Source organism: Rousettus aegyptiacus, unplaced genomic scaffold (genome assembly GCF_014176215.1).
Source record: "Rousettus aegyptiacus isolate mRouAeg1 unplaced genomic scaffold, mRouAeg1.p scaffold_m13_p_18, whole genome shotgun sequence".
In the NCBI taxonomy this organism is placed as follows: domain Eukaryota; kingdom Metazoa; phylum Chordata; class Mammalia; order Chiroptera; family Pteropodidae; genus Rousettus; species Rousettus aegyptiacus.
In genome coordinates, this window is record NW_023416293.1 from 15,227,320 (window position 1) to 15,363,518 (window position 136,199).

At 60.8% G+C, this 136,199-nt stretch overlaps 3 protein-coding genes, 2 long non-coding RNA genes, 13 other non-coding genes and 1 pseudogene across 20 annotated transcripts in view; 6 read left to right on the plus strand and 13 right to left on the minus strand.

The window, feature by feature from the left end:
- Nucleotides 1–12,969: 12,969 nt before the first annotated feature.
- Nucleotides 12,970–13,088, minus strand: LOC118613455. The gene has a single exon (XR_004955488.1). It is a non-coding gene; the product is annotated as a 5S ribosomal RNA (ribosomal RNA).
- Nucleotides 13,089–14,035: 947 nt separating this feature from the next.
- On the plus strand, nt 14,036–14,154 carry LOC118613503. Its single transcript, XR_004955508.1, has one exon. It is a non-coding gene; the product is annotated as a 5S ribosomal RNA (ribosomal RNA).
- Nucleotides 14,155–15,093: 939 nt separating this feature from the next.
- On the minus strand, nt 15,094–15,212 carry LOC118613392. The gene has a single exon (XR_004955482.1). It is a non-coding gene; the product is annotated as a 5S ribosomal RNA (ribosomal RNA).
- A 734-nt stretch (nt 15,213–15,946) lies between these two features.
- Nucleotides 15,947–16,065, minus strand: LOC118613409. Its single transcript, XR_004955484.1, has one exon. It is a non-coding gene; the product is annotated as a 5S ribosomal RNA (ribosomal RNA).
- Nucleotides 16,066–16,758: 693 nt separating this feature from the next.
- Nucleotides 16,759–16,877, minus strand: LOC118613433. Its single transcript, XR_004955486.1, has one exon. It is a non-coding gene; the product is annotated as a 5S ribosomal RNA (ribosomal RNA).
- Nucleotides 16,878–17,824: 947 nt separating this feature from the next.
- Nucleotides 17,825–17,943, plus strand: LOC118613525. Its single transcript, XR_004955510.1, has one exon. It is a non-coding gene; the product is annotated as a 5S ribosomal RNA (ribosomal RNA).
- Nucleotides 17,944–18,675: 732 nt separating this feature from the next.
- LOC118613529 lies at nt 18,676–18,794 on the minus strand (annotated as a pseudogene).
- A 6,423-nt stretch (nt 18,795–25,217) lies between these two features.
- LOC107520019 (tumor necrosis factor receptor superfamily member 14-like) lies at nt 25,218–36,539 on the minus strand. The gene is made up of 8 exons (XM_036235546.1): nt 36,342–36,539; nt 35,099–35,192; nt 33,563–33,718; nt 33,315–33,405; nt 32,397–32,563; nt 31,592–31,623; nt 27,129–31,388; nt 25,218–25,642 (listed from the first exon to the last, which is right to left on the minus strand). The coding sequence occupies exons 1-7, from the start codon at nt 36,408–36,410 to the stop codon at nt 31,260–31,262; spliced, it is 738 nt and encodes a 245-aa protein (XP_036091439.1). The 5' UTR covers nt 36,411–36,539; the 3' UTR covers nt 25,218–25,642; nt 27,129–31,259.
- Nucleotides 36,540–42,456: 5,917 nt separating this feature from the next.
- Nucleotides 42,457–42,575, minus strand: LOC118613514. The gene has a single exon (XR_004955509.1). It is a non-coding gene; the product is annotated as a 5S ribosomal RNA (ribosomal RNA).
- A 949-nt stretch (nt 42,576–43,524) lies between these two features.
- On the plus strand, nt 43,525–43,643 carry LOC118613490. Its single transcript, XR_004955499.1, has one exon. It is a non-coding gene; the product is annotated as a 5S ribosomal RNA (ribosomal RNA).
- A 722-nt stretch (nt 43,644–44,365) lies between these two features.
- Nucleotides 44,366–44,484, minus strand: LOC118613398. The gene has a single exon (XR_004955483.1). It is a non-coding gene; the product is annotated as a 5S ribosomal RNA (ribosomal RNA).
- Nucleotides 44,485–45,220: 736 nt separating this feature from the next.
- LOC118613487 lies at nt 45,221–45,339 on the minus strand. The gene has a single exon (XR_004955496.1). It is a non-coding gene; the product is annotated as a 5S ribosomal RNA (ribosomal RNA).
- A 693-nt stretch (nt 45,340–46,032) lies between these two features.
- Nucleotides 46,033–46,151, minus strand: LOC118613484. Its single transcript, XR_004955493.1, has one exon. It is a non-coding gene; the product is annotated as a 5S ribosomal RNA (ribosomal RNA).
- A 736-nt stretch (nt 46,152–46,887) lies between these two features.
- Nucleotides 46,888–47,006, minus strand: LOC118613488. Its single transcript, XR_004955497.1, has one exon. It is a non-coding gene; the product is annotated as a 5S ribosomal RNA (ribosomal RNA).
- Nucleotides 47,007–47,701: 695 nt separating this feature from the next.
- On the minus strand, nt 47,702–47,820 carry LOC118613444. The gene has a single exon (XR_004955487.1). It is a non-coding gene; the product is annotated as a 5S ribosomal RNA (ribosomal RNA).
- Nucleotides 47,821–60,317: 12,497 nt separating this feature from the next.
- On the plus strand, nt 60,318–68,122 carry RHOU (ras homolog family member U). Its single transcript, XM_016163358.2, has 3 exons — nt 60,318–60,577; nt 62,080–62,138; nt 66,085–68,122. The coding sequence occupies exons 1-3, from the start codon at nt 60,364–60,366 to the stop codon at nt 66,538–66,540; spliced, it is 729 nt and encodes a 242-aa protein (XP_016018844.2). The 5' UTR covers nt 60,318–60,363; the 3' UTR covers nt 66,541–68,122.
- Nucleotides 68,123–106,296: 38,174 nt separating this feature from the next.
- On the plus strand, nt 106,297–109,998 carry LOC118613381. Its single transcript, XR_004955452.1, has 3 exons — nt 106,297–107,430; nt 108,808–108,960; nt 109,206–109,998. It is a non-coding gene; the product is annotated as an uncharacterized LOC118613381 (long non-coding RNA).
- A 9,560-nt stretch (nt 109,999–119,558) lies between these two features.
- LOC118613382 lies at nt 119,559–121,508 on the minus strand. Its single transcript, XR_004955453.1, has 2 exons — nt 121,244–121,508; nt 119,559–121,150 (listed from the first exon to the last, which is right to left on the minus strand). It is a non-coding gene; the product is annotated as an uncharacterized LOC118613382 (long non-coding RNA).
- A 356-nt stretch (nt 121,509–121,864) lies between these two features.
- Nucleotides 121,865–136,199, plus strand: part of RAB4A (RAB4A, member RAS oncogene family) — a 20,033-nt gene continuing 5,698 nt past the window's right edge. The window contains exons 1-6 of one of the 3 annotated variants that reach the window (XM_016163429.2): nt 121,865–122,087; nt 127,526–127,606; nt 128,835–128,949; nt 133,273–133,335; nt 134,447–134,601; nt 135,718–135,813. In XM_016163429.2, coding sequence (XP_016018915.1) covers nt 122,057–122,087; nt 127,526–127,606; nt 128,835–128,949; nt 133,273–133,335; nt 134,447–134,601; nt 135,718–135,813 — 541 coding nt within the window. In that variant the 5' untranslated portion in view covers nt 121,865–122,056. The remainder of the gene's footprint in view (nt 122,088–127,525; nt 127,607–128,834; nt 128,950–133,272; nt 133,336–134,446; nt 134,602–135,717; nt 135,814–136,199) is intronic. The other 2 variants (XM_036235547.1, XM_016163430.2) reach the window with 2 other exon arrangements.

Below are 136,199 nucleotides of genomic sequence, written 5' to 3' on the forward strand. Positions count from 1 at the left end.
TTTCTGTGAGTCTTAGAAATGACATAGGAGACCCAGTCATAAAAAATTGTTCTCCACTGTCATCTCGTGGACATTTTAAAAATAATATCGAGGTCCATGTCATTGTAAAAATTTGTTTTCTGATGCCATCTTGTTAACATTTTAGAAATAACACACAAAAATAAGTCATCATAAATATCCATTCACTGCTGCAATCTGGTGGTAATTTTGGGAACACCACCATGTCGCATGTCATAAACCATTAATTCTGCTGCGATCTTGTGCAGTTAGAAAATAGCACCTAGGGGCATGTCATTAACCAATTTTTTCAGCGGCCATTTCATGTGTATCCTGAGATAAATACAGGAGTGCCTGTCATGAAAATTATCCTCTGCTGCCATGTCACAGGCAATTTTGAAACTAGCAGGCAAGTGAATGTCATCATAATTTTCCTGCTTCAATCTGGTGGCCATTTTAGAAATAACACCTGGGTATAAGCCATCATGAAGATTCATTTTCTGTGCCCGTCTTTGGAATAGCACCAGAATGTAAGTAATAAAGTTATTCTGTGCTAGCATTTGGTGTATATTTACGTAATAACATCCCAGTGTTTGCCATCATGAATTTTCATTCTCTGCTGCTATCTGGTGGGCAATTTAGAAAATAACCTCATGATGGTTTTGGTAAAAAAGCACGGCACATGTCATGAAGAATTATTTCAGCTGTTATATAGTGCGCATTTTGAAAATAATACCTAAGAGCATATCATTATAAAAAGTAATTATAAATGACCATTTCATATGCATTTTGGGAAAAACACAGTTCACTTAATGACAAATTGTTCTCTGCTGCCATCTTGTGGGTATTTTGAAAATAACAAGCAAGCATGTGTCATTAAAAATTTTTTCTGCTGCCATCCTGTGGGCATTTTGGGAATAGCGCTCAAGTATATGCCATGAAAATATATTTTCTTCTCTCATCTACTTTGCATCTTGGAATACACCAGCGTGTAAGTAAATGTTATTATCTGCTGTCATCAGGTGGGCATTTAGGAATAACACCGAGTGTTTGACATCATGAAGATTTGTTCTCTCCAATCATCTGATGGGCGTTTTGTGTATGACGGAAGAGTGCCTGTTGGGCATGACATTATGAAATTTTTACCTCTGCCTTCATTTCATGTTTATTATTTCTGCATGAGATGACAGCAGAAATTATTTTAGATATGTAATATGGTGTTATTCCCCAAATTCACACAAAATGGCGGCAGAAATGAATATTCATGACCATCTACATTTGGATGTTATTCCTCAAATGCCCACAAGATGGCCGCAGAAAAAAATTTTATGATGACATTAACCTGAGTGTTATTATCAAAATGTCAACAATATAGCAGCAAATAACAATTTTTTATAACTTGTACTCCAATTTTATTCTAAAGATTCACTTGAAATGGCAGCAGAGAACCACTTTATAACGATATATGCTGGAGTGTTATTTTTTAAATGTACATGACAGTACTTAACATTTTTCTTGACAGGCACTGGGGTGTCATTCCCAAAATGCCCACCAGATGGCAGTATAGAATGATTTTTCATGATGACAACACTTGGATGTTACTCCTAAAATACTCACCAGATGGCAGCAGAGGATAATTTGTTTTTACTTATGCTCTTGTGTAAATTACAAGACACATGAAATATTGGGGCATGGGATGAATTTTCATGATGCCCTACAGTAAGGTTTTATTCTCAAAGTTTCCACCAGATGCCAATGGAAAATGTTTGTTAATGTATACCCCTGGAAGTAATTTTCAAAATGCCCATGAGATGGCAGCAGACAATGATTCTTCATGAAGTACACTCCTGTGTTCATCCCAATATTCACCAGAAATGAGAGCAGAGAAAAATTTTGTGCCATCATGCCCTTGGGTGTTAGTTTTAAAATACACACGACATAGCAGCAGAAATAATTTTTCATGACATGTACTGTGGTGTTATTTGCTAAATGTCCACTACATAGCAGCAGAAAATGACATTTAATTACTTACCCTCTGATGTTATTCCAAGATGCACAGTAGATGAGAGCGGAAAATATATTTTCATGATGGCATACTCTCGGGTGTTATCCCCAAAATGTCCACATGACGGAGGCAGAAAATAAATTTTTGTAATGGCATACACTTGCTTGTTATTTAGAAAATGCCCACGGAATGGAAGCAAATAATAACTTTTCATGAGGCACACGCCTGTGTTTTTCCCAAGATGCACACTAAAAGGCCACAGACAACAATTTTTCATAACAACATGCTTCCCATTAGATATCACTTTCAAAATGCACAGGAAATACCACTGAAAGTTATTCTTTATGACATGTACTGTGATCTAATTCGCAATATACCTGCTAGATCGTAGCAGAGAATTTTCATGAAGACCTACGCTGGGTGATATTCCAAAAACGCACCACATACGGCAACAAAAAAAAAAAAGATTTTTCAGTTCTTTCACTAATGTTATTTCAAGATGCACAGTAGATGAGAACAGAAAATATTTTCAAGATGGTAAACACTTGAGCGTTATTCCCGAAATGACCACAGGATGGCAGAAGACGATAAATTTTTTGATGACAGGCACACGAAAAGATGTGAAACATCATCAGTCGTGACAGAAATGGCAATTAAAACTACAATGTGATACTCCTTCACTCACACTAGAATGGCTGTAATTGAGAACACCAAAAATAACAAACCTTGGCAATGATATAGAAAAATTGGAACCCTTACACGTTGCTCATGCAGGTGTAAAACTATGAATGACCATCACTTAATTTAAATAACAAAACCTTAAAAGTTTCAGTTCACCAAAGACACCTAGAAAAGCTTTTAAATGTACATATACAAATAATCATTGCTAAATAGTTTACCTAAAAACCTCATTAGTATCTATTTTATTTATTAGTTAAAACTATGAGATTGCAAAGCCAATTATTATCTTGATTTTTCTTGATATTTTGTATATCGAGCTATTTTCTTTATATACTTTGTAACACAGCTAACATAAACTTATTTTTGTTGACCCAGCTAAAACATACTTGATGTTAATGACTTTCAAAAACATGTCTATGTAATCCAACCAAACCTAAGCCAGCTTTAACATCAAATATTGTCTCTGATCATATGATCTTGAAATACATTTCTTAATTTATATCAGCATTCAATTCCTTTAAGCCAGTCAAATATTACAAACTAGTAACAGAAGTCGGAGACAAAAACATCCTACCACACGTTATATAGACAAACGCAAAAGTTTCACAAATAGAGATCAAAACATAAACAGAATTACTTATGATTGTAGAAGACACCCTGATGTCTGTGAAAGGCTTCTTGTCGTGAGAGTTCTATAAAACATTTTCTGATTGAGAGTTTTCCCAATTCAGAGAATCCACAGTCTGACCATTAACAGTAGGATTTTAATAGAGACTCAAAGCAATAAGCCTTTTTACGACTTAACTAAAGAAGACAAAGGCTTTCTATTTTGATAGTGTTTACTTGTATGGCAAATGACAAAAAGACAAGGAGAAAAAATGACCATCTCTAGAAGAGAAGTTTCAATAAACAAAAAGAGGAGTTACTAAGTCCAAGTGAGGGGCTGAACAGGTAGTGCAGGGACATTGCCTCCCCCTCCGGGATATGGCTCTGGGAATTTTTCCTTTCTTCAGACCTCCCCGATTTAGCCCCAGCAGAGGTGATAAGCCAAAACGGGTCTTTTCTAGCCTAGATGCCATCTTCGGCCAAAGCGGGACTTTCCCTCTCTCCCTCTCCATCCCTTCCTCCCTCTTCCTCTCTCAAGTTCAGCCTGACCTCCACCTCCTCAAGTGAGGTGCTTTCCTGCTTGCTGTTCATCTGGCCTTTGGATTCTTTCTTGTGGAATTAGGCAAGAATCTGGTCACAGGACACATAAGACCTCCAGCTGTTCATCTTACCCCGGAATTCTTTCTCGTAGAATAAGACTAGAACCTTTCCCGTGACACAGGTTATAGCTTCGCCAATATTTGCTCATGTCAGTCTAAGTATAGATGAGAGGAAAAGGACTTGTAGCACTTCTAAATTCTACCAAAGCCCACAGAAATAGATCAAGAAGGCTGACAGGGTCAACAAAAGCAATGTTTATTTCTGCCAGTGGAAGACCATGATCTCTCAGCTACAGAAGTTTCCAGGAGCGACTGGTAATCCAGCCATTAATTTTCCTGCCACCGTAACAAGATGGAAGTTTTGTAGTTTTCTGAAATCTATTTAAGTGCATGGAAAAAGGCAGAACCTGGGACCTAAGGAAGACGACAAAATCTTCAAACCCATCCAAACAGTTAGCTGTCAGCCTGGGGCAGATGCAGGCTGGAATCAAGGTAGAAGTAACTCCCTCTGTTACATGTCGACTAATAGGCCAGATACCTTTAGTTCCTGTGTAACATAAAGCAAAAACCAGATACACGCACGTTCAGTACTCCTCACCCTCACCATACTACGCCACAGAACTAAAATTAAGTAAAAAAAAAAAGAAGAAAAGAAATTTCCTCACCGAGCCATGTCCTCTGCTGTGTCCTCCGAAGACAAGACAGCCCCTCTCCCCACACGTGGCACTCCTGTCCAGATTTGGGGCATTTGGATTTGGGACACTTCTCACTTTCTCTTTTCCCCGGGCCCGTGGTGCAGCTCCCAGGGGCTGCTGAGATACCAGGACCGCCTCACACAATGGCGCCATGGAGGCCTCAAGAAGCTTCCTCCGGCTTCCTGAAAAGGCGGAGCATACACAATGTGGGCTCACGCTAGATCACATGAGTGTGATATGGGGGTGGGGTGTCCACGCATGCTCATGTGGGGGTCATATGGTGGTCCACACGGGATGGAGACTACGCCCCGAGCACCCAGAGGACCAGGTCTGGAGTAAGGCCAACCCAACTCTACGCTGATTGGTGAATCGCCCCAGGACCAACCCCTCGGCTCCTGCTCACCGTCTCTCAACACCACCCTCAAGCTCACACTGGCCCCACCCTCCAACGCCTGTACCTTGCACCTTTTCGAGGCCAAGCGGCCGATAGCTAATGGTGAGAAGGCACGGATTAGACCCACGTTGCGTGGGCCGCGTGCCTGGGAGGAATACTCCGGCACACGGGCAACCAGTCTGTCCTTGATCCTCCCCCGGCAGAGGAGCCAATGGGACAGAGTTCGTTCATCCGCACGTGTTAGAGACCTCCTTCCTGACCCGGCTTTGGCAAATAGGGGTTTTCAAGCATAAGCTTTTATCGTAGAACACTTAGCAGAATTGTGTACATAGGTTAACCCAAATTACTTAATAATTTTTTAATAACTAAATCTGTCTTTTAAACATAATTGATATAAAAGTATAAGAATGTTAGATGATTATAAGTCACTTTCAGAATATCTATAGTTGCTCCTGCGCCAAATCATTCTCTTCTAATTAAGATTGCTGCATTTAAAAATATGAGCAACTGGGAGAAAAGTGAATTTACTTTTCATGACATTTTATTTCTCTTATGCTTAATTACAGGGTCCCTTGACTTGGCAACACCTAATTGAAAAATCATTAGTGGAGAACCACAGGCAGCGCCTGAAGAGGCGTCACGGGGAACCACCGCGGGAGAGTAGAGCCCGCGCCGCAAATGTCAGGAGGACCACACGATCGCAGCGGCCCGTCCTGAGAAGCAGCCACCGCATCGCCATCGCCACTGCCACCGCCACTGCCCCGAGCATACCGGAGAGATGTGGGACATTGGATGTGGGACATGAATTTATTGGAAAAACCACTTTGGGCTTATGAATGTGATTTCTGATGAGACCAGATTGGAAAATTTTCATCATCTATGTAAGGAGCTGCTGTGTTTTTATAAAATAATATTTCATGTAAAGCCCACCAGATGGTAGCAGGAAATAAATTTCAATGATGTCATACACTTGGGTGTTATTTTCAAAATACCCACGAGATGGCAGCAGAGGAAAACTCTTCATAATGACATGCGCTGGGGGTTAGTTTCCAAATGAACATGAAAAAGCAGCAGAAATAACTTTATGAGCAGCCTGTCGTATTATTCCCAAATTGCCCACCAGATGGCAACAGAGAATGACTATTCGTAATGACCTACACTTGACGACCTATATACAAGTGTTATTCCCAAAATGAACAAAGGATAACGAAAAACTTTTCATGGCCTAACCTCTAGTGCTATTTCCAAAATGCACACCAGATGGCAGCAGAGGATAATGAATAACGTTTCATGACCTAAACTCTGATGTTATTCCAAAAATGCAGACGAGATGGCAGCATAGAAGAGCGTTTCTCTGCCTTAAGGGCTCTGACCGCCATTCAAATAAGAGTCCAGACCCTTGGTACTTAGTTCACTTTGAAATAACTCCCGTCCTTTATACATCGCTTCCCACCTACTGCTTCTGTTTGTCAGATGAAGAAAGAAAATTATTATATGTATTTTACAGGTATTTAAACTGAAGATAGATTCTGACACAATTCTGAGTCCAGGACACCACATTCACACAGAATCTTGGACACAGTAATCCAAATAGTCTTTGCAGATTTGAGTTGAATCTTGGTCATTCTATTTGAAGAAACTCTGCACATAACTTAGTGGTCCAGCTTGCCATATACTCAATCAAGCTGGTTTTTGTTGTGGGACTTGGACAGGCAGCTGGAGATAGGGACCGCTGGGGAGGAAGAAAGTGGCCCAGCCCATCACTCGAGTACAACCGGCACCAGCTTCTTATAACGACGACTTCCCCACTTCTACTCCCTGCTGTCCTCTGGCCTTTTCAGTCTGTTCTTGTTTAAGCCAGAGCACCGGCCTGCTCTAGCCCATGTTCCCTTCCTCTGAGGTCTCAACCTCCCCCTCCTCCGTTCTCGATCACCTCAGGCCTTGCAGGACCCAGAGCACCAGGGACACCCACCGTGCTCCCATTGTGGGTCCCAAGGCTGTAAGCTTCTCCTAGCTGGCCAGCCCTCTGGGTCCTCCCAACACACCCCTGGTAGCAGCAATGAGGTAAAACTGGAATCCGACTCGTACGGTCTGCTCATTTCCCCTGAGTAACAGAAAAAGCAGACTCTACCCATACAACATATTTTGCATTTACATTCTCATCCCATTTTTGTTCCTTTAAGAAACACATTTTCCTGGGGACTTTTATACCAAGGTGCATTCTGCAAAGCAAAATTTCAGTAATGAGATTTCTTCCAGTTAGATTTAATTTTGTGCACAAAGATGTGTCCTTGAAGAGAGCTGTGTGCGAAACGAGGCGAGCGGACTGCCGTTTCTCTGAAGTCTGGGGAGCGAAGGGCAGAGCACACCTGACGTCACTGTTGCCTTCGTGGCGAGCTCAGTTTTTCTGCCTTTATCTCCAGACTCAAGGGTGGGGAACGAAGGCAACACAGACCTCACACTTCAAAACATCCGCACTGCAAACCCAGTTTCTTACAGGAGCCAAAACTGAGGGGCCAGGATGAAATACGGGGGGATAGCAAGTAGCTAGAAGAAACTATCGTGTGTCTGGAGCAGCCCGCCTCCTCCAACTGCCGGAAGCGAGCACCAGCTGGAGCCGGTCTCTGGGCTGGTGGTCAGCAGAAGCAGTACTGGCCTGGGGGCTGGAGCGGTGGCCATGGCACCATCTGCCAGGTGTCCGTGGGGCCAGCTCCCAGGCCTGAGCTGAGGTCAAACCATTAATTGTATATTTACTATGTTAGGCAATGTGCTTAGTGCTTTGGGTAACTATATTCTCTCCTATTTTACTTTATTTTTTTAAACTACTTATATGAAGGTATGATGGGCATGTGAAAAGCTGTACCTGATCAATGTATGCGACTTGATGAGTTTGGAGAGCTCACCTGAGACCCATAAACATATCCGTCCACCGACAAAAGCTTCCTCGCACCCTCTTTATTTATCATTATTACTATCATCATTATTTGTGTGTGTGGTGAGAACCATAAAATTCATCCCCTTAGCAGATGTCAAGTGTATAACGCAGTATTGTTGGCTTTATGGGCCACGATGTAAAGTAGACCCAGAATTTATTCATCTCACATAACCGAAACTTTCTACCCCCAATAACACATTGTGCATTACCAGCGAGACCAAGCCCAAGCCGCCAGCACTACAGCCAGCAGCCACTCGCCCCAGGTTTCCAGACCCTGCTCAACCACAGAGCAGAGGGGAGGGGAGCTGGGGGGCCACTCTGAGCCCATGAGAGCTGGGGAGCTAAGGAAACCCTCGCTTCCTGACTTCCTCTTTTCTGCTGGCTGTCGGCTCTGTTCCTTACAGGGTCTGTTCCCGTTCCCACCTGGTGGGGAGTGCAGTTTCCCCGTGGGCTGCAGCTTCCTCCTCCGCCTTCCAGGCTCTAGCTTCTCCGGGAGTCCGAGGGCCTCACAGGCCGCCCTCGTCGTCCTCGTGCTGTTTGACGCTGATTCTTGGACCGACACTGAAGGGCCATTGACAGGTACTCGAGCACTGGATTCCTAGACGAGGCACACGGGCGAGTTCTTCAGGGGCCTCCGAATCCGGCGCCCTGCTCGGCCCGCCCCAGCCCCCCTCCGCTCTCGCGTCCCGCAGTGTGCCCTGTGGGCGAGCGCTGCTGGATTTTCTCACTCAGAAATTACCTTCTCGTGTTGGCATTAACGTGATGGCACAAGCCCAGCTATTTCTCGCTTTGCTCGCTTGGCCCACTGGGAACGTGTGTTCTCATCGAAGCAGAAGCGATAGCGGACTCCGCTCACGGGCCTTTCTGCCTGCCCTGCCGTCGTTACACAGTCCACGTGCACGTCGGGACGGTCCACTAGCCTGTGACCTCATTCGATGTGCACTAGAATATGGGTCTCCAGTGTTCCTTTTATGCAGACACCCCCAGACTCTGCCGGCGATTCTCTTAGAGCCAGAGGTTCTCGCTGGCTTTTGGAAAGGGGCTGAGGAAAGCCGCGGCCCCTCCTCAGCCCACAGCTCCTGCTCCAGCGGTTCCCACTGTCCTCCTGCTTCCATGGATGGGTCATTACAGCTCCCGAGAGGCCTTTCTGCTGACTTAGTATGGGGGAGTCCTCCCTGCTTCTCTGTCCTCAGCTCTGGGCCCTTGCTATCAGTCGTGGCTTCTTCTGTGCCTGTCCTACATGAAATACTGTTTGTAGCTGCGATTGATCATTATACAGTGATCTCCTGATTCATGCCTCCCTGCGCCGTGCCCCTCCTCATGGGACATTGCCACCCCTTCCATCGAGGACTGAGTTTATCCCTCTGCCGGCTTGCGTGTGGGCTGGCCTCGTGCTTGCTCTGACCAATAGCATGTGGTAGAAGTGACCTCACACATGTTTAAAAATCTTGGATTCATGAGGCCTGACAGCATCCGCTTTTGCCCTGTGGGAGCACCAACCGAGACTCCATGCAGTGAAGGGCATCTGGAGAGAGGGTCAGACCCCCCAGCTAGCTGATCTGCCAGCTGAGCGCACCTCTCTGAAAAATAATACATTGTTATTCGAATCCCCTAAGTTTTAGGGTGGCGGATTACTGCAAGAAAAGAGGCAAATGAAAGAGAAAGTAATAGAAGTGCAAAACAATAAACAATTTCAACAGAAAATGCTACTAAAAGTGCAAAGCAATAGAAAAATGTAACGAAATCCCAAATGCATGGCGTTGTCTTCAGGGCCAGGCAGCAGGTGAATGCGGGAAGGGGCAGAGAGCAGACAGCCCAAGCGGGAAGAGGGAGGAGGAAGTTGCTCCTGGAGACAGGAGAACGGGGTGGACCACGTGACTTCTGCCTGCGGTGACTGGAAGGTAGAAAGGGCACCTAATGAACTTGCTGACATCACTAAAGTAATTACCAGGTAGAACTGGAAAGTAACAATGACCTTCTAACTGCTTGGTAAGGCACCACTGGAGAAAGATGAAAAATGATCACAAACCCTACTAGCTTGAACAACACAAAGTTATCATTTTTATATTTCTGCCAAAAATCCAGAGACAGTAAAAATTGAAACCAAATCAGTAACATAGTGCTCAGTAAAGGTCAATTGGGCACAGAGGAAGAGCTCACAGCCTGAGAGGATTCAGACTCAGCATCCACCCAGAGAGCTTGATGCCAGGGTTCAGCTAACGGGGCTGCTGTGTGGCCATCACAGTGACTAGTTATTGGAATGGGGATCAGTTAAAGATGATTACCTTACACCATTGAGGAAGACAGCTGAAATTTCCTTTACGATTATCAGGAGCATTCACAAGAAATAATTAAGCTTTGCTTATGTTCATGAAATAAGCTGGATTTATTTTGCTTTATGCGGCTTGTGGCTTTGTCTGCTTGGGGGATTGTCAGGCCCGATCTCCATTTCGTCTTATTTGAGCCTTTCTGTAGGTCCGAGGTCTCACACAGCTCACGGCACAGAGCCAGGACGTGGGCAGGGCCGCGTCCCCACCCACCAGCCCCAGGGGCAGAACTATGTCCCTGCTCATTCCGGGTGTTTGTAAAATCAAGCTCTTCGCGGTTGTAGGACTGACCCCCACTTCCTCGATGCTGTGAGCTGAGAGGTGTCCCCGCTCCGGAAGCCACCCTCACCCCTCGCTTCCCTCCCTCAGTCTTCAAAGACGGCAGGGGTCACGTGAGTCCTTCTCGCTCTTTGACTGTCTCTAGCCACAGCCAGGGAGGTTCTCAGCTTCGGAGGACCCGCGTGGGCGGGTCTGGCCCACCTGGAGAAACTGCACCCTCATCACATCTGGTGAGTTCCTTCCCCGGTGCAGGGTGGAATGCTCCCTGGTGTCCAGGGTGATCACGTGGACATCTTCGTGCAGCGTTACTTCGGCCCCTGCAGAAATGAATTAAAGAAGGAAGTTACAGTTTGCAACAGAATTTCGAGGAAATGTAGAGGACTCGGGACAGTGTTTAATGTAAGAAATAGTCTCGTGATACAATGCAAATCAAGGGGACGACTGTAAAACCCCTGGTTAAGTTGCCTGAAGGATTCCGGGCAGTGACTTGGAGACTCCCCCTGACAGACAAAGTGGAAGGGGCGTCTAAGGGACTGAAGGGCCTCAAATGCAGTGTCGACTTGGATTAAAAGGAATAGAGACAGTTCAAAAAAAAACAAAAAACAAAAAACGCCTCTGGGCCTTCAGCCTTCTGCCGGCTGGCAATGCTCCTTAGCTGCAGACAGGAGCCACGTCTTCTGGAAGAGGAAGGACTCGGTGGCAGGGCCAGGAGCCAAGGAGAGCAATAGAAATACTGGGGGCCGAGCTGAGCCAGAACCAAGGAGTGCTGCCTGGCCCTGGGGTCAAGGGAGCTGGTGACCGCCCAGGTGCATTTCAGGCCCCTGTGGTCCGTAAACCGTCCCTTCTGAAAGCAGCACCTCCCTCCCCTCGCCTCATGAAGTGGGAGTGTTTGTCGCTGTCTCACGGGCTGGGCGGCTGAGAATGAGGGGGGCGCACTGTTTGTCTTCCTGGATCCCGGCCCTCCGAATCCGCAGTGCGGTGCCCAAGGAGCTGCACCTGTGGAATCGCCCAGGAGTTTGCCTGTTGTTGTCGTTTTTACTCTTTTACATGGGAAAGATCTCAAGAAAACAGTTTCTAATTCTCTTATGCCATTTATAAACTTCATTATTGTTTGTGTTTCAGGGACAGTACAAAAACAAAACTAAAAACTAAAGCTGTTTTGTGAAATGACAGGTAAACCAGAACGCATCGTTTCAGTAGGACGCGGTCACTAGAGTGCCAAACGGGCATTTAAAAAATTACAGAAACTTAACTGAAATTTACTTCCTCTGACAACAGATGTTGGAAAATTTCCTAATTAAGAGGCAGCCTTCAAGAAAGGACGCGGGCCCCGGAGAGCGCCGTCTGGCATTAGTCGCGGGGTCGCCGAGTCCGGGCCGCGCAGGACCCTCCCCGGACGCCGGGCGGCTCGGGACGTTTTCCTGCGATGCTTCCGGGAAACGCGGCGAGAAGGGTGACGCCCCGCGTCCTGCGGATGCCCCCGCGGTCACAGCGCCCCTCGCTCCACCCCCTTGTCCCCTCCCCCTGTGCCCGCCCCGCTGCCGGCCACGCCCCCGGCCCCTCCCCCGTCCCTCCCGCCTCGGCCGCGTCCCCTCCCCCTGTCCCCTCCCCTGGCCCCTCCCTGTGCCCTCCCCGCCTTGACTGGCAGGCGGCCTCCGCGACACCGGCCAGGGCCGCAGCGGGGGCCGGAGCGGCAGCCAGGGCCGCGGGCGGCGTGGACCGGCGCTCGCATCGGCCGCCCGCGCCCCGCTCCGGCGGCGTCACCCCCACCGCGCCGCCGCGCGGGCCGGAGAGCGGCGCCGGCCGGGGGGCCGCGCAGAGCCAGCGCCGGGCAGCGGCTCCCCGCGCCCTGAGCCCTCGAGCGCTGCGCGCAGGGCTTCGGGGGGCCGGGAGAGCGCGCGCCCGCCTCGCCCCTTCGCCCCGGCCGTGCCGTAGGGGCGGGTGGGCGCTCTCGCATCCTGAGACTGGACAAGTCTCGGGCCGCCCGTTTCCCTCTTGATCGCTCGGCAGGACCCCGGCCCGTGCGCGGCCAGCCATCTTCTCGGCCACCTGGGCACCTAGGCAGGTGCGGTACTGCCACGTCCCGGCCCGGCCCTGACCCCGACCGACCCTCCCCTGCGCTCCGCGCCGTGGCCGCGCCCGACCTGCCCAAAACCACGCGGAGACACCGGCGACTCCACCAGGCAACGCTTCGGCGGGACACCGAGCATCCGCCCTGGGGGCTCCGCCCGGCAGAGCCCAGGAAAGGAAGGGCCCGGAGCGGAGAGAGAAAAAGGCCCAGGGCCGGCTGCAGGGGAGCAGGGGAGGACGGGCGATGGAGCGGGGCGTCCGCCTTTTGTGCACACCTTGGGCTCCGGCAGGTGCCCAGGATCCCCGAAACAGCAAGCGAGCAGGGCCCGGGGCGTCTGGGGGCACCCTGGCTGGAGGGCAGTAAAAGGAGGGGGCGGCAAAAGCCTACAGCACCCGGTATTCCCAGGCGGTCTCCCATCCAAGTACTGACCAGGCCCGACCCTGCTTAGCTTCCGAGATCAGACGAGATCGAGCGCGTTCAGGGTGGTATGGCCGTAGAGGGAGGAGGATGTCGTCTGCCGCCCCAAGAGCTCGAGCTTGGCCTCCCGGGCGCCAGAGGTTCCTCTCGGGGTCACGGTCGGGGTCCGGCTCCGGGCGTCGCGGCGCTCCCCTGCGTGTGCCGTCCCGCTCTCTGCGCGGGCAGGCGCGGGCTCGCGCTCCCTCGCCCGCGGGGTCTCCTCTCTCGTCTCTCTCTCCGTCCCTGTCCCCTTCCTCCTCACCGTCTCTCTGTGTCTGACCGCAGCCAGCTCCCGCGGCCGTCCCCTTCCCGGCGACCCCGTCCGCGTCCCCTCCTTCGTGGCTCTCGCTGGGCCTCGCGCCCTGGCGACCTGTGTCCTCCTTCCTCCTTCCCTCCCGGTCACTCGCTCTGTCTCTGGGTTTCTCTGTCCCTCTGTCTGTCAGCTCTCCCTCTCTCTGTCTGTCTCTCGATGCAGAGAGTCGATGTGAAGGCAAGGGGCAGCGGACCGGGCGGGTCCCTGGTCCCAGCGGAGGGCGAGGGCTGCGACCGTCCGAAGCGATGCCTCGGGGTGTGGCCGGGGGCTCCGTGTATGTTTGGGCAGGTCGGGCACGGCTCGGCGGGGAGGGCAGGGGAGGAGAGCGCCTGGTCAGGGCCTGAGACCGCACTTGGCCGGGCCGCAGGTGCCTAGATGCCAGGTGGCCGAGAGGATGGCGGGCCAAGCCCAGGCCAGGGTCCTGTTGAGCAGCCAAGACTGGGGAGGCGGACGGCCCGGGACCTGGGCAGTCGGGGGATGCAGGAGCGCCCAGCCAGACATCTGCACTGCCAGGAACGGGGCAAGGTCCGCGGTGCCTTAGCGCGGCTGGCGCTCATTCGCCTCTGACCTGGTGGAACCCCTGTACCCCCACTGGAAGTGCGCTACAGGCCCGGGCGTCTCCGGCGTCCGGGAGGTCAGGCTCAAGCTCTTGGGGCGGCAGGCGAGAGGTTTTTCACGTCTACGGCCATACCACCCTGAACGCGCCCGATCTCGTCTGATCTCGGAAGCTAAGCAGGGTCGGGCCTGGTCAGTACTTGGATGGGAGACCGCCTGGGAATACCGGGTGCTGTAGTCTTTTGCCGCCCCCTTCTTTTGCCGCCCTCCGGCACTCCCCTGGACCCTGCCCGGTCGCTGTCTCGGGGGTCTCGCGCAAGCGCCCGAGCTGGAGGGCTGCACGGTCGTCCTTGCGCCCCGCGCCACTGCCCGCCTCCACCTGCTCTCCTGCAGCCAGCCCTGGGCTGTTTTCTCTCTCCGCTCTGGGCCTTTCCCTTCCTGGGGCCCCCTCCTGCGGCCGCCCTGAAGAGGCCGCTTCCACAGCAGAGGGGGGTCGTGCCGGGGCTGGGCTCGGACGAGGAGGCGGTTTGTGCCCGGTGCCCAGTACCCCAGGACAGGCCGGGGGCCCAGGGAGTCTCTTTGTGCTCAGAGCCCTGCCGCGGATCCCGCCGCAGAAGGAAAGACGCACGGGGCTCCCTGGAGTGTGCTCGCGGGGGCGGATGGGGGCACTAGAAGCGGCCTGTCGCCTCGTCGCCCGTGCGCCCACGTCCTCGTGTGTCTCAGGCTCTCCGACGCGGCTGGCGGGTCCCGCTTCCAGTCCCTGCTGTGCGGGGCGGCCTCGCCCCTCTCCCAGCGCTCCTGGCTGTCCGGGGAGAAGGGCGGGGAGAAGCGCGCTGGCCGAGACTTGAGGCCTCAGGCGCGGCGGGGCGGGTGCTTGTGGCCGGTCCTGCGTCCCTGGGATGCGAGTGCACTCCCAGCCTGTGTCAGAGACCGCGGTCCTAGGGGCTCGGCCCCGCGGCGCCCCGGAAGGGAAGAGCCCGGAGCGGAGAGAGAGAACAGCCCAGGGCCGGCTGCAGGAGAGCAGGTGAGGGCAGGCGAGGAGGGTGCGGGGCACGCGGCCGTGCTGGTAGCCCTTGGGGTCAGGCGGCTGACCGGGACCCCCAAAACAGCGAGCGAGCAGGGCCCGGGGGCGTCTGGGGGCACCCTGGCTGGAGGGCGGCAAAAAGAACGGGTGGCAAAAAGCCTACAGCACCCGGTATTCCCAGGCGGTCTCCCATCCAAGTACTGACCAGGCCCGACCCTGCTTAGCTTCCGAGATCAGACGAGATCGGGCGCGTTCAGGGTGGTATGGCCGTAGACGTGAAAACTTCTCGCCTGCTGCCCTAAGAGCTCGAGCCTGGCCTCCCGGGCAACAGAGAAGCCCGTGTTTGCAGTGCAGACACTAGGGAGGGTGCAGGGAGGGCGGGAGGGGGGAGATGGCGCGCGGAGTGCCGGGGTTCCTCCAACAAGGCGGAGGCCAGCAGGCGCCAACGGCACTAAGGCCCCGGGGACCTTGGCCGGTTTCTGGCAGTGCGGGAGGTCTGGGCGGGCGCTCTCACATCCCACGACTGCCCAAGCCCGGGGCTGTCCCCTCCCCAGTCTTGACCGCTTGACAGGACCCCGGCCCGGGTGTGGCCTTCCATTCTGTCGGCCATCTGGGCACCTAGGCAGGTGCGGCCTTGCCACGTCCCCGCCCTGCCCAGACCCAGACCCACCCCTCTCCTGCGCTCCCTGCCATGGCCGAGCTCGACATGCCCAAAACCACACGGAGCCACTGGCGACACCACCAGACAATGCTTCAGCCGGAAACCTCGACCTGCGCCCTCCGCCCCGCAGAGGCCAGGAAGGGAAGCATGGGGGCATTCAGAGGAAACAGCCCACGGCTGGCTGGAAGAGAGAAGGTGGAGGTGGGCTGTGGCGAGGGGCACATGGACTTTCGTGCAGCCCTTGAGCTCCGGCGCCTGCCCGGGTTCCCCAAGACAGCAAGAGAGCAGGGACCAGAAGGCGTCCAGGGGCCCCCTGGCAGGAGGGAATCAAAGGGAGAGGGTGGCAAAAGCCTACAGCACCCGGTATTCCCAGGCGGTCTCCCATCCAAGTACTAACCAGGCCCGACCCTGCTTAGGTTCCGAGATCAGACGAGTTCGGGCGCGTTCAGGGTGGTATGGCCGTAGGCGTAAGAACCTGTCGTCTGCCGCCCTAAGAGCCCGAGCCTGGGCTCCCGGCGCGGGAGTCGCCTGCGCCTGTAGGGCATCTCCTGCAGGGTATGCGGGATTGGGTCCGCGAAGCGGCGGCCAGCCGTACTAAGGCGCCGGGGCTTTGGCCGGTGCCTGGCAGCGCGGAGGTCTGGGTGGGCGCTCTCCCATCCCGCGACTGCCCAAGCCCCGGGCTGTCCTCCTCCCCAGTCTTGGCCGCTCGGCAGGACCCCGGCCCGAGTGCGGCCCGCCATGCTCTCGGCCACCTGCGCATCTAGGTACCTGCGCATCTAGGCACCTTTGGCCCAGCTAAGTCCGGGCTCTGGCCCTGACCGAGGCGCACTCCTCTCCTGCCCTCCCCGCCAAGCTGTGCGCGACCTGCCCCGAACCGCGCAGCGACAGGGGCCACATCACCAGGCAACGCTTTGGCCCGCGACCCCGCCCTCCGCCCTCGGGGGTCGGACCCGCGGGCCCCAGGAAGGGAAAGGCCCAGAGCGGAGAGAGAAAACAGCCCAGGGCTGGCTGCAGGAGAGCAGGTGGAGGCGGGCAGTGGCGCGGGGCGCAAGGACGACTGTGCAGCCCTCCAGCTCGGGCGCTTGCGCGAGACCCCCGAGACAGCGACCGGGCAGGGTCCAGGGGAGTGCCGGAGGGCGGCAAAAGAAGGGGGCGGCAAAAGACTACAGCACCCGGTATTCCCAGGCGGTCTCCCATCCAAGTACTGACCAGGCCCGAACCTGCTTAGCTTCCGAGATCAGACGAGATCGGGCGCGTTCAGGGTGGTATGGCCGTAGACGTGAAGAACTTCTCGCCTGCCGCCCCAAGAGCTTGAGCCTGACCTCCCGGACGCCGGAGACGCCCGGGCCTGTAGCGCACTTCCAGTGGGGGTACGGGGGTTCCACCCGGTCAGAGGCGAATGAGCCCCAGCCGCGCTAAGGCACCGCGGACCTTGCCCCGTTCCTGGCAGTGCAGATGTCTGGCTGGGCGCTCCTGCATCCCCCGACTGCCCAGGTCCCGGGCCGTCCGCCTCCCCAGTCTTGGCTGCTCAACAGGACCCTGGCCTGAGCTTGGCCCGCCATCCTCTGGGCCACCTGGCATCTAGGCACCTGCGGCCCGGCCAAGTGCGGTCTCAGGCCCTGACCAGGCGTTCTCCTCCCCTGCCCTCCCCGCCGAGCCGTGCCCGACCTGCCCAAACATACACGGAGCCCCCGGCCACACCCCGAGGCATCGCTTCGGACGGTCGCAGCCCTCGCCTTCCGCTGGGACCAGGGACCCGCCCGGTCCGCTGCCCCTTGCCTTCACATGGACTCTCTGCATCGAGAGACAGACAGAGAGAGGGAGAGCTGACAGACAGAGGGACAGAGAAACCCAGAGACAGAGCGAGTGACCGGGAGGGAAGGCGGAAGGAGGACACAGGTCGCCAGGGCGCGAGGCCCAGCGAGAGCCACGAAGGAGGGGACGCGAACGGGGTCGCCGGGAAGGGGACGGCCGCGGGAGCTGGCTGCGGTCAGACACACAGAGACGGTGAGGAGGAAGGGGACAGGGACGGAGAGAGAGACGAGAGAGGAGACCCCGCGGGCGAGGGAGCGCGAGCCCGCGCCTGCCCGCGCAGAGAGCGGGACGGCACACGCAGGGGAGCGCCGCGACGCCCGGAGCCGGACCCCGACCGTGACCCCGAGAGGAACCTCTGGCGCCCGGGAGGCCAAGCTCGAGCTCTTGGGGCGGCAGACGACATCCTCCTCCCTCTACGGCCATACCACCCTGAACGCGCCCGATCTCGTCTGATCTCGGAAGCTAAGCAGGGTCGGGCCTGGTCAGTACTTGGATGGGAGACCGCCTGGGAATACCGGGTGCTGTAGGCTTTTGCCGCCCCCTCCTGCGGCCGCCCTGAAGAGGCCGCTTCCACAGCAGAGGGGGGTCGTGCCGGGGCTGGGCTCCGACGAGGAGGCGGTTCCTGAGCTGTGCCCAGGGCCCTGGGACAGGCCGGGTACTCAGGGAGTATTGTTGTGCTCAGAGTCTTTCCGGGGGTCCCGCTGGGTAAAGGAAGGACGCACGAGCTCCCCGGCGTGTGTGGGGGCGTGGGGGCGCGCTGGCTGCGGCCTGTCGCGGGCCAGAGGGCTCTCGCCGCGCGCACGCGCGCGCTCTCGTGCGTCTTCCCGTCTCTGACGCGGGTGGTCGGTCCCGCATCCATCTCGGCTGTGCGGAGTGGCCTCGCCCCTATCCGAGAGCACCTGGCTGTCCAGTAAGAAGGTCAGGGAGAAGCGCGCTGGCCCAGACTTGAGGACGCGGGCGAGTCGGGGCGGGTTGTGGTGGCCAGTCCCGCGTCCAGGGAATGCGAGCGCGCTCACAGCGTGTGCCAGAGACGGCGGTCCTTGGGGCTAGGCCTCGCGGAGCCCAAAAGGGAAGGGACCGGAGCATTCAGAGAACGCTCCAGGGCTGACTGCAGGAGAGCACGGGAGACGGGTGGTGGCGAGGGGCGCGCGGAAGCGAGGGCAGCCCTTGGCCTCCGGCGGCTGCCCGGGACCCCGAGACAGTGAGCGAGCGAGCAGGGCCCGGGGGCGTCCAGGGGCACCCTGGCTGGAGGGTGAGGCAAAAGCCTACAGCACCCAGTATTCCCAGGCGCTCTCCCATCCAAGTACTAACCAGGCCCAGCCCTGCTTGGCTTCCGAGGTCAGACGAGGTCCGGCGCGTTCAGGGTGGAATGGCCATAGACGGGAGAGGGTGTCGCCTCCCGCCCCAAGAGCTTGAGCCTGTTCTCCCGGGCGCCGGAGACGCCAGCACCTGCATCACACCTACTGGGGCAGGGGCGGGGGGTTGCGGGGGTTGCGCCCGGGAGGCGGCGGCCAGCGAGCGCCAGCCCCGCTAAGGCACCGCCGGCCCTGGCCGGTTCCAGGCCCTGCTTGAGGTCTGGGTGGGCGCTCTCGCATCCCGGGACTGACCAGCGAAAAAATAACTTCTCAGGATGACATACGCTCATTAGTTATTCCCAGGATACACACTATATGGCGACAAATAATAACTTTTCATGATGACGTACATTAGTGTGTTACTCAAGTGGTGTCCTCGATGACGGCACAGAATAACTTTTTCTGAAGATGTACATTTGGATGCTATTCATAAAATGCCCACCGTATGGCATTTTACTCCCAAGATGCACACCTCATGGTGACAGAAAATGAATTTTCATATGCCCAACACTCCAATGTTATTCCTAAAATGTCTACCAGATGACGGCAGAAAATAAATTTTTCTAATGACATACACTAGGGTGTTATTTTCAAGATGCCCACGAGATGGCAGCAGTGATTTTTTTTTTTTTTTTTTTTTTTTAACTTTCTGTCGTTATTCCAAGAGCTTCTTGGGTGCTCAGAATAGAGTCAAGGGTGGCACGTTCCCTGTGGGGGAGTATCTGAGCCCTAGACAGGCGTGGAGCTGACTTCTGGCTTCACTATCCACGCTCTGAGTGACTTCAGGCAAAGAAATGGAAACTCAGTCTCCTCAGCTGGAAGATGGAAGGTCACGGCTCCCTCTCGGGGGGCTGTGAGGGCTCGGTGAGGTGGCGACGTCGGCTCCTGGCCAGCGTGTGATGCGTGCTCCCTCTCTCTCTTCCCTCTGGTCGTTTCTCCACCCTCTGTGGGCCACATAAATCAAAATTCAGCAAACAGTGTCCTCCCAGCAGAATGAGGTCTCCTGCAGGTGTCCATATAGCCAAAGCTTCCCTGAGTGCTGACCGGCATCTGTGCCACCTTGTCCCCAGGTGGCACTGGCCACAGCCCCTGTCCTGCCGTCTTGCCCCTGAGCATCTCCCCCGCCCCCCAGCTGTCTGCACTCACCTCTCTCTGGCGGGGGCTTTAAGAGATAGAGGCACCGGCACTAAGACTGAGCCTGAATCCAGTCACCTTAATGAAAGACAGAATTTAGTAAGTAATAATAAATCAATATCTGTTCATTAACTGTAACAACTATATAAAAAGTAGGAAGAGAAAAGAAATTAAAAGTAAAAAAAAAAAAAACTCTATTGCATCAAACTGGAAATATAGAGGAAATGACTGATTTCCTAGTAAAGCTACACAGTAATAAAATGGACTCTAAAGTAAGGAAAACAGAAACAGGCCAATTAGCCACCCAGGGACCTCCTCCCCCTGCCGGCTCTCCTCCGGGTGTTCGGGGGTGTCCTTCTCCCGGGACAGGGAAGGAGCAGGGACAGAGCAGCTCCCCTAAGACCTGGCCCAGCCCGGCGCCCTCATCCCCCCAGCCGGCCCCACCCAGTGAGGACGCCATGCCGAGGGGGCTCAGGGATTGTTGATTCTGCTTTGTCAGCTCGGACTCTTTTCATTGCAAGGAACAGGACACATTTATGGAAGTAAAAGAAAATAATTTCTAAATAGTAGAAATAAAATGACATCAGACACATGGCAGAGTGAGAGACGTCCCCAGGTCGCTTCCCTCGAAACAACAATAAAATGAACCTCTAAAAATCAACAAAAAACACGCAACCTGCACCCAAGCATGTCTGAGTGTGGCATCCGCGCATAAGAGCGACCACAGGGCAGAACTCCGGAGCCGGGAGGTGGACGGGGAGAAATAAAGAAGCTGCCTCCTGGCCGGGGCTCCTGCAGGAGGTGTGGGGAGGGGAGAAGGTGCCGTGAACGGCCCAGTCTGAGACAGGTGTGAGCTCCGCACGGCGGCCGTGCCCAGGGGTCAAGGCAGAACGTGCGGATGGCAGAGAAGCAGCAGTTGGTTTTTACCAGCTGCGGTTGCAAAACGTGAGGCTGAGCCGCAGCCCCCATCCTCCTACCCAGCGGGCCCCTCCCCCATATCCTTCCAGACTGAACCCCACGAAGCCCCAGGGGAATCTGAAACCAATGCCACCTACCAGAAATCGAAAGAAAAACGCCATCTTAGCAACAGACCAAAGAGAGATCTTTATATAATAAATCTTTCTGGAAAAAAAAAAAAAGCAGAATACGCTTTCATTAATTCACGGGTGGAAAAGCAGTCCATCGAACACCATGGACAACAAGGTGACAGGCGCTCAGAAAGAAAGAGAAGTCTCCAGAACATAAGCTCAAAGATGTGGAAATATGCAACTTAAACAATAGAAAATTCAGGATGGTACTTCTGAAAAAGAAATCAATGGCGTCCAAAATAATTCATGTCAGCAATTCCAGGAGTTGAAAGACACTCTAGATAAGCAGAGCGAGTTTTTTAGCGAGGAGCCTGAAACCCTCAAAAAGAAACCAATAGAAATTCTGAAAACGAAGAACGCACTGAAAGAGATGAAAACCAAAATCACGAGCTTGGGAGAGAGTCGATCGAATGGAAGAAATGATCAGTGATATCGAAGGCGGAAATCCAGAAATGAATCAGAAGGAAGAAGAGAGAAACCGAAGAACGAAAAATGATGCTAGAGAAATGCAGGAACCAGCTGACGCCATCAGGACAGGGAGCCCGCAGAATGGGCCCTCTCGAGGGGCTCTTCGGGGAGCGCCCGCGCCCCGGCTCGCGGACACTGCCTCCTCGCTGTGTGCTCCCCAGGCAGAAAGGCCGAGGGAGCCCCTGGGGCCTCTTCCGTAAGGCCACTCTCTCAGGCACCTCCTGATCACCTCCCAACAGCCCTGCCTCCTGACACACCGCACTGTGGGGCCAGACTTCCACCTATGACTACAATTTCTCTTTAGTTTTTCACTGGGACTCGTTTCCCGGCCACACTTACAGTATTCCCAGCTGATTCGGCCAGTCTTCCCCAAAAGCTGATCCCTACCTGTCCCCGGAGGCCGCAGCTCCTCCAGCACCACTGATAGCCCTGGGCTTGTGCAGTGGAGCAGAACAGCTCAGACAACCCTCACGGTGAGGAGACAGCCGGGCTGCAGAGCCCTGGAGAGGCCTGCCCAGCCCCACCCCCGCCCCAGCCACGAAGGACCTCGCGCCGCGCGAGCCCGCCATGCACCCCTCCGCCGCCTGTCACTACATGGGGTGGTCCCGTGCCTGCCTGGCAGCCGGGTGGCCTCGGGGGACCCTCGTAAGCAATGCGAGCTCTGCGTATCACTCTGTCGACAAGGGACGATGTGACCTCCACGGCTCTGTGGGCATCGCGTCCGTGAGTGGAGTGGAGCAGGCTCTGGCGAAGGGTTTAAGGGCTCAGAAGAGCTGGCAAAGGGATGGGCAGAGTGGGACGGATCGACGGACAGATGGAGCGTGTCTCTCGCCTTGCAGATTGCACACCATTTCCATACACTTGATCCTCACCACGTCCTTCTGATGCAGGCACAGAGGGAAAGTCCCCTTGACAATCGACTGCCCGAGATCCGGGGGGGCACGGGGCGGCGCCCAAAGCTCAGTGTGTCCTTACGACCCCCCGCCTTGCAGGAGTGTGTTGGGGGGGTTCTCCCATGAATGATGTATGGACAATTTTTAAACAAAAAACTTCTACGTCAGTAATGTCAACCTAAATTACTTTTATCATGTAATGAAAATGTATACTAATATGACCTAAATATTAACTCAACGCAAATGTGTACGTTGAGCAGCGACAAGCCCCACGGTCCCCACTCGGCTCGCGGCTCCGGGCGCCCACGCTGCCTCCGAGCAGCGCCCACTGTCCTCTCCAGATCGGAAAGACTTTCTCTCCAGCCTGAAGACACAGAGGAGCAGACCCGTCAGGGACACTCCCTTCCCCTCGGGCTCACGCTGGGCGTGGGCGTGTGGGAGCTTCACAAACCTGTAAGTACCGTTGCCCGAGGCAATGCACGAAACGGGTGTTACAAAAGGAAGAGAAACCACTGGGTGCTTTTCCGTCCCGTCCCACGTTAACCCCAAGTCCGAAGCAGAGACCAGCGTCGGTGCCTCATGGACCCGAAGCCCACGGCCCCTGAAGGCTGGACGAGGCCACGCGGGACGACGGCCCTGACAGCCGCGGCCCGGTGGGGGCGCACGCCCGCGGGCTGCAGGCTCCACGGGGCGAGGCTGCGCGAGGGCTCAGCGGGGCCCCTGGGTGCACAGACGGGGTGGCCCCCGGCTGGGCTGGGTCTCCCATCACCGGCTCGTGTCACAGAGCAAACGACCCGCCTTCCCACAGCCCCGTCTCCTGTTCCGTGAACGCTGGCGCCCGGCGCCCCGGGCTCCCCACCCCCCCCCCAGCAACGGAAAACCACGGACAAGGCCTCTGCCCCTGCGGTCCCCGCTGACCGCCCCAGACCCGCACCACAGCACGTGACTGTCCAGCAGAACGTCTTACTCTCTGCGACGTGGGGTCCTGCCCGGAAGGGACTGACCAGCTCAGTGTGAGGGACATGTGCCTCCTCCACACAGGGCTCCTCTGCAGCTTGACCGAGCCCGTGACCACGTCCCCCACGTGCACGGGGACGGGCTTGTCCGTCAGGAACTGCACCTGCTTCCAGTGGGTGGTGCTGCAAGACACCCGCGGGCTTGCTGCCCCCGACCCCCGACCCCCCTCTCCACGGCTGCCCAGCCACAGGGAGCACGCAGCCCGGCGAGGACGCGGCCCCGGGACACGCGCGGGTCCCAGGAGGGGGGAGGGCGCCTCTCCTTGTCCCACGGGCGCATGGCTGGACACGGGGCCCCCGTGTGGTCCCTCCCCCGCGCCTCCAAGGGTCGGCCTGGCTTGCACGTCCTGACACAGCACGTCCACCCCGAGGCGCCCCGCCCCGTGAGCCGCTGATGCCCGTGGTCTGGACGCTGCAGTGAACGGGAGGGACACACACCGACAAAACGGCGTCCAAAACCGTGGTTACGCCTGGGAAGAGGGCGCGCGTGTGACCGCGACAACTGCACCTTTTGGGGGCCCACAGTAACACTCGGGCTCTGGCTGCGACAGGCCGCCCGGGGCCCCATCACAGTCGCGCTGGTCTGCACCCCACTCCAGGCCAGCCCCTCAGCCACCATGGGGGTCTCTTTCCCAGTGAGCCACCCGGACCCCTCGGGCCTCAGGTGGGAAGCACCCTGGTCCCCAAGGTGAGCACTCTGCCCGCTGCCCAGGGGGAGGACTGGCCGCCGGCCCTGCCCTGCCTCCCACAAGGACGCTCTGGGCAAACGGCTCCTCAGCCTCCCTCCTCTGTCGCGGAATGATGGTCGGGGTCCTTCGGGACCAACTGCCACCAGCACGCCCACCCCCCAGGGCCCCGCGCACTCACGCCTGACATCCACATCCGGGGGCGCTTATGGGCAGTCCCTGGAGGGCTGGGACACCCCAAAACGCGGCAGCGCTGGCCACCTGGGATCCCTGAGCCACAACACGTGCATCTCAGGGGACATCTGCCTCCCCCGGGAAGTCTGAGGGGAGACCCGACTTCTGTGACAGGAACGCGGTGGCCGCTGAGACCGAGCCCCTCCTCCCACAGCCTCTGCGCTGGTCCGGCCCGGAGCGGCCTGCACCGTGGGCGCAGACGAGGGGCGCGCAGAGCCGGGGACTGACTGCCGCACTGCCCGACCCCGCCGGACACCGCGGCCCGGGGGGCCCTGGGTGAGCCCCACGCGCCTAGGTCTGGAAACTGCTGGCCGTCCTGCCTCGGGCCGCGCCGGCGCCTTGCAGGACGCTGCCCCGCCCCCACGCGCCGCGGGCCCCGGGGCGGACACCCGCGGGTGGCGCGGCCCGCGCTCGGCACCGGCGGCGGCCCGTCCTCCTGCAGGCTGCGGGCGCCGACGCCGAACCGGGCCGTGAGCCCGCGCAGGCTGCCGCCTTTCTTGATGTCGAAGCACAGCTCTCCTCTCATCATCGGGGCGAGCCCGGACGCCGAGAGAGCGGACGGGGGTCAAGCACGCGACAGCACGCCGCCCCCGCCCCCCCGGGCCCCCCGGGCCCCCCGGGCCCCGCGCGCGCCCCCTGCTGGCCCGGCCCGCGCTCCGACTCGAACGCCCCGGACACGCCGTCCCGGGGCCGGAGCTGCCGCGGCCCCGCGCTCGCGCGCAGCGGACGATCGCGACAGCCTGTCTGCCTGATTCCCGACTCCACGTTCCTGCAGAACACCTTCTCTTCTCAGTTCGTGCATAAATAGCAGCTCAGGGCTGGGTCTCCACACCCCAGAGACCGAACGCCTCGGCCGGGACCGTCGGAGCCCACGGCGCCACCTCGCGGCAAGACACGGGAGTAGCAGAAAGAACTAAACTCAACAGCAGCTAAAAAAATCAGAAACACATTTAATTCGAAAAAGCTCAAATTATATGACGAAATGAGATACAATTTGTTCGAATCTGAAAATGCTGATAATACGGAACATAAACAAAAAACAACTGAAAAAGTTAAAGAGTTAACTAAAGAAAATAATGTAAAAATATAAAAGACAAAATCTGAACAGAGCACAAGAGAGGAAAGCCTGGGAAAATCTGCAGCCAAAGGGCCGCCACCCCGCTGACCGCTCGCTGCCCCGCGCGCGGCGGCTGCCGCGGCCTGAGAGGGAGCACACGCCCCGCACCTCCAGGTCCGGGATCTGCACGGTCCGCCTGTCCAGCTGCAATACCGTGCAGGCCTCGGAGAGACAGTCTTCCGGCTTCAAGATGTGGTTGTACTTGGGCTTCGAGAAAAACTCCTTGATTGCTAGAGATCTGGGGAAAAGGCCGAAGTCGGTGCTCAGCGTCCAGCACCTCGGGCTCTGACTCACGGGTGACAACAGCACGTGCTTCCCGCGCCCCGTCACCCCCCATCACCCCCCCACCCCCCACCCCCGCCGGGCCAGGACTTCCAGAGGCTGGGCCGGCCCAGGGCCCAGCGCCGGCTCCCGGCCCCGCCCCCTCCCCGTGGGGGGCCGCCGGCCCGAGGAACCAGGCCAGCCCCTCCGCCCGGACCCTCGGAAACCAACGGTCCCGTTCACCTATGCGACACGGGCAGGGCGGCATCCCCCGCCCCACAGCGAGAACAAAGACCCTCCTGCTCCAGGACGGAGGGCAGCACCCGGCCGACTCAGAACCACAGCTGCCCGGCCCTCTGCATGCCGTACCCCCACCCCCCGCACCTCCCCGTCCCCCTCTGCCCAGCACACGCTGTCCCCACCTCAGAGGCCACCCCCCCTCCCCCCTCCCTCACTCCCCCCCCACCCCAGGAGAAGCTGAGCAGTATCCTCATCTGCATCTCCACTGACCAATCAGGACAGTACTACTTGGACTAATCCAACTGTGCGAATGTGTGCTCTTCCTCTGCATGACTGGACCAGTCAGGGTCCAGGGGCAGATCCCCTCTCTGGGAGTCGGCTCACAGACCAGCCGCCTGGCCTTGCTGCGCGAAGTCCGCTGTGCCACACCCCAAACTGTGGACCCTTGTGGTGAGCAATCCGCGGCAGCAAACTCAGTCGACACTCTTTTTCTTTCTTTTCTAATGTTTTAATTAAAAACAAAAGGGCGCACAGGCCTCGGTCGCACTGTGGGCTCCCCACATGGACGTCTCGCAGGCACCCAGGCTCACCTGGTCCTTGCTGCAGACGCAAGTTTCTTGCCGCAGACGCAAGTTTCTCGCAGCTTCTGACAACTGGGGGCCCTGCCCTCACCTGGGACTTCTGGGGGGGGGGCGTGGAGAGCAGGTCCTGCATGGGCGGAAGTCCCAGGGTGACGCTGGCCTTCGCCCTGCACTCGGATGCGGACGCAGCCTGCGCACGCCACCGCCCTCAGCAGAGGCGACCCAAGACCGTGAAGGCCTTACTGGGACAGAGCTTTATGCCGAGACCTGAGGCTCAGCTGTGCAGTGTGTCACGTTAAAGACCCAGAACCCCTATTTTGGGGCATCGCTTTCTCTGTGAAACGTCAGGAATGACTTCACTGATGCACTCTCTGACCCTTACTGAAAATCCGCAGCTTGGTGGGAACACGTGTTTGTCACGTTTACACAGGCTTCATCTTCAAACGTGACCTCATCTACCCCACCGTATTTGGGAACATACATCGCCAAGGACGTCTCAGTTCTCCTCTCATCCGCTACCCGTTCAAAGGCGTCAGGGGCGGCGGCAACGCTCCTCAGCGCCCGCCTCAGCTCAGCTCTGCGGCAGGTGCCGCCAGAGCAGCACCGTCTGCCCCGGGGCCGCCGCGCGCCCGCCACACTCACTTGAGCGCGCTGAGGTTGAACTCGTAGGCGTTGTCCCAGAAGAGGACTTTGCTGCGGTAGTCCTTGTCAGCGCTGCAGGGCACGAGGCGCGGAGCGGCCGTGGTCGGCCAGATGGCCCCGTCCTCCTTCAGCGTACAGGACGGACTCGATCATGAACTCGAACTGCGCGGGAGGGAGAGACACACGGGGACCTGGCAGAGGGCCTGAGGCCGCGTCGCAGGCTGGGGCCTTTACAGGGTTCACCCTCAGAGGCGTCACCAGCCTACACGTCTCGGGGGGTTTATCTTCGACCCACGCGTCGAGTGTCACCGCTGACCTCAGCCTGGCTCTACGTTGCACCATTTCACGCTAGAATGCGGCCCGGGGCGTGGCTGAAGGCCGGCTGCCACCGCCACTGGGAGCTGGTGGCCGCTATGGCTTTAAGAGACCTGTGTGGCAGGGCGTGACTGTCAAATGAAGTCACTGTGGTCTGGGGTAGTCTCTGAACAGTCACGACCCTGTAGGATGACTGAAAGGACTTCTTAACATCACGAAAGGTCAAGGTTGGAGCGGGAGTGCCTCGGAGATCCCTGTGGTACTTAGGTCAGAATAGCGGCCGAGGCCGCCTCACGGCCCTCAGACACGGGCGGCGGGGGCCGCTTGCGACCGAAGCCCGGGCCCCGTGTCTGAGCCGGTGGGCGCGCGGGGAGAGGGGCGGGCCAGCAGCTGTTTCCTTCAGCCACCTCGGACAGGCTTCACCATGCAAGTGACCCGTGCTCAGTGTGGGAAAACTCAGAAAACAAGCACACGCGAACGTGAGAACCGCGAGTGAGCCCGGGAGGAATCACGTTACCGCTCAGCCGTCTACCTTCAAGGGTTTTTCTCCACACACACACATCTGTAACTGCTGGTCAAACGACTGAGTTTTAGTTTCGAGGTCTCAGTCCTTTTCCTCTAAGTCACTGAAGTTACGGATGTGGAGACGGAGCCCGAGAAGGGAGAATGATGCGCTTGGGGCCAGGCCAGGGCTTCTCCCCGCGCCGGCCGCGGGGTCGGCGAGCACGGTGGCAGGGTGCGCTTCCTCCACGACCCCGGGAACTGAGGCTGGCCACCACCAAACGGCATTTCAAACCAAAATCACAGTGAGACTGCGATACTTTTTCTGTGTCTTTTCAACCCAACAAACTGTCACCAACTGTTCTCTACGTTTATTAAGACTTTTTCTAAAACATAATTTTTAACAGCCACAAATCATTCTTTAGAAACTGCCGGTCATTCCTACTTTTCCAACTTCCTTCCATTTTAAATGGTGTTGCCGTGAACATTTCTCAGCATGGAGCTGGGTACCAATCTTACTATTTCCTTAGATAATTTCGTTTAATAGTTTTCAGGGCTTCTTGACACCTTCTGCCCTATTTGCCTTCAAAAAGCTACACTAGCACATGCTGCCAAAGGGGGGGAGTGGGGAAGTCTCCCCAGAACCTCCTCATGGGTGTCACCAGATGGCCGGTGGCCTCTCAGCCGGTGTCACGGCTCAGAAGTACTGAGGCTACTTCTTGGATTATCGGTGACACCGAACGCTGTTCGCAGGTCTGGCCTTCTGCCTTCTCACGCCCCTGGCCCGCCTCCCTGGGCTGTTCGTCCTGGGCTTTCCTTGCGGGGGCCTTTCTGAACTACGGACGTCAGCCCTTTGTCACATAAGCTGCACTTCTTTACAGCTTCGCTTACCTTTTAACACTGTGTAGGTGGGTCGTAGTTCATAGTGTCCTTATGGGCTTTGTTCCTTGAAAGAGCTTGTCGTAAATCGAACGCATTTTTTAGCAACTGTTTTACGTTTCTCTTTTTAAAACCGCGTGACTCTGTAACCCACCTGGGACTTACTTTGGCTGACGGGGTGAAGGAGGACCTGACCGCTTACTGCACAGTGCCCGTCTCGGCAGCGTCTCTGGACGACGAGGCGCCGCCGCCTCACTCCTGGACGCCGCCCCTCGCCATGAAGCGAGCCCACGCGCGCTTGTTTCCGGGCTCTCGCTTTGGTTCCATCATCTCTGCCTCACGCTCAGAGCAGAGCGGGGAGACGGGCAGGAGCCTGGGACTGAGGTGTGAGGCGCCTGGAGCACAGGCAGGGAGCCGAGCTGAGGGTGCCGGTGGCACACGGCACAGGAGAGGCGGCTGCAGGGGACGGCGGGCTCTGCGCAGAAACGTGAGGCCGCGCAGGTGCGCGGAGCTGTGACAGCTCCCGAATTCTCGACCTCCCTGTCTCCGGTCTCACCGACTCTGGGCCTCCTCTGGCAGTGTGCACCCTGGCACCTGCCCAATGCGGCTCCTCTCCTGAGCGTCTGTCCTCACCGCTGTCCCGCACTGGGCAGGTCAGCACGAGAAGAGTGCCAAGTGGTTTCCCTGAATGTGACAGCCACACCTCTCCCCTGGGCGCCAGGCTCAGGCCATGCCCCTCCCTGGGGTCCACCTGCACCTACCAACTCCACAAGCTCCAGACCAGCGCTGGCTGCCCCTCCCCGCTGGGCGGCACCAGCTGGCCCAACCAGCAGGCCCCAGGTCCCCACCCGGCCTCCTCTGCCTGGGGGACTGTGAACCCACCGGCGTGAGCCCAGCCCCCCTCCTGATGACTGCAGGGCACCCACCTGGCCCGCCAGCCCCGGCCTGTGCTGTCCGCTCTGCCAGCTGCCCTCCGACCCTGACCCTACAGGTCTCACCGCCTGCAGACCCGGTGGGCCGCCCATGCAGGACCTGCTCTCCATGCCTCCCCTCAGAAGTCACGGACCACGGCCACTGCCCAGCACGCAGCACAACCCGACCCAGCTCCTGCCCGCCCCAGCGGCCACTGGAACACAGGGACACGAAGTCCACGCTGCCCCCTCGCCTCTCCCCCTGGTGGCCCCTGCGCCCCCGCCAGGAGCAGACCCGGACCCTCGGCAGCCAGGGCATACAGCAGGCCGGCTGCCCGTGTCCCCGCGGCCAGGAAGGGCTCGCCGAGCAGAGTGACCGGACGCTGCTGTTGGGGGGACACGGGCCGACGTGCGCCTCACGGGTCGGCGGTGCAGTCGGTCCCCTTTTTCCCACGTGCCACCTCACGAGTCCACAGGTGTCACTGGCGAGCCCGGCCACGACACGGGCGTCGAGTCTGTCCACCGCCGCCTGCGGCATTTCGACAGGACCGGAGGCCCTGGTCTCCGCGTCTGCGAGCAGCCGGGGCTCCCGCCAGCACCTGCGTGCGCGCTGGCCGCTCCGGCCGCGTCTCGGGAACACCGGCCGCGCGGCCCTCGCCGTCGCCCCGGCGTCGCCGCTCTGGGCCGTCTGAACCAAATTTCAGGTCGGGATGTTCTGCTACGTCTCAGGTCCCGAGCCAGGAGAGGGTCGAGCGGAGGGTCCCGAAGAGGTGCAGGCCCGCGGGCCTGGCTCCCGCCCACCACTCAGCTGCCCCGGCTGTCGCTGAGCACGCGAGGGGGCACGCAGGGCGGGCCGGCGCAGAGGCGGGACGTGCCCTCGCCCCCACGGGCCGGGTCTCCCGGGGGCTACGTGGGCGCGTGGAGGGCGGCTGGGCCAGGGGCACCAGGCTAGGAAAAGAGACGCTGTTCGGAAAAATCAACGGGTGGGCACAGGTGACAAGTGGAGTATTTCCTTAGCCTCGAAGCATCTCGGCCAAGCTCGCGCACGTATGCGCAGCGCCATCTTGTCTTGAGGTATCTCAGGAATTTGACACACTTTCAAAGCGCTTCGACAAAATAACTTATTAATGACAAAGAAACTATTACGTAGAAACCCTTACATGTCCACATGTCACATTCCTGGCCCGCCGTGCCCAGGCCCAGCCCGGGGGGAGGGGTCAGCAGGCCAGTCCTGTGGCCGGGCAGCTGAGGCTCCGAGGGCGAGCAGCAGGCGGGTGACAGCCGGAGGGCCTCGTGGCCGCGTCCTCACGGAGCTGGCTCAGCGCAGGGCTGAAGGGAGGCCTCAGGGCACCCCGTGAGCCTGACGAGGTGTGCGCAGGGTCCCCAAAGCTCCCCGAGGAGGAGCGGGTCTCCCGCTCTGCTGGGCGGAGGCTCAGCCATCCAGGCTGGGTCCCAGCGGCCCCCCTGACACCCACATCCGGTCCTCGGGGGCCTGGCCGCTCTCAGCAGGCACAGCGGAGACGGCTCAGACGTTTGCGTCCCAGAGACATGTATCAGCGGCTCGGTCCCGCTCGGGGACCATAGACGTCATCTCCTCCCCGGCCATCGGGGTGACATCTGGCAGGACCTGGGAGGCTGCGGTGACCCCGTTCACCTGTGGGAACACCCAGCATGAAGAACTCAGGGCGCCTCCAGCCCTGGGCCCGTGACGCTCAGGGCCTGCCCGTCTCCGTGGCAGCGGCCGTGACCTCCCTTGCGGAGTGAGCCCGGCTGTGAGCTGAGGACGCCGCAGTGCCCAGGGACCTGGGACCCACCCCGCCAGCAGCACCGCCCGGTGTGGGGGACAAGCAGCGGTACCTGGAGACGGGCTCTCGTCGGGGCGTATAGTCCTGCAAAACAGAGAGACGCATGTCCGGGCCACGCTCACCGCCCCGCAACACGGCCGACACGAGTCCCGCCCTCTCAGCGGCAGGCAAGGCCGATGTGTCCCCAGGGGGCCAGGACAGGAGACGAGACCTGGTCCCTCAGGCACCCCAAATGACCGTCAACCAGGAGATGGGTGAGAACATCACAGAGGAGTGTCCCCCACCCCTTAGGGAGCAGGCGCCCCTGAATTGGGGGGCAAGGGCATGGCCGCAGCCCAGCCTGCTCAGAGCCTGGCACCCCGAGACCGCCCTGCAGCCAGGTCCCTGCGTGAGGACACAGGACGGAGGCGTTGACAGAGCCCGAGAGCCGGGCCGACCTCCCCCGGGGCGTTTCCTGGCTCAGCGCCTGCTCCGCTGGGCCTGCGGGTCCCCGAGGCCACGGCCGGGTCTACACGGCCAGATCCCGTGTCCAGCCGGGGCCTGGCCCGGACGAGGAGCGTAGACCAGGCGGACACCGGGCGAGGGAGTGAGTGAGGAACGTATGGCGCTTGGCCCCTCGGGACCCGGTGCCCCCCGCTGACTTCAGCCCTCCCTGGGCCTTCCTGTCCCCTGAGGCCGCGGGAGCTCGGGACCCACCGCGGTGCGTGGGCACCGGGGTGGCACGGGGCTCCTCGCACAGGAGGACCCCCTCTGGGACACTCCGTGCCGCAACCCAGCTGTGAGGGACCGAGCCAGGGACGGCATCTGGGAGGACAGTGCTGGGGCCTGGCCCTGACTGGACCAGGGCTGCTGCTCACCACGTGACCTTCTGCTCTTCACTGTTCTCCAGAGGACAAGTGCCCCAACAATGACACCGAAGACAAACAGCGAAGGACACAGCACATAAAACACCCAGGAGAAGGAGCAGGTGGCATCCGTGCTCTGGGTCCCGGGCTCCATTGCCGTCTGAAACGGGCCACTGCAACTGGGACAGACGGACGGGGGGACATGGGGTACCGGCGGGGGCACCAGACGGCCTGGCGCTCACCGGGACCGCGGGGTCCATCCCCACGCACAGCCTGCCCGGAGGGGGAGGCAGCGGCCTGGGTGGCCATGAGGGGGCCGCTCTGGGGGGTGGGGGGACTCAGGTCCATCTGCGTGACCCTGTCCCACAGGCGCAGGGGATGGGGGAGGGAGACCGGGGAAGGAGCAGGGACAGCGACAGGGGAGGGCGAGAGAGGGAGCTGCAGCCAGGACACGAGGGACAGCGAAGGCGGGGACAGGACCGTGTCAGGACCAAACACTGTTAGAGCCGCCGCCTCGCACAGGGGCCGGACCTGGCAGGGGCGAGGAGGGGGCAGGGCAGGGAGAGAGGACCCCGTGCCCCTCTCAGGGGCAGCCGCACCCCATCACGCCAGGCCGCCGCCGGGGATCGGACTTGGGGGTCCAGCTGCAGGGCCAGTGGGGCTCCTCACGTTGACGGCCGCCCTACTGCGTCCCCCGACTCCAGAGCCGCAGGGAGGCCCCTCACCCCTGCACCTGGGGGCCCCCCCAACCCCAGGGTTCAGGGCGCTGGCCGGAGCATCGCCGGGTCTGCTCCCGGATCCAGGACGCGCTGACCCGGGGACTGGCCATGGGGTGGAAGCTGGTGCGGCCAGGTGGGGCCTGACTTCCAGGGGAGCCCTGCGGAGCCTCTCCTAGGGACGTGGGGCTGGTATCCTCCATGGGCCACCTACTTGGTCGGGGGCTGATACTCCGCCAGGGTCCCGTCAGGAGAGAAGGTTCCAGGCGGGTAGTCTGCACACTCTGTGTCCTGCCACTCCGTGCCTGAGGAGGGAGAGGGCCGGGCAGAGGGGGCGTTGGGCCCGGGGCGGAGGGGAGCTGGGCTTCCACCAGCCCTCGGGCCTGGTCGGGGGTCTGTCTCTTCAGAGGGTCCCCGGTGCTTGCTGGGCAGGGGAGTGGGCCGGGGGCGCCTGCGGCTCACCTCTCTTGAGCACCCACTGGCCAGGTCCGCAGACGCTGTGGGGCTGACACCTAGTGCAGTTGTCCCCTTCCTTCGTCATGCAGTAGTGGCCCTGGTCACAGCCGCACACGGTGTTCTCCGTGCCGAAGCACTTTCTCCTGGTCGCCAGGCCCTTGTCTGAGACCACGGCAGAGAGAAGGAGCTCAGAGCCACAGTCATGTTGGCGTGAGCGCCCCGTCACGGGAGGAAACCAAGCCGAGGGCTGGACAGCACCGGCAGGCCTGGGGACTCCTGCCCGGGGTCTGAGGAGCGCACTCGGTGACAGGACCCCAGCCTGCTTTGCAGCCCTGGTGTGCGTGTGCGTGAGTGCGCACGGTGTGTGTGCATGTGTGGGTGCCTGTGTATGAGCGTTCATGTGTATGAGTGTTCATGTGTGCATGTGTGATAATGTGTGTATGTGTTTGAGTATGCATGCATGAGTGTGTGCACATGTGTGTGTAGGCTGGTATGAGTGCACGTGTGTGAATGTGAGTGGATGTGTGTGCGTGTGCATGTGTGTTTCTGTGTGTCTGGGCCCCAACTCTGCTCCCGTTGGGCCCGTGGCAGGTGCACCCTTGGCTGAGCCGAGATGGTGGAGGGGTCTTCTGGACAGGGGGCAGGAACTCTGGGAGCAGTGACCCATCCCCCCCAGCCCGTGCCCAGACAGGAAGTTGGAGCCACAGTCACTATGGGCTGGCCGAGGAGGCTTGTCCCAGGCCCAGGTCCCCCAGCCACGAAAGCCGGCCCCCACCTCGGCCCAGTCAGACAGGTGCTTTCTTCTGGGAATCTGCGGGTGCAGCACGAGGCTCAGCCCCCCTCACCCCACCCCACTGAACCCCAAAGCATTCCAGCCTCCACCTCTGCCTTGCCCCACTCCAGGGCGCCCCTCCCAGACCACCTGCCCTGGGCAGGAAGAAGGCTGAGGTTCCAGTCAGTGCTCAGCCCGAGGGGCCCGGGCCTGTGTGGTGGGCTGGGGGTCTTGAGACCTGTACTGTGGGTGCAGGGGGCTCACGGCCAGGCCAGGCAGTGCGGGACCCTCTGCCAGTCGGGGTTTGCCCCAGGCTGGGGTGCCCTTGCGATGGGATCAGGCATCTGAGCCCTGGAGAGCCTGGCTGATCAGGTGACAAGCCGGCACCAGCCCCCCTGGGGGACGGGGTGTGGCCATGGGCCTGAGGCTCCCTTGTATGGTCGCTGGCCAGGGTCCCCTCGGAGGTGGGGCGGGCCTGGCCCAGGGCAGCCGTGGTCCTGCAGTCACGCCTGTGCTGGGGCTGTGGGATCTCAGGCTGAGCACGGCCATGTCCTTACCTGGGTCACAGACTCGGCACGGCAGACACTCCGGGCTATTGAATTGGTCAGTGTAGGTTCCTCTGTCACAGGGAACACAGTCCTTCCCACATGGCTTTTCCACCCAGTAAACTGTGCCCCGGGGTCCTCACGTCAGGACGGGGTGCCCTCGGGGGTGTCTGGCCCCCCCGGCCCCCACCCCGGCCCGCAGAGGCCCCTGCAGGCTGCACGCACCTGGTTTGCACTCGGCCCCTTCCGGGCACTTGTTCTCTTTGCTCGGGGACATCACCGGGGCACACTGGGACCGCACCAGAAGGAGGCACAGCATCTGAGGGTGATGGGGACGGGGCGATGAGGGGCGCTGTCCGGGCCTCAGTCCCCTCCGTGGGTGGCCGCAGCGGCTCTGCCCCAAAGCATGGTGCAGGGGTCCCAGGACAGGCTCCGGGATCTGTCTGTGGCCCGTGGAGACCCTAAGAGCCTGGAGTGCGGCCTGGCTGGTCTGCGGCCTCTGTCCTCACCCCAGGGTGGAACCCCAGCTCACAGAAAGCCAGAGCCCAGCCTGCCAGGACCAGCTCTGGGGCCCCTGCTGCCCTGTGCTGGACGCACCAGGCCTGGCGGAGGAGGCTGTGCTATCCGTCAGGGGACAGTCCTGGAAGGTGACTGCCTGGGCCGTAGGGAAGCCACACTGGGCTGGAGGGCCACCCCTAAGCACAGACACTAGGGGTCACCTCCCACCAGGAAGCCCCTCCCACCGCACACGCTCCGTTCTCATCTCGCAGGACAGGGCTGTGGGTGGAGGTCGGCCACAGGAGGGGGCCTGGCCCAGGGGCCTCGGAGGGATGAGGCCCACAGGGACAGTCCCTGGGGCGGGGGTGTGGCCTCCCTGTCTGTAACGCTCCCCCACTTCCCCCACCACGCAGTGGTCAGGCAACTAGTGCCGGGCGCCTGGGGCCGCCCGAGAGGGCGGCTGTGCGAGGGGCGGGGACGTGGCCCAGGGCAGGCGCTGGGGAGCCGGGGGCCCGCTGGGCACACTCGGGGGGCAGGAGCGGGGACACCGGGGGGTGGACAGACGAGTCTCAGGGTGAGTCAGGAGAGTCTGCCTAGAGACCGCCCCACCCAACACCGAGGGTGCCCGGCGCCTATCAATTCTCCTTTACTTCTATCCGCCCCCCCCCCCCGCCCCCGCTAAGGCTCCGAGTCCGTCCCCCGTCCAGTTCCGCTCCGGCTGCTCGGCCCCCCACCAAGTCGACCACCGCCCCCTCCCCCGTCCTGACCACTCGGGCCCCTCGCGCTCCTGGCCGCACGTCCGCCGAGCGGGCGCCGCCCCTCTGCTCTCCGCGGGGCCCCCCCACCCCCCCGCTTCCCTCCCGACCCTGGACTCTGTCCGCAGCTCAGGACAGCGCCGGTCGCTGGGGCTGAGTCCGGGGCCTCTTCGTGCTTCCACCCCACGGGGCTGACTGGAATCGGGGCGACTCACCAGACTCAGGGCGACAGCCCGGGGCGCTGGGCCCCAGGGGCGCAGCCCCCCGCCTGGCAGACGCTCCATGTTCCTCCTCAGGACCCCTCAATTCCCTGACTGCTTTCCCCGCACCCCTGCCAGTGGCTTCCGTGCTCGGACCCACGGCAGCAGGTCAGAGACGCGCAAGTTTAATGCGGCTCCGGTTTGTTTCAGACAAGCGCCCGCCGCACGCCGCACGAGAAACAACGGCACCAATGGCGGGGCGCGGGGCCGGCTGGGGCGGGGCGCGGGGCCGGGTACGGAAATGCCTTCCCGGCCCGGGGGGGGGCGGGGCCTCGGCCCGCGACTTCCTCGCAGGTCCTGCGCCCCAGCGAGCGAGCCAGGTCCGCTGAGAGTTCTCCCGGCTCCCTGCCGTCCGTCCGCGCCCCTTCAGTCTCCAGGAGGAGTGGGCGCCCCCAAGTCGCATCTGCACTCTGCTGCTCTGCACCCCGGACCCCAGAGAGCCGACCTGCTGCTCCCCTACAGCGCCGAGCCCCCCGGGCCTCCCGTGACCTGGGGCTGCAGCTACGGAGACGGGAACCCGTCCCCCGCAGAGAAACGTCGCCCTCTGCAGCGTGGCCCCGGCGCGCCGCCGCGTCACCGGGGGAATCCAAGCTGAGGGCTGGACAGCCCCTGCCGGCCTGGGGGCGCCTGCCCGGGGTCTGAGGGGCGCGCTGGTGACAGGACTCCAGCCTGCTTTGCAGCCCTCGCGCGTGAGTGTGCGCGAGTGTGCGCGAGTGTGTGTCTGCTCCCGCTGGGCCCGTGCCAGGTGCAGCCCCGGCTCAGCCTGGGGGAGCTGGGCACAGCGGTGCGTCCCGAAGGGCTTCGCGGGGCATGAGTAGCAGCAGGGACGGAAGGGCCCGCCCTGGGGGGGACGAGATGGCGGAGGGTCTTCTGGACCGGGGGCCAGAACGCGGTGGTCAGGGAACTAGTGCCGGGCGCCTGGGGCCGCCCGAGAGGGCGGCTGTGCCAGGGGCGGGGACGTGGCCCGGGGCAGGCGCTGGGGAGCCGGGGGCCCGCTGGGCACACTCGGGGGGCAGGAGTGGGGACACCGGGGGGGGGGGACAGACGAGGCTCAGGGTGAGTCAGGATAGTTTGCCCCACCGCACAGCGAGGGAGCGTCTCTGGAAAGTTTCCTTAGTCACTTATCCCGCCCCAGTCCCCGCCCCCTTCCGCCCGCCATTCGAGCCTAAACATGACGCGAGGTGGCCTTGGCCACCACCCGCCCAGGACGAGGCTCCGAGTCCTTCCCCCGTCCTGTTCCGCTCCGGCCGCTCAGCCCCCGCCCCCCCGCAAGTCAACCGCGCGGGCCGCGCCCCTCCGCTCTCCGCGGGGCCCCCCCACCCCCCGCTTCCCTCCCGACCCTGGACTCTGTCCGCAGCTCAGGACAGCGCCGGTCGCTGGAGCTGAGTCCGCGGCCTCTTCGTGCTTCCACCCCACGGGGCTGACTGGAATCGGGGCGACTCACCAGACTCGGCGTCAGCCCGGGGCGCTCGGCTCCAGGGGTGCAGCCCCCCGCCTGGCAGACGCTCCAAGTTCCTCCTCAGGACCCCTCAATTCCCTGACTGCTTTCCCCGCACCCCTGCCAGCGGCTTCCGTCCTCGGACCCATGGCAGCAGGTCAGAGACGCTCTACTTTAATGCGGCTCCACTTTCTGTTTCGGAGACAAATGCACACTGCACAAGAAACAACGGCACAAAAGGCGGGGCCCGGACGGGGAGGCGGGGCCTCGGCCTCTCTCTTCCTCACAGGTCCTGGGCCCCAGTGGCAGCCAGATCTGCTGAGAGTTCTCCCGGCTCCCTGCCGTCCGTCACCAGCGCCCCTTCAGTCTCCAGGAGGAGTGGGCACCCCCAAGTCGCATCTGCACTTCTGCTGCTCTGCATCCCGGACCCCAGAGAGCCGACCTGCTGCTCCCCTACAGCGCCGAGCCCCCTGGGCTGTTGTGACAGACGCCTGCAGTCCGGCAGGATGCCTGGTGCTCAGAGCAACAAGGCCATCAGAAGCCGGTGTGGACTTGCACACAGGGACACATTGCAGGGGGGGCGCACACGCCTGACCCATTCTGGGACTTCTTACTCTAGGGACGAGGATGGGAAAAAGATACTTGAGAAGAAATAGCTGAAAACGCGGTCGTGGCCTTGAGGCTAGTCTGGGAATTGGCTGTAGTTTGTAATTACTAACCTGATAGTAACTAATAATAAATTACAAGGCCAGCTTTGTGAAAGAGAATAAAAAGCCATGGAAACAGGGGTGGGGGATGCTAGCATTGCCACTCCTGGCCATTCCTCCTCTCCCTTATCCACGTGAGTAAAAGCATTTCCAGACTCCGACTCTTCTTCCTAGTTGTCTCCACAACAGAAGTGACCTCACACATGTTTAAAAATCTTGGATTCATGAGGCCTGACAGCGTCTGCTTTTGCCCTGTGGGAGCACCAACCGAGACTCCATGCAGTGAAGGGCATCTGGAGGGTCAGACAACCCAGGTGATCTGCCAGCTGATCCGCCGGCTGAGTGCATCTCTCTGAAAAATAATATATTGTTATTCTAATCCCCTAAATTTTAGGATTGTGGCAAGAGAGGCGAATGAAAGAGAAATTAATGGAAGCACAAAACAATAGACAGTTTCAACAGAAAGTGCTACTAAAAGTGCAAAGCGAAAGAAAAATGTAACAGAAATTAGCATTGCTGTAACGAAATCCCAAATGCATGGCATTGTCTTCAGGGCCAGGCAGCAGGTGAATGCGGGAAGGGGCAGAGAGCAGACAGCCCAAGCGGGAAGAGGGAGGAGGAAGTTGCTCCCGGAGACTAGAACGGGGTGGACCACGTGACTTCTGCCTGCGGTAACCTGGAAGGTAGAAAGGGCACCTAATGAACTTGCTGACCTCACTAAACTGATTCCCATGTAGAACTGGAAAGTAACAATTACCTTCTTCCAACTGCTTGGTAAGGCGCCACAGGAGAGAGAGAAAAAATGGTCACAAACCCTAGCAGCTTAAACAACACAAAGTTATTATTTTTATGTTTCTGCCAAAAATCCAGAGACAGTAAAAATTGAAACCAAAGGGTCAACTGAGCACAGAGGAAGAGCTCACAGCCTGAGAGGATTCAGACTCAGCATCCGCCCAGAGAGCTTGATGCCAGGGTTCAGCTAACGGGGCTGCTGTGTGGCCATCACAGTGACTAGTTATTGGAATGGGGATCAGTTAAAGATGATTACCTTACACCATTGAGGAAGATGACTGAAATATCCTTTACGATTTTCAGGAGCATTCACAAGAAATAACTAAGCTTTGCTTATGTTCATGAAATAAGCTGGATTTATTTTGCTTTATGCGGCTTGTGGCTTTGTCTGCTTGGGGGATTGTCAGGCCCATCTCCATTTCGTTTTATTCCAGCCTTTCTGTAGGTCCGAGGTCTCACACAGCTCGCGGCCCAGAGCCAGGGCGCCCGCGGGGCCGGTCCCCACCCAGCAGCCCCAGGGGCAGCACTATCCCCGCCCCCCCCCATTCCGGGTGTTTGTGAAATCAAGCTCTTTGCGGCCCTAGGACTGACCCCCACTTCCTCGATGCTGTGAGCTGAGAGGTGTCCCCCGCTCCGGAAGCCACCCTCACCCCTTGCTTCCCGCCCTCAGTCTTCAAAGACGGCAGGGGTCACGCGAGTCCTTCTTGCATTTTGACTGTCTCTAGCCACAGCCAGGGAGGTTCTCAGCTTCGGAGGACCCGCGTGGGCGGGTCTGGCCCACCTGGAGAAACCGCGCCCTCATCACACTGGTGAGTCCCTTCCCCGATGCAGGGTGGAATGCTCACTGGTGTCCAGGGTGATCACGTGGACATCTTCGTGCAGCGTTACTTCGGCCCCTGCAGAAATGAATTAAAGAAGGAAGTTACAGTTTACAACAGAATTTCGAGGAAATGTAGAGGACTCGGGACAGTGTTTAATGTAAGAAATAGTCTCGGGATACAATGTGAATCAAGGGGACACTGTAAAACCCCTGGTTAAGTTGCCTGAAGGATTCCAGGCAGTGACTTGGAGACTCCCCCTGACAGATAAAGTGCAAGGGGCTTGCTTCTAAGGGACTGAAGGGCCTCAAATGCAGTGTCAACTTGGATTAAAAGGAATAGAGACAGTTCAAAAAAAAAACAAAAAACAAAAAACGCCTCTGGGCCTTCAGCCTTCTGCGGGCTGGGAACGCTCCTTAGCTGCAGACAGGAGCCACGTCTTCTGGAAGAGGAAGGACTCGGTGGCAGGGCCAGGAGCCAAGGAGAGCAATAGAAACACCGGGGGCCGAGCTGAGCCGGAACCAAGGAGTGCTGCCTGGCCCTGGGGTCAAGGGAGCCGCTGACCGCCCAGGTGCATTTCAGGCCCCTGTGGTCCCGTAAACCGTCCCTTCTGAAAGCAGCACCTCCCTCCCCTCGCCTCATGAAGTGGGAGTGTTTGTCGCTGTCTCACGGGCTGGGCGGCTGAGAATGAGGAGGGCGCACTGTTTGTCTTCCTGGATCCCGGCTCTCCGAATCCGCAGTGCGGTGCCCAAGGAGCTGCACCTGTGGAATCGCCCGAGGAGTTTGCCTGTTGTTGTCGTTTATACTCTTTTACATGGGAAAGATCTCAAGAAAACAGTTTCTAATTGTCTTATGCCATTTATAAAATTCATTATTGTTTGTGTGTCAGGGACAGTACAATCCAAAAACAAAACTAAAAACTAAAGCTGTTTTGTGAAATGACAGGTAAACCAGAACGCATCGTTTCAGTAGGACGCGGTCACTACAGTGCCAAACGGGCATTTAAAAAATTACAGAAACTTAACTGAAATTTACTTCCTCTGACAACAGATGTTGGAAAATTTCCTAATTAAGAGGCAGCCTTCAAGAAAGGACGCGGGCCCCGGAAGAGCGCCGTCTGGCACTCGTCGCGGGGTCGCCGAGTCCGGGCCGCGCAGGACCCTCCCCGGACGCCGGGCGGCTCGGGACGTTTTCCTGCGATGCTTCCAGGAAACGCGGCGAGAAGGGTGACGCCCCGCGTCCTGCGGATGCCCCCGCGGTCACAGCGCCCCTCGCTCCACCCCCTTGTCCCCTCCCCGTGGCCCCTCCCCTGGCCTCCCCCTGTGCCCGCCCCGCTGCCGGCCACGCCCCCGGCCCCTCCCCCGTCCCTCCCGCCTCGGCCGTGTCCCCCTACTGGCCCCTCCCCCTGGCTCCTCCCCTGGCCCCTTCCCCGTCCCTCCCGCCTCGGCCGCGTCCCCTCCCCCTGTCCCCTCCCCTGGCCCCTCCCTGTGCCCGCCCCGCCTCGACTGGCAGGCGGCCTCCGCGACACCGGCCAGGGCCGCAGCGAGGGCCGGAGCGGCAGCCAGGGCCGCGGGCGGCGTGGACCGGCGCTCGCATCGGCCGCCCGCGCCCCGCTCCGGCGGCGTCACCCCCACCGCGCCGCCGCGCGGGCCGGAGAGCGGCGCCGGCCGGGAGGCCGCGCAGAGCCAGCGCCGGGCAGCGGCTCCCCGCGCCCTGAGCCCTCGAGCGCTGCGCGCAGGGCTTCGGGGGGCCGGGAGAGCGCGCGCCCGCCTCGCCCCTTCGCCCCGGCCGTGCCGTAGGGGCGGGTGGGCGCTCTCGCATCCTGAGACTGGACAAGTCTCGGGCCGCCCGTTTCCCTCTTGACCGCTCGGCAGGACCCCGGCCCGTGCGCGGCCAGCCATCTTCTCGGCCACCTGGGCACCTAGGCAGGTGCGGCCCTGCCACGTCCCGGCCCGGCCCTGACCCCGACTCACCCTCTCCTGCGCTCCGCGCCGTGGCCGCGACCGACCTGCCCAAAACCACGCGGAGACACCGGCGACTCCACCAGGCAACGCTTCGGCGGGACACCGAGCATCCGCCCTCGGGGCTCCGCCCGGCAGAGCCCAGGAAAGGAAGGGCCCGGAGCGGAGAGAGAAAACGGCCCAGGGCCGGCTGCAGGGGAGCAGGGGAGGGCGGGCGATGGAGCGGGGCGCCCGCCTTTTGTGCACACCCTGGGCTCCGGCGGGTGCCCAGGATCCCCGAAACAGCAAGAGAGCAGGGCCCGGGGCGTCTGGGGGCACCCTGGCTGGAGGGCAGCAAAAGGAGGGGGCGGCAAAAGCCTACAGCACCCGGTATTCCCAGGCGGTCTCCCATCCAAGTACTGACCAGGCCCGACCCTGCTTAGCTTCCGAGATCAGACGAGATCGGGCGCGTTCAGGGTGGTATGGCCATAGACGTGCAAAACCTCTCGCCTGCCGCCCCAAGAGCTTGAGCCTGACCTCCCGGACGCCGGAGACGCCCGGGCCTGTAGCGCACTTCCAGTGGGGTTACGGGGGTTCCACCCGGTCAGAGGCGAATGAGCCCCAGCCGCGCTAAGGCACCGCGGACCTTGCCCCGTTCCTGGCAGTGCAGATGTCTGGCTGGGCGCTCCTGCATCCCCCGACTGCCCAGGTCCCGGGCCGTCCGCCTCCCCAGTCTTGGCTGCTCAACAGGACCCTGGCCTGGGCTTGGCCCGCCATCCTCTCGGCCACCTGGCATCTAGGCACCTGCGGCCCGGCCAAGTGCGGTCTCAGGCCCTGACCAGGCGCTCTCCTCCCCTGCCCTCCCCGCCCAGCCGTGCCCGACCTGCCCAAACACACACGGAGCCCCCGGCCACACCCCGAGGCATCGCTTCGGACGGTCGCAGCCCTCGCCTTCCGCTGGGACCAGGGACCCGCCCGGTCCGCTGCCCCTTGCCTTCACATCGACTCTCTGCATCGAGAGACAGACAGAGAGAGGCAGAGAGCTGACAGACAGAGGGACAGAGAAACCCAGAGACAGAGCGAGTGACCGGGAGGGAAGGAGGAAGGAGGACACAGGTCGCCAGGGCGCGAGGCCCAGAGAGAGCCACGAAGGAGGGGACGCGGACGGGGTCGCCGGGAAGGGGACGGCCGCGGGAGCTGGCTGCGGTCAGACACAGAGAGACGGTGAGGAGGAAGGGGACAGGGACGGAGAGAGAGACGAGAGAGGAGACCCCGCGGGCGAGGGAGCGCGAGCCCGCGCCTGCCCGCGCAGAGAGCGGGACGGCACACGCAGGGGAGCGCCGCGACGCCCGGAGCCGGACCCCGACCGTGACCCCGAGAGGAACCTCTGGCGCCCGGGAGGCCAAGCTCGAGCTCTTGGGGCGGCAGACGACACGTTCCCCTGTGTACGGCCATACCACCCTGAACGCGCCCGATCTCGTCTGATCTCAGAAGCTAAGCAGGGTCAGGCCTGTTCAGTACTTGGATGGGAGACCGCCTGGGAATACCGGGTGCTGTAGGCTTTTGCCGCCCCCTCCTGCGGCCGCCCTGAAGAGGCCGCTTCCACAGCAGAGGGGGGTCGTGCCGGCGCTGGGCTCCGACGAGGAGGCGGTTCGTGCCCGGTGCCCCGTACCCCGGGACAGGCCGGGGGCCCAGGGAGTCTTTTTGTGCTCAGAGCCCTGCCGCGGATCCCGCCGCAGAAGGAAAGACGCACGGGGCTCCCTGGAGTGTGCTCCCGGGGGCGGGGTGGGGGCACTAGAAGAGGCCTGTCGCCCGTGCGCCCACGTCCTCGTGTGTCTCAGGCTCTCTGACGCGGCTGGTGGGTCCCGCTTCCAGTCCCTGCTGTGCGGGGCGGCCTCGCCCCTCTCCCAGCGCACCTGGCTGTCCGGGGAGAAGGGCGGGGAGAAGCGCGCTGGCCGAGACTTGAGGCCTCAGGCGCGGCGGGGCGGGTGCTTGTGGCCGGTCCTGCGTCCCGGGGATGCGAGTGCACTCCCAGCGTGTGTCAGAGACCGCGGTCCTAGGGGCTCGGCCCCGCCGCGCCCGGAGCGGAGAGAGAGAACAGCCCAGGGCCGGCTGCAGGAGAGCAGGTGAGAGGGCAGGCGAGGAGGGTGCGGGGCACGCGGCCGTGCTGGTAGCCCTTGGGGTCAGGCGGCTGCCCGGGACCCCCAAAACAGCGAGCGAGCAGGGCCCGGGGGCGTCTGGGGGCACCCTGGCTGGAGGGCGGCAAAAAGAACGGGTGGCAAAATGCCTACAGCACCCGGTATTCCCAGGCGGTCTCCTATCCAAGTACTGACCAGGCCCGACCCTGCTTAGCTTCCGAGATCAGACGAGATCGGGCGCGTTCAGGGTGGTATGGCCGTAGACGTGAAGAACTTCTCGCCTGCTGCCCTAAGAGCTCGAGCCTGGCCTCCCGGGCAACAGAGAAGCCCGTGTTTGCAGTGCAGACACTAGGGAGGGTGCGGGGAGGGCGGGAGCAGGGAGATGGCGCGCGGAGTGCGGGGGTTCCTCCAACAAGGCGGAGGCCGGCAGGTGCCAACGGCACTAAGGCCCCGGGGACCTTGGCCGGTTTCTGGCAGTGCGGGAGGTCTGGGCGGGCGCTCTCGCATCCCACGACTGCTCAAGCCCGGGGCTGTCCCCGTCCCCAGTCTTGACCGCTTGACAGGACCCCGGCCCGGGCGTGGCCCTCCATTCTCTCGGCCATCTGGGCACCTAGGCAGGTGCGGCCTTGCCACGTCCCCGCCCTGCCCAGACCCAGACCCACCCCTCTCCTGCGCTCCCTGCCGTGGCCGAGCTCGACATGCCCAAAACCACACGGAGCCACTGGCGACACCACCAGACAATGCTTCAGCCGGAAACCTCGACCTGCGCCCTCCGCCCCGCAGAGGCCAGGAAGGGAAGCATGGGGGCATTCAGAGGAAACAGCCCACGGCTGGCTGGAAGAGGGCAGGTGGAGGTGGGCTGTGGCGAGGGGCACATGGACTTTCGTGCAGCCCTTGAGCTCCGGCGCCTGCCCGGGTTCCCCAAGACAGCAAGAGAGCAGGGACCAGGAGGCGTCCAGGGGCCCCCTGGCAGGAGGGAATCAAAGGGAGAGGGTGGCAAAAGCCTACAGCACCCGGTATTCCCAGGCGGTCTCCCATCCAAGTTCTAACCAGGCCCGACCCTGCTTAGCTTCCGAGATCAAACGAGTTCGGGCGCGTTCAGGGTGGTGTGGGCGTAGGCGTAAGAACCCGTCGTCTGCCGCCCTAAGAGCCCGAGCCTGGGCTCCCGGCGCGGGAGTCGCCTGAGCCTGTAGGGCATCTCCTGCAGGGTATGCGGGATTGGGTCCGCGAAGCGGCGGCCAGCCGTACTAAGGCGCCGGGGCTTTGGCCGGTGCCTGGCAGCGCGGAGGTCTGGGTGGGCGCTCTCCCATCCCGCGACTGCCCAAGCCCCGGGCTGTCCTCCTCCCCAGTCTTGGCCGCTCGGCAGGACCCCGGCCCGAGTGCGGCCCGCCATGCTCTCGGCCACCTGCGCATCTAGGCACCTGCGCATCTAGGCACCTTTGGCCCAGCTAAGTCCGGGCTCTGGCCCTGACCCAGGCGCACTCCTCTCCTGCCCTCCCCGCCGAGCTGTGAGCGACCTGTCCCAAACCGCGCAGCGACAGGGGCCACATCACCAGGCAACGCTTTGGCCCGCGACCCCGCCCTCCGCCCTCGGGGGTCGGACCCGCGGGCCCCAGGAAGGGAAAGGCCCAGAGCGGAGAGAGAAAACAGCCCAGGGCTGGCTGCAGGAGAGCAGGTGGAGGCGGGCAGTGGCGCGGGGCGCAAGGACGACCGTGCAGCCCTCCAGCTCGGGCACTTGCGCGAGACCCCCGAGACAGCGACCGGGCAGGGTCCAGGGGAGTGCCGGAGGGCGGCAAAAGAAGGGGGTGGCAAAAGCCTACAGCACCCGGTATTCCCAGGCGGTCTCCCATCCAAGTACTGACCAGGCCCGACCCTGCTTAGCTTCCGAGATCAGACGAGATCGGGCGCGTTCAGGGTGGTATGGCCGTAGACGTGAAAACCTCTCGCCTGCTGCCCTAAGAGCTCGAGCCTGGCCTCCCGGGCAACAGAGAAGCCCGTGTTTGCAGTGCAGACACTAGGGAGGGTGCGGGGAGGGCGGGAGGGGGGAGATGGCGCGCGGAGTGCCGGGGTTCCTCCAACAAGGCGGAGGCCAGCAGGCGCCAACGGCACTAAGGCCCCGGGGACCTTGGCCGGTTTCTGGCAGTGCGGGAGGTCTGGGCGGGCGCTCTCACATCCCACGACTGCCCAAGCCCGGGGCTGTCCCCGTCCCCAGTCTTGACCGCTTGACAGGACCCCGGCCCGGGCGTGGCCCTCCATTCTCTCGGCCATCTGGGCACCTAGGCAGGTGCGGCCTTGCCACGTCCCCGCCCTGCCCAGACCCAGACCCACCCCTCTCCTGCGCTCCCTGCCGTGGCCGAGCTCGACATGCCCAAAACCACACGGAGCCACTGGCGACACCACCAGACAATGCTTCAGCCGGAAACCTCGACCTGCGCCCTCCGCCCCGCAGAGGCCAGGAAGGGAAGCATGGGGGCATTCAGAGGAAACAGCCCACGGCTGGCTGGAAGAGGGCAGGTGGAGGTGGGCTGTGGCGAGGGGCACATGGACTTTCGTGCAGCCCTTGAGCTCCGGCGCCTGCCCAGGTTCCCCAAGACAGCAAGAGAGCAGGGGACCAGGAGGCGTCCAGGGGCCCCCTGGCAGGAGGGAATCAAAGGGAGAGGGTGGCAAAAGCCTACAGCACCCGGTATTCCCAGGCGGTCTCCCATCCAAGTTCTAACCAGGCCCGACCCTGCTTAGCTTCCGAGATCAAACGAGTTCGGGCGCGTTCAGGGTGGTGTGGGCGTAGGCGTAAGAACCCGTCGTCTGCCGCCCTAAGAGCCCGAGCCTGGGCTCCCGGCGCGGGAGTCGCCTGAGCCTGTAGGGCATCTCCTGCAGGGTATGCGGGATTGGGTCCGCGAAGCGGCGGCCAGCCGTACTAAGGCGCCGGGGCTTTGGCCGGTGCCTGGCAGCGCGGAGGTCTGGGTGGGCGCTCTCCCATCCCGCGACTGCCCAAGCCCCGGGCTGTCCTCCTCCCCAGTCTTGGCCGCTCGGCAGGACCCCGGCCCGAGTGCGGCCCGCCATGCTCTCGGCCACCTGCGCATCTAGGGCACCTGCGCATCTAGGCACCTTTGGCCCAGCTAAGTCCGGGCTCTGGCCCTGACCCAGGCGCACTCCTCTCCTGCCCTCCCCGCCGAGCTGTGAGCGACCTGTCCCAAACCGCGCAGCGACAGGGGCCACATCACCAGGCAACGCTTTGGCCCGCGACCCCGCCCTCCGCCCTCGGGGGTCGGACCCGCGGGCCCCAGGAAGGGAAAGGCCCAGAGCGGAGAGAGAAAACAGCCCAGGGCTGGCTGCAGGAGAGCAGGTGGAGGCGGGGCAGTGGCGCGGGGCGCAAGGACGACCGTGCAGCCCTCCAGCTCGGGCACTTGCGCGAGACCCCCGAGACAGCGACCGGGCAGGGTCCAGGGGAGTGCCGGAGGGCGGCAAAAGAAGGGGGTGGCAAAAGCCTACAGCACCCGGTATTCCCAGGCGGTCTCCCATCCAAGTACTGACCAGGCCCGACCCTGCTTAGCTTCCGAGATCAGACGAGTTCGGGCGCGTTCAGGGTGGTGTGGCCGTAGACGGGAGGGAATGTCGCCTGACACCCTAAGAGCCCGAGCCTGGCCTCCTGTGCGCTGGAGACCCCCGCGTTCGCACCACACCTCCGGGTGGGGGGAGTGCTCGTCGGCCAAGGTTTAGCTTGTTTAAACTTCATGCAAACACTGCAAGATAAGTGCTATTGCAATCCTTATTCTACAAACAAGAAAGCTGAAGGCATAAAAGTTTGTGACATTTCTAAGGTCACATAGCTGTTAAGTGTAAGCATTTGTCTCACTCCGGGACCCGTATTTTATTTGCGTTAATGATTATAATGTGCTTTCCATGTGCCAGGCACGGTCTGAGCACCGTGCACGTTCCTTTGATCTTACAGCAGTCCCAGGATTTGGGTGCCATTATCGTCACCCCGGTCTCACGCGCGAGGACACTAAGGAACAGGCCGGCTAACAACGTCCCGAGACGCCTCCGGCGCTCGGCGGCGGAACCGGGGAGGCCGGGGCCCTCCGCCCTTGCTGGGAGGGCGCACGCGACGGGCCAAGTGTCACCTGGGAACTTTCCGGAATCGTATTTAAGGGCCCCCGAATCGGCCTGGGCGCGGCTGGGTCCCGCTGCAGGTAGGAACCGGGGTCACCGCGGCGCGGGCAGTGGGGACGCGACTCGCGGCCCGCGGCGGCAGGAGGGAGCGCAGCTCGCGCGCCGCTTTCCGTGTCCCCTGGCGCCTCCTTGTGTTTCCTTCCTGCTGCCACGCGGTCCCCGCTTTGTTTGTTCCCTGCCGTTTCCCCCTCTCCCTCCCTCCCCGCACCGTTCCCCAATCTTGCCTCAGTGGCCTCCACAGAGCCGGGGCGTCCCCCGGAGCGACGCCCCTCGGCAGCGCGCGGTCGCCGCGGAGGCTCCAGGGGCCGCGGACGCCGGCGCCGGCCGCGCGGGGCGGGGGTGCGGGGCGGGGCGGGGCGGGGGTCGGGGGGTCGGGGGTAGGGGTGGGGCGGGGCGGCGGGGCGGGGAGGGGGCGGGGCGGGGGACGCGGGGCGGGGAGCGGGGGGCGGGGACCCGCGTCCGTCACAGCGCCCTCTGCTGACAGCGCCAGTCGCGCCCGCCGACAAAGCCACCACCAGGGACCCGCGTCCATTTCGCAGCGACGAAAACGCGCGCGGGCATCTGGGACGCTGCGGTCCGTGAAACGTCATGCGTTTGCCTCGGCCAGGGCCGGGCGTGTCCGTCAAGCGTCACCATTTCCTCCCCACTCACCCGAGCATTTTAAATTCTCCTTTCAGCGGTGCCTGTTTCCTAGCGTGTATTATACATGTCGCTTCATCTTAGGAACCTCATCTACAATCCATTCTTTTCTGGAGGATGCAGAATCCATTTTTGTAAATATTCCGACCTTTTCACCCCAGACGCTCAGCTCCTGGGGACCCAGGCGCACGACCCCAGAAGGCTGTGCGGTTCTTGCTTGTTTTCTGGAAATCGTGGGGGTCCTGCACCCCTCTCCCCGCGACTTGCCATCCTTCTATCAATCTCTTAGCTACCGTTCGTTGCTATTTTGGCCTAGGAAATCAATAATAGTAAATTGGCTCTGGGTGAATAAAGTTCCGAGTGGGTTTCTCAACGGGTCAGTATTTAACTGCACTGAGGCATCCCAGTGCACGTGTTTTAAAACTTAGGTTTCATTACTATGCAGTGCAGCGAGGCCAACAGATCCGGCCACGACAGGCTGAAAATCGAGTTTGCTACTCACAGGTCGGGAGAGGCGGGGACAGGCCAGGCCATTGGCAGGGCGCACGCGGGAGCGCAGGGGTCGGGGGCGGGGCAGAGGGAAAGCGGGATGACGTGGACGCGAGCCTTCCTTGTTTCTGGAAGGCACGGATGAGGCAGGGTCGGCAGGCTGAGCATGTTGAATTTTATAAAAGTTTTGCAGCATCCAAGAAGGCAATCATATAACTTTTCTTTTTAGATCTATTAATAGAGTTTATTACATTAATGAATTTCTTAATATTGACCCAGTCTTGACTTACTGGAATAATTTCTACCTGGTTGTAGAATATTATTTTTCTAACGTGGGGCTGAATTCTATTCACCAATATTTAATTTTTAACTTGCCTCAGTTGTTACATATGCTATTGGTTTGTAATTTTATTTTTTCTGCACCAGTTTTAACAAGTTCTGGTGTCAATGTTACATTTACTTCAGAAAAAGAATTTGGAAACTGTCCTTTTTCAGTGCTCTGAAACAATTTAGAGAGTACCTTATTTTTGAAGATTTGATGGAATTTCCCTCTGACACCGCCTAGGCCTGGTGTAGTTTGGGAATACAGCTCCATGATAACTTTCTCCATATATTCTGTAGGTATTGCTCTGAGCTTTCTAAATCTGAAGAGGTCAATTTTGGTTAATGGGATTTCTCTAGGAAATTATCCATTTAACCTAATTTTAAAATTAATTTGCATAGAATCTACAAAACAGTTTCTTATGATTTGTTAAATTTCCTGTTTCAATAGTTATTTCCCCCTTGTTATTTCTTATTTGTATGCTTGTGCTTTTCCCTACCTTTTTCTCGATTGAGTTACTAGTGGCTTGTCTATTTTCTTGATCAGTTTTAAAAATCAAGAATTTGATCCACTACTCAAAATCACTGTTTTTCCATCTACCTCGGCAATCTTTGCTTTCCCCTTTAATTTTTCCTTCCTCATGCTCTCCTCTCGCTTGCTCTTTTTGTTCTTTTGCCAGCTTTTTGAGCTGGAATTTAATTCATTTATCTAAAATCTCTTATCTCTGTTGATAAAAGTGTTTAAAACTATGAAATTTCTTATGATCGCTGCTTTAAATATTTCTCAGATATTCTGATACATTGTGTTTTTATTATCATTATGTTTTAGAAATTTCGTAATTTTAGTTTATATTTCTCCTTTCATCCAAGAGTCCCTAATAGAAGCTTATATATGCATTTTCAGGTGGAACAGCCTTTTTTTTGTTTTTGTTTTTAATAATTTCCAGTTTTATTACATTGTGAGCAGAGACTATTGTTTGTAATATCTCTTTTTTTTAGTTCAGTAAGTTAAAAAATTTAAATACAATAACATTTACACTTAAATATGCCATCGATCCTTCTTACACTATTAGAGTTGGTTATGAGAGGCTTGGGCTTCGCTTTGATTTTTTTTAAATGCTCTCTCCAGAGGCCCCGTTCTGTTCTTTTGTTTCACCAAATCGGTCTTGTTCCGAGTGGTGTGTTAAAGTCTCCCATTTTTGGTGTGTGTTTGCCTGTGCCTCGTTGTATCTGGTAATTATTGCTTTATACGTGTAGGAGTTCCGCTGCATTATTTGATGTGCGGATATTCATCATGGGAAAGCTCCTTTGTGATTTGTAGCTTTAGAAGTAGAGATTTTATTTTAAAAGCCCGTTTTACTTTCTTCCTCAAATGCTCTTCCGCACCTCACTCATGGACACTCCTGCTGACCTTTCCCACTGATGTTTGTGCGCCATAACTTCCCCTGACATCCCACAATTAGTCTCTCGATCACGATTTCTCATGATGAATACATAAATCCACAAAATCATTCTATACATCTTAAGTTTCTCCTATGTGCCAGGTATGATTCTAGGTATTTGGGAGCAATTGTGAATAAGAAAGCCTCGGGCAGCTTATGGTCACCATTTATTTTTCTTTCCTCACAATTGTAGTTTAATATTTATTGTCTGAAAGCTTCATGAGGAAAAGACAGTATCTGCTTTGTTTCTTGTTGAAGTCCCCACAATTCAAACACTGCAGAGGTGGCACTCAGCAACCGTGTGCTAAAGAAATCTACAGATATGTCTGGATTTACGTATACGTTTTATGTTCCGGGCTAGTGGAAAGTAGTCACAATAGCACACAGGATTAGCTTTTCCGGTTCCACTGCCCTTTTTCTTCTCGCCCAGCTGCAGTCTGGGGGCTCTGTTGTCCGACACGCCAGCTCCCGTCCTTTGCCCCTGTGAGCACATGAGTTCTCGTCATCTTACCCAGGGGCTGGAAAGCCTGGACCCAGCTGGCACACCTGTGGCGGGCTTCGGTCGGTCCCCAGGGCTGTGCCGAGGCCACTGTATGGGGTGGAGAATGAGCCGCAAAGGACAGGAGTCAAGAGTTGGCCTTTCCACGCCACTGAAACAGAAGCGTCGTCTTTTCCAGGAGGATTTTAGAAGAAAAAATTCAGATCTTTAAAACCACCTAAAAATGTCTTTTCTATCCATCTCCTTTGAAAGGTACCTGGAATGGCTCTGTGTTCCTGCAGTGACACCGTGCGGCCATCAGCGGGGTGCCCAGACGTGCGGAGCACTTCACGGGGACAGAGCCAGCAAGTCTCAGGACATAGACTGTGCGCAGGCAGCCAAGCCCCCAGGACTGGGACGACCGGGCCCTCTCCGCGTCTGGGCCCCACGGCACGTCGGTGCCCCTTCAGTGTAGAGACCCTCCGAGGTCCGCAGAGCCGCGCGGTCGCCCGGGAACCGCGTGCCCCAGCACACCAGTGCCACCGAGGGGTGCATCGGCAGGATGGGAGGAGGGCGTGTCGTCCACATACCGCCTTGCCTGTCACCGTCACCGGGAAGAACCGTCGCCAAGGCGAGGCACTGTCACAGACGTCCCGTCCCCTGGCATCTCGGTGTAGGACAAGTTGAGATCAACTTCAACGAGATGGTCTTATCAGAGACCACACCTGCTTGGTGGCCAGGTATCTTAGTCTTCTCGACACAATCCAGTTTGTGTTCTTGGACCAAACACGGCACCCTCGGATCTAGCCCGACATTTAAAAGCTTATTTGGGACGAGAAGATACAGCAGAAGGATCAGCGCATCCGGCTAACGCGGAGGGCCACGTCCGAACATAACGCAGGCCGTGCCCACGGATCACCTCACCCGGGTGAAAGTTATGTCTGTTCTGGTTCTATACATAGAATATAGACTATCTACTGTAGTGGAGAGAATTCAGTATTAAAAAATAGGATTCTAGGGGGGAGGTAGATGGGGTAAAGGGGGTCAAATACAGGATTTAGGGGGAGGGTGAAGTGGGTAAAGGGGATCAAATATATGGTAGCTGAAGGAAACTGGACTTTGGGTGGTAAACACACAACAGAATATACAGATGTCAAATGATTGATAATGTACACCTGAAAATTATATAATTATATTAACCAATGTTTCCCTCAATAAACTTAATTAAAAAATTTTAAAAGGGTAAAAAAATAAAACAAAAAAATAGGATTCTAGAAGACCACTTCCTGGGGGACACTTCAACTAAAAATCATAATGAGAATCTGGGCAAGTGAGCAGAGGAGATGACTCTGAGTTTCCTCAGCCTCTACAAAAAACACTTACCCATCCATTGGTCGCCAGTGGATGGGCAGAGAGGAAAGCGAGCTTCGAAACAGGAGGGGTCATGAATTTGCTTCTGGACATGAGGGGCAGATGTCAGGGTGATGCGAATAAGTCTCAAGGACAGATGGGGTCCGCCGTCAGGTTCCGGGCAGCCTGGGAGGTACGGTGGTCGCCCACTGGCTGCCCCCGGCAAACTAACCCAGAACACAGTGGCTTAAACCGCATTCACTGTGTCCCAGTTTAGAGGGCAGGACTTAGGGAGCAGCAGAGCAGGTGGTTCTGGCTGAGGAGGCTGCGGTCCGGCTGTCGCCTTGCTGTTCCCGTGACGTGGGACCCGGCTTCGCAAGGAAGAGAGGGCACACGCCACTATCTCTGCAGCATCTTACTGGTGATGTGAATCACCCCGTCCGTGTGGGAGGGGACTACACAGGGTATGAGCTCCAGGAGGCGAGCTCAGTGGGCCAGCCCCCACGAGAGGTGCCAGCCTTAAAGGGGGAAGGAAATGCTGCAGTTCCTCATCAGGTGGATAAAGAAATGGGTAGGGACACGTACAGGCCAACCAGGGGCTCGGGGTCTTAGGGGGACTTCGAGAGGAGGGAGCGGAAGAATATGCACAGGAGCTCCACAGTGGCGTCCGGTGTGGATGTGGAGGGTCGAGACTGCCTTTCTCGTCCAGAAACTGAGAGCATAAGGTGCGAACTGGGAGGGTTAGGGTGGGCACCAAATGAGAAAAACGCCTCTGCCCAGGACAAGCCCCAGGAGGCCACACTGCGGATGACCCTGGCTGCTCGCTCCGGGACTGGTTCTGAGAGACAGCGAGGGTCCCACAGACTTGCTGGCAGTGCCAACCCAAATCGGCTTCGGCTGTGTGGCTGATGGAGCCAAAGGCAGTGTGGCTTCGAAGCAGAAATGTCACCTTTGGTAGCACCTACCCTGAGGGCGGGGGCGAGAGCAGAAGGAGTGAGGTTTGCGCTTGGCTTCACCAGCCAAGACGACATTTGGCTCGAGGGGCGCAAAGGAAACGCCCCCCCACATTCCTGTTTCATGCTGCTCCCCACCCAAGGCTCCTTCCGCCCAAGGTGCGTGTTTCGATTCTCTAGGGAAAAAAACAAAAGTGTCGACTTTTCAATTCATAAAATGACATGTTCTGCAAAGCTCATTGCCACGATATTCTGTCTGCAGGGTGTCACCGCCCTGAGCAAGGACGAGGGAGCTACATCTCGCTGAGGGCGCAGCCAGATCCGGGTCGGCCTGGCTGTTTAGGCCTTTTGAGCGCATCTCCTGAAATGATTTGCCTGAATGTTGCTTAATTCAGTCGCTCTCTCCTGACCCTCATTAGCTGTTGCTTCTTTGGTAAGACTTATTGTTCCTAAGAATACCTGAAATAACCCCAGAGAAAATGACAATATCTCCATAACTTTTTTAAAAAATTACACATAAGTACCCTTTTGTAAACATCATATTGGTCTCCCATTATAATCCTAAGAATTAGATTATGGGCACTTAAGCAAAATTTTTTGAGGTATACACAAATAAACTTTTAAAAATAGACCTTGGATTATTAAATATAATTCTCAGTAGATAATGTTATTATGTATCCATAATACATACTCAACACATACTCTATAAGTAGCATTAACCACATTGTCATGGACTGAACTGTGTCCCCCAAAATTCATGTACTGAACTCCCCTAGGACCTCAGAATGTGACTCTTTAGAAACAGGTGCTTAAGGTGAAGTGAGGTCATTGGGGCGGCCCTGATCCCACGTGACCGGTGTCCTTACGAGAGGGGGCGATTAGGACACAGACGAGCACCGCGTGGGGACACAGGGGGAAGACGGCCGTCTGGAGCCCAGCAGAGGGGCGCGGAAGGAGCCGGCCCTGCCGGCGCCTGGACCTCGGACGTCCAGCCCGCAGAACCGCGGGAGGGGCCATCTCTGCCCGAGCCCCGTGTGCGGCGTTGCGCTGCAGCAGCGCCGCAGGCGCTCACGGTCGGGGGTCCCGGCGGCGTGCCTGTGCAGGTGTGCGGCCCGCGGCCTGCGTGCGGCTCGCCTGCCCCGGGCCGTCGCCCACGCCGCGGCCCAGGGAAACGCTGCGCACCAAGAGCGCTGCCTCTGACGACGTCGCCCTGCACGGCACCTCGTGTCCCCCGAGTCCTCCTCATCTCCTCTGGGTTTGCGGAGCGGGTTCCTGGTGCCTTCCACGTCTTCCGGCCTCCGGCCTCCCACCGGGTCTATGAGAATTTGTCGGGCTTAGTGCTGGCCTGGTAACCAAGGGGACAAGATGGTGTCGCGTTCCGAAGGGGCCAAGTGGCCGAGCGGGCGGCGCGTGCGGCCGGCTCGTCCCTGCTGCTCCCTCCTCCGCTGAGAGCTGGCTTCACCGACCCACCGACCAGGTCTGGCCCATTAAACGTCGGCCCAGGGGTCAGCCCCGGGGCGTGTCCTCGGTCCACGCCTGCTCCCGGGGCCCTGATGCCGGTGGCTCTGCGTCCCGTGCCGACGGCGTCCGTGGCCTGTGGGGACGGCCGCCCGGCTTCCCCGTGGGCGCCTCGCCAGCAGCTCCAGCTCCGTGAGCCTCTGAGCTTCCCCTGGAACCCGCGACTCTCCGGAACGTCCCTTATGTCAGTCAGTGACGATTTTGGCTTGTCAGGTCGTGGTACTTGGGGCTGCGCCGCCCCAAACCCACTCACTCCCAGTCGCGCCGCTGCCAGCCCTGATCAAGGCCCCGCCCTCCCTGGCGGGGACCAGCCGGTCGCCCGCGGCCCCCGCCCCTGACACCCACTTTTCATCCGCAGCCCGAGGACCCTGGGGGCCGGAGGAGGACGCGCTATCACCCAGCTCGCCGGCGACAGCTCCCAGCCTGCCATGGGGTGACACCGGCCCCCCCACCCCGTGCCCCACAAGCTTCTTCTTCATTCTTTCCACAGTCTTGTCTTCCTCCCCTGTGAACTTTTCGCTGCACACGAGGCTCTCGCTGTCTGTCCGACCCGCAGCGCCCTGGCCGGGAACGCTCTGTTCCCAGACACCGTCCCTCCGTCCCTCGCGGGCTCCGCTCAGAGGCACCTGGCGAGGCCGGCGCTGAGCGGAGGTGACAGCACGCCCTGCGTCCCCTGCCCCCGTCCCCCTCTCCGTGCTCGGCACCCCCAAACACGGCGCACGGTCCACGACTTTGCTTGCGCTGTCCCCCGGCCCCCCCCAAGCATCGGCCCCGCGAGTGGGTGCCTGGTCCCTGTCGTGCTCACCGACGTGGGCCCACCGGCTCCCGACACGCCGCGCGCGCTGCGAAGCACATGCGGGCGAGCAGGGCAGTGACTCCCTGGCTTTAGTCAGACCAGCCGGGGAGAAGGGCCGACCCGCGGGGGCTCGAGGGGGTCGGCGAGATGAGCTCGTCGCTCTCGCCTCGTGTGCGTGTGACGATTCGATGGGGAAGTTACCGGGTACGTTGAACGCCTCTCGCTCTCCGAGCCGCTGGCTGGGCAGCCTGGGGAACTCGGTCGTCCTGAGCTGCTGTTTTCTAATCACTAAAATCGGGGCGACAACTGTACCCGTTCAGATCTTGGGAGCGTAAAACACGACGGCGCATGTGCAATGGAAGTTTGCACACGTGAAGTTTGAGCTGCCTGCGAGTCGTCCACGAGCAGAGACCGGGCGGGCGGCTCAGTGCATGTCCGGACATCGTGAGCCTCGCCCGTGAGGAGCTCTGGGGTGGCCCGGGAGGGGGGGGGGCGGGGGGCGAGGGGGAGGGTCGTTCTGAAGCACAGGTCGGGTCAGAGCTGGCTGCTCACCTGTCTCAAGGACGGACGTTCCAACACCCCATCCAGAAGCCTGTCCCCGGGCGTCTCCTGACTTTCGGGGACACATCCCCTCGCTGCCAGAGTACCCTGCCCGGCATCACAGTTACTTTGCAAAGACTTTCTCTCTGACTAGAATTGCAAAGTCCTCGAAGTCTGCTCAAGGCACTTCTGTACGGACGTCCTTCGTTCTTGCTGAGCCAAGATCCCTCCATCCCATACAGGAGCCGACAACCATACCCCCCCTCTGTCTGAATCGAACTCGTGTCTCGATGCACGTGGAGAGTCACCCTCTCAGGCAGCATTCTCGGATGCGTATGACAGGGAAAACAGGCCCCTGCCACGTGATTTCTTCTCGAAGGCGGACTCGGGTGGGTCCGTGAGGCCTTGTACACGCGCACACCCCCTCGAGGTGTTACGCTGACACACGGACCCCACGGTGGGCTCTGCCGCGCGCGGGGCGCGGTGATTCCGGTTTCCTCCTTCCCCTCATGGGATTGCGGGTGCTTCTTCTCCCTCGGCGGGGGAGATGTAGGAGAGAGGCGGTCACAGTCCCTGGGAGGGCGCAGGACAGTCCTATCCCTTTGGAATGTCTGGCCGGGGCGATCGCAGTTGTTGGGAGATGATCACAGGGCCAGTTCTTCAGGGGGCTGAAAACCAGAGGTGGCCGAGTTTCTGTGGTAGCTAAGAGGGGTCTCTAAAGAGTCTCATCGCCTGCAGGGCAGCCACGTGTCTGGACTGTGTGTTGGGGGGGGGAGTGGAAGCAGGTCAGCTCCCTCAAAGCTCTGGGGGGTCGGGGTTGGGGGGCTTTTCTGTCAGAGGGTGAGAGCAGCGGGGGGCCAGCCTGGAAGGCCGCTCCAAGCGACGGAGACGCCTTTGTCACCGGGAGGTGGCGGCGCTGCGGCAGCTGGGAAGGCCCGAACAAGGGGTTTCCTAGGGGACAATAAACAGGCCGGGGGGGCCGCCTTGCCGGGCACCTGCTGCCTGCATTCACCGCAGCCCCAGTGCAGCCACCGCCACTCCGGACTTGAGTCCGCAGGCGCTGAGGGGTCCGCCTTCCCGCTTGGCCTGCGCACGACGGTTATAACGGGGAAATCACTCTGGGTCTTTTAGATGAGGCTGCAGGGAGCTGATCAACTTGAACCTAGAAAGAAGGGCCAATATGAGTGGGGATGGGATAGTATTCGACTTAAAAGGCACAGTGTTTAAAAAAGACGGTAAAGCGAGAGTCGGGGGCTGCAGAATACAAAACTCACACACAGCCGTGTGGAGGCGCAGAGCCAAATTTTTGAGGGCCCGAAGCTTATCAAATTTGGGGGCCTTCGTTAAGAGGAAGGATAAAAAGTTAAGAATAGAAAATTAGGTACAAAAATAAATATTGATTAAAAATGAGAACCACATCACAAGCTAGAAAGTTTATAAAGACACCATAAACTTCGAGAAATCCACAAGAAAGCATTTAGCTAAACTGCCTGACGCACCCTGATAAACTATTTTTTCCTACATTTTTTGGCCGCGTGCCCCGCCCCCCAACTTGACTGAGGTGCAGCTGACGATGAAAAGTCGTATGTGTTTCGGGTGCACACTTGCTAGTCCGGCCCACCCGCAGGGTGACGCACTGACCCGCACGTCCGCCCCTCACACAGCGGCCTCGCATGTGTGTGGCGAGATCACGCGACAGCTACCCTCGTGCCCCGCGCGCGCCTCCTCGGACCCGCTACCCGCGCGCGCCTCCTCGGACCCGCTACCCGCGCGCCTCTGACCACGTCTGCAGGTCTGCAATGTCGTAACATGCTTTCCCCGAGGAGGTGAACCCTCCGCGGGGGGAACCTGCCGTGGGTGACGCCACTACCGCTGTGCGTCCCCGCAGACACAGGAGTCCACGCCAGCGCAGTTTCCCGTGGTCTCCTCCAAAACAATGCAGCCGCCTCGATGATCATGCATGCTGCGGACGGCACATTCCTGGCAGGAGGGAACTTCGTTCTGACCAGGTGTGGTCGAGACGGCCAAAACCACACTAACAAGACCATGCAGCTCGTGACGGGAAGAATGGCCAGACGAGCTTATGGCTCCATCCATCGCAAACGTCCTGTGCTGGGGGGCACAGGACGGCTCAGGCGGACGCCAGCGCGCCCGCACAGAGGGCAGCGAGAAGCAAGTCAGGCGCCTGAGGCTCGGAGCTCCACGGGGTCCCCAGTGTCAGGCGCAGGCTGGTGCCAAGTTGGCCCCCTTAAATTTTGCTGCCTTGGCACCTCCCTTACCTCACCCTAGTCCAGGCACTGTGTCAATTAACCCGAAACAAACCGCCTCCCCACCTTCGCTTGCCTTGGCTTGTTCTGTAAAATGTCCACGGCACCTCAAAGCCACTCATCAGCAGGCGAAGAGTTGAGAGGAACAGTAGACGTAACAGGTGCTCACGTGGCAAGTGAGGCGCCCCACACCTAAGCATCTGGCCTCTGGAGGACCCACGTCTGCATCCCCACCACACGGCACTTCCAAGTCGGAATTTGTCGCAAGGACTTACCTTTTCCTTTGGGTCACTGAGATCTTAGGCTCCTGAGCTGGACCGTCTGGGTTTGGACTCGGCGGCTTCCACTTCCCAGCTTGTGAGACCGGGGCTTGTGAACAGCAGGGCCGTGAATTTCTTGCCTTATGTCCGTGGGATGGGTGCACGCCATGTTAGGATTAGAGGGGCGAGTTCTCGCAGAGCACATGAAAGCTCTATGTTTATCGGTTACTGTTATTTTTATTAGTCGTAGCATCACTTTGTGGTGATATAATGTTAATAATATATAATGATATAATAAGGACTTGGGGCTAGAAAGAAATTTGCTAGTTCAGGGCCTGCCAAAGACAAAGCAACCGACGTGACATCCTTTTGCTCCCAAATGGGAATAAATTATTTTAGAAGAAAAACGCACAGGGCGGGTCGCATCTGGTCTTTAAAATGCTGCCTGTGAACAGTCGGCTTCAGACCGCGTGTCCGCAGAAGACACTTCATGTCCTCCTTGTGGGGAGCGCCGTGGCCGGCGGGGTGCCGCGCACACAGGCCCCGGCCGAGAAGGGGCGGTGGGGGGCGAGGCGGCGACAGGGCCCGCGCGCGCGGGACGCGGGACCCCGGGACCCTGGGCCGCGGGGGCGCTGCGGAGCGAGCTGCGGGCGCCGCGGGGCCCGGCGCGCCGGCGGGGGGCGCTGTGGCCGCGGCGCGGGGACCGAGGCGCGCGGCCCCGCCCCCCCCCGCCCCCGCCGCCGCCGCCGCGCCCGCCCCGCACGCGCCGCGCGGCCGGAAAGCCGGGGAGGCCGGCGCGCGGGCCGCGGTCCCCGGGGCGCGCGGAGCCGACGCGGGCGGCGGCGGCGCGGCCGGAGCCCAGCGCGCGACCCCGCGCGGCCGCCTTTGTCTGCGCGCCGTGCGGCCGGGGCGCGCGCCCCGATGCCCCCGCAGCAGCGGGGGGACCCCGCGTTCGCCGGCCGCCGCGAGGCGCCGCCCGTGCCGCCGCGCCGGGAGCGCGGGGCGCGCGGGGCGCGCGGCGTCAAGTGCGTGCTGGTCGGCGACGGCGCGGTGGGCAAGACCAGCCTGGTGGTGAGCTACACCACCAACGGGTACCCCACGGAGTACATCCCCACGGCCTTCGACAACTTCTCGGGTGAGCCCCGGGGAGAGCGGGGGGGGGCGGGACGAGCCGGGAGGGAGGTCGGGGCGCCGTGAGCCCTGGGGAGAGCGGGGGGGGGGTCGGGGCGCCCCGAGCCCCGGGAACGAGCGGGGGTGTCGGGGCGCCCTGAGCCCCGGGGAGAGCGGGGGGTGGGGGTCGGGGCGCCCCGGGGACGAGCGGGGGGCGGGGGCGGGACGAGCGGGGGGATCTGGGCGCCCAGAGCCCCGGGGACGAGCGGGGGGGGTCGGGGCGCCCCGAGCCCCGGGCCGCGGGCCGGGCCGGGTTCGGGTGGCCCGGTCACTGCGCCGCGCCGAGCGGCCGCGTCAGGCCGACTCCGCCGGCGCCGCGTCCCACCGGGAAGGTGACGCGCAGGTGCCATTACCTGTGGCCTTGAGTGTCGGTCGCTTCCTTGGGGCGGCTGCCCTCGCCAGGGGCACCCCGGCCTTAAAGAGCCGCGGGGACGGCGGGAGACCGTTGCGAAGAGCCCGACGACAGGGACAGGCTGCGGGGTCGTGCGGAGCCTGGATCCCCGCGGGGCCTCGCCGCGCCCCCGGCTCTGTTCTTGGCCTCTTTTCAGTATCTTTGCGCTGCCCAGAGCCCTCGTCTGTGGGGAGCTGTTTGCTTTGGTAGAACACAGAGATCTGGACCCTTTACCTTGATGCTTTTCAGGTCTTTTTGAAACTTCAGGAAAAATTAAAACCCGCAGAAGCTCGTCTGACACACACTCTTAAACAGGATAATGCTTCCTGACCCCTTAGGAAGTCACGGTGGCGGGGCTCGCTTTCTCCCATCAGAGGCGCCCTAGATAAAACCGTGTGGTGCTAACAGTGGGTGCCACTGTTGCTGTCCTTTGGGGGGGGGGGCGTCTCAACTGACTAGTATAAACATGGATGAACACTCTAGAAAGTTGCATTGAGACAAAACGGCTTGAGTCAAGTGGAACCCCGCAGCCTGCCCTTCGCAGGCCCTGCGGAGCTGGGCTCGCGGCCGCCGCTGTGGCGGCCCCCTCTGGGCTCCTCCGCGGCCAGGGGGAGAGATAAGCAGGGCCTGTTTTATAAACAGGACGCCGCCGGCAGCCACATGTCCCCAAAACAAGCTACGGTTTCACGATGAACCCCGAAGGCCCCAATCGTTTCCCAAGGGAAAACAGTTGTTTTTCCCACTGGTTCAAAGCTGCAGGTTGGATCCCACTCGTCTCCCTCACCCCCGGGTCGTTTTTAGGTTTTTTGAAACTAGTGTGACGGGAAAATAGATTTTCCCAGCGAGGAGGAAGGTGCGGGCCCTGCTGGGGTGCCATCGAAGGGTTCAGGGGTTCGGGGTGAACTGTCGGACCCTGAGGGTGCTGCACTCCAGCGCTCGGGCCTCCTTGTGTTCGGCGAGTCCTTGTGGACCTCGCTGGGGGACCCGGAACAGGAGCCGAAGGATTTGGAGCGAGGATGGGCAGGATCCTTTGCAAAGGGGCTAAGAGGTCCCCCCCCCCCCGACTGTCATTTCAGCTGTGGTTTCCGTGGACGGGCGGCCAGTGAGACTCCAGCTCTGTGACACGGCGGGACAGGTCAGTATGGTGTCGTTCTCACAGCTGGGGGCGGGAACAGCCTGCTCGGGGCCTCCCGGAGCCTCCCTCAGGAGCCAGGTCACTGAGGCCCCGCTGGGGGCGCCGCTCAGGGTCCCCGCTCAGGGGCTGGGGTGGCGGCGATGGCTCCGCTCTCATAAAACCGGGATTGGCCAGCTCGGCGTGGGCAGGGCGGGGGACCGGGGTCAAGAACAGCGCTTATCTCACAGGAGTTTCTGATTTTATTTACTTTCTGGTTTTTATTAAAAATGATCAATGATGCTCTGTAATCATTTCTCAAAGTAAGTCGGTCATATTTTATATCGTTTTATTAAGGGTCGACAAGCCAAATGTTTAAGAAATTTACTCAAGAAAAAAGATGGGGTTCATGTCAGCCAGTTGTTAGTGTTTCCTGCACTAAGCGTGGTGTGGCTCCCAGGGCCACCGCTGTGCCCTGAGGCGGAGGCTCTGGACAGAGCGTCCCGAGCTGGGGGCAGTGTCTGCGAGTTGTGAACACTCACTCTCGTGCGAGGAGCCAGGACCTTGCACGGGACAGCCTGCGGTGATGCGGGGACGCGGGGTGAGGCCCCGCGGAGCCTCCCCTGAAGAGCTCGGGGGCGCGTCGCCCGGTCGTCCCCCACCTGCCCCGGGGCATGATGCTCAAGGCGCCGGAGCCCCTCTCTTCTCTTGAGGCCCAGGGTGCCATCCCGAGTTTACCAAATGGCAGTCATTGAGCGTGCAGGGTTTGTTCGTTTGTTTCGTATTTCGTTAGTGTTTGTTCGTTTTACCGACACTGGGGAGCCGGCGGTGGCTAGAGTTAGAGAAAGGCAGGCGGAAGTGCCTGCTTCACTTTTTCGGGTGCTGTCATGTGACCGTTTGCTGTAAGAAGTTGGCTTCCAGTGTCCCCAAGCGCCTCATCCGAGGCTCAGCATCCAGGCCGCTCGCCTGCCCTGGGGCAGCTGACTCACAGCTTCGTTCTTGAACCTCGAGGTGAGACGAGGCCGGGCAGCGGGCAGCGTTCGTGGTGGCCACAGCGCTGCGAGTGCTCGGCCAGCCTCTGCTGCCCTGTCCTGCCCTGCCGCCGCTGCGCCCCGCCCCCTCGATCCGGGACGGAAGAGCCAAGCCCAGTCGTGGTTGCTCACCCGTAGGAGGAAGAAAAAGCAAAGCACGGGGCAGCCCAGCGCTCGGTCTTCCGAGTGCCTGGCCGGTGTTTAGAGCCAGAGCTTAATTGCTTAGTACAACGTGAGGCTATTTCCCTACTGGGGCCACATTTTCTGGCCTTGCAAGCAGGCGGAGTGGCCCCTCAGGAAGGACCGATGTCCCTACTCGTGTGAGAGGGGCGGCTTAGTGCCTGAGCGAAGACCGAGCCGAGGGTGCGGGGAGCCAAGGGCGGGTCCCCAGGGCCCCTGCGGGGAGGAGCAGAAGCCGTGCTCATCCTGGCCGCCGCTGGGCTCCGCCGTGCCCTGTCCCTCCCCTGGGCTGCACCGTGCTGGCACGCGGCGGGGCTCGGACGCGCCCCGTAACGAACGAGCGGGCGCTGGCCGGTCGCGGAGAAGACAAACCAGCTGGTGGCAGTTGTGAGAGAAACCAGGAAAGCGACGTCCATGGGAAGGTGACATCGGCTCCAGCCGCAGGACGGGTGAGCCCAGGAGGAAGACCTCGGAGCAGCTTCGAAGGAGGACGAGGGCTTTCGCCAGAAAAAATCATAGAAATGATCCCGAACCATCAAGGAAGAGTCCGACTCTCCTCGTTATGGTCTATGTAAAAGTCGGGGAGGGACGAGGACCATTTTACAAGCGTTTTCACAAGAAGTTTGCGCTTAGGGAGAAAAGGGTTTTGGTGCCAAGCTGGTGGCCTCGGCTCATTCGAAACGCCACCTCTGGTCTTCAGCGGAGTTTCCACGGAGACTCGCTGCACCTGCTGCCTGAGGCGCTCAGCATGCCGTGTGCCTGACCTCGTGGCGATGAGGCTCCTGTCTGAAGATGCGCAGGAAAGCAGCTTCGAAGACTGTTTATAAAGAGCACGCGGCCGGCAAGGGGAAGTCGCTTTTCCCCGCCGGCCAGCGTCAGCCGGTGTCGGTCCTGACCGGGCGAGGCCGGCCGTGGCGGCCGCCCCGACTCCCGAGCTGAGAGGTGCCCCCTGCCCTCGTCGCTGAGTGTGGCCCAGCCCCTGGGGCCCCCTCCTCCAGACAGACCTCCTGCGGCCCAGGGAGGTCCAGGGACTCAGCGTCCACGTGTGGCCCGGGCCGGAGAACGCAGGTGACGAGGAGCTGCTTCTGCGCCGGGGCGTAGGGAGGGTGGCGAGTGGGCTGTGGACACGCTCCGGTCGTGCTCAGGTGGAAGCCGACTGGAGACCAGGACTGAGGAGCCTCCGGCGCGGGAGAAAGGGCGGCTCTGCAGCCGGAAGCCCTTCGGCCCCTCGGCCCATGGAGCGCCTGGGAGTTCCTGTCCCCAGAGGAGCAAGAAGCCAGGAAGCAGCTCGGCCAGCACCGCGGCCCAGTGGCCTGTGTGCCGCCCACGGCCCTGCACCCCGCCCCACCCCCGCCCCGGCCAGGGAGCCAGGTCCCCGAGCCCTGTCGCAGGCCCGTCCGCAGCTGGTGGCGTGAGCTCGGCCTCCAGGTACGGCTGGCCGCGGTGGCCGCCCGCCACCCGCCAAGGCCGCTGCCCGGTCTCGGGGGGGAGCACCCTCCTTCGCGGCCTCTGCGCAGGCGGCGTTTCTCGCGTAGACTTCGGGGCGGCCCCGGCCACCGCTCGAGCTGGTGCCGAGAAGCCTGAGGGCTTGGCGTTGGACGTCCGCTTAGACTCCAGGGAAGGGCGGTGGCGCTCGGACGTGCCGTGTCCACTCCCGCGCACGGCCGCAGGCCACCCCAGAGCTGCCGGGCGCCTACCGCCCCCTCCCTCCGCTCCCAGGCCGAGGCCCGGGAGCCCCGCGACGTGTAAACAGCGCTTCGCAGTAGCCAGAGCGTGCCGCGCGAGCCACGAGGACCTGGGAGACATTTAACTTTTTCCTTCCACTGGCGCTTGGCTGTCACATTACACCTGAGGACGCTTGGCGCCCACAGACTGGGAACGAGGTGATGTGAGTTTTCGTACAAGGGGGTCCAGTGGCAGCTGAGCGTGGGACTGCGGGGGGCTCGGGGCATTCTCGGTGCAAACACCCTGGTTTGGAGACACACATTTCTACAAGAGGCAGATGAGTCTGCCTGTCCCTCAAGCCGCCGGCCCTGCTCGGTGCCTGGTGTCCAGCGAGGGTCTTTGTCCGGGACGGCTGCGGCAGTGACTGGTGGCTGGTCCACGCAGGCGCAGGCGGCTCTGACTCGTCCCAGCCAGTTCTCTGCACCTTCTCGGGGTGGAGGCCTGTGGTCCTCGCAGAGAGGGGGGAGTGGGGAGAAAGGAGAGGGAGGGGGGAGAGGGATCATAAAGCAGCAAGAAAGAAGTGTGTGGAGTAAGAAGGGGAGTGTTTTCAGCAGCATCGCAAGTGCCGCGGGGAGGCGCGGGCTCTCCGGGCTGCCGAGGACGGTGGCCCGCCGGTCCGTGTGTGGTTGGCGTGGCTCTGTGTGCCGGGAGTGCCCCAGGCGCAGGGCGCGTCTGCAGGGGGCAGGGCTGCATTCGCCAAGCGGGGCCTCTGCCGGTGGGTGGGCTCCCGGGCCGGGCTGCGGCCTCGGGTCTGCATGGACGCTGTGGCCTGAGGCTGAGGTCAGCTTCGTTTCTGAGACTCATCTGATGTGAGTCCTTTTCCTGTGCCGAGTACAAGGTCACGAGGACCGACGGAAACGCTGGGGAGACCATGGGGCCGGGAGGGGGGGTGCCGGCCCCCCGTGGTGACCGGCGGTGGCCCGCCCGCCCGCACTCCCCGCCGCCGGGGGGGTCCCGGGGCCCGCGGGACACGCACCCGGGCGGCCGCAGCTGGGGGGGCCGTGGCGGTGACTGGCTGCTTTGCCCGGTTGCAGGACGAGTTCGACAGACTCCGGCCTCTCTGCTACGCCAGCGCCGACGTGTTCCTGCTGTGCTTCAGCGTCGTCGGCCCCTCCTCCTTCCAGAACGTCGGCGAGAAGTGGGTGCCGGAGATCCGGGGCCACTGCCCCAGGGCCCCGATCATCCTGGTCGGGACCCAGTCGGATCTGCGGGAAGACGTCAAGGTGCTCATCGAGCTGGACAAGGGCAAGGAGAAGCCCGTGCCCGAGGAGGCGGCTCAGCTGTGCGCCCAGGAGGTCAAAGCCGCCTGCTACATCGAGTGCTCGGCCCTGACGCAGAAGAACCTCAAGGAGGTCTTCGACGCGGCCATCGTCACTGCCATGCAGGCCTCGGACGCCCGGCAGCAGCCGGAGGACGCTAAGCGCAGGACTCCGGACGAGACGGAAGCCCTGGCCACGTCCTGGTGGCGGAGGCACTGCTGCTTCGTGTGACGCGGCGCGGCCGCCCCGCCTGGCGCCGTGCCCGGCGGGCCCCTGCTCGTCTCGCGTTTCCTGCTGCTCGCTCGCGTGCGGGCCTGAGACTCTCAGGCGACACGTTTCTGAAGTAAGTCGAGCATTTTTCATAACTTTGGAAACAGAGCTCCGGACCTCTGGGTGGCTCCGCACCGATCGGGACAGAGACGCCTCACGCCTGGGTGTCGGGGGTGACGTTCCGCCGCGTTTCGCGTGCGGGAGGAGCCGGCCGGGCAGTTTCGGGCACACAGCCCGGCTCCGGCGAGGACATGCCTAGCTGTGAAACTCATGCGCTTTCTTCTTTAAAGGAGCAAAAATCAGGAAGGAGGAGAGACCTCCTCTGCTTGCAAAACCTCAAGCTGGTCACTTCTGTCATGTCCTCACACCTGGTCGCACACGACTTAAAAACGGCCCACAAAACGGCCCACTAGCCCCCGGCACCGTGCAGCCCAAAAGGAACATGGCCCTTTGGGCTCTGCGTTCTCGGGCCTCACGTCGGCACTGTGCGAGGTGCCGGGCGGTGCCCCCATCTTCCCCGCTGAACGGTTTGTGCTCGGACCAGGGGGCGCAGGCCATCAGGGCCCGCCGCCCGCGGCCGGGGCACTGGGCAGCCGCGCGAGCAGCACCCCAACTCCCATGGACGGCGTCCCCTCTGCAGGGTCACGGGCGGCGGTGAGTCAGCCCAAAGATGCTGTCGCACGCACACGCACACACACCCCTACACACACGCATCGCACACCCACGCACCCCCGCAGACACACAGTGCACACACACGTGCACACACAGGCTCACACACACACACTCGCACATGTGAACACACGTGTGTGGCTGCATTTGCTGCCATTCAGACTTCTGAACGGTGAATGGAGGTGTGAGGGAAACTCGGCTTCCTCTTTTTGTGGACACTTTTCTAAATAGATTTCCTTTTGATTATACCCTAGATATAATTTTAACTGTATCTTAGCGCATTTTTGAGACGATCTTACAACACAATGTGAACAGCTCTTAAAACCCGTGTTAAAATCTGTTAAAACCACCGGTCACCGTCCCTGGGACTGAGCAGGCCGGGGCCGCAGGGGCGTGGCTGTCCGCGTGGCCGCCAGCCCCGGGCGGGCGTGGGCGGGACACGGCCCCCTTGCTCAGCCGCACCTTTGCTCTTGGGCCGTTAGAAAACCAGGTGTCGGCGACACATCCCAGGGCTTCAAGGTGGCAGCTTTGGGGCTTAATCTGTGGAGAGTAAAAGTGTCACACCCGGGAGTGGCCGTTCTCTGTGACGGTCGCGCTTCGGAGACGGCAGGAGGTGGCCTGGCGCCTTGCGCTGCAGGGTCCAGCTTGCGGCGGGTGAAGCGGGGCGACCACACCGCGCCACGGGGTCCTCTGCGGAAACGGCGGGCAGAAGGCGCCTGTCTCTCTGTGGGTCCTGTGCTGTCCTTTATGTTTGAAAAAGGCCAGCTTGTGTTTTTCCATAGAAAAAGTAAAAGATTAGGTTATCCTTCAGGCTAGGGCTCCTTTTATTTGTTAGTAAATAAAATCACCTAATTTCATTGTCTAAAAACTAAAACATCGACTGTTTACTGTTTATTTTTCAATACACAGAAGTCGATATCGGTCACCACTTCCTGAGGCATTGGGTTATGACCCGAGCGAGTGAAGTAACTTCGTCTGTGGGGTTGCCCGACCAGACCCCTTGGGGTGCCCCGGGCTTGTGGCCCTGTGGGACGCCTCCCGGCCTGGTCTCCCTGCCTCAGTCTCCCCACCTGGTCTTTTATATTTAAGCAGATGTCGGGAACATGGTGCAACTTAATTCCCGAGCTAGAATACGAAGCCTGGAGGAAGCGCCACACACCTGGCCACGGGCGGGGGGTCTGGCCCCCCCGGGGGGGGGGCGCCGGGCCGCCGGGGGCGCCCTGGGGAGGAGCGCGGGGCTCAGCGCCCCGGGCTCAGCGCCCCGAGCTCTACTCCGGCGGCGTATTTTCAGCGCAGCTTGCCGTCGGCGCCAGGGCGCGAGAGAAGAGACGTTTAGGTGTGACCAACGGTTCGCCTGCGTTGGCGCGTTCCACAGCACGCACGAGGGGCGCGTCCTCGGGCGCTCCTCCACGCTGATTTCCTTGAGAAAATAGAGATTTGGGCAGAAAAGTTTTTGTGTATGTGCTTGAGTGCCGCTGTCGGAGAGACCTTTGTGAGCCGTGCCCTGGGACATGCCGGGTGGCCCGGACCCCTCCAGCGCCGGCTGGCCGGGGCGCGACCGGCCGTCCCCCCAAGCCTCCTCGCGGGGCTGGGCTTTCCCGCCTCCACGTGTGAGTGACGGTGACCCTGTCCTTGCAAATGCCGTAAGAGAGGTGGCGTACAATGAGTCCTGACGTGTTGTGTGACCATGCTTGCCTTTTCTACGAAGGACAAAGAACGTGCCCCGAGGCCTCGGGCATGCAGCTTGTCCACCGTGGGGTTTCGAGAATTCCGCCTGGCGGAAGGGCTGTGGCCCTGCGTCCCTCAGGGGTCAGGGGCAGGCTACTGTCCCTGCCCGCTGTTCTCCATCCCGGGAGGAGGCGGGACTCAGCCGCGCTGGGTGTGGCGGGGTGGGAGGCGACCTTGGAGCCGGGGGATGTGTCCCCAGTGAGAACACGCGTGTGCGCGGGGCGTGTGTCCAAGCTCTGGTGGCCGAGGGAGGCGTAGAGGTCGGGGCCGACAGCCGCACAGTGATGACCGGCAGGGCACAGGGTGCCTGTCCCAGAGCCTCACGGGCTGAGTGCGCATCTCAGGTTCGGTGGTCAGTCTTCTCATCCATCACCCAGACACACCCCTCGCCAGTGGCTCCAGGGAATGTGGCCCTGGGGACAGGCCACAGATGCCACCTGTTTCTACCCTCTGGCCTCGCATGGGCGACGTCAGGGCCGACAGCTCCTGGCATCTCGTCAGGACAGGCCTGTCCACTCTGTCCCCAGGCGCCTTTGCGGTCAGGCTACGGCCTTCATCGACACCGAGCCCCGACTCTACTGAGTCTGCTCAAGTGTCCGGAGAGGTACTCGTTAGGGTCTCTGACCTCTGGTATCTCTATCGCTAACCGTAGCGATGACCATGGAAATGCTCATTTATTCATCAAAGCTCTCGTTGGTAAAAATGCGATAAAACCACACACAAACTCTCTCTGAACCCCCAAACTTCTCCCTCCACTCAGATCCCATTCCTTCACATCCTGTCTCTCCCCCTGATCCCCTGGATCCCTAACTCTCATTCTGAATGAAACCTCAGGCCGGACCACAAACCCAGTCAGGCTGCACGCGGCTGTGAGCGCTCATTAAGGATCAAAACCAGACCGTCACTGACAAGTGGATTTCTACACGTGTATTTGATCCACACAATCTACCTCCTTTGTCGCTTTATTTCAAGATCTGAGACATGAAAATGGGGCGGGGCCGTTATGTGAGCAGTTACGTCTTTGCAGTGACCTTCGACAGTTTGTAAAACTGTCCCGTGTGTCCGGAGCTCACCCAAAGTGAGGGTCCTGTGTCAGCCGTCACCGGGCCCCGAGTCCGAATGACCTCACCTTCCTGCAAACTGACGGGGCGCTGCTGGAAGTCAAGCGTTTCTCTTTCAAAATGTAAATAATTGTTTAGGTAAAATGATGAAAAGTTTCCTTACAAAAATGTTGGTGGAGGAGACCAGGGGACAGAGAGCATTTATAAGAGGAGAAACTGTTTTGGTAAACATCGTAATATCTGAATTTTATGAACCACATTCACTTACTGAGCAAGAAAAAGATTTCATCCATTGCCCTAACCTGTCTAAATCTTCTCGATCAAGTTGCGATAAAAACGAATAAACACATCTCAGCTGCCCCCGCCTCGCCCACGGCGGGCACCGGATGGCTTGCTACCATCCTTATGTATCAGAGAGAGGAGCCAGCAGACCAGTCTGCGGGGTCCGGGGGCCTTCGGGAGTCAGTGGGAGAGCTGCTCAGCCCCCGGCGAGGTTGTCCTCGCTCCTTGCTCTCGTCTGGAGGATCAGAGCGGCCTATGAAACCCCAGTGGGGAAGTACGAGTCCAAAACGCTATTTCCGCAGCGTAAGCCAGGCCGTCACCCAGTTGAGGCTGAAAACAACAGCTGTCGATTTTTTCTTGCGACCTGCCGGTCGGCTGGGCTCAGCCGGGCAGTTCTGCTGAAGTCACATACATGCAGCTGGGAGCTCCGCTGGGATGGACCCTAGAGACCCCTGTGCCTGAGTCCAGCCCGAGTCTCGTTACAGCCTGGAGACTGGCTTTGCGAGTGTGTGTGCCCACAGAGGGTGCTCCGGGGTGCCGGGGCTTGGCAAGCCTGTGCGCGCCCAGCCTGTCGCTGTCCGTGGGTCAACGCGGGGCCCAAAGCCACGCCCGGGGACAAGGTGGCGGGGAGCTGGCGAGTACGTGAATGCTGCGGGAGTCTTACCTTGGAGGCCGCCGAGTGGGTGAATCCGGGGAAGGGTGCTCCGAGGCTGCCCGGCAGGGCACACCTGGCACACGCCCACCCGATGAAGAGAGGCGGCCACCTACACCCTCGTGCCGGCAGAGGACACAGCAGTGCAGCAGCCAGGCTCCTGCCGACGACGGGCGGGCCCCCCAACCGTGTTGCCCCAGGCGGGTCTGACTATGCGGACGGGTGCCGGGACGCGTGGAGGCCAGCTGTCCGCGGAGTCCGTCCTCTGGGGGCAGAGCGCACGCGGAAAGCAGTGAGAGCCGGCAGGGGGGGGGGCCCGGCCCGCGCCCCGCTGCCTGTCGGGCGTCGGGCTCCCCCTCTTTCTTTAGCGTGTGTCGTTGGCATGAATTGTCACACGTCGCTTCGTTCTACATTTCGCGGAAGTCGAGTCTTTTTTCCTGTGGTCGCCAACCTTTCGTCTTTCTTCGATGTGTATCTGGGTGTATTTCTTAGCAAGCTTGTCTTTTGCTTATCAATTAGTGGACATTCTTTGAATATTAGGCATTCTTAACCTTTTTCTACTGTGAGTATTGAAGATATTTTTTCCCCGTAGATTGTTGTCTGAGCTCATTTTTTTTAGTCAGAGAAAACCCCGTTATTTTTATCTGATCGAATACGCCTGGTCTCTTTGCGTGGCCATTTCCTCCCGGTCTTTCCTTCCGGGTCTCCCGGCTTGCTTACAAAGAGCCTCCATGCTAGGAGCGCACAGTCTTCTCAACTAAAAAATATTTTTTGTTCTCCTATTTTTTACTAACGTGCACTTCGGCGTCGGTATTATGTCAGTTTCGGGAGTGCGGCGTGACGAGTTCACAGTTCCGTGTCTCGCGGAGGGCTCGCCGCCCCGAGTGGTGCCCGTCTGTCCCCGCGCAGTCACGCCCAGCGGCCACGTTCGCTCTTTGTTCCTATGAGTCTGTTTTTGTTTTGTTCTGTTTGTTCGTGTGTCTTGCCTTTTTTTGATTCTGTGTGTGAGCGAGATCACGCGGTGTTTGTCTTCCTCTGACTTATTTCACTTAGCACAATACCCTCTGGTGTCATCCATGTTGCCGCAAATGACAGGATTTCACTATTTTGTATGGCTGAGTACTATCCCGTTGCACGCGGACTCACTCCGAGAGCTGGCTGCGGGCTGCGGTGGCTCCCGGTTGGGCGGCCCACGCCCAGCCACCGAGCTCCTGTCCTCTCGCCTAAGGATTTGCTTCTGAGCTCAGCCGTCAGCGGGCCAGCCAGCCCTGGCAGGCGTGGGCGTACGGGAGAGCCCACGCTCGGAGCTCTGCGCTCTGCCCTTGCTGTTTCGACTCGGTTAATAATTTTATCTTTGAATTTGAGTTTTGGGGTGAAGCCCTGTGGGATGGTGGAGCACACGCCAGTGCTTGGCGCCCGGGAGCGGGTTCCGGCAGGAGCAGTGGGCGTGTGGCCTCGTGGCGGCACCTTGGCTGGTGTCGTGGCCGGTCGGGGTAGGGGCGAGCAACTCCGACGCCCCGGATCCAGGGCCCTGGCCCGTCCTGCTCCGGAGGCTGCAGTGCCCCTGGGGCCACCCGTCTGCGGAGTTGAGGTGGTGGGCCGTGGGAAGCCGGGACGTCAGCTGGACTTCGCTGCTCCCAGCCGGGGCCTGGCACCTCTGCTCCGTGTTCATAGGGACAGAGGACTTGGCAGCGAGGCAGCGGCTTGCAGAGTCGCGGGCCGGGCCCTGAACGCCCTGCGTGTGTCCCGGCCGAGGACGCAGCACACTTAGTGGCAAATAAGGGCTGCCATGACAGGTCGAGAGAGAGGCCGTGGGCGCGGCAGACCCTGCGGAAGGGGCCAGGCCGCTGAGGGCGTCTCCGTCGTGGCTGCATGGACAGCAATTCAAACGAATTCCCCTCTAAAACACCTAATGAGTCCTTCCCCTCACTCACTCTGGTGGCCGTAGCCCACGCGGGCCACCGTGTAAGCACTGGTGTCCTCGGCTTTGTGGTTAAAGCCACCGTTCCCACCATCTCTAACCCAAACTGTTCTGGGGAAAGTATTTCGCCAAGAAACGGAAAAGACCAGGAGGAGTCAGGGAACAGTGGGGGAGGGCACGACCCCTCCAGGAAAACCGTGCGAACTCTGAGTCCGCTGACACGCTCCAGGAGTTTGAGCTGGCGGGAGTCGCCGGCCTCGCCTGCAGGCTCGCAGCACCCCGCGCGGGGTCTGGCAGAGGAAACCACGCCGTCCCCCACCCCCCCCCCCCCCGCCGTTCCGGAGCGGGCGGTGCCAGTCGCTGCTGATAAGAGCGGCCACAGCCTGACCGCCCGGCACTGGGCTCACCGCCCAGGGGGCCCGACGGCAGGGGCGTGGGGGGAGGAGGGGCAGAGCCCTGCCACGTCAGAGCCGGCCGTCTGTGGACCCACGAGCGGCCGAGGTCTCCGCGAGACCTGCCCGGCACGTGCACCTCGGACAAGGGAGGCCGACCAGTGCTGTGGTCCACGCTGTGAGTTCACGTGCACGGCCACCCACAAGCAGGACGGCGGGGAGTCCCGTAGCTCCCACACAAGGGCGCGGCCGCCTGTAGCAGACTGCAGTCCAGGGAAACCGTGCTGCCTGCAGGAGAAGGCAGCTGGTCTCTGCTAGCAGCTGCGGTTTGCATGCGGTTTTACGGGGTACAAAGTTCCCGTGACTTTCACCAAATACTGTGAAGGTTCACTGTCCTGTGTGAGGTCACTCTGAGTGGACTGCCAGACCACAGGCTTCTGCCCCGCCGTCTCCAGCCCCGGGTGGCGGTGTCCCTGGCCACAGCGCTGGGGTGTGGGGTGTGGACTCTGGGCGCAGGACTGGGCCTGGAGGGGGTACGTGGGTGCGGACTGGCCGTCGGGGGGGACGTGGGCCCGGGACTGGCCGTGGGGGGGACGTGGGCCCGGGACTGGCCGTGGGGGGGCGTGGGCCCAGGACTGGCCGCGGTTGGGGCGACGTGGGCTCAGAAGCCGTGCTGGGGGTGCTCTGAGGGGTTCGCTTCGGTTTCTGTGGTGAAGGGGGAGGGTGGGCAGCGTGCGGGGAGGGTGGTGAGCTCTGAGCGAGGCCGGGCCACAGCGTGGGGGCCGCCTCCACGCCAAGGCCACCACGGCAGGACTGAGGTCGGCCAGGCACGTGACCGCCGCGGGAACAGCCACGCTGCTGGGCTCTTGGCTGGGCCGTGCCAGGCGGCGTGGGGGAGCACACAGGCAGGGCCGGGCGAGCAGAGCCAGGCGTGACACGGCGTGCGGCAGCGGGCGCTGGCGTGTGCCGTGTGCCGGGCACCGGGCACCGACGTCACCTCGCCTCACGCGCTTGTCGTAGACGCTTTCGGCACCTGGGTTCGGTGGCCGAGGGCACAGAAGGTCGGGTCAGAGTAGTTGGAACCGTGTCCAGGCCAGGCCCTGCCTCCCCCACCCTGGAGGCTCAAGCCCCTCCTCACTGGGCAGCCAGGCCGCCCAGCCCGGGGTCCCGGGCCGGGGGTGCTGCTGGGGCCACTCGCATGGGACGTGGCTGTGGGGCCGCACTGGCCTGTCCCTCGGCGGGGGGCGTTGTGGGCAGCAGAGCCTGCCGGGGCGCGGCGTGCGCGGTGAGTGACGGTGGCCCTGACAGTGGTCCCCATGTCCCTCTGCAGACCCTGCCGGCCAGTGCGCTCCACGCTGAGGCCACCGAGTGCCGAGAGCCGCGGACGGCAGGCGGGAGGGTTCGCAGCAGTGACCAGAGATGAGGAACGGATACGTGGGGACGGGAGGGTTCCCGCCCCCCGGGGGGCCCTGCGCAGGGGTACCTGGCGGGCTCCATCCCCGCACCGGGCTGGAGAGCCCCTCTGACCACGTCAGGCCAGAGGGTGGGGCAGCTGGATGCACAGAGGGACCAGACTCACCCAGTGAGGTCGGATGCGGCAGGTGCGCGCGGACAGGGGCTCTGCATCCAGGGCGGAGCGTCGCGCACGGCGGACCCGCCTTCGGGCTGGGCCGACGCGCTGGGCCGCGGGGTCTCGGCGCCCGCGCTGGCGGCCTCGGGGGGCCAGGGGGCCGCGCACCGCACTAGGGCGGAGCGTCGCGCACGGCGGACCCGCCTTCGGGCTGGGCCGACGCGCTGGGCCGCGGGGTCTCGGCGCCCGCGCTGGCGGCCTCGGGGGGCCAGGGGGCCGCGCACCGCACCGGGCTGGTGGCCCCGCCTCTCCAGTCCCGGCGAGCAGACCTCGGAAGGGAGGCAGTTCACACTGTCTACAGGCGCAGTGCCCCGGTCCCCTGCCCCGCCGGCTGCTCCATCCCCCGCTCGCCCCGCTGACGCCTCACGTGGGCGGCCACGAGGCCCCACACCGCCTCTGCGGCGCTGCCAGGTCCCCTGGGGCTGGAAGAGCCGGCCTCGCCGCAGGAGGACCCGAGGCCTCACTGGTCTGCAGGCTCCTGAGCCAGATGGGGCCCGAGGCGGGGACAGGCGGGGACGACGGCCCCTGAGCCGAGCGTGGCTTCATCTCCTCCGCGTGCACCGCCCGGCCGGGCAGGCTGTCGCATCTCCCCGCCTGGTTCCCAGAAACGTCTCCCTGCAGGACGGCTGGGGACCCAGCGTGGTCTCCCCTCCCGCTGACTCTGGTCACGGTGCCCCGAGGGGCTCAGCGGGTGCTGGCGGGGCCGTCCCCTGACACGTGGGCCCGCCAGCCTGGGCCACTGCCCCTCGCCCACCCCTGATCAGAACTTTGGGCCGTTTACTGAGGTGCAGCAGGTCAGAGGCCACTGGATTTCTTCAGAAATGAAGAAAGTGCAGTTTTTAAACGGCCGCGGCCCAGGGCTGCCCCCTCGGACAGGCCGTGCTGAGGCCCGTGGGCCACGGGCCTGGCCCCTCGCAGAAGGCTGCGGAGAGAGGCAGAGACGCCCCGGCGTCGGGGAGGGGGGGGCCGCTGGCCGGCACCCTCTCCTCCCTTCTCTTTGCTGATCACCGACCATCAGTGTTTCCGGAATTTTATACTTTCTTTTCATCTTTATTTTTCCTGCAAAAAACACAGAAGTTGCCAAAGTGTCCGATGATAAACGCCTGGGAGTCTGCTTCCCTTTCTCCCTGCCCAGCAGACAAGGGACTGTCCCCTCCCTGTGTCTGGCTTTGCCGGGAAGAAGTGTCGATTAGCTGTTCTCTCTGAGTTCACGTATGGTTCCAAAATGTTAACATATAAACCCTAGTGGATTGCGACTTCGGATGTCTCTGCCAAATTTTCTTAGCAAATTCTCAACTCCTGGGACTCGATGAGCTTGTGTTCATCACTACAGGCTTAAGAATGACAGAAAACTGTGTTCTTCGGGGACCTTTAGGATCGCCATGTAGTAAGGACGCGAGTTTCTTAAAACCAGTAGGGTAGGCAGCGCGGGCTTTATCTTGAAGTGAAGCCGTCGCTCAGCTTAGATGACGAGGAAAACGGCGGGCGCGAGGCGCCCCACTTCGGAATACCTTGCCGCTCTGGAAAGAGAGGGACCACGCCTGGGACTGTCTCATTGCCCACCAAACGTTGGCAGTTCTGTCTTCAGAGTCTCTTACCCTGTCCGGCCCCGCCGACGGCCCCGGAGCCCACGTCTGAGAGGGAGTGCAGTGTCCGGCCCCTGCCTGGTCGGCCTGCCCTGTCCCCCACCGCCGGCCAGTGTTGGGAGCCGACGGAGAAGCCTCCACGGTGTCCCCGGCCCAGATTCATTCTCTCACTTGAGGCTTCGGAGCTCGATGTGGCACCAACTGCCATGCAGGACGCGGGTTTCTCGAGTCTGTTGCGATCTTGCTCAGGCGCAACTGTTGGACCCAAATAAACCCTCATAGATGTTTTCTCCAGGTTTGGACATTCGTCGCATCAACGGTGAAGGGGGCCCATGTTTGGGCACGCCACATGTGTTTTGGGATAGTGGCTTTTTTGAGGGATAGAACTTGAGAAGAGTTTGTCACCTCCCCTTTCCTGCCTAGAGATTCAGGCAGAAACACCTGCTCAGGAAGGGCCCCGGCAGGTCACCTCAGCGTGTACCGGACAGACAGGAAGGGTCCAGCAGGGCCCGGTCCTTTCCCCTGGCCAGGGATCCCGGGGTGCTGAGTGGGCATCTGCTGGGCACTTCGCTCTTGGCTGGCGGCCTGGGAGCTGAGCCCCCTGAGCTCCAGGACGGCATGTAAGGATGGGGAGGGTCTCACGATGTCCCCAAATGGACATCTGTATGATAGACTTTGGACATGTTTCTGCCATTAGTCTGTCTCTGTTAATTTGACTATTGGCCCAGCTGGAGGAACTCAGCAGGCGGGAGAGAAGTTGTTTTTTTCACACCTCCACAGTGAGCTGTGTGCCCTGCCAAGCGGTTTTCAGTCATGGGCCCCGTGGCCGTGTGACTGTGAGACTTACCTGTGTGCCTGAAAGTCCCCTGCCTGCCTCCAGTTTGAACCCCAAACAATTGCAGGCAAGAGGTTCTGGGCTCGAAAAGGCCACCCCCCCCCCACGACCCCCCGCAGGTTATATTTGGAGAAATGTCATTCGAGAGAAATAGCAGCAAGAAAGACCCTGTCGTCTCAGGAGCGCGTCTCTGGCGACGTCCTTGGGCGTTGTCAGGAGGCGGGGACGCCGCGAGCTGCGTGTGGCCAGGGGAATCTGGGCCGGAGGGAGCGGGGACCGCAGCGCACACGGGTGGGGGGGGGGGCGAGCGCACACGGGGCGAGCGCACACGGGGACCGCAGCGCACACGGGGCGAGCGCACACGGGGCGAGCGCACACGGGGCGAGCGCACACGGGGACCGCAGCGCACACGGGGCGCGCGCACACGGGGCGAGCGCACACGGGGCGAGCACACACGGGGACCGCAGCGCACACGGGGCGAGCGCACACGGGGCGAGCGCACACGGGGCGAGCGCACGGGGACCGCAGCGCACACAGGGCCCGCAGCGCACACGGGGCGAGCGCACACGGGGCGAGCGCACACGGGGCGCCGCGGCATGGCCGTGGCCGAGCGGCTTGGGGGCACAGGGCCAGGGGCGACCGTGCAGGAAGAATCGCGCCCAAGCCAGGAGCACAGCGCGGCGGCGGCTCGGGCCCCAGGCCTGCGGGGACGGGAGGGCTGGGTGCCCGGGTGTCAGGGAGGGTCCGTTCTGCTCGCGCTGGTGGTCGGCGCCTCTGCGGGTCGAATCGCTCGCCTCCAGGGTTCGACCCGCTGTCATCCCTTTAAAGGGTCAGCGGGGCTTCGCTGGGGGCCCTGTGCTTTATTCTGGGCGCCGTTTCTGGATGCCTGGAAAGGGCTCAGGGGGCGTCGGGGAGCTGCTCCACCTGCGATAGATCTCTGCGACAAAGACCCGTAGTCACGCGAGCTGCTAGTTTACCACGTGGGTTCCCAGGCACGTGAGAGCCGGGCACACGGGTCCGCGTGTGACTGTGAGGACAGCTCCTGCACTCCCCGGCCTGGAGGCCCCGTCACCGCCCGGTTTTGGAGAGTCCCCCGGCTACCTCGAGGGGCGGCTGCTGAGAACGTCTAATGCCAAGGAGCGAGGACATCAGGACCCTCGTCCTGCTCTGGTGACCTCGCCCTCTCCCCAGGGGTTGACTTTCCGCCCCTGGTGCTGCCGGCCCAGGTGTGTCTAACCTAGGTCACCCTGCTGCAAATGGCGGGACTGAGAGACCAGACAGTGAGAGCCAAGCCAGAAGACGATGGAGAAAGGGACTGTCCTCATCACCGCCACGGGGCACCCCACGGGACCCCTCGGCGCCTCCCAAGTGCCGCCCTGCCCAGCTCTCTGCAGCCTTCACTCCCCCATTTTAATATGCAAACCGGCTGCTCAGCTCATTTTAAACTTGCAAAGTCTGCGGCTTTTCTGGTTCTGTTTAAAAGCAAACGTGCGTTTTGCCTTCGGGCTCGCCTAGCCGGCTATGTGAACAGACCCGCCAGTCGGACGGTACCCGGCACAGTTTCCTTTCTTCTGGTGACTCGAAGGTGGTGAGGGTGGTGACGACTGATGGCCAGTGGTTAGGGCAGGGGGCAGCGGCCAGGAGGGAGGGCGGCTCTGGCTCGGCCTACGCAAGGGCCCCAGAGACCCCCAGTGGCGTCGAGCACCTTCGCGTCAGAGGGAAGAAAAGTCGCAGAGGACGGCTGAGGTCATGCATGTGACCATGTGCTGAGCGGCCTCCTGGGGCCAGGAACGTTCGCCCTGGGACGGTCACTCGGCGTCTTGGTCCGAGCATGGCGGTCGGCGGGGATCAAGGCATCCCAACCCAGGCTCCCGGTCTTCACCTGGGCTTGGATCCGAGGACACGGCCACGTGCAGGAGTGACCGGCGCCTGCGGACGCAAGTGTCCGCCCGGCCGCCGCCGACCTCGGGGGCAGGCCCGCGGGCCAGCCGCCCCGGGGAGAAGCAGTGACAGTGGGGAGAGACCCCACTATTCGCCCGCCGCTGCCCGAATCGCCCCTCCCTCAGGCAGGCGAGAACGCGCCGCGGCCCGGAGAGGCCGGAGGGCGGCAGCTGGTGGCGGTGCCCCCCGCGAACGCCCCCGGTGCTTCTTCATTGCTCCTAACTGGGCTTCTTCTCGGAGGGAAGCCCCACGCCCCCTTCGGGAGGCCTCTGGGGGCTTCTTGAAGCCACCGGAGCCCGGCCCCCCTCGCCCGCCGTGATCTGGGGATCAGGCAGGAGGAGCAGCGGCCCAGGGCAAAGGGCGGCCGCTTCCGTCGGACTGCCCAGGCTCCAATCCCAGCTCCGCAGTTTCTAGCACCGGCTGAGTCAACTCGGGCAGCTGTGACAAGGGGCCACAGATGGGCGGCTTAGACTGCGGAAATCCGCGGTCTCGCCATCTGGAGGCTGGAGGCTGAGATCACAGTGGGGAGGGCGGCCCCCTCGGGCCCCCGCGGGCCCCCCCCCCCCGTGGGTGTCGCTCGCTGGCCGTCTCCACCCTGCGCCCTCGCACGGTCGGCCTCTGTGTGTCTGTGTGTCCTCGTCCTCCTTGCAGGGACGCCACTCGCAGTGGACGAGGGCCTGCCCTGCGGCCTCGTTTCCCCTGCATCGCGTCTTTAAAATCCTGTCTCCAAACCCAGTGACACTGAGGTCCTGGAGGCGGGGCTTCAGCACACGGATTCTAGGGGGGCCGGATTCAGCCCGTAAGTGCCTCCTTCGGGTCTGTTCCCGTCTGGTGATGGAGGTCGCAGGGCGCCACCTCCACGGGCTGCCCTGCCCGCAGCGGGAGTGCTGTCTACCACGACACCTGGCCCTGCCCTGGCGCCCCCGCTGGGCTGGGCTGGGGTGGCCGCCCCCATTCCTGCTGCAGCTCTGGCCCTGCGGGTGGGGGGTCTGGTTTTACCGTCAACCGATAAAATGTAAAGTTTATGAAGTGATTTTTCATGATCCCATCATTCATTCTGCATTCATGAGTTGGCATTCTTAAGTAAAGCATAAGTTCGTTTCATCAACGGGGTCTACTCGAATATCTCAAAACACAGTTCCTATTGAAGGCAGGATAAATACTTAATTTCAAAGTAATGCGATATTTTAATAGTCGCCTCAATCGTGATAACTGAGTTTTCCTGACTTTATATTTTTTAAAAATGTCTTTATGAATTCACATATTTTTGTTGAGTCAATGTATTTCAATCCATCGTGTTTATACTTTTTGATGTTTAATTGTTGTGACTTTGGCAAGCGGGCCCTCTTCCGAGCTCTCTCTCTCTGCTTTTTCGTGACCCCGGTACTACCTGAAAATTCCCTCCTTTCCCAGCGCACTGAGGGGCCCCAGGCTCATCCTGAGCCTGATTCAGACAGAAGTCGGCCAGTTCTCCAGGGACCTATGGTTCCTTCAGGGGGATAGTGATAGAGACCATGCTCTGGCCTTTCAGATCAGTTTTATTTACAGTATAATTTACCTAAACTACATCCATTCTTAACGAATGTGTACGCCCATGTGACCATCACCAGAAACGGGATACAGAACCGTGCAGTCCCCCGGAAAGTCCCCTCCTGCCACTCACAGTCTCCTCCCCACCCCCACCCCACCCCCCACCCCCGCCCCCGGCAACCTCTGACCTGCTTTCTGCACTGCGAATTAGTTCCCGATGTTCTAGAATTTAATATAAGTGGAATAATGTGGTAGCTACCTTTTTGTGTCTAGCTTTTTTTTTTTAATCTCAGAAAAAATTTTCACTTTGCGGTGGGCATAATTCAAAAAAGCTCTGAAAAACGACCTCACAGAAAGGCTGCAAGCGTCATCCAAAGAGCAGTTTTACCCTGAACTGTTTCAGACTCCGGCGCCGACATAACGAATACTTCGGGTGGATTTCCTGCGCCCCGGCCGGTCCGCCGGACTCGGGACGCCCGCGCTGCCTCGCCACTACCGTCCAAGCCTCAGGCCCCGTCGCCCTCCGGCAGGACACGGATCAGACACGCGAGCTCCACGCAGCCGTCTCCTCCTTTCCAGAAGGGTTTCCCAGTCTCTGCCGAAACGTTTTGAGATTGCGGTTCTTTAGTTTGAACGGTAACCTCACCGTGCGTTCGGTGGCATTTGTTCCCTCTCAGCTGGACTCAGACCCGCCCCGCTGGCGAGGACGCCCCGGCCCGAGCGCCGCCTCACGCGGCCGCGCGGGGTTCTGCTCGGCCTGCTGCCGATGCGTTCAGGTCATTGTTTGATTCATCGGGCTCTGCTAACTTTCTCCACTGTGAAATTATTTTGACTTTAATCGTAATAAAAACACAATATATCAACATTTGTGGCAAGCGGCTAAAGCATATTGGGAGGTCTAAATCCCTCAGCTTAAGAAGCTTAAAAAAGGGGGCAAATTAATTAGACCATAAATAGAAAAAAGTAGTTAGGAAATCAAGAAATAAAAAAGGGGCAACTAAAATAATCAGTGAAACCAGAATGTTTCTGAAATGACCAATACGTCTCTAGGTCGACTGATTAAGCAATATCAATAATAAGAGAGGAAACATCACCACTAAACTTACAGACATGAAAAGGGTACCAAGAGGATAACATGAACAAGTTACTTACATACATTCCACCTCTTAGGTGAAGTAAACAAATTCCTTAAAAGATGCATGTTACCAAAACCGTCAGAAGAAAAAATGGAAATTCTTAATACGTTGCCATCTATTAAAGGAATTTAGAATTAAGCATTCTCACATAGAAAACTCCAGACCCACAGGGCTTCCCAGTTGACGCTCATCAAAGGTTTAAGGAAAAAGCGATAACGAGCCACCAAGGAGGAGGGAGCGGCCCATACGCACCTGCACCTGACGCAGGTGTGACCAGAAGAGAAAACAGAAAACCATTTTCGCTCCTGGATACAGACTAAAACCTTTCCCAACACATTAGCAGCTCATCTGGTCAAGGACCATGTGATTATCTCAGCGATGCAGGGACAGCTCAGTCTCTTCAGGTTTGACAAGTGCCTCGTTCCTCCCGGCCAGGGGCTGGAACAAACCCTTGCTGTGCGTGGGCTCAGCCTCAGCACCCCCGTGGGCCTGGCCTCGTCCTTGGAGTTCTTGCAAATGTGAGGCAGGGGGCTGAGGAGATTGCAAGGAGTGAGCTTAGCGCTTACATCCGGCGATGCGAAGGTCGTGGGTGACTGCTCAGAGACTCCGGGAAACCCTGGGGTGTGACCCTGACGAGCGACCCCAGGAAGTGGGGGCGGGGGGAGCAGGTGCAGGAAGGACAGAGGTCCCGGCAGCTGCAGGGCAGCAAGTGGGTGTCCTTCCTTTGCAGGGCGGGGGTGCTGAGAAGCCTTAGCAAAGGGACTCGTGTCTCCTGAGGCATGTGCTGGTGGGTGGGTGTTGGGCGGCAGGGGTTTCCCGCCCACCTGTGTCCAGAAGGGTCTGCGGTGCCCGGGCTCCCCCCATCTGTGCTGGACGGCACCGGCCACCCGTAAACGCCGTCGCGGAGGCTGATGTGGCCGGGACAGCACAGAGTGACCGAGCCAAGACCCAGACCGAGGTGTCTGATTCCCAAGCAGGTCGCTCTGCCATGCCCCCGCGCCCCTCGTTCCCGCGGCCGCACCCACACGTCGGCAGGCTGCACGGCCCCCGTTACTCAGTGGGCCCCTGACGACCGTGGCCCCGGGCCAGACAACACGGATCTGAAACGTTCAGCAAGAAGTCATTTTGATCCAAAGCTTCCCAGGCCTGCAGACCCAGATGCTTAGCGGCTGGTCGGGTGGCTGTGCGCCGGGGCTGGCTGGGAATCCCCGGGGAATGGTGGGGTCCTGGCGGACCGGAGCTAGCATGCTCTGTGGGGCATTTCAACCGTTTGTTTTTACTGTCTCTCTGTCCAAAGAAAACACATCTGGCTCGTAGGCTGCAATTGCCACTTCTATCAGGGCAGGCAAATCTCGGCCACCAAAACAAAGAAATTCTGAAACCCCTGACTTGTTGCAATAAAACTTTATTGCTCACTCATGTCATCCCGTTGTGGTTGGAGGTCGGGGAGTGCTTGGCTACACAAAGTCGCTCAAAGGTCTGGCCCCTTCCGCTGCGGGGCCACCGGTCCCAGCACCTGGTCTCCGGCTGGTCCTAGATGGGATGGGAGAGACAGGCTGTGCAGGGGGCCAGTTTGCGGGCCAGGCTTGGGAGCGGGGCGCCTCATTCCAGCCCTCACGTCACCGTCCAGGGGCAGTCTGCAGACCCTGAAGAAGAACTCCCAGTGCTAACTGGGTTCAAATAAAACAAAATAAAATAATAAAAACAAACACTAAAAATACAGAGCCTAGCAGCGCTTTCTGCACAGGAGCCTCTCACCGCGGTCCTGCTGCTGGGGTCAGGAGCTCCCGGGCTCCTCTCTCCGCAGCAGGGCTGATGCTTCTCCCCCCCACCCCACCCCTGCCCCCACCGCCCCCTCCCCCCCACCCCCTCACCCCCTCTTCCAGTCAGACCTGCAGAGCTACCGCGGCATCTTCGCTGACCAATCAGAGCCGCGCCGTTCTGACCAATCAGGACAGTGCCTTTTGCACCTAACTGCGAGGATTTGGAGAACAGACCAGCCGGGGACCAGGGGTGGGGACTTCTGGCTCTGGAGCTGTCTGTGTGGGCCAGCTCCCCTGGGAGGGCGCACGTTCCTTCCCCGCCTTAGAATGAGGGGTGCGGTTCGCCACCTGGAGCAGAAACACTGAGAGGAAACGCCGAGGCCTCGCCAGACACCTCGCCAGACCCGGACAGAGAGCGGGCGAGGCAGGGCGGGCAGAGTAGGGTCCTCTAGAAGTAGGGGGCCCGGGAGTGTCCCCGAAGAGTCCCGGAGGAGCATGATTGGCTGGTGAGCGCGCGGCATTACCTCCGCCTCAGCGACTCACGGGTGCTGTGCCTGCCTTGTGGCATCTGAGTCACCTCACTTTACTGATGACAGAAACCGAGGATCAGAGACGTCAAACCGCCTCTCAGGATCACACAGCCACTAAGGAAGTCGGGATTCCTGCCCTTGAGCCCCCTGCCTGCCCCACGACAGCCGGGCTGCGGGGGGGGCCGAGGCGGTGCCCACATGTGGGCAGAGACGGGTTGACTTTGGCCCGACCCTCACGGAAGGAATCAAATTGAGGCGTTCGAGGGCAGTTTTAAATGCAACCGTCCACAAGGTCGCTGTCCCGTGTGTGTGACGGGGGAAGGGCGCTCGAAGCGTGACCCGTGAGCTGTGACCGTTTAGAATGCACCACAGGTATGACGGGGAAATGCGCGTGTGTCGCCCGAAGTTCACCTGCTCCTTTTCAAAAAATAAACTCTCACGCGTAGCAAGTCCACCAAACACTGCGCGAGCCGCGTGCAGCCCGGGACACGCTACTGTCCCCAGAGGGCAGCGAAGGCGCGGGGCAGGCACGCCTAGCCCTCCCGGCCGCGGGGTCAGGAGTCGGCCTCCCCGGGGGTCCCCACCGTCCCCGCCGCCGGCACCTCGGGCGGCTTCGCCTGATCAACCTCCGTGGGCCCGAAACCGCGGCCCGAAACCGCGGCCGGGGCCTCCCCAGGCTCAGGGCGACATAGGTTAGTGACTGGGTAGATGCGGCGCATGTATGCAATGGAGTGTCACTCGGCCGCAAGGCAATGCGGAGCATCGTGGATTTTCTAAAATTTTCTTTCCTCTGTGCTCAGTCTGCCATATACCCTTACCACACCATTAACTGCTACATAGCAATAAGTCTTGATACCTAGTCAGGTGTGTTCTGCAACTGTTTTTTTTCTTTTTAACGTTCATCTTAGCAATTCTTAGCCCTTACCGTTTTGACATAAATAGTAGAGTCAGCTTGTCAGTTCCTGAAGCCATTGCTGCTGAGAGAGCGATTAGAACTTCATAAAATCTGCACAGACCGTTTTGGAAAGAATCAACAACTATTTTCCTTTCAATCCATGAATAGAGCATATTGCTCCATTAGCTTAATTTGTTTAATTTTCGATTTCAGGAATGTTTTACAGTTACAGCGTGGAAGGCTTGCACATCTTTGTTAGATTTATTCCTAGATAATTGACCTAAATGCAATTTTTACTTCATTTAATAAGTGTTTGTTGATATTATACAGAAATGCAATTGACTTTTGTGAATTTATCTTGTAGCCAGAGGCCTCGGTAAATTTATCCATTAATTCTAATAATTTACGTATAGATCCTTTTGGATTTTCTACATGTAATGTCATGTCTCTTGGGAATAATGACAGTTTTACTTCTTCCATTCCAACCTGTGTGCATTTCATTCCTATATATTCACTTTCTGTCACTGGGTGAGATTCCAGCAGCACGTTTAATAGACATTCGGTGGATGGGTGGACATTTCATTCTCGACTTTGGAGGGGAAAACTTGGTGTGATTATGCCACGTAATGTTTACTGTGGCTTTAATCAGATAAAGTTTTATTCCATTGCTAGTCTGTTATGTTAAAAGTTCCTTTTTAAAGCCATGAATAAGCACTGAATTTTATAAAATTCTTTTCCTTGTTCTATTAATGCAATTACAGGATTGTTTTCCTTATTAGTTAATGTGATAAGTTACCTTAATGTTAGACTAACCTTGAAACTTGATCTTGCCATATCGTCTTATATATATTTTCTGGACTTCGACGGGTGGCCTCCCCGTTGAGACTCGCTTCCCTTCACCTCCTGGATCTGGACCCGTGTTCCCAGCCCGCCTTCCCCTGAGAGCCCAGTGCCCCTGTCATACCCGCCTGGGCTGGCCTGGGAGCTGCGTGGCCCCTTCGTTACCCCTCCTCGCGGGCGTATTTCCATCACCCCTCAGCAGATACTAATAATGTCGCATGAGGTCTCCAGTGACCTCTGCCCCCAGTTTTGTCTGAGATTTTTGCTTTTGTTTTCATTTTCTCCACAGGAGTCCAGCTCAGTTTGGCTCCAAATTCGTTATCCTTTGGGTTAATGCCAGCGGTGTGCCTGGTAATGCCCTCCTGTCCGGCCGTCTTTGTTCTAAGTCCCACCTCATTCCCATGCGGAGCCCCAGGGCACGGCAGTGGGTGGGCGTGAGGGAGTACCGTGTTTACGTGTTTACGTGTTTACGCAGTGCTTCACCGGCCGTGGACCCTCAGCCCGGCCTGGAGGAGCCACCTCCTACCCGCCTGGCGGAGAGGGAGAGACGAGGGGAGGGGCAGACACCGGAACTAAACCTGTCGCTCCAGATTCCGCCTCACCCCTGGGAAAGGAGGGGAGGACGGCCTGGGCATCTCCATGGAAACCGCCCCGGCTTCTCTGCATGCAGCTCAGTGCACATAATAAACCCTCTAACTGAAAGTTCCTGGGAATTTCAACAGTGAAGCAAGTCCAGGGAACCTCACTGGGTTCAGGCCCAGTTCTGGCAATGGGCTGTGTGGTCCCAGGTGGGGGGGGGCATCTCTCCCCTCGGCCAGGACCCCTGCCTATCCCTGCGGCTCTTCACTCACCTGGAAGCGTAGGCCAAGGGGCACAAGGAGAGTCCGAAGCCACAGCCGGGTCTCACTGCTGACCCTCTGTGCCCCCCAGCGCGGAGCCACGCCCTCCGCTGTCACTCCAGGCTCCGGCGTCCTCCGCCTTGTCCTCTCTGAACCCACTGCTTCTGCCGACGACACACACCAGCTTACAATCTAAACCCCCTTTTTAAGTTTCTGTCCTTTTCTGAAAAGCTTCAGCTTTTCTATGTAAAATTACCATTTTCTAGGGCATGATGGCAGGACCTGCTCCTCACCACTCAAGGTGACATCGTTGCAGTTACCAAGATCCAGGGAGAGTTTCTGCCCCACAGGGCCATCTCCAGACCAGGGGCGTCTGGGTGGGTGAGCGGAAGGGGGAACAGGGGGCCCTGCCCTGTCCCCGCCCTGCTGGTCACTCATCACTGCTTCCTCATTTGCACCTGCTCCCGTGGCGCTCGCCAAACGAGCTCTCACCGAAGCGTTTGGCAGACTCATTCCCTCCCGATTACGAACGGGAAGACTTTCTGTGTGGCCTCACAGAGGTTTTTTACAAGGCTCAAGGCCTCAAGATAAAAGGAAATGTCTCTGATTATGGAATTTCAGGCCAGAGAACATAACGAGACTGTGTGCATGTGTGTATGCATTTGTGTGCATGTCTGTGCGGGTGTGTGCACATGTGTGTGGTGTGCACGGTGTGTGTACATGTCTGCACGTGTGCATGCATGCATATGTGCATGTCTGTGCATGTGTGTATGTGTGCACACATACGTGTGCATGCATGTGTTGAGGGGCAGGATAGGGGTATGAGGTGGAGGAGGAGGCGGCATTCCTCGGCCCTGGGGTGGAAACGTCCTCACTCGTTAAGTGCCAGGCAGTGCGGGTGCACTGGGGATGAGGGGTCAAAGCCGAGTCCCCAGCCCCACTGTGCTCCCAGTTAATTAGACCACTTGGAACATTTAGCTTTTTCATTTGTTTGTTTTTAATTTACATTTTAAATGTTCAGGAGACAAATTTCTTTCACCTCTTGAATAAACACACCACTTAAAAGTTTTGCTTCTTCAAGATACTTTAACAGGTCATTTGCTCAGCTACTATCACTTACACACCACCAGAGAGCCCGACTTGCCCTGGGCCACACGCAGCCTGTGTGCTGAGCGGCAATGCAGTGAATGAGCCTCTGTCACCGCAGAAAACCCCGGGGACAGTGTGAGCCCCAGGCGAGCCCGGCCGGCCCGCTCTGTGTTCCCAGCGCCCTCCCTGTCCTGATAGCAGCCGGGTCACTGTGCCCTCCACCCCTTCCCTGACAGGCCACGCTTAGCGGACCCCGGGGGAAAGCAGTCCGCGGAGGGGCTTCTCCACGGCCAGCGCCCTGATGGTCCACACTGCTGCCGGCCTCGGGGCCTCAGGTCTGGCCAGGTGTTGGTGCCTTCATCGTTCCCAGAGGCCCCTGGAGAGCAGGCTGCAGTGACAGGCGCTTTTCTTGAATGGTCAGCTGTTGAGGTGATAACTGGCCACGAGTCCTGGTGGAGTTTGGTGGCAGTGGGTACAGGTCAAAACCAACAACAACCTAGGCTCGAGTCGGTTTCAGGGCAGAGGGAGGGGCTCTGCGCGGCTGGCGGGAGCCCCGTGGCCAGGCCTGGTGCCGCGGACCGGGCTGGCAGGCGTCCCTGGGTGGCGAGCCCACCCAAGGGCGCCCCATCCAGCACCTGTTGCCCGTCCTCCAGCCAGCGTGGGACCCCGGCGGCGCTCGGCTCTTCCTAAACTCCAAAGCTCCTGTCATGCTCCCGGTGTGGCATCTCTTCTCCGTTTCTCAGCTCGTTAATTAGAAAGGAGACGGTGATCTGCTCTGTGACGCTTAGGGACAGGGCGCTAAGGCAGTCGGTGCCCGGCTCGGGCGTTTGGGATTACACTGAGAGGAAGGAGTCCTGCTATAAATGCCACTAGCTGTCTGCAACAACTGCCACCCAAAGAGCTGTCAGCAAGTCCCCCTGAGCACCTCTGTCGCGAAGACACTGTAGTTCTGACGGGTCGTTTCCAGCCCTGAAAGGACGGGAGTAGGAGGTTGGGGAAGAGAGGGCGTGAGGCCCTGGGAGGAGGGGACGGAGCCGGGGGCGGTGGGCAGGCAGGGGCATCCTGCCCGGAACCGGAGGGGCGCGAACCCCCGTGGGCGAGCCGCGGACCTCGCGTCGGACCACGAGGTTGAGCCCAGTGGCCTTCGGTGGGCCAGACAGCCCCCAGCGAGCCGCTCGGCTGCCGAGTGTCTTTCTGAAACTGTGGGAGGGGCGTGTGGACCACGACATGCAGGCGCGGAGGTGAGGTGCGGGGCAGCTCCGCGGTGCTGTGGCCTCCCAGAGGCGCCTCGGCCTGGACGCGGAGGAGCGCGCGGGGCTGGCTTCCGCAGAGGGGAGCTTGCGCTACACAGCGACGGGCCTGGGCAGGACGGGCCGCCTGCGCGGGCCCGGGCGCCGCGAGCTCGCTCTCCACGGCCGCCCGCTGCCGTCCACCGTCCTCCCCGTGGCTGCCCATCGACCCGAGGGCTGTACCGAGGGCCAGCCTTCTCGGACTGACCTCTGAGGCTTAGTTCCTTTCTCCGCGGCATTCGAAGTCTGGCCGGGCAGGCGAGGCCATCCGACAAAGTCTGCCATACCTTATGGATAGTTCTAGAACCCCGAAGCAAGCGAGTATTTATCCATTCGGCACATAGTCATCTGGTGCGGAAACCTGACCTGGACGAACGTGAGGTCGTGCACATTCTTTGGCCCTCTGAGTGCAGACACATGTCTGTACCGAGGCTCCGACCCCCACGGCAGGGGTTCGCAGTGCGCCGCCCCTAGTGTGCGGAAGCCCTACGTGCACTGTTCCGAGCTAAAGGCAACCGGGACCCTGTGGGCTCCCGAGAAACTCCCGCCCCCACTGACCCGGCTGGAGACACTCGAATTAGGAGCCTGGCCCGCGACAGGCATTAAAACCGGAAAAGGCCTTTCACCTACCTACCTGGTAAGGAAAAGGCGGATCCCTGGACACGCGCCCTCCCCGCAGGGGCCCGAAGCCCGGGCGCCCGCGCTGGCTCGCAGCGTCCGGTGCGCTCCGGGGCCCCGGCATCTGACGCGCCCGTGTGCGGGGTGCCCGTCTGCGCGCGTGGGCTGTCGGGGTGCTTCCTCTGCCGGCCAGTCGCGTGCCCCATGACTGTCAGGCTGACCGGCCTCGGGCCGAGGACGGGGCGCCCGCCCCCCAGCCCCCCGGCGTGCACGCGCCCTGCCGCGCTTCCGAATGCGCCGCGGCCAGGCGCGTCCGCCCTCCCGGACCCGCCAGGCTGTCAGCTGACGCGTGTTCTTTCTAAATCCGAGGAATTCTGAAGTTCGAGCCCATGGGTTTGGGTGAGGGACACCCCTCCACCTGCCTTTCGGGCCGGTCCTGAGGCTCACGCGAGCGGCCAGCCAGGCGCATGCGCCGAGTTGTGACGCCCCCCCCCCCCGCGTCCCCCCCAGCACTCGGGCGGCCCTCGCCGGGCCTGCGGCAGTCAGCGGCTCAGTGTGCGGGGCCACCGCCAGGCGGCTTCGCCGCAGTCCTGGGGTCCAGAAGCCTGAGGCCACGGTGTCCGGGGAACAGTTCCCTCCGAGCCCCCTCCTTAGCTCAGAAAAGGCGCCTTGTCCCCGTGTCCTCCCGTGGCCGCCTCTGTGTGTCTGCATCCTGGTCTCTATAAGGACACCAGTCATATCAAAGCAGGGCCGCCTTGTGACCTCACTTAACCTGTCACCTCTTCAGAAGCTCGATCTCCAAATGCCATCTGTCACATTCGGAGTCATATGGATGGACAAAGGGCTACACACTCAACCCGACAGGCTGGGGGCGGGGTGCCTGGTGGGCCCCCAAACTCAAGGGCCAAGAGTAAGCACAGGGGGCGGTCTGAGCATACAGCTCCCTAATTAACAGGGGGTCAGCACATCCTGGGCCTGTGAGTTCCTTGACAAAGGTCAGTCTTTACCTTCAGTGAGCCCGACTGTTGTCTGTGCACCTAAGGTAACTCACCTCTGAACTGTCAGAGGGCTCGCCTTCCCCAGACCCCTCACTGATGCTCCCCAAATACCACCTCTCTGTGCTGCGAATGTCGATTGCCATCTGCCCTGCACCCGCCCACCCGCCCGTGCAGAAGCGTGTGTCCATCTGCTTTGCTTCCTCCCGCCACTTAACCTGCTACCCATGACGTCGCGGACCCCTCCTCACGTCTCCCGCGATTCCTAAGCTACAAACTGACATTCTCTGGGGCGTTTTCTCGATCCGTTGAGATTTTGCTTCCCGGCAATTGTCATCAGGCTCACATAAACTCATAAAAATTCCTCAGAGACGTTGCTCACGTGGACAGGTGTGAGGGTTAGGACTCTGACATTCGCGTTGGAGGAACACGATCCAGCTACGACCGTCACCTTCGGCCACTTTCCAGCCAGCATGCTTCCCGGGCGGTGTGTTTAACGCTGCGACGTCCTACATCTCACATGTAAAAACAGAGCCCACGGAAGCAGAGGCTGAATTACAACCGGGACGGGTGTGTCTGCGGTGCGGGTCCCGCAGGCAGGCCCTCGCAAGTCACAGCGTCTGGCCAGAACTGGTCCCCCCGCGGGAGGGTCTAGTGAGTAATCAGAGGCACGTCCATCAGCTCTGAGACTTCAGCTGGGCCAACGACCCTCCACCCACGTGGGGTTTTCCTATGTCCTTCCTGCCTGGGTCGGGGGAGGGGGGCAGGAGGGGACCTCCCGTCCCTGGTGCCCAGGGCCTGTTGGAGGCCATTCGCTCTGTCCTGCAAATTCAATGAAGGCACAGCTGGGAAGGGGTCTGCCAAATGGAAGACAGCATCACTCTCCAGACAGACCATCCGTCTCCGCTTATTGTCCCATGCTGTCCCATGGGGCCACGGTGGGGACTCGCCAGCAGGGGCCGGCCTCCCTGGTTTCTGTAATAAATGAGAGCAGTGGAGTCTGTCAGTCAACAAGTGTTCATCCCCCTCCCATGACCACGGGGCCTGAGGCCGTCCTGGAGGGGACACACCGGCTGCAGCCAGTCAGCCACTTCTCGGCAGAGGGCCAAGTCCTAAACAATTCAGGCTTCTTGGGCCAGACGGTCTTCATCACAGCCAATCTACTCTACCCGCATCTCAAAAGCAGCCACAGACCACGTGTGAACAAACGAGCCAGGCTGTGGTCCAATAAAACTTTATTTATGGACAAGGAAGTTTCATTTCATATGATTTTCACATGTCACAAACATTTTTCTTTTATTTCTTTCCAATCATTTAAAAATGGAAACACCGGTCAAAGCTGATGGGCCGCCCAAGCACAGGTGGTGAGTGAGACGCCGGCCTCCGATGGAAAGCTTGGGACAGGAAGAATAGAGCCTTTTTGTTCCAAAGTTGAATCACTAACAAAAAAAGCTCTAAATGATTGTTTCAATTCGTTAATTAGTAAATATACTGAAGGAAATCAAAGACTGTTTTTCCGTATCTTGCAAAAATATATTCCTAATATAGCTTTGAAACATTTTGAATGTTAAAGTGTGAATTAAAAATTTCAGCTACCTCAATACACACCTCTGCAAAATATCTAAGCAAAGTTTTTAAATACTCAATTTTATTTTACAGATTGAGTTCAAACTTTTTTTATTGCCAACAATTTTTCTGCAGTTGTGATCATTGTAATGTAACTTTAACAGCTTTAATTGAATTTGTTCCATTCATTAAAAATATCAGCAAAACGTGAACGCAGCGCCACGGGCCAGGCCAGCAGTAAACGTGCGGGCCCTGCTGGGGCCTTGCGGGAGCCGCCCTGGACTCACGCTGTGCCCTGAGGCAGGTGTGACGGTCGCCTTTGCAGGTGGAGAAGCCGGCACAGCGAGACCCACGGAGGTAATGGCAGCACTGGGACTCGCCTGGCCGCCTGGACGCGCGGTCCCAGGACCTCCCGTCCGGTGTTGTGGTCCCGTTTAGGGTCCCTTCCACACAGCCCCCCGTTTCTTTAAGGTCACTTGGTTATCTCCTCTTCCTCATCTCCCGTACCTTCCAAAGTTCACCTCCCCAAATTTTAATCTTCTGTGAAAAATGCAGTATTTTAACTCCAAACCGTTCTCCTGGGCCCTGTGGGAGGAGGTGCTTGCGGCCGCCGGCGCCCGCCTGTGATTTATTTGCCAACACGACTCTACATTCAGTTCTTGGAAGTCGCTGGCACTTTTTTTTTCCTGGTTCCCTTGTTTCCAGACAGGGAGCTGAAAGTTTCAAGGGCTCTTCCCCTAACTCCTAATCCCTTTCCTGTTCATCTGAAATAGCATTTAGCCGGTGGGCGGCCGTGCAGAGCAGCTGCTGGGACAGAGAACGGGGTGGGCGGGGACGAAGCTGCTGGGGGTGACCGCCCCCGAGCCAGACGGAGTGACCGCCCCCGAGGACGGATGGACTGACGAGGAGGCGAGGACGCCTGTGCCGAGGCCCTTCCGCCAGCCCGCGACGCCCCCAGGCAGGGCTGCCTCCCTCGGAAGCTGCGGGGACCTCGGCCAGCTCCTCGTGGGACCTCTCTCTGTGGCGGGCCAGCCATTTTTTATCTCCATGTTCTCTGTCAAGAAAACATGTTTTTAAATTAAAAAAAAAATTCTTAAATTAAAAAAAAACAATTGATTGGGATCTCACTAACTTCTTTTCCTTATGAACAGTTAATGAAGCCAAAAAAGAAATAAATCCTTCTCCCCGGAAGTTGTCCCTCTTTGTCCTGGCTGGCCTCAGGCACACCACCACCCCGTGGGTCTCTGGGGCACCCCCAGGACAGGACACGTCTGCATAAGCCATCCTTCCCGAGGATTCTCTTGACTCGTGAGTGGGGATGGGTGGGACTGTTCAGTGTCACCCAGGTCTGGGGTAAACCTTAACGGCCCCCTCTTCCAGGAAGCCTTCCTTCTTGGTTCTCCACATCAGAGCCCTCTGGTCCTTCCGCAGGGCTCCCATAGGCTTATTTTTTATAATTCACATCTTCTCCTTTCTAGCTGCTCCTCCCCAGCTCCTTAGGGGCTGGACTCAGAGTTTGCACAGAGCAGAAAATCTAATGGATGTTTGTTGCATCAATGGGTCTCTTTCTAGCTTCTTCAATATCTCTGAGACCCGAGTTGAAGGTTAGAAACGGGTGAGCTCCTACTAGCTACTCAGGAGCGTCTGAAGTCCTGGAAACCTCACCCAAGGTCTGGAGACCCGGGAGAGGACACGGGGTCCACCCTTCCTCTGTGCACACCTGGGGCTGGGCCTGTCCCCCACAAGACACCTCACTGCTCCTGCTCATCCTGCCTCCCAGGTCTTGCCTGGGGACATCAACAGTCACCTGATCCCCGAAGCAAAGTAGAGAAGTGCGAATCCCCTCAGCCCCTAAAGCGCACTTCCCTGGTAAGGACAGTCCTGCTTGCAGCCCATTTTACATACAGCATCTCATTTAATCTTCACACACAGAAACAAACTTTCCCCTTATTTTACAGATGAGAAAAATCAGTGATTTGCCTAAGGGCCCCAGCCAGTAAGAAACAAGCTGAGTGAAGCTGGGCCCCAGGCTTGACTCCAGCCCTGGGTGACAGTCTGGTCCCTTGCCTGGGGCTGTTATCAGCCTGCCTGAGTGGACAAGATTCCCTGTCCTCCCCCAACTCCACGAGGGAGGCTTCCCCGCCCCCGCCGCATTCCCACCTGGGGAAGTCCAAAGGCCAGCCGGGCGGCTCCAGGGGCGGGAAGAGGCACAGGAAGAAAGCGCTGGGGGTGGGCGGGGGCCTGTCCGGCCCACACGCCTGGACAGCCCCGCCCCTCCGGCCTTGGCCCCGCCCCTCCGGCCTCGGCGGGGCTCTGCCCTGTGCTCCGCGTGGCTTTTCTGGTTGGCGATCCGCTGGTGCCTGGTGGCAGCGCTTTGCCGACCCTCTTAGGCCTGCTTTCTGAGAGCTGGCCTTGCCCGCCGGCCGGCGGCCCTGCACTGTGCCCTGAACCGGACGGGCGGGCGGGTCCCTTGGGCTTCCGGCCCACTCACGACCCATTCTCTCTCCTGCGTTCTCGTACCTGCTCCTAGCCTCGTGTTTCTGCGCCAGTAATACAGGACATCACTTGTAAAATTCTTAATCTTTTAGCAGGAATTGATACCGGACATCCCTTGCAGAGTTCTTAATCTTTTTAGTAAAGCCAGTGAAATTTTCTTCCCTCTCTCAAATACCTGATAATTGCCCTGGAATTGGTGACTCAGATCCTTGGTATTGAAAAGGATCACCCCCGTTGTTAGCAGAAATGGCAGCGGGCCAGACAAGGCCCTTAGAGTCTGAGAGGGGAGGGGACTTTAGGCCAAAGGTCATTTTTACTCTTTAAGAAATATATATATTACCTAAGCCTGTTTCCCTTTACTTGCTTAATAGGCAAATCAATAATAGAAATTAATAGATATGTGATTTACATAACCAGTTCGTATCTTCTTTTCCTTGTCTAGGGACTGAGGCAGCACTGCAGCAGGAAACCCAAGACCCCACCCTGACTGAGGCAGAAAGGGAAAGAGCTCCATGGAACTCCTGTGGGCAGGGACTACGGCCATTCTCAGCAGGAAGCAGAAAGGGAAGAAGAGACCTTCAGTCTCTTAACATCCATACTGATAAGAAGAGGGTTCAAGACTCTTAGAAGAGGGTTAGGCAGGACAGCTGGGGGGTTTCGGGTCTGCCTGCAAAGACACCGATGTCATCCTATCCTAGAGGGGTCCGCCCTAATACGCCCACAATTAAGCAAGCCAGAAGGCATTTTTAGGCTAAAAGTAACTCAGAAAGAAACAAGTGAGCAGAGAATTAGGTACCAGTTTCAGCCAGTCACCTGCGCCCAGCAGTGAAGACCCCAGCGACCTTCAACTCATCTGAGCCTCTTTACCCCATCATTATAATATGATGCGTATGCCCAGAAGTCCATTGATGTCATTAGAGCACACTGAATTCGGGGAACAAACGTGCTCAAAAAGCAAAATGATGATTCACTGAGTCCTGTCAATCTTAGTTGTCAATCCAGGAAGCCCGCTCCCCTAAGAAAAGTGACCGCCCACAGTAAAAAGGGGTAAAACCCCTGGGGTCTTGGTGACTAGGCCTTTGAGCCGCGTGTCTCTGGCTCAGGCCCAGCCTCGCTTCCACGTCTGGGAGTGGACTTTCCCCTCACAAAGCTTTTCTTTTCTGCTGTATTTCAGTGTCTTGCTTAGCCCTTTGTTCGAGACATCGAGAACCGGACGGTGAGCCGGGAGAGGACCCCACTCTCCGGTGACACCAGTATCTAATTATTTTGCCTGAATTCCTTGGTTGGGAGGTTTGTGAACCGAACATAGCAGCACTTCCTCCCTCCCATCGGTCGTCGGTGAGCCCCCCGCCTTGGCCTTGCGGCCCCAGCCAGGAAGCTCCTGGCTGGGCAGCCCCGGGCACGCAGGCGACGGCACACAGGCCGGGAGGCCTGCACAGGCTTCGGGCCGCCTGTCAGGGACGGAGCAGAGAGGTCTGCCCTGCTTCGTTTTGTAACTTCTTGTATAAACACACGCGGACAGTGTGCAGTGACCCCGTCTCCCCATGACCTGGCTCCAACAATGACGCTCCCAGAGCTGCACATCTGTTCGAACCCACATCATCGTGAAGTGAATGCCAGAGAGCATACCACTGCATGTGCATTTCAATGTATATTTAAAAGATAAAGACTGTTTCGAAAAACACACTTATAATAACACTATCGCATCCTTAAAAATTAATGGCAATACTCGTCTCATCACACATCCAGACAGTGTTTACATTTTGCCCAATGCTGGTTTTTGTACCTCTGTGGTCTGACATGGGATTCAAAAATAAACCTCTGCCTCAACATTGCGCGACACCTCCCTGCAGGATGCTGATCTGCACATCCCACGCTCGCCTACTCTGGGTTCGCTGGTTCTCTCAGGGTGTCATTTAACATGTCCCTCTGCCCCTGGGATTTTTACAAAGAGGTGAGCAGGTCCAGGAGTATCGAGGTCACATTTGGGCTCGATCTCCTTTTCGTGGGCCTGTATTTGCATCAGCACTGATCTTGACTCTCAAGACCCCTGAATGAAAAATAATCCGGACAGCGATGTGCTCCGCTCGGAGGTGGGCACTGGCTGGGAGCTTGACTGCCAACCTTATGAAGGGGCAGTCCCAGGCCGGGAGCGCGGGGGGCAGAGTTAAAATCCAAATCTGTGTCTCTCCGCTTCTGGGCACCGCACGACCACGACGTGAGTCGGGGTGCAGCCGACTGGATGACGCGTTTTAGCCTAAGGAACAAAACAGTCTTAGGATGAAAAAGCGTCGTGTGTCCAGGCGCCGGGCCAGCCTCGTTCACGTGACCGCCTGGCCACAAAGCCCGCTTTGTGTCGGCCGGGAAGCAGCACATTCCGACCGGCCTTGCGTGACGCCTGCTCCGCGCGGCAGTGTGACACGTGGACGCTGCCCTCGGCTGTGGCTGTAAGTGCGCAGTCGGTCACGGGCACTGTCCCTTACAGGGACGTCGGGGAGCCTCGCGGGCGTGGGCATCAGAGGGATGCGGGTTCGAGTCCAGCCCCCGCCACATTCTAATTGAGTGACTGCATGAAACTCCTCAGCAAAAACATGGGGACCGACTCCTTTCCCTCCTGGGTTTTGGAGAAAGTGAGTGTGAGACGCCTCGTGGGCTGCGTGGGACGGGACGGCCGGCCCCGCGGGAGTCACGTTCCTCCGGAAAGCACCCATGGTGACGTCCACCGGAGCGTTCGTGAAAGCCCCGGTGCCTCCCAGACGCCCTGAGTGGCAAGTGCGAGCTGAGCTTGGGAGGGGAGAACCGCCCGGGCAGCTCAGAGGACTGCGATTTCATTAAATCAGAGCTCCACTTGAGCGGGGAGCGGGGTCCTGGGAGATACCCCAGGAGTCACAGGCGGCCTGGTCAGCGCAGCCACGGCCCCCCAGGCGCCCCAACAAAGCGCGTGCTGTAGCTGCTGCCGGGACAGTGCGGGGGGGCCGGGGTGCTGGAGGGGCGGGACACGGCTTGAGCCCTCGTCCCGCCGTGACGTCCTGTCAGCCACGAGCTCCGCCGGCAGGATGAAGGGACATTAGGGTGTCCTCGCCAGGGAACCACGGGAAGGGCAAGAAGTGACCGTGGCTGGGTTTGCACTCGGCCTGCCGCAAGCCCAGGCCTTCGCAGTCCCTGCACTGCCTCCCATGCGCTGGGCATTGTCCGGGGAGGGGACGCGCCGTCGGGGGAGGGGACGCGCCTCCCGCTCTCTCACGGATCAGGCGCTGTCAGCAGCATGTTCCCACAGCAGCCCACCCACAAGTCCAAAAACGGAACTGAACGGCCCCACCCGGCGCCCGCCTCTGCTGCGCCCGGGTGGCCCAGGCGCCTGCTCACGGCCCCGAGCCGTGGGCCCCTCCAGGACAGTCCCTTCGTGCCCTGGGCCGGCAGGGGGACAGCGGCCTCACAGGCGCGTCCTGGGTCCCGGGGACTCAGGCTGGGGGCAGCCAGGCTCCAGCCCACGGGGACAGCGGCCGTCATCGGTCACGTCTGTGGTCGGGCGGCCTTTGTGTGTCTGATTGCATCTGGGGACTGTATTTGGCGGGTAGGAAAGAGCGACTCCGCTGGGCCGTGGGCGGCGGCCTGGCACCCCTCCAGGCTGCCCCCCATCTGCTCAGAGCCCTCTGGCCCGCTGTCCCCACCGCCCTCCTAGCTGAGGGGGAGTGCGGGCCGAGCTCAAGGACCAGAGGCACAAAGGAGGCTGGCAGGGGCACCAGAGTCACCGAGGTCCCACCGAGGTCCCACCAAGGTCCCACGAGAGGGGCCGAGCCGGCAGGGGGCCGGGGGGAGTGGGGAGGCCCCCCCCCAAGGCTGCCTCAGAGGGGTCCACCCCCGAGAGCAAACAGGGCGTGAGCGGAGACCGTGGGTCTGACATGTAGACTTTGCCCTGGAGTCTTAACTGGAAAGAAAGGAGCGTGGAATCCGGAGATGAAACGAGTGTGGACTTGGGCGTCTCACTTTGAGAGCTGTTTGGACCCAGACACGGCGCCGGTACGCCAAGGTCCAAACGGGCCCCTCGGGAGACGAGGAACACGTGAGGTTTACAGAAATGGATGAGGTCAGAGGCCGCAGTGATTGAGGTTTGTTTTTTAAAGAAAAAGGTAAAACATGGGACTGGTCAGCATGAGCTGTGAACGAGGACGTGGAGCCACAGCTCCGCCGCCAGGACCCGCGGCCACGGCGGGGGCTCCGCCGCCTGGGGAAGCTAGGGGGACAGCATGGGACAGGGCAGGGCGTTCCGGGGACAGCAGGCTCCCTCAGGGCCGCCTGGGGACTCGGGGGACTTCGCACAGGGCCAGGGCACCAGGCCGCATCCTCCCGCACGTGCGTGGGAAGGACGCGGCGTGTGACGAGGCGGTGACGGGTGCGGGGTGGTGACATGTGACAAGGTGGTGACGGGTGCGGGGTGGTGGTGGGTGTGAGGCAGTGACAGTGACAGGTGCAGGACAGTGGCAGTGACGCGTGACGGGGTGCGGGGCGGTGACATGTGACGGGGCGGGGCGGGGGGGCGGCGGGGGCGGTAGATGGCGGGGCGGCGGGGGGGGGGGGGGCGGGGCGGGGGGAGGGGGGCGGGGCGGCGTGATGGCGGGGCGGCGGGGGGAGGGGAGGGGCGGGGGGAGGGGAGGGGCGGGGCGGGGGGAGGAGGCGGGGGCGGGGCGGGGGGAGGAGGCGGGGGCGGGGCGGGGCCGGTGGGGCGGGGGCTGGGGCGGGGCGGCGGGGCGGGGGCGGGGGCGGGGCCGCGGAGCGGGGCGGGGGCAGGGCGGCCATCCGGCGCCCACGGAGCAGTACGGCTGGGTGTGGAGACCAGGCTTCCGCCAGCTCTGAGAGCAGCCGCAGCCCGCGGGCGGAGGGTGAGCTCGGCCGCGGGTCTGTGGCCGCCTTCGAGGGCCCTATAGCCTCACGAGGGACACAGGTGCGTCCCTAGCAGTTGTCACCAACGGCGGTGGGAAGCCCCCCAGCAGAGGCGCGACCCCCTCTGCGCTCACCTAGGGGGCGGCCCGGATCTGGGGGAGCTCGAGGAGACGAGGGTCTGGACAGGGGCCCCTGCTGACGAGTCCTCCAGAGCCCAGTAGAGACGGATGAACCGGCCGACCCGGAGGCGGCCTGGGCGCCCGACGCGCTAACTCCTGTCTGTCCCCAGACGTCTGATGCTCACACTTGTTGCGAACTTGTCCCAGAAGCAGCTCCGCACGGCGGGGCATCGGGGAGTCTGGGCTGCTCAACACACTGCCATCTCTGCGCCTCCTCCAGGGCGGGGGCTGGGCTGGAGCGGTGGCTGCTGCCGCGGCCGTGCTGTGTGGCAAGGGGCCCCCGGGCTTCACCCCCAGTTCCCATCTGCCCCTCGTGTCCCATTCTGGAGCTGAGTCTGCGGGGACAGCATGAGTGACCTCGGGTGTGCTCTGTCCGGGCACGCTTCGCCCACACCTGCCCACCAAATGCCATCAGCAGGTCACCCCCAGCCTGGGGAGCCAGAGCCAGGACTGGGGTTCGGACCCTGCCCCACTCTGATAAATGCATGAGCTCAGCCAGATCACTCCCCACGACCAAGCCTCGTCCCCCACCTTTAAAGAGAGCAAAACGCAGCTGCTTCCGGGGGCTTAACACACGGCGGCGCCGGCACGTTCGTTGCCGGCCGGGGTCCCGTGGGCAGGGGCTGCGCGGCCGGGACCAGGGGCTGCGCGGCCGGGACCTCGTCTCCTCCCGTCGGCACCGCCACGCCTGCGACGCACACTCCGGCTCCCACTGACGCGAGGTCTTACCCCATGTTGGGGAGAGGGGTCCCCCGGGGCCAGGAGCAGGGAGGTGTGGCGGGTCTTCCTGAGCCGGAGCCCTGGGTGGATGGCGGGCCCCGCGAGCTGCTTTCTGGGGCGTCCGGGCCTGGGCCCTACTGTCACGGCACTGACCAGGGTGATGATGAGGGGACCCCGTTACCCCGCCCCCGAGACGCTGTGGTGTGAAGTCACGTTTTCACGTGCACACGGCAGAGCGTTGCCGGCGTGAGCGGCGCCCCGTGCTCCGGCCCCGCCGCCTGCGCACGAGCCTGCGGCGCCCACGCGGCTCCGGACCTAGGGAGACGCGAGCCCGGGACTGGGCTGGGTGTGCAGGCGGAGGCCGGGTGCCGCGGGCCGCGGGCCGGCGCGTTGTCACCACGCCCTCTGACCCGCCATCTGTGCAGACGCGGCTGTCCGGGATTCAGGCCCCTCCCAGCGCCGGCACAGCCCTGCCTCGCTGCCCTTCTGCGGAAAGGTCCAGCCCCACCCCGGGCCACCAGGACCTTTGTCCTGACGGCCGGGGAGGCCTCTGCTCACGGCGCCGCGGGGCCCCCGGCTGGCCACGCGGCTGGCCACGGCGGAAGGAGCCTCGCTGTCTGAGCCCGCCCAGCCCGCGGCCAGGAGCAGAGCGCAGAGCTCTTCGCTGGTAGACAGGAACCGGCTTCTCTGGTTTTTCTCCAGAGAACTGCACTGATAATAAACAGGTCGATGCCAATCAAAACAGGAAGGGAAAGCCGGCTCTGTGCCCTCCGAAAGCGGTGACGGCGACGCGTCCTGCCGGACAGGGAGTCATAGGGCACGGGGCCACCGGGGCCGAGGCGGCCGGGCCAGGAGGACTCGGGCGTGTCAGGAAAGCAGGGCCGTCTGCCCCCTCGCCTGCCGGGGAGGGCTGCCTCCAGCACAGGAGCCGGCGCAGAAACATGGGGGCTGGTCTAGGGTTTCTGGAAGAGGCCCGTGCCATGCCGTTTTTTTTGAGATTGCTAAGAAAAGGGGAAGTTCTCACGGCCGACGTAGGGACGAGACCTCCTAAAGACAGAGAAGGGGAGACACCTTATGTTTCCCCCAGCTCCATGGCGGTAACCAGCACGGTGTAGACAAAGCTTATTTTTCTAATTTATTAAGCGTTCCCTCCACGCCGGGCACTGTACTGAGCATACAGTCTATTTCACAGAGGAGGAGTCTCAGGATCGCTTGTCCACACTCCACGGCGAGCAGAAGGGCTGGGGTGTGGACCCAGGTCCCCAAATCTCACTTGCTGGCTGTGCTCTGCGCCCCGCTGCTCATTATGGCCCTGTGGTGGTCGGGGTTCTCCAGAGAAAACCAACGTGGGTGTGTGTGTGTGCGCATGTGTGTGCGTCTGTGTGCGTGTGTGCGCATGTGCATCTGTGTGTCTCTGTGTGTGTGCTCGTGTGTCTGTCTGTGTGTCTGTGTGCGTGTGCGTGGTAATTACAGAGGCCTGGCAGTTCCCAAATCTGCTGTCCGGCCGGCAGCTGGGGCCCCGGGAGGACTCGCGTTCCTTTGCCCCGAGAACAGGCCCGGGAGAGAGCGCACGGTGGGAAGGAGGTGAGCTCAGGCCGTCCCAGCTCATCCATCTGCTCTGCTCCTGTCCCGCAAACTCTGAAAACCCAGCCAAGGGCAAGAACACGGCACAGCCCAGCGGCTGCGGCGGGAGAGCTGCAGCCTCCCGTGAGGACGGTCCCGGCCCGAGGCTCAGAGGTCGAGGGCAGGACGGAGCGACCCTCGCCCTGGCTCCTCCAAGGCCATTGCTGTGGGCCCCGGCTCTGTGTCACCAGAGACCGGCATCCATGTCCCACAGCAGGCGTCAGACAAAGGCCTCCATTCCTTTGTCTATTTTTTTTTTTCTAATTAATCACAAGTCTGCTGGAAGCACCTTTCCCAAGGGTTTCTAGCCTCACTCTGGCAATTTCCACCCAAACAGAGCCGCAGGCCAGAAGCCAAGGACTAGCTCTAACTCTTACATGCGATGGTTGTGGGGGTCGCGGAGCCAGGACGTGTCCCGTGTCTTGCGATGTTTCCCGCGCCCTCTGTTGACTTTGTGGGATGCCCTAAATGTCCCGCATTCAGCCGGTTTCCATACCTCACGATCGGCTGGCAGGAAGAGACGTCCCTCGGATTCACACAGGCACCCGCACCTTCCCTGCGTCAGGCTCCTCCATCAGCAGAGCGGAGAGGACGGAACGAATCGCCTCTGACAGAGGCAGCGGCAAAGCGGGCGGGAGCCGGGCTCCCGGGCCTCGGCCTGGCTCTCCCCGGGCCGCACCTGGCACGTCTAAGGCTAGGGGGATGCAGTTTTTTGGCCCGGACTGTCCTTCTTCATCCCCTCACCTTCTGCCAGGTAAACTGGGAGGAACGCTGATCTCCTCTCTGCGAGGGTGAAGGAGATGAGGACGTGCTGGTGGCTGTCCCAGGCCTGACGCTGCCCCCGCGGGGGAGGGCCCGCCTGCCTGCCCTGCTCTCCCGCCGCCCACCAGTTGTCATGCTGCTGCCCACCCTGGGACCCGAGGCGCCCTCCACGCCGCCTCGCCCACCGCGCTGGTGTCTTGGGTTTGTGTTTTCCTCTTCCCGCTCTTCCCCAGAAGGCTGGGTCTGCCTGCGTTAACCGACGCACGTGGAAGCCTGGCCCCTAACACTCAACCCAAACCCGCAGAGCCAGCCCGTGGCCACTGCAGGAAGCCTGGCCACCTGGCATGCGAAAGCGAGAGGCCGACTGCCTCGGGGGACGAAGCCGCACACAGGGCCCACTTGCAAGGCAAGGCTGGCAGGGCAGCCAAGTGCATCTGGCCCAACCACGGCCTTGCCACTCCCCCACGCCCCACCTGACGCAGCGCGAGCCGTGGCGAAGGGGGCCGAGGCAGCCGAGGGGGCCGAGGGCGGCCGTGCTCACCAGCGTGGCTCCGCACAGACAGCCCCTGGGGTCCTGCCACCGCCGGGCGGGCTGCCCGTTGCCCCGCCGTCTCCGTGTCTGAGCCTATAGGACCGAGGGCACCCACGGGTGGCGGAGGGTCTGTGCCCCACCTTTGGCCCACGCCCTGGGCTCGTGGCTGTCCGGCAGCAGTGACCGGACGGTGTGTGTGGCTGCAGAGCCCCCTGGGACCACGAAGGGGTGACAGGAAGGACGCCAAGGAGGGGTCCATGGAGACGTGACTTTCTGGGCCTTCCGGCTGGTGACAATGGTGACACCTAGGAATATTTGGTGACTGTAGTTGGTAACACTACTGTTTGATTGAAATCTGCTGAGAGCAGAACTTAAATGTTCTCAGCAAAAGGGAGGGAGGAGGAGGGAAACTGGTTAAGTCGGTGGAGTGAACCCCAGGTCTGCGGAGATAATGGAATTAACACTGGTTTTTCAGCTGGTCGGTTTTGGAGGCAGCCATGTGTCTCCACCGCCAGCCCCTGGCTTGGACACAAACATCTAACATGTCCTGAGGCTCCCAGGTCTGTTCCCTTGCACCAGGCGTCCTGGAGTGACTCAGCCTAAAATCAGGACGTGGTTTCATCCTCGCCCTGCACCTTCCGAGTCCTACGCTGCCCCCCCCCCCCGTGTCTGCGCCCCACCCACGCTGCCAGTGCCCTCCGGCCTCGGCCAGCGGGGCCCTGCCGCTGAGTAAGTTGGGTTCATGACCCTCCGCCAGGGGGGAGAGGTCGCTGGGGGTGCAGGCATCTCCGTGCGGGCGGGCAGGAAGGAGCTGCGCCCGCGGTGGGCAGGGGCTCAGGGACGGGCCCTGGCGGGCTCGCTGGCCGTCTTCCCGCCCAGGCGCTCCTGAGGAAGGAAAGGAGCAGGGAGGGCTCTCGCGGAGACCGGAGGGGACGTGGGGCGTCTGGGGGCGAGGCGCGCGCGCTGTCCGCGCTCAGAGCTGACTGCCCAGGGGTCGTTCCCGTGGCTCCGTCGAGGTCGCCAGGCCGTCTCGTCAGACATTGATGCCCTGAGAAAATGATTCTAACAGAAGGGCCCGCGGCCAGCGGCGGGTGTTAGGGGGCCGAGGGGGCCAGGGAGTCCCTGAAGGCTGGGCCGGGGGGCGGGGGGGATGCTATTCCCTCTTCGCTGTGACGTGAGACTCACTCCACTTTGATTTTAAGCTCTGGGCCTTTCTTTGTCCACGGGTCAACCACCTGACACGGCTGTGAATTCACTGTTGGTTCTTCTAACTCTCCTGTTGGAAGTCTTCCACGTGGCCCCTGTGGTCCACAGGACTCCTCGGGCCAAGCTCGGGACACTGTCACTGCCCACTCGGGAGGTTGCCACCAGGCCTCGGAGCGCCTGCTGCTGGTCAGGCCATGGCTCCGCGTGACCAGCCCCCAAGCCCCTAGACGAAACCGCAGCCGCGACACCGTCCCCGGCCGGAGCGGGCTCGAGGACTTGCCTTTCACGCTCACACTGAGCAATGGGCTCACAGGAGAGGGTGGCAGGGGGAGCCCCGCCCCCAGCTGCGCCTGTGGCATTGACGGGAGGCGGCCTGGTCCTCTGGGAACGTGCCCGGGCAGCGGCGGACGGTGACAGAGCCTGAGGCTCGCGCAGGCGCCGTGCGTCAGGCCGCGCTCGCTCCGTCCCTGCGGCAGGACCACGGGCAGCTCCCGGCCAGGCCCAGGCCGCGCCTCCTGCCGCAAAAGCCACGTGGGCAGGTGGCGGGCGGCCGGGGCGGCGCAGGCCTTCCGCTGTGAAATTCCGAGGGGCTGACCTAGAAGGGGGTTTGCATGACCCCCAAGCCTGACGGATCGTGCTCCCTGTGCCTCGACGTGGGGCAGGAGATTGCCTTGGGCCCTCAAAGCTGCCAAGGGTGAGGACGCACTGGAGACAGCGCTGGAATGCGGCCCGGGGCTCCCCAGACCCCGCGGCAAGTCCCTGAGCCCCGGGAAGCTGAATTCTCCCTCCCCGCGCCCACCGTGGGCGCAGGCTCTACCCCTGGCTCAGCCTTTCTCAGCCGTGGTGGCTGGGCCCACGGCCTACATCAGGGCGTCTCCCGCGGACACGGGGTACACGTGCGCGACAGGCTTGCCGTCCAATGACGGGACGGACTGAACCGGGAGGCCGGCCCACGGGGACCAAGGCTTCTCTGCTGACCAGTGACCATCTTCTGGGAAGCCCCGGCCCACCCTCAGGCTGTGGACGTGCTGCCTGGACGCTGGCCGGGGACGCTGGCCAGACCTCTCTGCGCCCGGCCCCGCCCCCGCCCCCACGCGCACCCGCCTTGCTCCGCACATGTGTGGAGCTGCGACTCTTCCGCCACCCCGAGTGCGTTCAACGCTGTGGTCACTCGAGCTTGCTCTGGCCCCCTCTTTATTCAGGGTGACACGTGGTCAAAGCTTCGCTTTGTTCTCCCATCTATCATGGTGAGTCAGCCAAGAGCCTCACAGGAGAGAGGGAGGATCTTCCCGCGTCACAGGTCCAGAGCGAGTCGGCAGAGGCCCCACCCGCCTGGGGGAAGGCGGCTCACACGGTCCCAGCCAGTGGGGGAGAGAGCTGCGCCCAGCGTCCAGCCTCGGGAATCGGTCCCCTGGGCTCTGCACCCTCCCGGCCGCGGCCACACTCGGCCACACTCGGCGCTCCCAACTCTGAATCAAGGCGGAGCTCCTGGGGACATTGGTGTCCCCTGCTGCGGGGAGCGAGGGACAGGCTGGGCCTGCGGCTGGTGGAGAAGCCACTCCTGGTCTCCATGTCGCCTGGGGGCCACTGGCGTCCCGGCCTGGTGCCCCAATACACACAGCTCTCCCACACCAGCCTGCGCTCCCCCAAAGCGTCTGGGTGGGCCTGGGAGGCAGGTGGAGTTTCACGGACAATGCCCAGAGGCCAGAGGGGCCTGGCCCAGGGCTCTGCAGAAGCCGACTGGGGGGCGTCACAGAGCCGCAGCCCCCTGGAAGGGCCCCCGGAGGCTCGCCCAGCTCCCAGCTCTCACCCCATCTCAGTCTCCGCAGCACCTCTCACCCCGCAGCCTGGAGCAGGGCTCTGCTGCAGCAGCGCCCCTCAGGCCAGCGGCTCTGAGGCCACCCCACTTGCCAGCACACTCCGCCCCCTCACCACCCCCACCCAGCACTGGGCGGCTCCCACAGCCTCGAAAAGGAAATGCAGCTTCTGGGTGCCAGGCCCCTTGTCGGAAAGACACTAGAGACGCTGAAATTTGAAGTTAAACCCAGAAAAGAGAAAACTCAGGGATCTAATTAAATCTTCCAGGTGAAAATGCGGTAATGGAACAGGCTAGAAAACCCACAAGCAAACCTGACACTCACCACTGGTGACTTTGCCGCCTGCTTGGGGCCACGGGTGTGGTCCCCTGGCCACCCCTGTCCCCACCTGTCCTCCGAGAGGTCCAGCTGCGCTCACACCCCGCCGACTGTTGCGAGCAGAGGAAATTTGTCCCAGAGCCTCCTGGGGTGTGAACCTCATGCCGAGGGCAGCTCACTGGCCAGTCAGGCAGGCTTTAGTCCCACCGTCAGGCTCCACAGTCCTCTGTCTCTAGCCTTCGGCCACGTGGACGGGCAGGAGCACCGTAGTCCCCGGAGCTGAGTCACACTGACCACACAGCCGTTAGCTCGTGAGGGACACATAACGGAAGCCACAGGAGCAGCACCTGCGGAGCCACAGACGCTGGAGAGCAGGCCTGGACAGGGGACAGGGCGGGCCGCGCGGACAGAGCCCTACAGGCGGGGGCCAGCTCCTGGTCCCACTGGCTCCTCAACAGCATCCCAGCCCGGACCAGAGGCGTCTGCACGGACCGCGCCCGGCCCGAGACGCAGGGCGTGACATGTTTCAGGTCAGCTTTCTTTCTATTTCCATTGAGAAGTTATTAATAATGGTGACTTAGTGAGAAATTGTTAATAATTTTATAATGAAAGTGTGAAAAAGGTGACCTAAAATTGTTGTCTTAAGCAATAACATCGTGGCTACGACTGCGATTATTTTCATAGGCAGGACAGAGGTGCTCGTTTTTAAACGTTCGCGTAAAGTGCACACAGAACAGCGGCGTGAGGAGCGCAATCCTGAGTCGGGGGGGGGGGGGGCCTTCGGCGCTTCCCGTGGCTCGTGGCCTCTTACAAGTTCCTCCACTCACAGCGGTTACGCCCGGGGCTTAGCCCTTCCGAGCTCGCGTCCTCGGGCCCCTGAGGCGATTTCACCTCCTTCTGCCCTCGGGAGGCTGTCACCGTCTCGTTGTCCCTCGGGGAGCCTCTGTCTGGGTGTTTCTATTCTTTTTGGAATATAAATATGTATGAGCTTGCCTCATGAAATCATGACCCCTGGGGTCACAGGATGAGGGCGTCTACACCCGGTGCTAAGTATTGTGGTTTATCCGCCATCCGCACTGTAACCGTGTGCAAAATGACTAATCAGCCTTCGACCGACGGCCCTCAGAGCAGCCACATGGAGCATCCGAGACCTGCGCAGGGCATTTCCAAACGGAGTTCTTGACTCCGTGTCTTCTCCGGGCGTGAAGCTGGGGGGCGGCCAGCCCTCCCCTGGAGAAGTCGCGTCTCCCACTCACAGCTGTGCCCTAAGCTGGGCTCACCCACATTATTTTTCCTGTACCCAAAGTCTCAGTCCAGAGAGGTTTTCCTTGTGCCCAATACACAGCTTACTCTTTGGGCTGGCTTGTCCTCCCTCCCTGGAGGGACATCTTGAAAGCCCGGGTTTTCACGTTTTTGGGGGTCGTTTCCATTACACACAGAATGAGGAGATTTGGGGGGGCGGAGAGCAGACGCGGGCTGGAGGGAGGGCCAGCACGACTATAAAGAATCAAAGGAGGAGAGGCCATTTGGCGTCTGCAGAGCCGGGGGCGGGGCGGGGGGGGCCCATCCCATCTGCTCTCCAGCTCTGTGTGTTGTGACGAGAAGCCCCAGGATTCGTGAAGGAGGCAGGAGAGTTATTTCCAGTTCTCTGAGATGAGCCGCTTCGCTGGGTGGGGTTTTGGGCGTGCGTGGGAGGGTCTGACATGCCGGCTTTCTCTGTACACCAGATGGACGGGCAGACAACCAGCCACGCGGCGGGGGCGCGGGGACCGTGGGGGACGGGGTCCAGGAGGAGGAGGGGGCGGGGCACGCGCGGGAAGTGTGGGGAGGTGGCGAGGGGAAAACGTTTTAACTGAAGAACGTGCCGGAAAAGGAATTTAAAGTTGGGTTATGTTTTGAGTGAACAGACAGACACATGTCTCCTCGAGGCTGATTCTAACAAACGGGATTCTCTGCGGCAGACACCAGAGCTGAGGACTTGTCACGCTGGGAGCAGGGGCAGAGCAGGCAGTGACCAGACTTCTGCGTTTTTACCAGGGGCCCCACCAGCCCAGGAGCAGGTTAGGGGAGTACTAGCCCTCGGAGGGGGCTGTGGGGTGGATGGGGGTGCTGGGGGCTGTCCCGGGAGGCCGGGAGCCAGCCTCAAACCCAAACCCAAGGCCAAGCCCGTGGGAGGTGACTACCGCTGGGTCCCCAAAGCCAGGGGGACAGAGCTGAGCTGAAGCCCAGACCCCCCCACAAGCATCAGTCTTTTCAAGGAACCCCGAGGCCAACTCGAGGTGACTGAGCCTGCCTCTGCATGCAGCCCACGTGGGTGAGCCGAGCTGGAGATCATTGACACAGAGACGGAGCCAAATTGTCCAGACGAACTCGCGAATGTCTCGCCTGGACACTGTGGACCCAGCATTTGAGGAAACGTTCACCGGGGAGACTCGGAGTCTCAGGCACGGCTGTCTCGCTCCTCCCCAGCACACCGTGGCTGTGTTCTGTGCTGCCTGGAGCCCGTGCCGTAGGACGGGCAGGCGGGCAGGTCCCCCGGGGGTGGGCCTGGTGCAGGGAGAAGGCAGGCGCTGGGCGCGGGGCCTTCACGCCAGAACAGCCGGGCGGCAGTGACCGTCGTGAGGACTGCCGAGGAAGCCGACTGCTTTTCACCAAATCGGAGGCCTGTCACAAAAAAGAAAATAAACTCAGGGTCGCAGTGGAAGCGAGGCCTCGGCGGCCGTTCTTGAGGAGACGCCGCCTGCAGCCACAGGGCAGCGTCAGCGGGGAGAGAACCTGTCAGGAGCAGGGCTCCCTGACATTGGCGAGGGGCTGCAGGGCAGCACCGCGGCTGCCGGGGCCACTCGGATTTCAGAAGAAAACGGGGAGTAGTCGCCCAAGACCAGAACGGCCACCAAGGCGCCCTGACCCGTGGGGGTGCACGGCGGCACCGGGCGTGTATGAAAGGTCTGAGACTGGTCCTTCCTGCGATTTCTGACCCACGCCAGCCACAGAGCTGGCGCCCGCGGCCTGAAGGGGAGTCCGGAGCCCCTGAGGAATCCCCCACGGCCCCAGGCAGCGAGGGGGAGGCCGTCCGTGCTCCGGGGGCAGCCAGGAAAGGAGCGGCCTGAGCCCAGTGCTTGCTGGTCCCCACCCCAGGGCTGCCGCCCTGCAAATGCAAGCTCACTCTGCGATCGAACCGGGACTCTGTCCGCTGAAACGCCCCGGGCTTGACCGAGGCTGCACCCCTGGCGGCAGGACCACAGGCAGATCGGCCCTGACCCCCGCCGGAGGGGCCCGCAGGCTCTGCGGTCGCCTTGTCACCAGGCTTTATCTCTGCAGCCACAGAGCCATCAGGGACATGCACCCTCCACCCAGTGACAGGCGGTCCTGCCTCCACTCTCAAATCCAGCCTCCGTGGCCCGGGAGCTCGCGCCTCATTGGCCCGGCCTTGGCTTCCGGGCTTATCCAATCACACGCAGACCCAGTTATCCCGCCAGTGTTTGCACGGCCCCTTCCCGGCCTCAGCCCGCTCCGGCTGCTCCTCGGGCACAGAGCTCTGCTCTCACTTAGGCCACGTCCCAGGCGACAATCCTCTGCCCCGTCTGCGTCGGCTTTGAAGGTGAGGGGAGCTCACGAGGAGCCCTCCCAGGGTGCTGCCGAGGGTCGGTTCCTGCAGTCACTGCCCCGCGCCCAGGGCTCACGCGGTCGGATGCTTGCAGCGGCTCCGTCGGGGTGAGGAGAGGACGGAAGGCCTGCCCCGTGTGCCCCCGCCCTGCGGCTGCGGTCCCTGCTCGCAGGCGCGGAAGCTGAGGCTCCACGTCGCTCTTCCTTTCTTCGTTCGCTGCATGGCCAGCTCGAGCCCGCCACAGAATGCCCCGCCCCAACCCTGAGCACAGCAGCCGGCACGTCCCGGCAGAGCCACTGAGCACATAGTGGAGATGCCGCCGGCGCACAGAAGACCCCACGTCTCCTCTCCCCATCCGTGCCCTCCTCCCCGCCCATTGGCCCTTCCCTGGCTCCAGGGACCCGGATCTCCCCGACACACACCACGCGCCCCCAGCGAGCCCTGCTGAGCTCCCTCGGGGACGTCCACGCCTGCCCCTGGCTTCTGCTCCAGAGCGAGGCTCATGCACTGGTACCTCCGGGGGGTGGGCTCCATGTCGGCACCCAGGGCGCAGAGGTGAACGCCACAGACCGTACCGCGGCTGAGAGGCGGAGGGGGTGCTCCCAGCCCAGACGGGGGGCCGGGCACAGGGTGCGACAAGTGCCTCTGCAGCCAGCTCTTCCGGACCCCACGCTGATGCGTGGCCCCCCACCCTGCCCTGGGATCCGGCCTGCGCCTCAGGGCCCACCTCCATTCCAGCCCCCCGGGCCGTGTCGGCTGCTGCAGACTTCACTGGGTGCCTGCTCGGACCCCCCAGAGCGGTCAGCTCCGAGCACTCACACACGCGACGGAGCAGAGTCAGGGCCCCGGGACTGGCGTCTGTGGCCTCTCCCGCAATTTCCCGTAGAATCTCCTCTCAGCAAAGGATTCCACTGAACACCTAGATAGTGTGCACCTGAGGCCGGAGGGTGGGCGGCACAGGTGGGCGCCGGACGCTCCGCAGGCCGGAGGACGCCGGGTTGCAACGCTGCCCGCCTCTCCGGGCCCAGGGGCGGGGTCTGGGATTGGTGGGCATCGGCTGCAGGAGAAGCAGACGCAGTGCAGGTCACATCACCGCACGGCTTCTCCCCGACGGCGGTTGCACGCCGGGCCCCGGGCAGGGCGCTGTCCCCACCCCTGCACACGGCGCCCACGTCCAGCGCCCCCCCCACCCCGTCCTGCCCCCGCCGGGCTCACGGGGTCTGTCCTCGGGGCTTGGGGAGGGAGCCCTGCTCCCGACAGTGATGTCGGCTGCGGCCAGCAGGTTCCTCAGCACTGCGGGCCGAGCAGGTCTCTCCCTGTGGAGACGCTGCGGGAGTGTGTTCCCCGTCAGGCTCCTGTGGACCACAGACAGCCTGCCGCCTCCAGGGGTCGCCTGCCGTGTAGACGGCATGCCAGCGCACGTATTTCACTGGATCCTCTTGTGTGCGGACGGTTCCACACACAAGGGCCCCATGTGCGGGCCTTGTCGACCCCCCGGGTTGGGGGTGGCAAATCACCAAGGAGCTCCCTGAACCCCTGCGGATGCCGCCACTCTGCGGCAAGGCCTTCCCAGAGGCTTCCCTCCGGGGAGACGAGTCGTCCTCTCCGCGCCACAGGCCACGGCCCAGAGGTGAGTCCATCCCGCCGGGGGCGCGAGGGGCGGAGGGACAGACGCTGGCCCCGGCCCCTTCCTCGGCAGCACCTCAGTCCCGGTCAGCGTCAGCTCCTCGCCGTGCTTAGAGGCTCAGTGGCTCTGCAGACGGCCGTTTCAGAGACAGGCAGAGGAGCCCAGGGAGGCTGCATGACCGTCCTCCATCAGCGAGGAGGTCCGTGGGCGGCGCCCTGGCTCAGGCCAGGCCACCTCTGTCCCCACCCAAGATGGGTCCACTTGGGGTGGCCGAGTTTATACTCGGCCTGGGAACGTGCTGGTGGCACTCAGGGCCAAGGTCCTCCGAGGACGGCCCTGGGGACCCCCCGTCCTCTGACATGACAGAGAAGGCTCTGGCCAGCTGAGCCATCCGCCCTTGACCACCGCCACCTGGAGGAGTCTGCGAACTGCCCATCCCAGGCCTCAGCTCAGCTTCCTGTGACGCGTCCTCCCTGTGGCCCCCGACCTCCTCCTGGGGCGACCTGAGCACAGACACTGCCCCCTGCGTGGCTCTGGGTTGTCCTTCCCGGAGGGGGCAGCTGGAGGGAGCCCCGAGGCAGACGGGAGCTCGCGGTGCCCGGAAACGCCAGGAGAGGGCTCTGCCTCGGCTGCCCTTGGCCGGGAACCAGGCACAGGCTTCACAGTGACGCTGGCCTCACAGCAACGTCAGGCAAGAAGCCGTTGGTGAGGAGAAGCAACCAGGCCTGACCGTGCCGTCGGCTCTCCGGCGGAGCTGGCCGTCCCGCCCTGGGCCTGGGCAGGCCGGACATCTGCCCCATGGCCTGAGGGCTCCTCTGGGGGAAGCGAGGGCGAAGGGCACAGCCTGACGCGTACAGCAGAGCGGGCTGGTATTGGTGGGACTGGACCCGCCAACCCCTGGAGCACGGGACGTGGACGCCGCCCAGCAGCACCGCAAAGGCCGCCCGGCTCCTCCGCAGACCCAGGCGCCTCTGCTGCGGGGTCCCCCAGGGCGCGGCGCCTCTAAACTCGTAAGGGCTGGACGCAAGCTGGGTTTGTGAGCTCTGCCCCGGGGGAGGAAGCAGCTGCGGGGAGGCGAAGGCCCGGCTCAGAGGGGCAGGCGCGGGGGCGGTCATTCCCAGTAGTCCCCTTCCGCCACCCAGCCCCCCTGCCGGGCCTTGGGAGACAGGGGCGTGGCCTGGCTCCCCACCAATCAGGCCTGTGGGACCTGCCCGGGAGGCCACCGCAGCTCTGCCAGGGCCGAGGAAATGGCATTTACCTCTTCCCCGAGCAGGACTGCGTTCCCTAGTGTCCCCGTCACAGCCTCGAGCCACCACGCAGCTCTCCTGCGGGCCTCGCCTGAGAAGAAAGCCGTGAGCACTGGGACCACCCCCAGCACTGAGGACTCAGGACAAGTCGGCCACTCTACTCACAGGGCCCCTGTCCCTCCACGAAAAGACCTCACTTTCAAATCAGAACAAAGCGAACATAGCCCCATAGGCAGGAAGCACCCAGATGTGTCCTTGAGTTGCAGGACAGCCCCAGCCTTATTTGAGGTTTAGGGGACAGGATGCATGGAGATTTCTAGACGTGTCCCAACCCAAAGCACCTGCCTCGACCCAGATCTGAGAGGTCAGTCCCTCGAGCAGAGCTGGACACTAAGCCTGACCGTCCTCTGAGCCCCTGGGCCTGCCGCTCACACTCTCCCCCCCAGTCCCCTGGAGCCGCGGTGCTCACGGCTGCCCGGTGCCCAGGTAGGTGTCCACACAGCACTGCCAGTTCTGTGCATCAAGCCAGAAAGAACATTCTTCCAGGATGGATGCCTGCCGGCACCCCGCACCCCTGCTGGGTGGAGAGGGCTGGGCACAGTGAGAATGCATGGCTCACTGCTTTCCGGGGGCCCCCGAGCCCAGCTGCAATTTGCAGATGACACCTGAGAAGTAAGGGGGAGGCGGGGAGGGTCTGCTGGCCTCAATCCTGGTGGTCACTCGCCCTCTGTCACCCCCGCCCAGTGGGCGTCAGCCAGGCCTCGGATACAGGCTGTGATGGGCAGGGAGGGAAGGCCGGTCCCAATGCAGGGGGACAGTAGGGGGGCCCGGAAACCGCCTTGGTGTCCACCGAGCGGTAAGACCTGGCGTTTCCTAAATGGCCGCGCTTGCGACTACCACACGGTGGCTTCCGACATCCCCACCGGGGCAAGCTGGGTTCCCCCCATTTCCGCATATAAAGAAACCATCCCAAGGGAGGTCAAGCCTGCCCAGGTGAGAGGTCTCGGGACAAGTCTGTGCCTGCGAAGCTCTCAGCAGCTCTCAGACTGCACCTTCTGTCCCCAATTTCCATGATTTCCATTTGCCGGGGTCCACAGGGGACCGCACGCGAAGGAGGGTTTCCGCCCTCCCCGACGCGAGGCTCCGCCCCGAACCGTGAGGCCCCGCCCCGCCCCGCCCCCCGACGCGAGGCTCCGCCCCAAACCGTGAGGCTCCGCCCCTCGCCACCAGCCCCGCCCTCCTCGACGCGAGGTTCCGCCCCCGCCACCAGCCCGACCCCCCCCCCGACGCGAGGCTCCGCCCCAAACCGTGAGGCCCCGCCCCAGCCCTGCCCGAGCGCGCCCCCTGCTGGCTCCCCGAGAGCGCGTCAAGTCACTGGGTGGCGGCGGGGACCGCGACAAGGACGCTTCACGGAGAGCGCGTCCCCGGAGGCCAGGACGCAGTCTGTCCTGGGTTTGGACAGTGTCATTCCAGAGACAAGAGCAAGACGGGGCAATGCCGACCGGCCGGTCTCCCGGAGGAACGCTAAGAGCGTCGCCCCTAAAGCGCGGGGTCCTCGAACGGAAACGTCCCCAAGGCAGACTGAATGCCAGATACGAAGAAAAGTCAGGAAACGGGACCTGCTCCTTGACTGCAGAGAAAAACGACGATGGAAACCCCGCGTGGACACACAGGGAACGTTAGCGAGCGCGGGCTGCGTGCTGGGCCCCGTTCCCAGAGCCTCGCCTTTCCCGGCCGCCGCTATATTATTAGCCGAATCATTGGACGTGGAAAATGGGGCGCGGATGTGTAAGTAACTCGTTGAAGGTCACAAGGCCGAAAAGTGGCAGAGAGGATGGATTCGGGCAAACGCCTGCCGGAGACAGGTCACGTGACCCGGGAACTAGCAGTCCTGGGGAGCTGTGTCTGCCCTGAGCGTCTTTCCAGGAGTGCCGAGGCCCGTGCTGTCTCCATTGTCCCTTCCTTAGTCTTAGTCCCCTGGCAACTGCGACAAACAGCAAAGCGTCAGTGTGACAGTCAAGGTGGCCCGTGTTTGGCCACGGCAGAGAGAAGCCCCCACGCTCGCCCTCATGACAGGACTTCCTGCCGCTGCACGGTGGAAACATGCCTCATCCGGGAGCTGAGCAGCTGCAGGGAGCAGCGGATGAGCTAAGGACCCTTCGGCCTGGGCGCCTTCACTAGGGTGAGTCACCTGTCGGGGGTTCTAAAAGGAGCGTGGCATTCCAAGGAAGGCGAGGCCGCAGATGGCTGCAGACCGGCCATGGACAGGGCATCTGCACCCTGTCGCTCACATGCTCGGGGGCCGCAGAGCGGAGGTCCGAGCTCCCCCTTTGCTTCTGCGAAGAGATCGTGTTGTGCCTACTTGTCGGACAGGAAAGCCAGGTGAGCCTGGGGGCAGAGTTCACTGCCACGGACCTCGGTGTGACTCGGCTCTCCCACGAAAAGCAAGCCGGTCGGAGCGTGGAGCCAAAGTGAGAGGGGACAAGCACGTGGTTCCTGACGTCAGTGGCGGGCACTCTGGCTTTACAGAGGGCACCAAAGACACACTGCACCCTGGCGTGCACCCCGGCCCAAGGGAGGGGCGAGGACGGTGGCCACACAGCGACTTTCGGCCTTGAAACTGGGTTTCGGCCTTCAGCTGAGGGGCGTGCAGCTGGCCTGCTGAGCGGCCCCAGTGTGACGCCAGGGCAGAGCCCCGCTGTTGGCAGCACACCGGAGCACGGACGTGCCAGGGACATTCTGTTAGCAAAGGACAAAGCGCAGAAGGAACAAAGCATTCTTGTCCCTTGTTCAGAGCCCTACCGTGTTTACCCAACGTGACAGTGAAGGCTCCCTCGTCACCAGCTGTCGGAGGCAGCTCTCTCCCCGGGACCAGGGCCTGAGTGCCACCCCTGGAGCAGGGCCCCTGAGACCATGCTGTCAGGGAGCGGTGCCCACAGCTCCGGGGAAACTCCGCTGCTCAGATCCATGGGGGACTGCAGGGCTGGGGGCAGGCCGCACCCTGGCCACTGAGGGGTCACTTCTTTCCAGCGGAGTGGTGGGAGGGTCTCTGGAACCAGCCGGAGGGGAGTTGGCTGGGATTCGCTGTCACTGATTGATGGCAGTCTCTCTGACACTGTCCACCCTCGGCCTCCCTCCTGCTGATTTATGTTCTTGGGGCTTTAAATCACGGTGATGGCCCTGCAGGCGCCTGTCCAGCCCAGGGGTCCCGGGGCCCTGGCCTCCCAGCTGGCCGATAGGGACGCTCTGTGTTCCACCTGCTCCGAACCACAGCCAGCCGAGCTCCCTGGGGACTCCTCAGGCAATCGGCAGAGCAATGACTTTCCTGTCACTGACCAGAAGCTCCCTCCGCTGAAAAAACTGCAGAAGTTAGAAAGAAAGACTGACATTGCGGCACACCCTTACCGTGTATGTTGCTAAGCTTCAAAGCAAATACCTGCTCCTGTCAACAGAATAAATGTCCGATCACTAAGACACGCAGATTCTTCCTCAAACAAACTCTGCCCACCACTTGAACCTCGCTGGGCTGGAGGAACTCCCGGGTAGCCCAAGGCTGCCTGACTCTTTCTCCCGTTGTTAAATGCTACACCGAGCCCTCAAAGCCTGCTGCCTCTTAAAGAAAACAAAGGGAAACCCGCAGGGCACTGGGGAGCCCAAGTGTGTTGAGGGCAGCTTGCAGCTCACTGTCCATAGGGTGACAACAGTTGAGATCACAAAAACAAAGCAGGAGAAAGCCGGGTGGGTTCACGGCAGGCCCCTGAGTCTCAGGAAGAACCCCCGCCCTCCCCCAAGTGCCTAAAAGGCTCCTTGATGGAAGGCCTGTCCGACCCAGCACACCTGACCCAGGCGTGGCGGGATTGGGGGGGGGGCAGGCAAGGCCACTTGATCAAAGTCCACCCTGGGACATTATCTCTAGATGGTCCAGCAAACATTTCTTTACCAAACATTGACCCTTCTCTCCCTGCAGATTGCCTTTCTCCCCTTTGAAGTCCCAGGCCCCACTTCCCTCTCCTTAATCCAGAATGACACCTACACTGTCCTCAGAACTTTTCATGCTTATGCGAATTCCCATGCGTACATATTAAAACTTGATTTTCTACTGTTAATCTGCTTGATGCCTTTTTAATCGCTAGGCCTAAGAACCAAGACAGGAGTGGGAATTCTCCCCTCCCCAGGTGGCAGTGTCGGATTTCAGAGACCAGGTCCTACAAGGCACATGCTGTCCTCCCCTCCCCTCCCCCCCTCTCAGGTCACTGGCTCTGACCACGTGCTGCCCTCTGAGAGGCCCTGTGAGGGAGCTGCTCTCCCTGCCCCAAGCCATGGGATGACCGATGACCACAGCCCTGGCGGACAGCATGGGAGACCCCATGAGCCAGGACCACCCAGCAAAGCCCCTTCCCAGCCCTTGGAGGCTGCGGGATACTTGCTGTTTCGGACACCACATTTTGGGGTAAATTGTTGCACTATCAACTGGAGCTCGGACAAATGGGTGGGGGGAGATGCGAGGCTGCAGGCAGGCACTGTTTTCCTTCAGACTCAGGTTTACTTCCTCCCCACCCCACATTCTCTTTGCCTGTGCTCGGGGGAGGAGGAACTCCAAGATCCCAAACAGGGACCCTGGGGACTGGTCTCACACAACCAGCAGCTCACCTGCTGGGAGCAGGAGCCAGGGTTCTAACACCCGGAGCTGTAGGGGTGAGGAGGTCCATGCAGAGGTGAGGGGGTCCATGCAGAGGTGAGGGGGTCCATGCAGAGGTGAGGGGGTGCAGAGGTGAGGGGTTCCGTGCGGAGGTGAGGGGGTCCGTGCAGAGGTGAGGGGGTCGGTGCAGAGGCGAGGGGGTCCATGCAGAGGTGAGGGGGTGCAGAGGCGAGGGTGTCCGTGCAGAGATGAGGGTGTCCATGCAGAGGTGAGGGGGTCCATGCAGAGGTGAGGGGGTCCATGCAGAGGTGAGGGGGTCCGTGCAGAGGTGAGGGTGTCCGTGCAGAGGTGAGGGGGTCCGTGCAGAGGTGAGGGGTTCCGTGCGGAGGTGAGGGGGTCCGTGCAGAGGTGAGGGGGTCGGTGCAGAGGTGAGGGTGTCCGTGCAGAGGTGAGGGGGTCCGTGCAGAGGTGAGGGTGTCCGTGCAGAGGTAAGGGGGTCCATGAATTCTCTGAACAAACACGCGGTGAGCACAGGGTCCCTGGCACTGCGCTCTCCTCTGGGGAGCAGGGCCGGACGAGCAGGGACGGAGTCCTGGTGACGGCTCTGGAGCGTGCAAGGGGCCAGCAGAAAGGTGGGTCTCCGAAGTGGCCGGGGCCCATGCAAAGCTTCCTGGGGGAGGCGACACCCTGGCCTAGGAGGAGCAGGACGGCAGACCACAGTGATGGAGACGGAGGCTGGAGAAGGGAGACGGCGGGTGGCGGAGGGGCTGAAAGGAGGACACGCGGCCTGTCCAGATGTCCTAGTCGCACTGAGCATGACCATGCGGTGTGTCCAGCAGGGCCAGGACCGGGCGGAGGAGGGGTAGGGGCCTGACGAAGAGACGCCGGCTTTACCGCCAGAAGAAACCGGTCTCGTCCAGACTTGGCCACTGCAGCTCATCTCTAGATGCATCTAAGGATGAGCGTGTGGGAGGGCGTGCCACACGAAGACTCCAAATCCCTGCCATCATTGCCGTTAGCACAGGTTGGGGGCAGTCTGCGACTTGCGGGGGAGCTTTCATCCGGTGGGCGTCATCGGACAGCTGCGGACCAGCCGTACCTGACCTTACAGCCCTCTGAACTCTGAGGGTGTCCTGTGTGGACGCATGCACTCTGCCGGGCGCAGGGCCCTGTGACTCAAGCCTCAGTGACTCGGTGCCCCCGCCACAGTGGAGAACCATGGCGGACAGGAAGAAGGAAGGACCACGGAGGTGGACGGGCAGCAAGGTGGGAGGAAGGAGGCCAGGCTGTGTGGTGGAAACATGCCAGCGGGCCTGGGGAGAGGACCCCGCAGTGAGGGATGGAGGCCTGCCACCCACAGCCTGGGAGTGCCACCTTCGGAGGGGTCCCCTCGTCCTGGTCAGATGACATGGCCCCAGCCAACCTCCCGGCTGCAGCCTCCTGACTCCCAATCCACAGACATGGTGCGAAATGACAAACGTTTACTGTTTTAAGATGCTGAGTTTGGGGGAACTGGCTGGGGAGCCGTGGACATTTTAAGGCATCCAGCTTCGTTCCTGGGCATCGCTGCCTTTGGCTTCTCTGAGAACCAGGTTTTTTTGACATTCTCCTTTATGACATTTGCACACATGGCCCGTGCACAGTGACCTCAGAGCCCAGCTCGTGGCCATTATGCGGCACCTCCCCAGCCCCTGCCGCCAACAGCATGACGCCCGCACCGTGCCCCGCAGTTCGCGTGTCTACACGACGCTCCCACGCCAGCCTCGCAGGGACGTTGGAGCAGGAAAACCCTGCTCTGCATTTCTCCATTGCGCTCAATGACATCAAAGTGATTTGTCCAAGGCCACACAGGCGGTGAGTAGTGGCTGCGACTCTGACCCCAACCCCGACTGTGAGTCTGCTGAAGCTACCGTAACAAGGTAGTGTGAATGGAAAGGCGCAAAACAGTAGGAATTTATTCTCTCTGTTCCAGAGGCTGGAAGTCCAAGGTCAAGGGTCAGCAGACTTGGCTCCTCCTGCTGCTGTGGCCGCCTCGCATGGTCCTTGGCTGCGGCTGCATCTGGTCTCTGCCCCATCACCACACGCGGCCCTCTAACTGTGCATGTCCCTTCCCTCGTAGGAGGCACCAGACATGTAGGATTAAGGGCCCACTCAGGTGACCTGATCTTAACTAATTATGTCCACAAAGACCTCGTTTTGAATGAGTCACATTTACAGGGGTTAGGACTTCGACGTATCTTTTGGGGGATGAAATGAACCCACAGCACTTTCACAAATTACATTCTTCCAAAATAGACAGTCCACAAAGATTACCAGACGGACTCGCCATAAACTGGGCTGGGCTCGCTTCACCACAAAGCACAGCCCAGAAAGAAGCATTCTGGAGAGTACATCAGAGTGCCCACGAGGGGGCGCCACTGACTAGAAAATACAATACCTGAGATTTTTTTTTACCAAATTCCTTTATGAAATATATATATTTTTGACATCTTTAACCAAGATCTTAAAGCTGGGTAGCCCAGAGAGATTGAAGGGTTTCCTGATTTTCCAATCGGAGATTTCCAAGCAGCTTTAAATCTCACTGTCCCACGTGTTTGGGGCTTGGAGCCGCCCTGGGTTGGAAGATTCTCAGGGAGAGACCGGGGCCCCCATAGTCCCTGCCACAGGCACTCGGGAGGACCCCAGGACAGCAGAACCAGAGGGGCGGGAGCTCCTGCTTCACCAAGTTTCTGAAACAGCTCTAATCAGAACAGTTTGTCATACTTAGGAGAGTAAACCAGACCTAAAGCGCAGGCAGCCAGATAAGAAAGCAGTGAAGTATCTGAGCCATGGACTAGAAATACACATAAAATAATTCTAGGCAATTACCGCTTTCACGATATTTCAGCTTGGCGCCTTCTCTGTGATTTAGAAGAAAGGTATTTGTTTGCTATTAGGATCAGAAAGAATAAAGCGCAGAGCCAAGCAGCCACTGCGGGAGAGAAACGGCCCCAGGGCGGTTGCTAACTTATGTGGAGGATGGGAGTAAACGGGCTGGGAGAAAGGCGTCCACGGCCACTTCCAGCACCTTCCAGCACGGCACACGTCAGCTGAGAGCTTGGCCAAGGCGCGACTTGAGTGTCCACCGCGTCTGCTGAACAAGGTTGGGTCCAATGAGATAGGGCGCGGCCCGGATCGACGCAACAAACTCCCAGTCAAAATTCTCTTCCCCAAAAATGTTCACCTCTGCGTTTCCAGCGCAGGAGGGTTCTGAACTCAGTTTTGCTCTGTAGATCAAGGCGCTTAACCTACCAGTGACCCCTAACCTCAGAACCGCGGCCCCAGCTGAGGGCCAGGGCTGCCCCCCGCCCGCAGGCCATGTCCCCTAACGTGAGATGCTGAGGGGCCAGTGTCCGCAGTCTGCATCCGGCGTCGTTAGTTTCCGTCAGCTCTGCCGGGCTGGGGCTCAGCCCGACCGACGGCCAGGCAGGTTCAGGGCCGAAGGTCAGTCAACCCGCAAGGCAGCCCGCCCCGCCCCGCCCCGCCGCTCCCGCCAGGGCCCGTCGCTGCATGGCTGGGGCTCCGGCCCCCAGGTGACACACAGACCACTGCCTCGGGCTGCGCCCGCAGGGGACGACGACACGGGCCCGAGGCAGGTGAGTTCCGCCAAAGGACCGGTTCCTCCCGCGGGGCTTGCGCTTGGCCTCGGGGCCCCGGGGCCGCCCTGGCCCCGCCCCTTACAGCCCCGGCCCCGCCCCTTACAGCTCCGGCCCCGCCCCTTACAGCTCCGGCCCCGCCCCCGGCCGTGCGCGCACGCGCGTCCGGGGCGGGGCGGGGCCGGGCGCGGCGCGCATGCGCGGAGCCGCCAGTCCGGCGGGGCCGCAGCCGAGGGGTGGCGGGCGGTTTCCGCGGGGACCGCGGACCCCTCTGTGCTCCGGATCCCGCCCCTCGCCATTCCCTACCCGACGCCGCGGGCGACCCCGGGACACACCGCCATTCCTCCCGCCGGCCAGGCCGGAGCTGCGCGGGGACCCGCGAGAGGCAGCGCCGCCCCGAGATGTCGCAGACGGCCATGTCCGAAACCTACGGTACGGGGCGCGGCCGGGGGTCCCCGCCCAGGCCATCTGCTCCTCGGGTTCCCGGGGCCCTGTCCCCGCGCCCGCCCCTGCGCGTGCTCCGGGGAGTCTGATCTCGGGGTTCGGGAGGCGGGGCCGGCCGGCTCCGTCTGCGGCTTTGTGCCCGCGAGGCCCGGGGCGGGCTGGGCTTCGCCTGCGTCGGGCGTGTGGCCCCGGACCCCGCTCGAGCTTCGCTGGCTGGGCGGGCGCGTCGTGTGCAGACTGTGGGCACCTTGGGGCAGAGCCTGCGTTTAACTCCGTTTCCCCGATCCGCACCCACTTTGCAGGTGCCAGGAGATATATATATATATTTTAATAAACGGAAACCTCGCGGATTCATGAACCATTTGTTTGGGCTTTAGTCCTCATGGTAAACATAAACAGAAAGCGAGAGGCTCAGAGTCCAGTGTGCTCCTCGAAGCAGACCAGCCTTGTCTCTGTGCCAACACGCTGCACCTTTCCCTCCAGCAAGTCGGCGTGCACACGTGTGTGCAAGGGCAGATGAGCCCCAGCTGGGGCACACACTGCAGGCTCAGCGCAAGTCTCCTGGAGCGGACAGTCTACTGGGGATTAATCCGGTTTCCTTCATCCAGTTAGTTACGCCACTAATGGACCAGCTGTAGCCTATGGTCCATGAAAGTGTTAGGAAAAAACCCGGCCCAGACAGGACCAGGGGACGCCACGCCCAGGCTGCCGGGGAGATGCAGTTCCAGCCCCTGGTTGAGGCCCCACAGCCCCTGGGACAGGGTGAGGTGAGGCACAGAGGGCCTTGTGGACGGCTCTGCCCTTTCTCCCAAGGGGGGTGGGTTCTCGTTGCATTTGCTCCATGATCAGCCACTCCTCGGACACTGGGGGCAGGACATCTGTTCCTAGAAGGCTTCGGAGCTCCTCCAGGACATCCGTGGCTTCCTAAGAACTGTCGTTGTCAGAGCTGCAGATGCCCCGTCCAGGACATCACACGCGTATGGTCTGTTTCTCTCCTGAGAGCGCCAGCCAGATTCCATAAAGAAAATACAGTTCTCTAGCAACTTTTGGTTATACTCTTGCTTTTATTTATTTTCTACCCTACACTTTTTTTCTTTAACCTGAATAAGGAGCACAGGGGAGGAGCAAAGAGTCCCAACAGGAGCACCTAGTGGGGCTGCGAGTTAGTAGAAATGACTGGATGAGCTCAGGAGATAGAGCGTTCACGCTTCATTTGTCTCATATGAAACGTAACCTTGATAAAATGCAGCCCCCCCCCACCAGCCAGTTCATTAAACTTTTGAGCATCACAGTAACTGATTAAATTCTGATCATAAGGCTTTGACCATTAGTATTTTATTTCATAGTACTTCCCAAATATGTTTTTACTTTTTACCAAGTGAATTTAATCTTTTTCTTTAACAGAGAAAACTAATAGAAAATTAGTTTTAGAAAGAGCTAGTGGCTACTTACAGGGCTCAACCTAAAATTAAAATCACCCCAAGCCAAGTACTCAGCTGTCACTTTCCGTTATCATCACCGGTTTGCACAGCCTTCCTCCTGGACGCTGCCCCTCGGGCAGCTGGTAAGGGAGTGTTTGCCTAACGTTTAAGCTGCTTTCACTTGGGGCTCAGTTTCTCTGTGGCTCCACCCAGATACGATGAAATTGCCCCAGAGCCAGGCTGCCGGGGCCCTGCGGGGGGCTCTGTGGCGTGCTGAAGGGGCACTTTGCTTTCCTGGACGGAGTGATGTCAACATTTTGCTGCTCTGAAACCACTAGCCACATGAAACTGTACTTTATTGTAATTTAGAATTGAGATCGTGAATACATAGGTTTCAGATTGAAACCCTCAATCCAAATAGCCATAAACTGAAAGTTTCCCGAATGTTATTAGATTCGGGACATTGTTAAAGCTGCTCGAGGTGGTTGAGGCTTCCACGTAGCTCGAGCCATCTGAGACTTGGCGATCACACAGTGGCTTTGAGTAATTTCTGATACCAAGACTTATGGGACAAATCTCACCGATCAAATAGGTAGTTCCCAGCAACGATGTTCATGAAGGAGCCAAATAGTTTAAGTGGTACAGAAAGTGCTAGAAAAAAAGTTAAGGGCTTCGTCTCCGTTCTTCTCTCTTCTGTGCTACGTTTTTGGCGTTTAAAAAGTCTTAAGCAGCAGCTAGCAGTATTCAGATATGGAGTGGACGGACAATACTCATAAAATGCTAATAAATTATGGATAAAGGGCATATATTAGAGGGAGGTTTATCACTTTCCAAATAAATTTTTAATCATGCAGAAAAAAATGAGGGCTTAAAAACAAAGCGTCTTTCTCCTGGTTGTTACACTTTAAGGTGCCGGCGCAGGGGGCGTCCTCGGCGTGGCGCCGTTCCTCTCGCCCGGTGACCCGTGGCCGTCACAGCACCCTGGCCTGCTGCACTTGCCCGTGGGGCCTCAGCAGGTCCCCGGCCCTTCAGTCAGCTCTCGGGTGGCCAGGCAGACCGGACGGCGCTCTGGGGAGCAGGGGCATAGGGACTTTGCGCGGCGCCGACTCGTCCCTGATCACAGCCACTGGGTCTCAACCCATGAGCAGGAGCTGGGGGTGCGGAGCTGGCTCCCCCCCACCCCGGGGGAGAGCGGTCCTGCGGGCTCCCCAAGAGCATGGCTCCCCGACATTTGGATCGTGCCGTGGGCCGCGAGGCCCCAGCCCAGCGGACTCTGTGCCTGAGGAGCGGCGTGTTGACCAGGTGGACCTTGCCCAGCGTGGAGTGAGGCGGACCCCGGAGACAGCCCTGTAGCGGTGGCAGATGTGCCAGGCGACCTGAACCCAGTCACTGAGCGTCCAGATCCCTGGCATTTGGTGGTGGCTGAGTGAATACTTGTCGAACGAACCCCCTTTACGTGGGTAAACCAAGCTTCCTTAACAGCCTTCTGGGTGATTGGCTCTGTGTGACCAAAAGTAAATGTAAGAAAAAGTTATGCTTAACAGGAAATTCCCGTTTAATAGCTGCTAGGTTACTAGCCTTTGGGTCACGTAATCCGGTGGGACGCTCCCAGCTGCAGCTGGCAGAAACCCCGACCCCGCATGGTTCGCGATGGGACGTGCGCCTTCCCGCACGGCACGGCCGGGGCTTCGGGGCTGGTCCATGCCGACGCCGACTGGGTCAGCGAGGGCCGGAATTGCTCCCGTCGTCCCTCCCTCAGTCACAGAGGCCACCTGGGGACCCAGCTGCCATCCACAGGAAGACGCATCCACGGGATTAAGTCCAGCCTCCTCGTCTGACTGGGCCGCGTGCCGGCCTCGGACCGATGGCCGTGCACTGGTGAGGCTGAGCCTGGTGTCGCCTCCAGTCGTGGCAGGGAGCGGGGCCCTGGGATGACTGGCCACACCTGCCCCGCGCTTTGGGGCACGTTTCTCTAGGTTGCTCTGGCCGTCAGGCAGCTGTACTTCAGCCAAAGTCGGCGACGGACCGGCCTGCCCACCGTCCTCCGGTGAGGCAGAGGGTGCAGGGAGCAGGGCCTCAGCGCCCCACACTCGCAGACCAGAGTCCCGGTCCCTCAGGTTACCGTGCAATGTCCTTGCTTTTCGTCTTAGTTCTCACTGTGCTTTTGAACCTGCTAAAAATATTTGGTGTTCTGAAGACTGACATGCCTCTCAGAGTCACTTGGACTGTGATGACACTTTTGGGGAGCAAATGGAAGTAGGCTATTCGGTTGCTGTTTCCCTACTTTTCAGATATCGGCACCTTGAGTCACGTCGTCATAAACATGTACACAAACCAGGATTCTGTGCCCGGCACGTCCCTTCACAGGACCAAAGCGCGTGTTTGGGATCGCCTCTCCATCTGAGCATCCTCCAGCGGTGACGGGGGAGACTCCGCCCGTAGCATCGCGTTAAAGCGCGTTAAAGCCGCGTGGCGCGCGCCGTCTGATGGCCGAGGAGCAGGTGTAAAGGCGTCACGCGCCGGGTGTGACGTCTCCGCGGCTGCGTCCCCTTTCCCGTGCGTGTTCCGGAGCACGGGGCTGTTCCTGGGCACCGTGTGCCTGGAGGAGCATCCAGGCCCCGCGGCGGGCGCCAGCCCGCAGTCTGCTGTCACCTTGTGCCGCGAAGCCCGCCCTCGAGGAAACGGCTTGTGCTTGGAGGCGGTCGGCATCGCGGGCTGGGTCGGGGGGCCTCCAGGACAACTCGCCTGGTGCCCTTGGCGCCCCGTGTCGCCAGTCCTCACAGCGCCTGTGCGGCGAGCCCCAGACCCGCTCGCGGGCGACAGAAGGGTGGGGTCCGGCCGCGGAGCGGGGGGCGAGCTCGGTGTGGGCCCCGCGTCCTGCGCTGCCAGGCTCTCCATCCGCCGGTCCCTCCCGTGCGGTGACCTCCGCTGGGTGCTCAACGCGAGCCAGTCTCTCCACTCAGGGCAAAGTCGGGGGGAGGGTGGGCACCCCACTCGAGCCTCCTACCCTGAAGCGGCGTCTGCGGCCACGGTGCATCCCACAGCCGGCGCCTCGGGGGTCGGGGCTGCCCCGAGTCCGCACGACCCCGAGAGGCGAGCCGGGCGCCTTCTCCCATCACAACGTTGGCATGTCCTCTGCGCCATGGCGACCGGCCGTGCGTCCTCCACTCTCCGTGGAGTTCTGGCCTTTCGGTCGTCGGACTCGGATTTGACGTCCTGCCCGCGGAGTCCGGGGCGCGTTCCTGCCGCGAGGCGGCTCTGCGGGGCGCCCTCGCTCTGCCCGTGCGCTGGGCTGTGCCCGCCCGAGCGAGTCCTTCCTGTTTCGGTCGTCGCATCCGCTCGGAAGCAGCCAGGCCGAGCTGTGTCCGCACCACGGGCCGTGGGGGGCTTGATGGAGTGGACGCGTCAGCAGACCGCGGGTCCTGTCTCGAGCCCTGAGCCGTCACTGCGGGGTCCGCTGCAGATCTCGCGGCTCTGCACCGCCCTTCAGTCCAGGCTCGGGCAAAGCGCCGGGCCGCGGGCCAGAGCGCTCGCGCGAGCCCCTCCCTGGCCGGGGCTCGGCCTCCGTGTCCCCCAGGCCAGCACTTGCCCGGGGCGCCGCGCCGCACCTGCCCGACCAGCTCCGCGGGCCTTGCCCTGTGGAGCGCGCGAGCCTAACGCTCTGTGCCCTGCCGACTGCTCCCAGTGCTGTTGCCTGGTGGCCTCGGGGCCCTGCCTTGCTCCGGGGGTCACCAGGCCGTATCGCGCTCTGCGCCCCAGCCCTGCCCGGTCCCCGCGGCCGCCGTCTCCATGCAGAGGGCCAGTCGCCCGCCACACTGCGCAGCTCCTCACCTCTTCTGCCCCCGCTCAAGTCAGCGTGTTTCCTGTGGCTTTTCACAAAATATTGTTACTTCTTGTTTCCGTTATATCAACAACTAAATTTCATTAAGTTTTAGGCTCTTAGTCTAAGAATACATTTAGAGTACCTGTTTTCAAGTTATTTTTCATAGTCTCTTTGTTTTTCAGATTTTTTGTTTAAATTCTTGGTTATTGGAAATGCAGGAACTGGCAAGTCTTGTCTACTTCATCAGTTTATTGAAAAAAAATGTAAGTGACATCAATGTTCCGAGCATGCCTTGTTTAAGAGTACTTTCTCACTCAGCTTGTGTACAGTAAAACTTCCAAATGTTTTTCAGGAAAAATTACAGTTTAAAAATATTTGAAGATAACATTAAAAGCTTGTAATTAAACGTTTAGTAATATGACTGAGTTTTCATTAAGTTACATTTCAGTTTTATAACGGTTAAGCATACTGCACATTTCCAGACACTAAAATGCAGTATGATGAGGGGGAACGAGGGGGGACCCCAGAGGAATTCTCTTCCTGACAGGGAGTGGCCCCAAAGCCCTTGGAGTGCGTTTTGGAGAAACTAACAGCGTTTGGTCCTTGGCGACCTTGTATCATAGTTTAGGCAGTGACTGTCATCAGTCCTTTTTTACAGGTAGAGAAACAGAGGGTCAGAGAAGGTGGTGTGTGTCTTGGGAGGGTCACCTCGGAGCCGGTTCGACGCCAGCCCAGGCCTTTTAACCACAGAACCGTCCTCTGCTGCAGACTTGCTCTGGTTCGCTAAGGGTGGTTGACTGCTTCATTCCAGACTTGTGCAAGGCTGTAGGTTTGAAGGCCGAGGAAGGGGCACTTGGACCGAGCTGCAGGCTGTCGCTGGGCGGCTGGTACCCCATGCAACTCAGTGTGTGCGTGCCCGTCGGTGCAGCCTGGTGCGTGCGTGCCTGGTGTGTGCCGGCGTGTGTATGCGTGCCCACATGTGTGCGTCCCCGCATGTGTGTGCCCTGTGTGTGTGCCTGTGTGCGTGCTGTGTGTGCGTGCCCGTGTGTGTGAGTCTGCATGTGCGTGCCTGTGTGCCCGCGTGTTCGTGTCCACGTGTGTGTGCTGGCGTGGGCGTGCCCGCGTGCGTGTCCCCGCGTGTTCTTGTCGGTGTGTGCGAGCCCCCGTGTGCGTCCCGGCGTGTGTGTGCCCCCGTGTGCGAGCCCGCGTGCGCGTGCCGGAGCCTGTGTGCCACGGTGCGGGTCCCCGTCTCCGCGTCAGATGCCCCCGCCCAGGCTTTGAGACGTGCGCCCTGCTCTCGGGGCTGAGGACGGGCTCCGTGGCGGCTCTGCGGACCGGACCGCGCGTGCGCGGTGTGGGACGGCGTGCCCGCTGCCAGACGCACCGGGCCGTCCCCGGTCTTCTGCCGCGGTCCTGCGTCGCCTGCTCACATCTGTACGCCTCTTTCCTGAAGGTCTGAAAACTCACTGTTTTGTTCTGTTTCTTTTTCAGTCAAAGATGACTCAAATCATACGATAGGAGTGGAATTTGGTTCAAAGATAATAAACGTTGGTGGCAAATACGTGAAGTTGCAGATATGGGACACGGCGGGCCAAGAACGATTCAGGTAGCTTCTCTATCGCCTGAAAGTATTTGAAAGTCGGATTGGAAATGATCAGTTATATTCCCTTAGTACGTGTAGCTTCCCCCACCCCTGCACACAGATTCTAGAAACGTCTCCTCTGGAGGGTTTCGGACACGCCGAGGGTTTTGTACGGCATGGATGTGCTTCAGCACACGCGCGAAGCCCGTGTCACGCGGCCGTGTGCCCCTAGAGGCTGGCGTGGTCGGGGACGAGCAGTGAGCCGGGGGCCGCGGCGTCGCCCACGCGGCGTCAGGTGCACGGCCAGGCGCCAGCAACCAATCTCCCCGCGTTTACTTTAAAGGACGAATTCTTGAAAGTCTCCTTAGGTGCTGCATTTTGCTGTCGACCAGAGCGCGTTCCGATGCCTGACAGTCCGCAGCGCGTCCTGCTCGGCGCCGTGCGCCACGGTCAAAGCGGTGTCCAGGGTGGTGGACCCCGGTCACCGCAGACAAGGCTGCTGTCACGCGCGCCGTAACTGCCAGAGCAGAGGCAGAGGGACGTCGTGGCTGTTCTTTGAACGAATACGCAGTCAGAACAACAGACAGCTGCAAAGCTCCGTGACGTAAAAGGCGGCTGCGCTGCACACGTCCCGCTGAGTTACAGCCAGGGGCATGAGTGCACACGCCAGGGGCGCGGGTTAGAGCCAGGGGCGTGAGCGCACACGCCAGGGGCGCGGGTTAGAGCCAGGGGCGTGAGCGCACACGCCAGGGGCGCAGGTTAGAGCCAGGGGCGTGAGCGCACACGCCAGGGGCGCAGGTTAGAGCCAGGGGCGTGAGCGCACACACCAGGGGCGCGGGTTAGAGCCAGGGGCGTGAGTTCACACGTTCAGCAATCACTGCTTCAAAAATATCGCAGCATTTCCAGCCACACCGCTTCTTCTGGAAGCGCCGATCAGACGTGGTAGATTCAGCTCATGCTTCCATGCTTTCTCCCCAGACGCGCCGTGAGGACCGTGACATGACTGAAATAGTGGTCGCTTAGAAAGGAAGGGGGGTGGGGAGCGCCTAGTGTGGTTAAGAGATTTCAAGAAAACCGTTCAGGATAGGAAGCTGACGTTCAGGACAGGAAGCAGACTGCGCTGTCTCGAGCGCCGTGCTGGGGGGCAGGGGCCGGGGGGCAGGGCGCGTCCTTCTGGCTGCGGCTGGGGAGAGGGGTATGGGGTGACCCGGGGAGCGACCAGCTCTGAGGGGGGCGGGGGTGTCACTGTCCCTGTACCAGTGCATGTGTGCAGAGGATGGGACGAGACAGAAAAGGGAGTTCGGGGCGTCTGGTGATACTGCCCCCACCTGCTGCTCGTCGACGCAGCCAGGTGTATGTGTCTCAGGCAGGAGAAACGAGTCTTCTCTGCAGACGAGGGAATGTCTCCGAAATCCCGGAGCCCTGACAGTGGGGCCCCGGCCCCATCTGGCCATCTGACAGGGAGCTCAGGCTCACCCCAACCCGCTTCTTCCGGGAGACTTTAGTCCTCGGTCTTAGTTCAAAGGGTTGACCAGGGACCAGCAGGTGCTTGAAGAACGTTTCTAAAATGAAAGAGCCCAGAATGAAGAAGGGACTTTCAGGGAACAGGAAAAAACACTAAACTACAGCGCCCTCGGGAACAAGAGCAGGGATGACGTCTCGGTGACGAGGACAGAATCGCACTGTAAAAAGAACGCTCTGAGCGCGACCTGCCTGAGCGGAGGGGCACAGGGGGGTCCCAAGGCCGCGTCCCGCGCTCGGCTGCAGCTCTGGTGCCCACTGCGGGCGTCGCAGGGGCGGGAGTGGGGAGCGGAGAGGCGTCCCGCGTGTTGGCCAACCTCACGCCCAGTGCCAGTGGACGCACGGGACAATCCCGGCCAGGGTGTGCCACGTGACCTGGCGCAGGACCAAGCGAAGGGACGGAAAGGCCGCAGAAGACCCGTCCCGCGCGAGCCACCGGCCGCGGGCGCTCCGGGGCGGCCGACAGCTGGTGTGCGCCGGAGACAGTGAGGCCCCGCGTGCAAGTCCGTGCCCCCTCGATTCTGAACGCAGCCAGACTGCCAACCACGCGTGGCGGAGTCAGACACCCTCGGATGTGCAGGACGGGGTGAGCGCTCACAGTCCTTAGAGGCTTCTGGGGCTGGACCTCACCAGCACGGGGGCAAAGCCCGGAAGAGGGAGCTGGAGGCCACCCAGGAAGCAACAGGAGGGGTCGCCACGTGTCACCCTGCGGTGACGCCGCCCCGAGTGGGATACAGGTTCTGTCGGCCGAAGGCGCTCGGCTCTGAGTCTGTGACTCTGCTTCACGCGCCTTCTCCAGGGGAAGCAGACGGCAAAACGAGCGGAGGTCGCGGCCTCGTGCGCGCTTCCCGGGGGGGAGGGGGGGGGGAGGTGCCCTGCGGGAGCTGGCAGGTGCAGCAGGCGGGGCCGGTCCGCGTCCAGCCCTCCGGCAGCGTGTTACTCAAAGCTTTGCCAGTGTTTGGTTTAAATAACTTTTGAAAACAATGTTTCAAAAAAATATTCTTAGATGCTTAAATTCGTATACTCGAGTAACTTGTATAAGAAGCCGGATGCCAGAGTAGAGTGTGAAGTAGATTCTGAAATAAATCCTCAGGAAGTGGACGCCAGTGGGGTTCGCTGGGAGAACGCTCAGACGCCCTTTCTCTGGAAGCGACATGCTGCCGAAGCCCGAGGGAAGCATTGCCTCCCGATACGGGGTCCCCCACCCCCACTGCAGTGCCGCCCCGGGGTGGGGGGGACAGCCGGTCTTCACCCCACGCCTGCCGATCGTACAGCCTGCCCCTGGAGTCCAAGAGCCAAGAAGTAAATTTGAAAACAGCTGCCTTTTCAAATGCTGAAGTCAGAGCGAGTGTTCCGTTTGTTCCTTGTCCCACGGCTGTCCCCGAGGGTGGACACCGCTTGTGCCTGTGGCTCCTGTTCTCTGACGGCAGATGTGTGGCGTTTTCCCCAAACTGTGTCCGGCAGTTCAGCTTGGTGCCGAAACTGCCGGGGTGAGCGTCGGACCCCGGAGCTTGAGGGCTCAGCCCCACACGACTGCCCCTTCCTGAACCCCCAGTCGCCAGGGGGCCCAGGCCACCGTCAGTTCTCCCCGCAGACCCCTCCCCTGGGCCCAGTAGCTCACTGGGCGACTCATGGGAGCTTGGGGGGCGCAGCGCCCCTGTTGCAGTTTGGTTGTAAGGGGTGCAGGTCACGAAGGGCCACGCGGAAGCGATGCTTGAGCCAGGCGTGCAGAAGTGAGTGCTGGGGCCGCTGCCGTCCCAGCACCTCCCCAGGGCCGCCTCAGCCACGGGCGCGGCGCGGGCCTCCGGCGGGGCCGCACAGATGGAACCGAAGACCCTGCCGGCGACCCCGGCCTCCAGCCGAGCACGGCGAGCCAGGAGGCCTCGCGGAGAAAGGCCTGACGGGCGCTGTGGGGCAGGGACGTGCGTGGCGGTGGGGACGCTGGCCACGGGCGCTGGGGGCGAGGGCGGGGCGTGGGCGAGGGCGGGGCGTGGGCGAGGGCGGGTGTGGTGACAGGGCGGGGCGAGGGCGGGGCGTGGGCGAGGGCCCGGCGTGCAGACGGCGAGGACATCGCTCCAGGACACATGATTTCTGGTGCTGTGGGTGGCGGGGACGGCCCCCACACCTGCCCAGGGATGGACCTGGCAGGCGGGAGCTGGAGCTCTGTCCTGTTAGGTGACGTGCTCATTCGGCGGCCAGAGGGACACGGTGGGGCGACGAGTGGATCCCCCAGCAGCTGTCAGAGCCGCAGATAACATCTGAGTCAAGGGCGTTACCAGGGACCAGCGCTGGGGACCCCAATACAGGCAGCAGTGACCTGGCCTAGGGGCCGAGCGAGCGGGCGAGGACCGAGAGGCGTCCTGTGTCCAGACACGATGCCTGAGGCGGTTCAGGCCGCTGCGGTGACATGGGACAGACGAAGTGACGCGGTGGCCGCAGGGGGGGCCGGGAGACCTGGTCGTGGCACCGCGGGTCCCGGACGCACGGCGAGGGAGGTGACGAGGGGCCCGCGCCTGCGCCCGAGGCCCCGGGAGGCGGGGCGCCAGGCAGGGCGCAGGACGGGCATTGGTCCAGCCCCAGGAGAAGCAGGCTTTGGGGCGGCCCCCTTCCCGGGAGCCCCGCGAGTTCCCAGAGCACACACTCGTCCCGGCGTACAGTCCCCGCTCCTGTCCTGTGACGTGGGGCCAGACAGAAAGGCCCCTTGCGAGGGTACGTGGAGGCCAGGAGTCCCCTCCCTGAAGGCCGCACTGTCCCGCGCTGGGCCGGCCGCGCAGCGTGGCGGTCCCGTGCGGGCGGTGCGGCCCTGAACGTGTGTCCCTCCCCCAGGTCCGTGACAAGGAGCTACTACAGAGGCGCGGCGGGGGCCCTGCTGGTCTACGACATCACCAGGTAACGCCCCTCGCGGAGCGGGCGCCCGGCCCCTCCCGGTGACCGGCCAGGTCAGGGGACGTCTGTCAGGGTCCCCGTAGACAGCAGCCCCGCGTGTCGTAACCGGGCTCCATGACCCACCCCGAGGTCACAGAGTGAAACCTCACGTGCGGTCAGCGGTGAGAAGCGACCGACACGGGCCAGGTGGAAGGCCCTGCCCAGGGCTCGGGTGGCCCGGCGCCCAGTCCCAGCCCTGGTCGCGAGCAGTGTGACGTCCTCGGGCCAGGCGCCCAGTGCCCTGTTGAGAAACGGGCGCAGGTGCTCGGCCATCGCCAGGAATCGGGTCTGTGCCGGCCCGCGTCCCCCCCCCCACGTCGCCATCGGGGTCAGAGTTCAGGCCCTCACTCACCCCGCTCGCTGCTCCGGAGCCATGTGTGGCCAGCGGCTGCTGCGCTGGACAGTGCAGGTTCTAGAACTTTCCCTCCCTCACAGCAACCCCCTCGGTGTTGACCCCGGTGCTCGCAGCACTGCCCAGGGTCCCCTGGGCCCTTTCGGGGGCAGCTGGTCCCAGGGGACGGTGCTCTGGCGTGCGCCCCGTGCTGCCGCGAGGCGTCTGGCATGCCTGAGCCACCCCGGGCCCAGCTCTCTGGGCAGCCGCGCGCCAGGCCAGAAGGCTGCTCCTCGGGTGCCCGGGGGCCGCGGACGGTCACTCTGAGAGGCAGTCGCTTCCCAGCTCTGCCGCTGGCTGCTCTGTGACCTCAGGCAACTTAGTCACCTCCCTGGGCCCCAGGTTTCTTACAGCAAAGGGGTTAGTGGCGGTCTGTGTCATAGAGTCCTCACACGGAACCCGTCCGACGCGGGTTTGCCGAGTGGCGACAGCCAGCCGCCAGGTCCCCCCAGCGCCGGCGGTCAGGGGACAGCCGCAGGGTGCGTGAAGGGACCGGTTTCCCTTGCGCCCTGATCGGGCAAACGCCCTCGTTTTCCTGGCGGTGGCGGTGGCTGTGCCGTGTGCTCGGTGTGAACACGTGGCTCCGCCGCACGTGTCAGAGCGGTGTGTGACGTGTGAGTGCGTGGAAAGAGTTGCTAGTTTCATAAAATACATGTACCGTTTTCACAATTCTGTGTCACGCAGCCGAGAAACCTACAATGCGCTTACTAATTGGTTGACAGATGCCCGAATGCTCGCCAGCCAGAGCATCGTGGTCATCCTGTGCGGGAACAAGAAGGACCTGGACGCCGACCGCGAGGTGACCTTCCTAGAAGCCTCCAGGTTCGCTCAAGAAAACGGCAAGTGACCTTTACCTGTTACGCTTTCCAAACGCCGGCTCGGGGTAACTTCGCTGCTTTTTGTTTCAAACGGCTACTGGGGCTTTAAGGTCACACTATTCAGGGAACGTCCAGCTGTGGGCTGCAAAGCGAGCCTGACTGAACGTGTTTTCACAGTGTTGCATTCTGCCCGCGGAAGTTCCCGTAATGATGCAAGCAGGCGCCTTGATGCCCTGCGGTGACCTCCCAGTCCAGCGTCTCTGAGGATCGCAGGACTTAGTTTAGGTGAAGTCGGTAATAACAGTCTCTAAGGTGCTAATCAGACGATGTCGTCTTTCATGTAATTTGAAGCCGAGATGGTGAAATATGACATCGAAACAGGGAGAGCAGCCGCGCAAGGGCCGGGCTCAGTGGCTTCGTCTCGCTGCCCCTGGAGTCACTCGGGCGCAGCCGCCTCTGAAGCTCCGAGCGCCGCGTCACAGCGCGGCCGGCGCGTAGTCGGTGGCCGCTGAGGTCCCAGACCCCGGGTGCCCGACACCTCCAGTTACTTCAGGACCTAGAACTAGTCGAGAACCGAAACATCCTCACGTCGATCCTCAGTTGGACTCTAGAACTGCCAAGTAACGTTCTCACCAGTTCACTGGTTTTCCGCCGAGAACACAGACACGAGGAAGACACGAGGCCCCGCGTGTGCGCAGAGGCCGCGTAGAGGCCCCCGGCCCGCGGGTCGACGCTCAGGGGACTCCGGGGGCTCGGGTCCCGGCGAGGCCGTGCTCTGCCCGCCTGGCCTTCCTGCTGGGCGGGTGCCGATGCGCACGGGCCCGCAGCGCGGTCCCAGGGTCGCCGTCACGGTGGGTGCTCAGGGGCCGTCCTGGACGGGAGGCTGTCGGAACGCACGCATCCCCGAGGCGCCGCGCCTAGGCTGCCTGGGGACGCTGTCTGGGGACGCGTTCGGAGGGGGGGCTCGCTCCTCGGCCCCTTCGGATCCTCACGTTTAAAGCGTAGCGTCTATCGATTCATGTTCGCGGAAACGCGGTTTAGAGGCAGAGTCACGCCTGGCCTGCTCCCCCGGGAGGGCGGTCACCAGTCAGGCGGTGGCCGTCAACGCGGCTTTGCCTTGTCTGCTGTCGCTTTCAGAGCTGATGTTTCTGGAAACCAGCGCGCTGACGGGGGAGAACGTGGAAGAGGCCTTCGTGCAGTGCGCGAGGAAGATTCTCAACAAGATCGAGTCAGGTAGAGGCGCCGGCGGCGAGCGCGCTCAGCGGGGCCCCCCTGCTCCGTGTGTCGCTTCTCGGTGCTTCGGGGCGGCTGGTCAGCGAGCGTGGTCCCCTCTAACCCGCCAGCCTACAACGGCCACCTGGGGGTCCGCCCCCCTGCCGCTGGCTCCAGGGCCCCCGACGGGGACCAGACTGGACCTTCGCCCACGGTCTCAGCCTCTGCTGGGCCGGCCGTGTGTCCTGGCGCGGGGGGTTGGGTACAGCGTGTGCCCCTGGCTGTTGCGGACGCGGCTCTGTGAAGCTAAGGGACCGCGCCTCCATGGCGGTCTGTCGCGGTATCGCGTCCTTGTTGCCTCAGGGAAAGTACATTTAAAACAACCGCAGTTCGGGCAGCTGACGGAA

Bases quoted from the DNA above. Each gene is read 5' to 3' on its own strand.
- LOC107520019 (XM_036235546.1), bottom strand. From the start codon at position 36,410: ATGGAGCGTCTGCCAGGCGGGGGGCTGCGCCCCTGGGGCCCAGCGCCC. The intron at 31,624-32,396 runs GTGAGCAGCAGC...TCTGTTTTGCAG, and splicing joins GAAGAGCAGAAGGTCACGTG to GACTATACGCCCCGACGAGA. The intron at 31,389-31,591 runs GTACCGCTGCTT...GTGTTCCCACAG, and splicing joins CGACGAGAGCCCGTCTCCAG to GTGAACGGGGTCACCGCAGC.
- RHOU (XM_016163358.2), top strand. From the start codon at position 60,364: ATGCCCCCGCAGCAGCGGGGGGACCCCGCGTTCGCCGGCCGCCGCGAG. The intron at 60,578-62,079 runs GTGAGCCCCGGG...CTGTCATTTCAG, and splicing joins GGCCTTCGACAACTTCTCGG to CTGTGGTTTCCGTGGACGGG. The intron at 62,139-66,084 runs GTCAGTATGGTG...GCCCGGTTGCAG, and splicing joins TCTGTGACACGGCGGGACAG to GACGAGTTCGACAGACTCCG.